This window comes from Eumetopias jubatus, unplaced genomic scaffold (assembly GCF_037043125.1).
Source record: "Eumetopias jubatus isolate StellerSeaLion01/CBP00866 unplaced genomic scaffold, mEumJub1_p1.0 scaffold_11, whole genome shotgun sequence".
NCBI lineage: Eukaryota > Metazoa > Chordata > Mammalia > Carnivora > Otariidae > Eumetopias > Eumetopias jubatus.
The window spans coordinates 89,352,138-89,496,316 of record NW_028274817.1 but is presented as its reverse complement, the minus strand read 5'-3'; the positions used below and the strand labels follow the sequence as shown (position 1 = coordinate 89,496,316).

Sequence of the window (144,179 nt, the reverse complement as noted above, 5' to 3'; positions counted from 1 at the left end):
CAATTTCCAGATGAGTCTTGGCCGCGGTGACAGGACAACCAGAAGATGGCAGCAAAAGCTTATCTAGTGGGAAAGTCCTTCTGTCGGATGCCCAGGAGAATAGGGAGAAGTGGGAAGCTGGTTTTGTCGCTAGGTCCCCACCTCAATTCTGGACTGAGCTTAATGCTCCGTCACTGTGTAGTAACACCATACCTGGGGCCAAGAGAGTCACACCAGGCACAAGGGCATCAAAAACCAACCATTCAAGAAAGGGCACTTGCCAAGTGAGGGGAAGGAAGAATCAGGAAAGATGAAGGAGAACCTGATCAGTTAAACTCATCAAATTTCTAGATCCTAGGCTTGGGGGATCCAAAGCTGGGTAACGGAATCTCTTCCCTTGAGACATTCAGTCTAGTGGGAGGTGTAAACCACATGTACTTACATGAAGAAAAACAAAAGGCCCAAGGTATTTGGAATGTCACCGGGGCTGGGTTATTTTCCAGATCCACTTCCGACCCTTTCCTCACCACTCTTCACACACACACACACACACACACACACACACACACACACACACACCGAGAAGCTGAGGTATATAGCATAGAAGCCAGAGGACACAGGAGTCTGTGAATGCAGCAAGATCAGAAGGGAAAAGAGGGCTGCCATTGGGTTTTTATTCCCATGACTCTCCTGCAAGGTTGCCTTGGACTTGCCCTGTTGCGGAAGGTCACAGTTCCTCTCACAGGACCTGCAACATGGGATTCTCTCTCATTCTAGTTTCGACAATGGCTTCGTCCCCTCAGCTCTTCTGATCTGGTGGAAGGAATGGCAGCTTCTGATTGGCTTCCTGTACTACCTCCTGAAGTCCTCTTCCCTCCACCTGTATTTTAATTAAACCTTTTCTAAATAAACCCTCCTTAAATGATCCTCCTTTGTGTGCCATCCGCTTCCTGTTGAGACCCTGCCCGGTACGGCACCTGGCTAGATCACATTCCTCCTCCAAGACTGAGCTCAGGCAAAGAGGAGAAATAGCAGGAGTGGTTCACATGGGAGTTACTACCAGTTTCCTGCAAAGTTGTTCTCTGAGGTGGCTGGGGAGGTGTGCTGCTCACAACTCCCTTCAGGAGAGCCTGTGGTGGGGAACAGTTGATGGACACTTTCCAGCTGGATCCACCATGGAATTCACAGCAGGTCATGCTTTTCTGGGGCTGTTCCCCACCGAGCACAGCCGCCATAGAAGAGCTGTGCCATTTTTGCCCAATGTGAGGCTCCTAATGGACAACTTCTGCTCTGTGACTCTGCATTAGCCCAACCAAAACTTCCTCAGAGTCTGCCGTAGTCTGAGGCTCTTCTTGTCCAATCCTTCTTTTATGTTCCTTTCCAGGCATCAGACCTGCATTGTGGTCTGAAGTCTCCCCTCCCCCTCTACTCCTGGCTCCTTCGGGCTTCATCCCTCACATGCCTTTCTCCCGATAAATCCCTTCTTGGTCTCGGCCTCTCTGAAAACCTGAATCAACTTATTATCTGAGGACATTCTATCCAAGGAAGTAATAATACCAGAACCAAGACTAGCAAGAGCTCATGAGACATCCTCAAATTTTAAGAAAGATGTAAAACACTGTGGTTTCCCATTAACATGATGGTAAATGAGCAGCTAATTACCAGAGTGTGTTCCTAGCCAATACTGGATAGGAAAAATCAGAACTTGCATATATTATTTTTTTTAAAAAATATCACCTCCGTGGGGTGCCTGGGTGACTCACTCGGTTAAGCGTCTGACTCTTGATCTCAGCTCAGGTCTTGATCTTGGGGTCGTGAGTTCGAGCCAGCACGGAGCCTACTTAAAAGAAATATTCCATCCCCATTACTAGGAAAAGATGGATTTTCCTGGCACGTCATCAATATTGTAACAAATGCTTTGCTGCTACCCAAGCAAGTTATTTGCAAGTTCAATGTATAGCAAATAATTTTCATGACCCTGGTCATCTGGGGATAAAACAAGGTTAAATTTGTTAATACTCAAGGTGACAATCTGTCCCGGCACTCTATTTGCTGTTCAAACCAGCAAGATAAATTCTGTTTCTGAAGTCGTTTGAAACTTTAAAGGAACCGAAGGAAGTTTCTCAGGTCTCCCAGGAGTGGCATTCATCCCACATGAATCAGAACAGGCAGTAAATGAAGTTTCTTATCCATGTGACAATTATGCCTACCTTGAGTTATGAAATTAAGAAGTTTCCATCATACAAGAGGAAGAGGACTCAGTTATTAGAATAAATTTACTTCCAGGCTTGGGGTATAGGCACATAGGCCTGGAAACACCAGAGATCAGGCTACACTTCTAAGGCACACAGTCATGTCTGTGGGACCCCCACACACACCTGCTCTTCTGTCTGTTCCCTATCTGCCCAGTCATTGTACCACAATCTCTATGAATCACTTCTTTGATTTAAAGAAGGACTTGGAGGGTGGCTCAGTCGGTTAAGCGTCTGACTTCAGCTCAGGTCATGATCTCAGGGTCCTGGGATCAAACCCCATGTCGGGCTCTGGGCCCAGTGCAGAGTCTGCTTCTCCCTCTCCCTTTGCTCCTTCCTCTGCTCATGCTCTCTCTCTCAAATAAGTAAATAAAATCTTAAAAAAAAAAAAAATAAGGCCTTGGAAAGACAGCCCTTGACTCTGGAGAAAGTTTTAAAAGCATTTAATCAAGCATATTCTCCTAACAACAAAGATGTTTCATATCCTTTCCCCTTAGGATTAGGAAAATGAAAAAAACAGCAAGGAAACAAAACCGCGGGGAGACAGCAGTGTGAAAGGCCTAGTCCGGGCAGACTGCAGATGCAGGTGAACGGCAGCAAGGACTGCATCAGTCAGTGAGACGAATGAGAGCTGAAAGGCTTTCTCCAGGGCCAAGCCTACCTAAGCAGGAGGTTTTGCTGCCCAAGGCAAACAAACAGATGTCGGGGAGATTTCTATTCTAGAACGCTCTACTTTAGTGAATGAGTCGCAGTCAAACCCCTGTTGTTAGACCTGAAGGTCCTAAATTAGGCAAAAAGTCTTATCACCAACAGACTGAAAACACAGCCATTACTCTAATTGGGCATTCTTAACAATGAAAACCAAGGATGATTTACTGGCAAAACCTTGCCCATTGAAGAAGAGGAACGGACAGTCAGCTGTACTTGCTTTCCTGCTCCCCCATCCCCCACCCCCCTCTTCGTCTATGTCTGGGCTTGTAGGGGAACTGTCCCCAAGAGCATAAGAACCAAGTGAAAGTGAACATTCACATTCTAGAGATTCCACTTCTAAGGATACCGCCAAAAAGAACAGGACAGGTCTACAGATGTTGAGAAAAATTAGGCAAAACTTGGAAATAATGCAGCAGAATGGATGCATGTTGCTTTCGAATGTCACACTGAAGTGTGTTCTAAGAGAGCCTTTCATTGATTATTTCATTATCTAGGAAAAAGAGAGGGAAAACTGAATGGGAAATCATCAGAGAGAGAGACAAACCATAAGGGACTCTTAACTCTAGGAAACAAACTGAGGGCTGCTGGAGGGGAGGTGGGTGGGGAGATGGGGTAACTGGGTGATGGGCATTAAGGAGGGCATGTGATAGGATGAGCACTGGGTGTTATATGCAACTGATGACTTACTGAACACTACATCTGAAACTAATGATGTACTATACGTTGGCTAACCGAATTAAAAAAAAATTAGCTAGGAAAACATACCATTCAATTCCATTTACTAATACTGTGGTTCAAGACCATGTAGTTACACATTAACACACAAACTTTTGTCCTATAGAGATGCAAGTGATTTTCTTTTCCAGTAGAAAAATAACCCCACAGGCATTTTTGTTGCCATTAAACAGTTTGATATCAAATGTAGCCATCTTATTCCAACATTCCTTCAGGACCTACATATATTAAATCTCTTGAATTGTCCTTTGAACCAGCTTTATCACCACCTGCTAGATCCCTCAATAATGAGTTAAATATTCGACATGAACTTGCTACATTATTTGTAAGTGCATTTTTTAACATTTTTAAAATATATATACTTTGACCAAGATTAGGCAATCAGGAGGTTTAAAACAAAAAATTAGATGTCTAATTCTGGACAAGATGGAAGAGGTATGATAACCTTATTCTCCACAATAAATACAGTTAAAATCCTGGAACCACAAATATTGAAAGGAGCTGAATGGGGGGGCGGAGCAAGATGGCGGAGGAGTAGGAGACCTGGATTTCGTCTGGTCTCAGGAATTCAGCTGGATAGGGATCAAACCATTCTGAACACCTACAAACTCAACAGGAGATCGAAGAAGAGAATAGCAACAACTCTCTGAACAGAGAAGCGACCACTTACTGGAAGGCAGGACGTGCGGAGAAGTGAATCCGAGGCGATATTCAGGAGGATAGACGGCGGGGGAGGGGACCTCCATCGGCCACTTCTGGCAAGTGCTAGAGCCGCGGAGCACAAAATCGGAACTTTTAGAAGTCGGCTCCGCGGAGGGACGTCGCTCCAGTAGCTAAGCGGGGGGTGGAATCCTCCCAGGACAGTGTGGTCTCAGGACCCTTGGGGTCACAGAAAGACCGGGGGTGCCTGAGTGCGGCAGAGCACCCAGGTGTCGGAGCGGGGAAGCCGGCTGCAGAGACGGAGCTGAGGCGCGGGCTCTCTGCTCGGGGTTGCCATAAACTGTGATCCGCGGCCCAGTCGGGCCACTGCTCCTCCAGCAGGGACCCAACAAGCGGCAGAGCCGGGGAGACTCCCCTTCCTCCCCCGGGAGGAGCGACGAGGGAGCGCACTGCTGGGTTTGGAGACTCCACACGGGGTCGGGAGCCAGAGATAGAAACGCTCCGTCACAGTCCGAGTGAGCACGGAGTGAGGCCGGAGACCGGGGAGACGGGAGTGACTGCTTTTCTCTGGGGGCGCACTGAGGAGCGGGGCCCTGAGTTCTCGGCTCCTCAGGGTGGAGATTGGGAGGCCACCATTTTCACCCTGGTCCTCCAAAGCTGTACCGAGAGCTTGCAGGAACAAAAGCTCCTGAGAGCAAACCCGAGCAGCTTGCTTAGCCGGGACTGACAAGGGCGGGGCAATTCCGCCTCCAGCAAAGACATTTGGGAACCACAGCAACAGGCCCCTCCCCCAGAAGATCAGCAGAACAGCCAGCCAAGACCAAGTTTACCGATCAAGGAGAATGGGAGAACTCCAGCGCTAGGGGAATACTGCACACAGAATTCATGGTTTTTTTTTTACCATGATTCATTAGTTCATCAAAGTTATTTTTTTAACTGTTTTTTTTTTAATTTTTCTTTTTCCCTTTTTCAACCAACATCTTATCAACCCCTTTGTTAAAAAAAACATTTTTTATTTTTCATTTTTAGGGTCATATTTTCTCACTTCATAGTAGTTACCCTTATTTTTGGCATATATATGTAAGTTGTTCTCTCTTTAAAATTTTGAGATACACTTTCTTCTAACAGATCAAAATATACCCTAAATCACTAGTGTATGGCTTTGTTCTAGTCTCCTGCCTGATCACATTCTCTCCCTTTTTCTTTTTTCTTTTTTTTAAATCTTCTTCTTTCTTTTTTCAAACAACTTATCTTATCAATTCCTTTTATAAAATCCTTTATAATTTTCATCTTTACAGTCATCTTCCATCCCTTCACTGTATCAACCCTTATTTTGTACATATATAACTCTTTCTTCCTTTAAAATTTTAGGAGGCACTTTTTTCTAACAGACCCAAAATACGCCCAAAATCTAGTGTGTGGCACAGATCTATGCACTAGCCTGATTGTATTTGATCATATTCTGCTTTTTTTGTATTGTTCTGTTTTTGTTTTTATCTTTTTTTTTTCTCTTCCTTTTTTCTTTCTTTCCCTTTCTTTTCCCCTGGTTTCAGGTCTTTTCTGATTTATATACAGTATATTTGCCGGGGACATGGTTAACCTGTTAGCATTTTGTTCTCTCATTCATCTATTCTCCTCTGGACAAAATGACAAGACAAAAAAAATCACCTCAGCAAAAAGAACAAGAGGTAGTACCATCAGCCAGGGACCTACTCAATACGGACATTAGTACGATGTCGGACCTAGAGTTCAGAATCATGACTTTAAAGATACTAGCTGAGCTTGAAAAAAGCCTGGAAATTATTACGGAAACACTTTCTGGAGAAATAAAAGAACTAAAATCTAACCAAGTCGAAATCAAAAAGGCTATTAATGAGGTGTTATCAAAAATGGGGGCACTAACTGCTAGGATAAATGAGGCAGAAGAGAGAATCAGCGATATAGAAGACCAAATGATGGAAAATAAAGAGGCTGAGAAAAAGAGAGAGAAACTACAGGATCACGAGGGCAGAATTCGAGAGATAAGTGTTACGATAAGATGAAACAACATTAGAATAATTGGGATCCCAGAAGAAGAAGAAAGAGAGAGGGGGGCAGAGCAAATAACAGCAGAGAACTTCCCTCATGTGAGGAAGGAAACAGGCATCAAAATCCAGGAGGCACACAGAACCCCTCTCAAAATCAATAAAAATAGGTCAACACCCCGACATCTAATAGTAAAACTTACGAGTCTCAGAGACAAAGAGAAAATCCTGAAAGCAGCTTGGGAGAAGAGATACGTAACCTACAATGGTAGAAATATTAGACTGGCAACAGACCTATCCACAGAGACCTGGCAGGCCAGAAAGGACTGGCATGATATCTTCAGAGCACTAAACGAGAAAAATATGCAGCCAAGAATACTATATCCAGCTAGGCTCTCATTGAAAATAGAAGGAGAGATAAAAAGCTTCCAGGACAAACAAAAACTAAAGGAATTTGCAAACACGAAACCAGCCCTCCAAGAAATATTGAAAGGGGTCCTCTAAGCAAAGAGAGAGCCTAAAAACAGCATAGATCAGAAAGGAACACAGACAATACACAGTAACAGTCACCTTACAGACAATACAATGGCACTAAATTCATACCTTTCAATAGTTACCCTGAATGTAAATGGGCTAAATGCCCCAATCAAAAGACACAGGCTATCAGATTGGATGAAAAAACAAGACCCATCAATATGCTGTCTGCAAGAGACTCATTTTAGACCCAAAGACACCCCCAGATTGAAAGTGAGGGGGGGGAAACCATTTACCATGCTAATGGACACCAAAAGAAAGCTGGGGTGGCAATACTTATATCAGACAAATTAGATTTTAAAACAAAGACTGTAATAAGAGATGAGGAAGGACACTATATCCTACTTACAGGGTCTATCCAACAAGAAGATCTAACACTTGTAAATATCTATGCCCCTAACATGGGAGCAGCCAACTATATAAGGCAATTAATAACAAAAGCGAAGAAACACATTGACAACAATACAATAATAGTGGGGGACTTTAACAACCCCCTAAATGAAATGGACAGATCATCTAAGCAAAAGATCAATAAGGAAATAAAGACTTTAAATGACACACTGGACCAAATGGACTTCACAGACATATTCAGAACATTCCATCCCAAAGCAATGGAATACACATTCTTCTCTAGTGCCCATGGAACATTCTCCAGAATTGATCACATCCTAGGTCACAAATCAGATCTCAACTGGTACCAAAAGATTGGGATCATTCCCTGCATATTTTCAGACCACAATGGTTTGAAACTAGAACTCAATCACAAGAGGAAAGTCAGAAAGAACTCAAATACATGGAGGCTAAAGAGCATCCTACTAAAGAATGAATGGGTCAACCAGGAAATTAAAGAAGAATTAAAAAAATTCATGGAAACCAATGAAAATGAAAACACAACTGTTCAAAATCTTTGGGATACAGCAAAGGCAGTCCTGAGAGGAAAGTATATAGCAATACAAGCCTTTCTCAAGAAACGAGAAAGGTCTCAAATACACAACCTAACCCTACACCTAAAGGAGCTGGAGAAAGAACAGCAAATAAAGCCTAAACCCAGCAGGAGAAGAGAAATCATAAAGATCAGAGCAGAAATCAATGAACTAGAAACCAAAAGAACAGTAGAACAGATCAACAAAACTAGGAGCTGGTTCTTTGAAAGAATTAACAAGATTGATAAACCCCTGGCCAGACTGATCAAAAAGAAAAGAGAAATGACCCAAATCAACAAAATCATGAATGAAAGAGGAGAGATCACAACCAACACCAAAGAAATACAAACAATTATAAGAACATATTATGAGCAACTCTATGCCAGCAAATTAGATAACCTGGAAGAAATGGGTGCATTCCTAGAGATGTATCAACTACCAAAATTGAACCAGGAAGAAATAGAAAACCTGAACAGACCTATAACCACTAAGGAAATTGAAGCAGTCATCAAAAATCTCCCAACAAACAAAAGCCCAGGGCCAGATGGCTTCCCAGGGGAATTCTATCACACATTTAAAGAAGAATACCCATTCTCCTGAAACTGTTCCAAAAAATAGAAATGGAAGGAAAACTTCCAATCTCATTTTATAAAGCCACCATTACCTTGATCCCAAAACCAGACAAAGACTCCATCAAAAAGGAGAATTACAGACCAATATCCTTGATGAACATGGATGCAAAAATTCTCACCAAAATACTAGCCAATGGGATCCAACAGTACATTAAAAGGATTATTCACCACGACCAAGTGGGATTTATCCCTGGGCTGCAAGGCTGGTTCAACATCCGCAAATCAATCAATGTGATACAATACATTAACAAAAGAAAGAACAAGAATCATATGATCCTCTCAATAGATGCAGAAAAAGCATTTGACAAAGTACAGCATCCTTTCTTGATCAAAACTCTTCAGAGTATAGGGATAGAGGGTACAGACCTCAATATCATAAAAGCCATCTATGAAAAACCTACAGCGAATATCATTCTCAATGCAGAAAAGCTGAGAGCTTTTCCCCTAAGGTCAGGAACGTGGCAGGGATATCCACTATCACCACTGCTATTTAACATAGTATTAGAAGTCCTAGCCATAGCAATCAGACAACAAAAAGAAATCAAAGGCATCCAAATTGGCAAAGAGGAAGTCAAACTCTCACTCTTTGCAGATGATATGATACTGTATGTGGAAAACCCAAAAGACTCCACCCCAAAACTGCTAGAACTCATACAGGAATTCAGTAAAGAAGCAGGATATAAAATCAGTGCACAGAAATCAGTGGCATTCCTATACACCAACAACAGGACAGAAGAGAGACAAATCAAGGAGTCGATCCCATTTACAACTGCTCCCAAAACCATAAGATACCTAGGAATAAATTTAACCAAAGAGGCAAAGGATCTGTACTCAGAAAACTATAAAATACTCATGAAAGAAATTGAAGAAGACACAAAGAAATGGAAAAACGTTCCATGCTCATGGATTGGAAGAACAAACATTGTGAAGATGTCAATGCTCCCTAGAGCAATCTACACATTCAATGCAATCCCCATCAAAATACCAGCCACTTTTTTCAAAGAAATGGAACAAATAATCCTAAAATTTGTATGGAACCAGAAGAGACCCCGAATAGCCAGAGGAATGTTGAAAAAGAAAAGCAAAGCTGGCGGTATCACAATTCCGGACTTCCAGCTCTATAACAAAGCTGTCATCATCAAAACAGTATGGTACGGGCACAAAAACAGACACATAGATCAATGGAACAGAATAGAGAGCCCAGAAATGGACCCTCAACTCTATGGTCAACTTATCTTTGACAAAGCAGGAAAGAATGTCCAATGGAAAAAAGACAGTCTCTTCAACAAATGGTGTTGGGAAAATTGGACAGCCACATGCAGAAGAATGAAACTGGACCATTTCCTTACACCACACACAAAAATAGACTCCAAATGGTTGAAAGACCTAAACGTGAGATGGGAGTCCATCAAAATCCTAAAGGAGAACACAGGCAGCAACCTCTTCGACCTCAGCCGCAGCAACTTCTTCCTAGAAACATCGCCAAGGCGGTAGCTTTGGGATTTCATCAAGATAAAAAGCTTTTGCACAGCAAAAGAAACAGTCCACAAAACCAAAAGACAACTGACAGAATGGGAGAAAACATTTGCAAATGACACATCAGATAAAGGGCTAGTATCCGAAATCTATAAAGAACTTATCAAACTCAACACCCAAAGAACAAATAATCCAATCAAGAAATGGGCAGAAGACATGAACAGTCATTTTTCCAAAGAAGACATCCAAATGGCCAACAGACACATGAAAAAGTGCTCAACATCGCTCGGCATCAGGGAAATCCAAATCAAAACCTCAATGAGATACCGCCTCACACCAGTCAGAATGGCTAAAATTAACAAGTCAGGAAACGACAGATGTTGGCGGCGATGCGGAGAAAGGGGAACCCTCCTACACTGTTGGTGGGAATGCAAGCTGGTGCAACCACTCTGGAAAACAGTATGGACGTTCCTCAAACAGTTGAAAATAGAGCTACCATACGATCCAGCCATTGCACTACTGGGTATTTACCACAAAGATACAAATGTAGGGATCCGAATGGGTACGTGCACCCCAATGTTTATAGCGGCAATGTCCACGATAGCCAAACTGTGGAAAGAGCCAAGATGTCCATCGACAGATGAATGGATAAAGAAGAGGTGGTATATATACACAATGGAATATTATGCAGCCATCAAAAGGAATGAGATCTTGCCATTTGCAACGACGTGGATGGAACTGGAGGGTGTTATGCTGAGTGAAATAAGTCAATCAGAGAAAGACATGTATCATATGACCTCACGGATATGAGGAATTCTTAATCTCAGGAAACAAACTGAGTGTTGCTGGAGTGGTGGGGGGTGGGAGGGATGGGGTGGCTGGGTGATAGACATTGGGTAAGGTATGTGCTATGGTGAGCGCTGTGAATTGTGCAAGACTGTTGAATCACAGATCGGTACTTCTGAAACAAATAATGCAACATATGTTAAGAAAAAGAAAAAGAGGAAGATAGCAGGAGGGGAAGAATGAAGGGGAGTAAGTCGGACCGGGAGACGAACCATGAGAGACGATGGACTCTGAAAAACAAACTGAGGGTTCTAGAGGGGAGGGGGGTGGGGGGATGGGTCAGCCTGGTGATGGGTATCAAAGAGGGCACATTCTGCCTGGAGCACTGGGTGTTATGCACAAACAATGAATCATGGAACACTACATCAAAAACTAATGATGTAATATATGGTGATTAACATAACAATAAAAAATTTCAAAAAAAGGAAAAAAAAGGTGCTGAATGACAATGAGAAGACAACCATCTAAGGACCTTAGGAGTTGAGGGATGGCAATGACAGGAATTCCGTGGGTTTTGTTTTTGCCTCCAATATTCACTGGATTGGGCTCCAAAGTCCACAATCCAGACACAGAAATGAGCAAGACAAAAATGTCCCGGGAAAAGTTTGCAGTCTCTGGCCAAAAGAACAGTAACAGGTAGTCTCACAAGACAGAAATGTTTTTTATTTCTTTTTAAATTCAATTAGCCAACATATAGTACATGATTAGTTTCAGGTGTAGAGTTCAGTAATTCAGCAGTTGCATGTTAACACCCTAGTGCTCATTCCATCATGTCAGAAATGTTCTTTAAAAGATTTATTTATTTATTTATTTATTTATTTATTTATTTGAGAGAGACCGGGTGGGGGCAGAGGGAGAGGGAGAGAGAGTCTTAAGCAGACTCTGCACTGAGCGTGGAGCCCAACGTGAGGGCTCAATCCCACGACCCCGAGATCACGACCTGAGCTGAAACCAAGAGTCGGACCCTCCAGCCGACTGCGCCATCCAGGCGCCCCACACAACAGAAACATTTTGACAATAGTCACCCAACTGCAATCAAACACTCCTGAGAAAAAAATGAATCTCTCTTGTGCCCATGTGAGCAGAGATGGAGTAGAGCGTGGATGGCCTTCCATCTCCACTTAGGAGTAGTGACATAGTGAGCTGAACTCTAAAGAAAATGGTGAAAGCAGCTAAAGAAATAACACATTACCAACAGTGCAATAATGATTTGAACGGCAGGGGATTTCTCTTTGGCAATCATGGAAGCCAGAAGACATGGGAACATTTTTTTTTAAACTTTTTATTTATTTATTCATGAGAGACAGAGAGAGAGAGAGAGAGAGAGAGGCAGAGGGAGAAGCAGGCTCCCAAGGAGCAGGGAGCCTGATGCAGGACTCAATCCCAGGACCCCGGGATCATGACCTGAGCCGAAGGCAGAGGCTTAACCATCTGAGCCACCCAGGCGCCCGGGAACATTTTTTAAAGTAATAAAAGAAAAAAAAATACTTCTTAACCCAGAATTCTATATACAGTGAGAAGGTTCTTCAAGAATGAAAGTGAAAGAATCTCCTTACATGAAAGAAAACAAAGTATTTGTCATTGGAGATCTACTCTGAAAGAATGGCTAAAGAAAGTTCTTCAAGCAGAAAGGAAATGGTACAACTATGAAACTTAGAAAATCAGGAAGAATGAATGACAGAAAGGGTAAAAATATAGGTAAATATAAAGGACTATCCTCCTTTTGTTAAGTTTGTTAAATTATGTTTGATGGTTGAAGCAAAAGTTGTATTATCTGATGCAGTTTTCAATATATTTAAAACAATGATATTATCAAGGAGGAAGACAAAGAATAAAATGGAGGTAAGTTTTCTCCATTTCACTTGAGGTAGTAAAAGTATCAACATCAGTACACAGTGATCTGAGCCTTGATTCCATCGTAGTCCAACACTCAAACAAGGACCATTCCAAGGGCTAGACATGCAGCATTGAACAAAGTACTCCATCTCTGCCCTTACTCAGTTCACTTTTCAACTGTTGAGTTCACTTTCTGTTTGAATGCCTTTCTCCATCCATGGTATGAGAAAAAACTTATTTTGGCCTTTGCTTCCAGTTCCTTGCAAAGAGCTCCTCAAACCCTTGCAATTTCCTGATAGGGGTGTCTTTTGTTATTCACAATGAACTGTATTTATGCTAATTGGGTTACTATTGGTTGGCTCCTAAATAACTTCAGGATAAGGTGGGGCTGGTTGCCAAGGGAACCAACCCTGTGATTAGAGGTTTGAAACTTATGGCCCCACCCCCTGATCGCCAACAAAGGCAGAGAGGCTGGAGGTTGTGTTCAATCACCTACCGCTAAAGATTTAAGAAGTCATAGCTACATAATGAAACCTCAATGAGAACCCCAAAACAATGGAATTCAGAGAGCTTCTAGGTTGCTGAACAGCCTGAAGTGCTGGCAGGGGTGGCACGCCAGAGAAGATGTGGAAGCTCTCTGCCCCTCCCCTCATACTTTGTCCTACACATCAATTCTAGTTGGCTGTTCCAGAGTTGTATCCTTTATAATAAACTGATAATGGTACAGTAAGTAAAGCATTTCCCTGAGTTCGGTTAACTAGTTCTAGCAAACTATCAAACCTGAGTGAAGGTTGGGGGAAGCTCTGAATTTGTAGCTAGCTAGGCAGAAACGGGGACTGCCTGCGTACTCCATCTATAGCTGCTGTCTGAAGTGGGGGCACTCTTGTGGGACTGAGCCCTTCATCTTTGGAGTCTGACCCTAACTCCAAGAGTTAGTATCAGAATTGATGGGGTGCTTGGGTGGCTCAGTCGGTTAAGCATCCTACTCTTGGTTTTGGCTCAGGTCATGATCTCAGGGTTGTGAGATCGAGCCCTGCATCAGGCCCTGCACTGAGTGGGAAGTTTGCTTGAGGTTCTCTCTTCTTCTCCCTCTGCCCCTCCCTACACACTCACTCTCTCTCTCAAATAAATAAATAAATCTTTTAAATTTTTTAAAGATTTTATTTATTTATTTGAGAGAGAGAGAGACACACAGCAAGAAAGGGAACACAAGCAGGGGAAGTGGGAGAGGGAGAAGCAGGCTTCCCGCAGAGCAGGGAGCCCGATGTAGGACTCAATCCCAGGACCCTGGGATCATGACCTGAGCCGAAGGCAGACACTTAATGACTGAGCCACCCAGGTGCCCCCTTTTAATTTTTTTTAAGAATTTTATTTATTTATTTGACACAGAAAAAGAGAGCATAAGCAGGGGGATGAGCAGAGGGAGATGGAGAAGCAGGCTCCCTGTGGGGAGCAGGGAGCCTGATGTGGCACTCAATCCCAGGACCTGGGATCACGATCTGAGCTGAAAGCAGATGCTTAATGACTGAGCCACCCAGGCACCCTAAATAAATCTTTTTAAAAAAGAGTTATTATCAGAACTTAATGCAATTGTTGGACACCCAATTGGTGTTGGAGAACTGAAGGACTGAGATTGGAAAAGATACCCCATATTTGGTACCTGGGAGAAAAAATTCTCACCATTTTCCAATACACTGTTTATTAGTCTAATTAATTGCAGAAGGAAGAGGGAAAGGTTTAGAAAAGTATTCAACTGGGAGGCCAGGGTGAGACTGAGCTACAGTTGATGCCCATGCCATGAGAGAACCACTGGCTAGGACCCTCTTAACTATGTGAGAGATTTAGCTCGAGTATTCAAAAGCTCTGATCCAGACTTCCACTCTGGCCAAAATGGAGTAACAAGGATTGTATTTATAGTCCAACCTCAAACAAACGAACAAAAAAAACTGGGCTGAGAGTCCAGGGAGACCAAGGAGGCTAGAGTTTATAGACAGAGTACCATAGAGGAGAGTGCTTCAGAGAGAGAAAACTACAGAGATTTGCAGAGGGTCCCCCTTGAATATTCAATACCATCTGAATGGAAACAGTACCTGGTGTTCAGACAGGGCCAAAAACATTGCCTGACTCCACCTACCAGACTGGAAAAATAACAATTTATGGGGCACTGGAGAAGCATACTCAGGAAGATATTAAAATCTTGCCTTAGTAATGGAGAATAATTAGACCAAGACTGTATGGCGCTCCAGAACCTCCTAACAAATCATAAAAGCAAGACCAGAAAAGAGTAAATTGTTATTAAGTACCATAACTAGATCTTAGAATCAGCCTCAAGAAGATTTGTAGCAATACCCAATGCAGTAAAACTCACAATGTCCAGCATCCAATCAATAGTTACCAGGCATGTGCAAGGAAGCAGGAAAATACATCTCATAATGAGGAAAAATAAATCAAAAGAGACCCAGAATGATACAAATACTAGAATTGGTAAAAAGGACACTACAAGTTATTATAACTCAATGCCATGTTTGAAAGATATAGACATATAAGATTAAAAAGGACCTAAATCGAGTTACAGAAATGAAATACAGGGATGCCTGGTGGTTCAGTCAGTTAGGCATCCAACTCTTGACATTGGCTCAGGTCATGATCTCAGGGTCGTGGGACTGAGTCCCGCATCAGGCTCCATGCTGGACATGGAACCTGCTTAAGATTCTCTCTCTCTCTCCCTCTGTCCCTGCCCCCCAACTCATGCACATGCTCTCTCTCTCTAAAAAAATTAAATTAAATTAAAGATTAAAAAAAATGAAATACAATGTCTGAGATGAAACACACACTGAATAAGATTGCCAGCAGACTAGATACTGCCAAAGAAAAAGTAAACTTGAAGATGTAGCAATAAAAATTATCCACAGTCAAACACAGTTTGGCAGTTTTCTAAGAAATTAAACATATACATACCCTGTGATCCACCAACTCTGCTCTTAAATAGAAGAGATGAAAGCAGATATCTATACAAAGACATGTACATGAATACAAAGCTGTTCATAACAGATTTATAATAGTTAAGAACTGGGAACAACCTAAATCTCCATCAGTAGGTAAACAGATCAACAAATTGTGGTAGACTTATAAAGCAAAATAGTACTCAGCAATAAGAAGGAATGAACTATTGATACACAATATATGAATCAACACATTACAACAACATGTACCTCAAAATAATTATTCTGAGGAGAGAAAGCCAGACTCCCTCCCCCAAAAGTGCATAGTCTATGATTCATTAATACAAAATTGTTGAAAAATGTGGTTTTGATTTGAATTTCCCTGATGGCTAATGATGATGAACACTTTTTCATGTGTCTGTTAGCCATTTGTATGTCTTCTTTTGAGAAGTGTCTGTTCATGTCTTCTGCCCATTTTTTTACTTGATAATTTGTTTTTTGGGTGTTGAGTTTGAGAAGTTCTTTATAGATCTTGGATATCAGCCCTTTGTCTGTAGAAGACATACAAATGGCTAACAGACACATGAAAAAGTGTTCATCATCATTAGCCATCAGGGAAATTCAAATCAAAGCCACATTGAGATACCACCTTACACCAGTTAGAATGGCAAAAATTGACAAGGCAAGAAACAACAAATGTTGGAGAGGTTGTGGAGAAAGGGGAACCCTCTTACACTGTTGGTGGGAATGTAAGGTGGTACAGCCACTTTGGAAAACAGTGTGGAGATTCCTCAAAAAATTTAAAATGGAGCTACTGTAGGACCCAGCAATTGCACTCCTGGGTATTTACCCCAAAGACACAGATGTAGTGAAAAGAAGGGCCATATGCACCGCAATGTTCATAGCAGCAATGTCCGCAATAGCCAAACTGTGGAAAGAGCCGAGATGCCCTGCAACAGACGAATGGATAAAGAAGATGTGGTCCATATAGACAATGGACTATGACTCAGCCATCAGAAAGGATGACTACCCAACTTTTACATCAACATGGATGGGACTGGAGGAGATTATGCTAAGTGAAATAAGTCAAGCAGAGAAATCAGTTATCATATGGCTTCACTTATTTGTGGAACATAAGGAACAGCACGGAGGACATTAGGAGAAGGAAGGGAAAAATGGGAGGGGGGAATTGGAGGGAGAGATGAACCATGAGAGACTATGGACTCTGAGAGAAAAACTGAGGGTTCTAGAGGGGAGGGGGATGGGGGATGGGTTAGCCGGGTGATGGGTATTAAGGAGGGCATGTACTGCATGGAGCACTGGGTGTTATACAAAAACAATGAATCATGGGGCGCCTGGGTGGCTCAGATGGTTAAGCGTCTGCCTTCGGCTCAGGTCATGATCCCAGGGTCCTGGGATCGAGTCCCACATCGGGCTCCCTGCTCCTTGGGAGCCTGCTTCTCCCTCTGCTTCTCTCTCTCTCTCCTCCTCTGTCTCTCATGAATAAATAAATAAATAAATCCTCTCTCTCTGGCAAATAAATAAATAAAATCTTTAAAAAAAAGAAACAAACAAACAAAAAAAAAAAACAAAAAACAAAAAAAACCAAAAACAATGAATCATGGAACACACATCAAAGACTAATGATGTACTGTATGGTGACTAACATAATAAAATTAAATTAAATTTAAAAAATTGTTGAAAAAGCAAACTCTAACCCAGTATGACTTCATCTTAACTTGATTACATCTTCAAAGACCCAATTTCCAAAGAAATTCACAGTCACAGATACCCAGGGTTAGGAGTTCAACATACCTTTCTGGGGAATAGAATTCAACCCACAACACCATCTGAATAAGCCGAAAAGCATTTTAAGAACATGTTTAATGTGATCCCATTAATTAAAGGAAGATGAGGCATAGACACTTGATGCCAAATTGTTAGGATTTATTTTCAACAGCAATCACGTCTATGTAATCATGACCTAAACAGAATCAACACATTCCAAAATGCAATTATAAATGCAATCTTGTTATCAGGAGCAGTGTCACTGCAAGCAAAAGAAATACAAACAATTGTCCAATGTCAGTCACTTTATTTATGGTTCCAGTGATGGGTTTACTCCCATCTACTCGCAGTGCCTGAGTGCCAAGAAAACAAAAGACTGTTCATTAGTTCCTTTGATTCAGACGTGGTTGAACTCCAGGCATTTACTGTCTCACTCATTCCTTCACAGGCTCACACTTTCTCATCTGCGAACACCAAGCAGCAGAGGGCACATTAGTCTAAACAAGAAAATGGAAGCCGCTTCAAGTATTTACAGTGGATGGAATTTGACAGTGAACTGTCCACCCAAATGGTAGAGGAAATGAGAAGCAAAGAGAGTGGAGAAGGAACCTGAAGAGGAGCAAACCCGGGAACCAACGACAACCGTTAGCCTAGAAGATCAAGAGAAAGGAAGAGAATTGTCAGAGGTCAAGGTCAGCTGGCAGAAGCTGAAACTACAGCCAGAGGTAGGTTTCAGGAAGAGACAGAACCCCTGCCAAAGGAGCACCTGAAGCAGAGAAGGAGAGGGGAAAATAGCCTTTTTTCTTGCTTCTCCCCACCTGCCCATCTTTGATCTCCCACCAATGTCTCCCATTGGCCAAACCCAGCCAGGAGCCAGTATCCACAGAGGCCAAGAGAGTGCAGTCTGCAGGGCTAGGGCAAGAAATCTATGGGAGGGGCACCTGGCTGGCTCAGTCAGTAGAGCTTGTAACTCTTGATCTCAGGGTCATGAGTTCAAGCCCCACATTGGGCGTGAAGCCTACCTAAAAGAAGCCTATGGGAAATAATGCCAGCTCTTATGCATCTTCCTCCTAGATTGTTTGTTGTGATGTAGAAGGAAAGCAACTCATATTTGATGAACCCTGAAAACAAGTACACCTAGCTAATGAATTCAATAGGTGTGCAGTAACTAGAAATAGCAGTTGAATATGCTATTACATACAAATCCTGTATGAACTGTTACAAGTATTCAGGACTTTGCTTTATTCTGTTTTTAGTGGAACTTGGGGGAAATGGATTAGGATTTGGGGATGGAATGATAACATATTATTCCCATTTGAAGTAATCGATCTTTCATTTCCAAATTTTGCTATAAGCACATTTTCAGGAACAAATTGGACTCAGAAATGGGAGATGCATGGACATGAAGCTTCAGTCTGGTACCAAGATTTTCCGCATGGGGGCTAGAGAGCCCTCTTCCCAACTCTTAATTTGTATTTTAATTCTTCCTAGACTCTATTTGTTTTGTTTTATTTTGTTTTGTTTATTTTTTTAAAGATTTTATTTATTAATTAGAGAGAGAGAGAAAGCAGGAATACAAGCAGGGGGAGTGGGAGAGGGAGAAGCAGGCCTCCCGCTGAGCAGGGAGCCCGATGCGGGGCTCGATCCCAGGACCCTGAGATCATGACCTGAGCCGAAGGCAGACGCTTAACGACTGAGCCACCCAGGCACCCAATTCTTCCTAGACTTTAAACTACCGACTGCCTAGACATTTTTTACTTGGGTATATGGTAAACCTTGCTTTGGAGGACTAGTTATTTGTAAAGCACTATCGTGCATCCGATACATTCAGAATACCAACAAGCTAATTAGGTCATCATCTTCTTATGAGTTAACTATTACTACCTTGGGATCTAGAACTATTGGAATTGAAAAAAAAAAATAAGTTACAATGCTTTTGCCGAGACCTTATGAATTCTTGGCACTCACACCAAAATTCACTTGGCACTGGAAAAGCACTAAAATGCAGTAGTAATTTTTAGTATCCTTAACTCAAAATGATACGCACTCAGAAAAATAACAGTATTCTGGCAGGTTGTTCATCCTACCAGTAATGTCTTTTACAATTTTGTATCAGTAGGAACCAAGCTGATGTAAAGGATAGGATATATGGGGCGCCTGGGTGGCTCAGTCGGTTAAGCACCTGCCTTCGGTTTGGGTCATGATCCCAGGGTCCTGGGATCGAACCCCGCCCTGGGCTCCCTGCTTAGTGGGGAGTCTGCTTCTCCCTCTCCTTCTGCCCCTCCTCTGTTGGTGCTCTCTCTCTCTCTCAAATAAATAAATAAAATCCTTAAAAATTAAAAGAACAAGGATATAAAATGTTTATTCATGGAACAAAGCTAATCGGTTCATCATCCTTCATTAGGAGAATGCTGCCTTAGCTAGTGTCAGACTCACCAATGAATCAGACATGGCTTTCCAATCACAGCACTGACACAGGATCCCGTGATCTCGCAGAAGTGAAACAAGGGCTCAGGGCTCAGTGTTGGTGGTCTACTCTCTACCAGCATGATTAATACCAAAGGCAGCAGAGGAGTTTGGCCTCCGGTCATCTCAAAAGGGGTCACAAAAACAGAAATGGCAAGCCCTAGATCAAAGCACAATCTCAGAACACCTGAAAGTACCACGTGGCTCCTTGCAGGAAGGCTGCTGGTTCACAAAGGGAACACCAACACCAAGAGCTGCAGGAAAGGACGCAGGAATACTCAGTGGAGAGTCTCCCCCAGGCAAAGGTTAATACCATTTTCTAGGGCTCATTCAGGGGACTTTTCCTAGGCGGGCTCAGGTGGCCCATTTAATAGGAACTATGTGACTGTTTAAGCATCGTGCCTATGTGGCCACCATGCTCACATCTTTCAAGCCCGCCCTCAGATTTCTCCAGCTGAGTTAAGTCATTGTCACACCAAGGGGATGGGACAACATAGCCACAGCCTGGATTCCAGAGGGTATCTGGAAAATGTGGTCAGACAAACAGCCTCAGGAAATTGTTTTAAAGATTTTATTTATTTATTTGAGAGAGAGAGAAAGAGAGAGAGCACACCAGTGGTGGGAGGGGCAGAAGGGGAGGGAGAAGCAGGCTCCCCACTGAGCAGGGAGCCCGATACGGGGCTCGATCCCAGAACCCCAGGATCACGACCTGAGCTGAAGGCAAACGCTTAACCGACTGAGCCACCCAGGCGTCCCCTCAGAGGATACTTAAAGCAGTTGAAAAGGAGTATATTCCTTCAGAAAATACACACAGGGGTACCTGGGTGGCTCAGTGGGGGGGTCTACTCCCTCTACCTCTCCCTTTCCCCCCACTTCTACTTTCTCGTTCTCTCTCTCTCTCTCTCAAATAAATAAATAAAATCTTTAAAAAGAAAAAAGATACACAGGAAAGGCCCAACTCTGGTTTTCTGCTAATATACAACTCTGCATTCCCACAGACCTCAAGTAGCTTTCACACACAAGGAGAGAGATGACTAAGATGGTCCCCTGCCTCTCAAGAGTTATTATGTCTAGTGGCTGAGACAGACTAATATACTGAATTTCGATGCTGGCATATAAAGTGTTTACCAAGGCAAAACAAATGTTCGGTGGTGCTACCTGAAGCAGAGGGTACTCAGAATGGCACCTGAGGTCTCTGCCTGCCCTATACAAAGCCAAATGACTGGATAGGCTGCCAGGTATTACTTGGCATATACTTAGATATTAGAAAAGTCTTACTGAGCAATTCATGCTCCAGAAGATAGTAGCTCAGGCTGTCACAGGAACCAGAACTTAAGTCAGCAAAGCAAGAAATTTAAGCAGTCCATTCTCACAGGACATCTTGGAAGCAGGAGGCAGGCTTTCTCAAGGCCCCAGGGGGCTCTATCTGGGGCACAGCTACTTGCTTTCAGCTGTTCCCTGCCTCTTGGGGAAGACAAAGTTCCACCCAAAGATTGGGCAAGTCCAAGGCTGCAGCCAAGTAAGCACAGGATGCCCATCAAATCCCGAGTGCTCTAGTGAAAAAGAATTGTACCAATGTCCCTCTCCTGGCTTTGACCCTAGACTAAATAAGATGATACCACCAGGGTAAGAGGGTGAAGGGTACATGAGACATTGTTCTATTTTTGTAATTTCTCATGAATCTATAATGACCTCAAAACATAACTTTTTATTGTTATTGTTTTAATGCAGTAAGGGGGTCTCAGAGCTCTTTTCCAAGGTCATAGAGCCTTTGAAAACGTGTAATTAGATCCCAGTCCTGACACAATAACTTATCTGATTAATTAGCCTACACTGCCAGAGTAGGGGTCACCCCCACCCACGTGCTGTAGGCCCAAGTATGCAATCTCTCTTTTACTGTAGGTATTCTTAATTTCAGGACCCAAAATATTATAATATCCATGGAATCTTAATTTGGGCAAGCATTCAGCTTTATTTTTATTAACCTCTAACTTAAATTTAGCACTCTTTTCAGCTCATATACTCAAACCACTGCACCATTCATAGAATCCATGAATTTGTCACAATAGAAATGAGCTATTTTCATTCCATATCACCCTGTTGCTGAGCTCAAATCTGTGTTTATCACCACCTCAAAATTACGATGCTAATTAGACTAGCCACCAGATGTCACATGATCCCTATCTTTGTGCCTGCAGATATTAGTACAAAGCAGCTGGGCAGTTGCCCAACGTTGGGTTGAGCAGATTTTCAGCTACTAAAGAATGAAACAGAAAGCTATTTCATGGATGACCAAGACCGCCATGTTGCTTTCCAGTACTCCCTATCTACAATTATTTTTCAATCCATACATGGAAGGTGGGGAGTCGTTCTCATTCGGGTTTTGCAAAACTAACACTCTCAAATGAAAACACAACTCCCCACAAGTCAGCAGGATTTTTCTAACAGACAGTACATTGACTATAAGGGTAGACTAGGCAAGTTCAAACACATCTGACTGTTGAGGTAAATTTAATACATTTTAACAGATTATGCACTGATAGACGTCATGCATGGTGTAAATGTGGTGAATAACACATGTTTTTCTTCTTATACTCTTTTTCTGCACACAACTGTGTATGTGTGTGTGACTTGTGTGTGTGTATGTGTGTATGTGTGTAACATATGGGGCTTGAACTCATGACCCCAACATCAAGAGTTTATCGGCGGAGCTGGCCAAACGCCCCTTTCTGCACACAGTTAAGAAGTAAAGACAGGCACTAGAGTAATACAAGTTATTTTAGGAAGGGTATTCATATATTATTCTGTGGAAATACCCCACATTAAAAAAGAATAATTTCTGCACAAAAACCAATCACATGGAAACAATTTTTCCAGGAAGGCACAGAAGGCCACATTTACCAGAATGCTAGAAGTTCTTAACCAAGATGAAGCTGCAATTCAAAATCCTATTTCTTTGACAAAAGACAGCTGTTAATACTTGGAAACATTGCACAACTCTTTCAAAAGGAGTTTTCTTGGTGGTAAACTTAAACCATGGGTCCATAATCTTTTCTTAAATCTGAAAGTATATCCAAGAATTTGGCCTAGCCAAAGATGACCTATTGATTTCCTTTTAAATAATGGCTTTGAGGGGCGCCTGGGTGCCTCAGTTGGTTAAGCAACTGCCTTCGGCGCAGGTCATGATCCTGGAGTCCCGGGATTGAGTCCCACATCGGGCTCCCTGCTCAGCCAGGGAGTCTGCTTCTCCCTCTGACCTCTTCCCTCTCGTGCTCTCTGTCACTCATTCTCTCTCTCTCAAATAAATAAATAAAATCTTTAAAAAATAATAATAATGGCTTTGAGATTTAATTCAAAAATTAAAATTTAACTTAAGTATACAATTCAGTGGTTTATTAGCAGAGTCACAAGGTTGTGTAACCATCACCAATTCCCGAACATTTCATCATCCCCCAAAAGAAATCCCATACGCATTAGCAATCATTCCCCATTCCTCCCACCCCCGAGCCCCTGGCAACCACTAATCTACTCTGTTTTCCTGGATTTGTCTCTATAAAGGGAAACACAGAAGATGTGGCCTTTTGTGACTGGCTTCTTTCCCTTAGCATAATGTTTTCAAGGTTTATCCTTTTTACTGGTGAATAATATTCCACAGTACAGATATGCTAAGTTTTGGTTATCCATTTTATCACTTGATGGACATTTAGGTTGCTTCCACTTTTTGGCTATTATGAAAAATGCTGCCATGAGCATTTATGTACAGGTTTTTGTGCGGACAGATACTTTAAGTTTTCTTGGATATACACCTAGGAGTGGAATTGCTGGGTCACACGGTAATTCTATACTGAACATTTAAAGGAACTGACTGTTTTCCACAGCAGTGACACCATTTTACATTCCCAGCAACTATGTATGAGGGTCCAATTCTCCAAATCCTTGTTAATACTTGTTGTGGTCTTTTTTTTTTTTTTTTTTTAATTTCAGCCACCCTAGTGGGTGTGAAGTGGTATTCCATTGGGGTTTTGATTTCCACTTCTCAAATGGCTAATGTGCTTATTAGCCATTTGTATATATTCTTGGGAGAAATGTCTATTCAAATCCTTTGCCCATTTCTTAATTGGGTTATTTCTCTATTGTTGAGTTGTAAAAGAGCCTATTGATCTTAGTGTGAATGCTTTAATACAACTGGAATTTAACTCAAAAAACCTTGGAGAATAAGTGTTTTTACCCTGCAATATGAATTAGAGAAGCTCTAATTCCTTTGGAAACAATTTGTGAAATTGAGATTTTTCAACCCTGCAGTCCACTAAAACAAGAAAATTTGAACTGATTGGTTGTCCAAAAGGACACGCATATTGTCTTATCCAAAGACTACCCCAATTTAATGCTGTGATTCAAGCTAAGCAGCCTTCACAGTGGTGTCTTTCAACTTTAATTTGCCTCTGCTTAAAACGTACTGTCCTGGGGCACCTGGCTGGCTCAGTCAGAAGAGCATAAGACTCCGGATCTCAGGGGTCAGGAGTTCAAGCCCCACGTTGGGCATAGAGATTAGTTAGACACATAAAATTTTAAAAATAAATAAATAAACTGTACTGTCTTCTTATTTAATGCATTCAGGTACATATTTTCCTGTCACAAGTTTGTTTTAAAATCGGTACCTTTCAAGTTCTTTTCTTTGAAATCCCATGTGTTTTATTTAGCTCTTTAGACACAGGATTCTGAACAGATCTCAGACTGCCAAACTGGTCCACGGGAAAAAGAAACCAAGCCCTTGCTGCCAACAGAGGAACACAACCTTCCAAAGGGCAGGAGGGGGCACTACGGCATTTTTTTCTTAAAGTTATACCAAAATATAGCTAGTGACAATGAGCTTCTGGTTTTTTCCGACCTTGATCTCATGTTGTATACTAGAATGGCCAATATTGTCAATTTGATTGACAATATGAAAAGTCTTTCACCTTTAAAGGTGAAAAGTCTTTCACCTCTAAAGATGCAACCGAATACCTATTTCTGAGATAGCTTGTTTGTAATGATTCCAGGCAAGTTTGTAAAGCAGATTCTTCTATCAGCCCAAAATGGCAATGTCTGCAGAGCTATATGTGATTTTTCAGAAAAATCTCTCACCTTTTTTAGCACCACCACTGTGGGTAGCAAACATGACGCTAGTCTGTACATCTTCACTGCTGTCTTATGGATGTAAGGAAAAGGAGTTCTTCCAACTAAGTCAGAGAGTAGAAATAGAAGCCAATGTCCCTGGGATTGAAGGCATCTAATTAAATGCTCCTACTCAAGTAAAAAAAAATCAAACAAAACAACAACAACAAAACTTATAGAGCAAAGCACGACAATCCTGGGTTCATTAGCTCTGTGCCTAGGGCAGCTGGGAGTTATGGGTCGATTCCTTAGGGAAGCCCCAGAATCTGAACTCACACACAGTACATATAGATACTTCAATACAGTGAAAAGAAGCCACCACGATTTAATAGACAAGGTCCCTATCCCGTGGTCTCAGAGACAAGAAGAATGAGTCAAGAAAGAATGAAAGTTTACACACTAGGAAAACTAGATAATCTGAAAACAAAGGATGGAGAGGAGAGGGCTTCCTACTGGATGGCATGGTCGGTGGGCAGAAATAGTTATTTTAGTGTGCCTGGGTGGCTCAGTTGGTTAAGTGTCTGCCTTCGGCTCAGGTCGTGATCCCAGAGTCCTGGGATCGAGCCCCGCAATGGTCTCCCTGCTCATCGGGGAGCTTGCTTCTCCCTCTCCCTCTGCCCCTCCCCCCCACTCATGCTCCCTCCCTCTCTCTCTCTCTCTCTCTCTCTCTCTCTCTCTCTCAAATAAATAAATAAAATCTTTTTAAAAAAAGAAATAGTTATTTCTCCCATTTTAGTGCCTGCTGAAGATACCAAGATAAACGATGCCCTTGACCTCAGTGAGTTTGTAGGATGCCATTTTGCATATGTAGGCATATCAGAAACAACACATTCCAAAGAAAACTCCAGGATCCCCATGCAATACCCCCCAAAACACACACAGCCTTACCCATCTCAGCCAATGTCACCAACCACCCAATTGTTGGAAAAAATTTGCATTACCCTGATTCATCACTCATCCCACAATCAATCCATCAGTAGTCATGGAAGTTCACGCTTCAGAGTTTTCAAATTTAGATCCACTTCTCACTACCAACCATCACGTCCGCCTGGGTTACCACCATCTGAAAGACTAGTGCCAAATCGTCCCCACTGGTCCCGTTCCACTCTCACCCCTGCACAAGTCAGGGTGACCTTTCTACCACGTAGGTCAAAAATAGCATGCCCCACTTAAACCCTCCCAATGACTTGACAGTATACTTAAAAAGAAATTCCCACCTCTTTACCACAGCCCACAAGACTCTACATAATCCAGCCCTTTTGCCTTATTTTCTTCCACTTTCCTCCTTATTCAAAATTCTTAGGGCACCTAGGTGGCTCAGTCAATTAAGCACCCAACTCTTGGTTTCAGCTCAGGTCATGATCTTGGGGTCATGAGATCAAGAGTCTGCTTGAGATTCTCTCTCTTCCTCTCCCTGTGCCCCTCCCTCCTGTCCTCTCTCTCTCTCTCTCTCTCTCTCAGGTAAATAAATAAAATCTTTAAAAAAATTCTTCAGGGGCGCCTGGGTGGCTCAGTCGGTTAAGCATCTGTCTTCAGCTCAGGTCATGATCCCGGAGTCCTGGGATTCAGCCCCATGTCGGTCTCCCTGCTCAGTGGGGAGTCTGCTTCTCTCTCTCCCTCTGCCCCTCCCTGCCCCATTCATGCTCCTTCTCTCTCGCTCTGCTCTCTCTCTCTTTGTCAAATAAATAAAATATTTTTAAAAAGATCAAAGCATTACCCATCCTTTAATTGCTCTTGATCTTTCACATCTGAAGGTCATAGGTCTTCATTAAACTATACTTCTGGGATACCCCTAGCCTTGCCAGCCTTCGGGAAGGGCTTTCAGCTATTACTAAAACTGGAGAGAACAACCTGGCTTGAACAACAAATGGATGCCCACCCAAAGCAAGGGAAAAAATGCAAGGCTATGGAGGAAATTAGGGCAATTTACCTGAGCGGTCTCCTTAGGATCTTGTTTCAGGTAGTGTCAATAGCTCCAAGAGGCTTGCGCTCACCTCTTCCTTCTGACACATCTGGAGTAAAGAGATCCTTGGTGATACTTGACAGAATAGGTAACCTTTGAGAAACACTTTGTGACACCTGAATTTGGCTGAGAACAGGGGGTAGGAACGTGAAGATCTGGCACTCGTCCAAGCTCTGAACATCTCTGGCTCTTGTATGAATTTTCTCACAGCTATCCTGGCACTAGCCTATCGGGCATCTTCAAAGAAATGGCCTATTTCAGACTTAACACAGGTACCACATTGACCTTAGCCGCCACCACCTTGCTTAGCAAAATTTTACCACTTGTGGACTAAACCACTTCATTTCCAGTCTAAGCCACATTTTGAGGATAAGCTCAAGGCTCTTCAAAAGTCTGTACCTAAGGGTGTCCAGGTGGCTCAGTCAGTCAAGTGCCCGCCTTCAACTCAGGTCATGATCCCAGGGTCCTGGGATCCAGCCGCGCATGGGGGGGACTCCCTGCTGGGTGGGGAGTTGGCTTCTTCCTCTGCCCCTGCCCCATTCATGCACACATGCACACGCTCTGTCAAATAAAATTAAATTAAAATCTTAAAAAAAAAAGTCTGTACCTATATCTCCTCCCCCATCACCCCCAGGCATCCAAGGTACATTAGTGGGGTTTGAGGAATACCCATGCCATTTTGTTTCCCACAAACATGAATGTTGCGCCCATTCCACTTTAGGGGGTAATTGCTTGGCCCCAAAACAGTTCTACACCAACTACAGCTTCTATCCCTCCGGCATCTACCAATGAATGCTCACCAGAGAGACAGTACGTGGGGGAGAGGACTCCTCCCCAGTATCCTAGGACCTAGAAGTTCCCAGCAGCCCCCAGTCACTTAGTCTCCTCACAAAGACAGGCTCTATTGCTCACGACTTCCTGGCTTTCTGGACTAGTCACCCTTGTGAAAAGAGTCCATTATCCTTCATCAGATTTGGCAACTTGACATTGGAACCGGCCATTGGCCTTTAAGATTTCTTATATCCAAGTCTGACACAGCACGAGGTGCTCGCGGGTCCAGCCCTCCTTCGGCTCGCGTCAGCATCTGGCCCTCTTGTGGAGCCACTCGGGCCTACGAGGCACCCTCAGCTCCACAACCAATCAGGCTTTCCACACCCTCATCGGTATCCTACCCCATAGGCCTCTTCTACCAGTTGGGGTCTCCCAACTGGTTTTCAGCCCCCAGGGGCTAACACTACATGGCTACAGCAGAACTCAGCCCCTGTCCTGAGACGAAAGTGCTGATGGCTTAATATTACCCACAAGTGCCTGAAAGAGTTAGCTCTTTCCCGGAGGCCCAGAGAGACTCAAGGGGAAACTGCAGCCGCACAGCGCCCTCACGTGTTAGGGAGTGGTCGTGCAGCTGGGCAAGCCTTCGCCAAAGAGCAAAGCTGCACTCGGAAAACAAACAGAAGTCCGGCAAAATTCCAGGGTCCAGCGGAGCTTAGGCACACAGAATGAAACAATTCACCCTTTCACGGACTTTTAAACAGAGAAGGAAAGAAACATGTGCCAGGTAACACAGTAAGATAAAAGCAAAGTCAAAGTCCTTGCAGGCCAAGGGCAAGCCCTGAATACCTTAAAGGATAGGACTCAACTCTATGACTTGAGATTTGATTTTTCTCCACAGCTGGTTGCTTGGGTAGTTTATAATAGCATATGGGAGTTTTAAGAGTTAGAAACAGTCACTTGTGGGGGCGCCTGGGTGGCTTAGTCGGTTGAGAGTCTGCCTTCAGCTGTGGTCTGCCTTCAGCTGGGGTCATGATCTCAGGGTCCTGGGATCCAGCCCCGCATTGGACTCCCTGCTCAGCAGGGAGTCGGCTTCTCTCTCTCTCTCTCCCCCTCTGCCCCTCCCCACTGCTCCTTCTCTCTCTCTTTCTCAAATAAATAAATAAAATCTTTAAAAAAAAAAAAGGGAAACAGTCACTTGTGGGTAAAAAGTGAAGTCTGAATCAGAATATTTTAGAGAGACTTACTGAAGAAAAAGAAAAGCAGTTAAGTTTTCTAATTTGTTTCCCAGACTTTCAGACCTAAGGATGAGAAATAAGGCAGAACACAAATAGAAAACCAAAGGGATTACAAGCCATGAACTTTAGCTTTTTAACATTCACGGGCACGGGGCACAAGTGGTTTGTGGCCAAGGAAAGACTGGTCAAAAATCAGGCCAGGCTGTTTTTCAACAGTGCTCTGTGTCACAAATGAAGCTGTCCTTCCAAAGATTAACTCACTTGATGACTGAAGATTCTCATTAGGTTCTAGTAAACACTGAGCAGTTTGGTGAAGAATGCCATTTTCTAAGAGAAACCTGCATCTAGAAGCCAACATCTAAGGTATTTGATTTCTTCCTTATTCTCAACTGGAAGACGAAGCTGGTGGTGAACCCGCGATGGGGCCAGGGGTTGGGAGCACACCTGGGGAAGAACTGCCTTCAAATGAGCAGTCTGAGCTACATTTCGGCCACAGGCAACTTACAAAACAACCCACAATAGCCAACATCTGACACACTCCGCTCTCTCCTTCAAGAAGAGTCTTGCACTGGTGCTTTTTGAGAGAACAATTTCCCCCCCCTCCCCAAGAAAACCAACCAACCCATTGGCCATTATTGTAGGGGCCAAGGTCAGGCTACACCAAAATGTGCCACAATGACATATTATATTTGACATATTGTTTTATTTTTTTTAAGATTTTATTTATTTATTTGATATTGAGAGTGAGTGAGAGAGAGAGCAAGAGCAGGGGCAGAGGCAGAGGGAGAAGCAGGCTCCCCACTGAGCAGGGACCCCGACGGGGGGCTCCATCCCAGGGCCCCAGGATCAAGACCTGAGCAGAAGGTAGGGGCCCCAAAATATTGTTTTAAATAAAAGTTACTTAAGAAGCAGCCAATGCAAAAAGAACACTCTGACCCTGCCCACCTCTGTCTCCAGAAAGCAAGAAATAAAACTCCCATATGAAAGGTGCCCTCCCTATATCAAGAGGTAAAGAGACATCTGTCTCACCAGAGATAGGAAATTTAGAGCTGAGAAGTCTATATAAACAACCCTTGTTACTTTTTACTAATTTACTACTCCAGCCCAAATTCTGTTTTGAATTCCTTACTAACTGAAGCTCCTGCTAACCTTAAAAATAAAACTGTCAGTTACTTTACCAGCAAAAATGGCTTTATTCAGGAATAGCAGAGGATTGCAATCTGAGACAAGCAAGCTACAGTAAAACCATAGGTAAGTCCACGGAGCAAAGGAAAGAAATACTCTTTTATAGAGGAAAGGGGGAGGTTTTGAAGGTTGTTATAAATAAAAAGTTCACTGGAGTAAACTGGGAGTTGAAAGGATAGTCGCTTTTCATTGGCTGAGTCGTGACTCTCACTGCTTGGGCTTTGGCGGGGTAGGGGGACGGGGGAGCCTTTCATCCTCCTCCATATCAGTAAAGTAGAACCCAGGTGCTAGGTTTCGCTCTTCCCATTGGGTCTGCAATTGACAATGAGTCGTAGGGTATGAGAGCGCCCCCTGCTGGCCTCCCGAGTCCATTCTAAGTGAAATTTCCTTTTATTGATTTTGCACACTCCCAAAGTTTTCTTTGTCCTGTCAATTCCTCCCGGATTTATCATCTCTGCCTAAAAGGCACAAAAAATTCCTGGTCTTTGGTCATTTCTTTAGGTCTCAATTTCATTATTGGGCCTCCATGCACACGAAATAAAACGTTGGGTTTTTTTTTTTTTTTCCTCCTGTTAAACTGTCTCCTGTCAATTTAATTCTTAAACCAGCAGAAAGTCCTTGAAGGGTAGAAGGAAAACTTTTCCTTCCCCTACCTTAGTTCAATCAGCTTCAAAGCACCTGGGACAAACCTGTAGTCTGAGGGTCAGGTTTGTTGACCCTTGCAGCAAGTGAGAACAAACAACAGAGGAATTATGGGGCATTTCCCACCAAAGGAAAAGGTAGTTATTATAGAGTTTGGGGGGCAGAAGTGGAGTTTAGGTAAATGATGGGCTGAACAAAGAGAACAAAGTTTCTCAGTGAGTAGAAAAGAAATAGTCACTCAAAGGAATTCTGGCTATATTTTATCAAATGTTTTCTCAGTACATGTTATAATCATATGGGGGTTTTTTTCCCCCTTAGTTTGTAGCTTTAGTGGACTAGGTTAATAGATTTACTGATCTTCAACCACACTGGTCCTTCAGTCCTACTGTGTTTTCTTTTGATACATTGCTGGAGTCTATTTGCAATTAAGGGATACTGTTCTATAGCTTCATTTATCCCTCCTTCCTCTCTTCCTCTCCCCTTCTTTCCTTCCTTCTTTTTGTATTATATTATCATTGTCAGGCTTTTATACTAATGGCAGCATCATGAAATAAACAAGAAATTTCCATCTTTTGCTTTAAAAAAAAAAGGTTCTTATGTCTCGCAGCTGCAACGACCTGGCAAAAAAATATTGTTTCCTGATCATTTGCAGCTGGCTTTATCTGAATCTGTTATCCCAAGTTGCTGGATGACAAGGCAGATTTTTATCTCCTCGATCTAGGCGAATTTTTACTGTATCACATAAAAGCCAGGCCTTTCCACTGCCCATAATTTGCCTGCCAAGTGTTTCATGAAAATTAAGTCTTCCTCTAACTCTGATGAAGGCAAAAAAGTTCTAAGAGGACTAAGAGCAGGAAAAACGGAGGTCATCAGTGCTTTGCAAATGAAGGAACCCAAGATCAAATGCTTTCTCTTGAGTCCTAAGCATATTACAAAGGCAAACTCTTACGTGGGGAAAAAAAAAAAAAAAGTTACACTAGGAGAGAGTTATCAAGGTGACTGAACAAGAGCCTAGTAAAGGCAGGATCAATCAGACTAGAACAGAACTCGATTTTCTAGTTTTTCTACAGCAGCAAAACTTCCACTAGAAGCAGATGAAATAATAGAGTTAACCCCTGCTGGCAATTGGAGAAAATCTTTTATTATTGCCTGTCTGACAATTTGATTAAACAAAGAAAGCCCCAAGTTATTAGATTAGTTTGGGCCAACTGATTTCAGAGCCAAAGACAAATTACATTTGAAAGTCACTGACATTTGAACATTATTGGAAATCTGAGGCCATTTCTACTGTCAGAGATGAGCAAGCACACAAAGACTCGTGACACATGGGGAGGGTGGGGAGCAGTACTGCTGTATCTTCTGTTCATTCTGAGTCAAGACCAGAACTTGCTTGGCTAGGAAAAATAAATAATTCTGGAGTCTCACCCCAACTCGGTCACACACTAACTCTAAGTCCTTGGGCAACTACACCTCCAAAGCTTCAGTTGTTGGAGTTATGAAGTAGGGATCCCACTTCAAGATGCCTCAAGACGAGGGGCTCACTCAGTTGAGCATCTAACTCTTGGTTTCAACTCAGGTCATGATCTCAGGGTCCTGGGATTGAGCCCCACGTCGGGCTCCACACTCAGTGGGGAATCCGCTGGAGATTCTCTCTTCTTTCCATCTCCCTCTACCCCTCCCCCTGCTCATGTTGCTCACGAGCCCACTCTCTGTCTCTAAAATAAATAAATAAATCTTAAAAAAAAAGAGACTTAAAAGATGCCTAAAGACAAAATGAGAACAAAAGTGGAAACACTCTGTGAGCTGTACAGCACCACACAATGTAAAGTTATTATTGGCAATGGGTCAAGACCCTGATCCACTTGAGGCAAGTCTTAATGCCAAGAAGAACGCCAGAGAGCACCAATTTCAAGATAAGTTCTACTGTGACAAGGATAATCCACATATAATATAAATCACTTTTAGAAGTTTTTAGAGTAGGAGCACCTGGGTAGTGCAGTGGTTTGAGCGTCTGACTCTTGGTTTCGGCTCAGGTTGTGATCTCAGGGTCAAGGGATCGAGCCCCTCATCGGGCTCCATGCTCAGTGTGGAGTCTGCTTAAGACTCTCTCTCCCTCTCCCTTTCCCCTTCCCCCCCAAAATAAATAATAATTTTTTTAAAGATTTTATTTATTTATTTATTTGACAGAGACACAGCGAGAGAGGGAACACAAGCAGGGGAAGTGGGAGAGGGAGAAGCAGGCTTCCCGCAGAGCAGGGAGCTGGATGTGGGGCTCGATCCCAGGACCCTGGGATCATGACCTGAGCTGAAGGCAGATGCTTAACACCTGAGCCACCCAGGTGCCCCAATAATAATTTTTAAAAAAGAGAAGTTGTTAGAGTGGTTTCTGAGAAATCCTCTTATTATACTCACAGCTCCTGCACTGAAAATTAATTGTACTCAGAAAAGAAATGACACGTGAAGAAACCAACAAGAAGGAAACCATAAGAGAAGGAGCATCTCGAATCCCTAATCTATGGTTGTCCCATGCAGTGAGCATCTCTACAAAACAAGTTTCCTCAGATCCAATTTTAATGTCTAGTTTCTTATTGGCCCAAGCAGTTAAGTATCAGGCCTGAGCTTTCTAGTTTAAAGCCGAATGGCAGGGGCACCTGGCTGGCTCAGTCGCAAGAGTATGTGACTCCTGATCTCAGGGTCGTGAGTTTGAGCCCCACATTGGGTGGAGAGATTACAAACAATGTGGGTGTAATAAATAAACTTTAAAATAAATAAACTTTAAAAAATAAATGGCAGATATAAGATTTCGATGTAAAAATTTAATTTCATTTGAGAATAAGATAGAGAAAAGAAACAAGATGGAGAAAAAAAAATCAAAAGTCCCTGGATTCAATGTTGTGTCTGTTAAATCATTCTACTAGTACTTAACTCCCAGCAATTCGCTACACTTCCCATACATTGACTACACTTGGAAACGCTCATGTTTCATCTTAATCTAGGATCAAGTAAAATTGACACTCTGCTCTAATTCATGGTTCATTACTTTATTACTCGACTGGACCACTAGTTCCCAAAGACCAGGGGTTGACAGGAGAAGAAAAGAACAAGCAGAAGAAAGGGAAGTAAAGAAAGAGCCAGCGTACCTAAACAAAACACCAACACAATGAAGAAGTACCTACCGTGAGGACATTCAGAAAACTTTAAAGATGCTTGGTTACATTCTTTATATAGACTGGCTTCCAGAGCTGCAGGTACCTAGGACTCGTTTTGATCTCATTAAACAGGTGCTCCCTTTAATTTTTCTTTTAAGTAGGCTCTATGACCAGCACAGAGCCCAAACTGGGGCTCAAACTCATGACTGTGAGATCAAGACCTGAGCCGAATCAAGAGTTACACATTCAACCAACTGAGCCACCCAGGCGCCCCTCCCTTTTGACTTTTGGCTGAGAGGTATTCCTATTAGAAAATCCTAGCCATCAAAAGAAAAAAAAATCCTAGCCATCAATAGCCTACTGTGGGAAAAGCTGATGAAATCCTACTCAAGTCTGTAGTTTAGTTAATAGGATTATACCAACATTGACTTCTTAGTTTTGACAAATGTATGTGGTTATGTAAGATGTTCACATTGGAGGTAGCGAGGTAAAAAGTACACAGGAACTCTCTATTATCTTCCCAACTTTCCTCTGAACTTATTTCAAAATAAAAAAATAAAGGAACCCAACACACCCACTGTTGGCCAGCACTGTGCTCCGCAAGGCAATGGTTGGCCTCCCACAGCTGGGTGTGTCTTCCCTGGTCGGCTGCACTACCTCCATGGTCAATTCTGGACTATAAGGCAGCATCCAACCCAGACTACACTTATGCTCTGGAAAATGGTTTCGTTGATGAGGAGGAATACTTCTAGGCGCACAATGGGAGGGAACAAAGAGCTCTGAGAGACTTGTCTCTGCCTGTCTCACTCCCGCGCCCTCCAGCATCAGCTGGATTCTAGAGTCCATCTAGAGAGGCTCAGGAGGAATGTGACGACTGCTGGAGAAACCTTTGCTACTGGACAGACCGTTAGCCCTTTCTCTCCTCTTGCAAATGCTCCATTCAAGAAAGCTCATCTGCCACTCCACTGCCAATTTGGGACAAATGCCACCAGACTGATTCATAGGCAGAGTTCTCCTTTGACACTCATTGGCAGTCTCTCTTGATGGCTGGAGTTCCTGCTTAAGCAGACCTCATGGTGCTTAGCAATATCTTTAACACCCTTGTATTGAAGCACTCCTACTGAGGATTCATAATGATAATCTAATGACAGGATCCCCGTAAAAGACCTTAGTGGGAATTTTACTAAGTGGAAGTATTTTTGTGCTAGATGGCTTTTAGCTAATTACTTCCTTAAGATGGTAGATTACTTACCCCTCTTTGTTTTAGGGTTCCTGCCTCAAGTTTGGGATGTATTAAAGCTAACATTCTCTGCTACACAGCCTCAATATATTCTGTAGCTTTTCTTAATATTTAAAGTAGTTTTTTTTATTTTTTAAATTTATTTGAGAGAGAGAGGGTGGGGGGAGGGAGAACAGACTCCACACTGAGCATGGAACCCCATGACTGGCTCGATCCCATGGCCCTGAGATCATGACCTGAGCCAAAATCAAGACTCAGACGCTTAACGATCTGAGGTACCAAGGCTCAGGCCCCTAAAGGAGTTTTAAAACCTCTTGGTTATGTCTTATTTATTGGTAAGCTCCATCACTAAGCTGTCCAGGTAACTCAGTGAAAGCTTTTTACTGAAAAGATAAATATCTCAGACTAAATCCATCAACTGTTCCCAATCTCTCAAAAACTTGATTCTTTATCCATCAGATACAGATGGAAAGAAGATCATATAAAGACACAATGAATGGGGGAAAAGAAAAACAGGGTAAGCTAACATTTTATATCATTCACCATAAGATGCAAGGCACGCTGGGATAATCATGAGGGATGAGACAAGCTCCCTGCCCTCGTGGAGTTTACAGACTTGTAAGGGAGAGAGGGCAAAATCAGTTCAACACAGACATCAAAATAATGATAAGTGGTCATAGATGCTGCACATTAGAGGAGTAAGCAGCCAACATAGAGAATAAGGTGGAAAGGAGAAATCTCCCTTGGAATGGGCTGTCAGGAGAGGCTTTTCTGGGAAGATGGCATTTGAGCTGAGACCTACAAGAAAGAAGGAACCAGCTCTGCCAAGAATGGAGGGCAGAGCTCTGCCACAGCTCACGGAAACCCCTGGGGTGGGAACACTGGGCACACAGAGCAAGTGGAAACGAGTAGGGCAGCAATACACCGAGCAGGGGCAAGTGGCCCACGACTGGCGTAGAAGTAGGACTAGGGCCAAGGGATGCAGGGCCTTGAAGGTCATGGGATGCAGGTTGCTTTTTGTCCCAGGTACAAACAGAAGCCAAGGGAGAGCTTTAAGCTAGGGGGTGACATGATCTGTTTTAAAAAGGTTCCTTTTGGGGCACCTGGGTGGCTCAGTCAGTTAAGCGTCTGCCTTCAGCTCAGGTCATGATCCCGGGGTCCTGGGATCGAGCCCCGAGTTGGGAATCTCTGCTCAGCGGGGAGTCTGCTTCTCCCTCTTTTCCTCTGCCCCTGCACCCCCTACCCCCACCCCCACTCATGTGCTCCCTCTCTCTCTCTCTCAAATAAATAAATAAAATCTTTTAAAAAAATAATATTCAGATAACAATGATAAAGAACTCATGAACATTCAAACAAAACAAAATGTGTTTCTAAAAGATAAGTTGGATGACATGGGGAAGGGGCAGGCAAGTAGCAATTTCTAAAGGAAACAATTATCCACTCCCATGATTCTCTGTCTGAACCGATTTGTTTTGTGTTAGTAAGGATGTATCAGGTAGTATAATTAGACAGCACAGACACACACACACACACACACAGTAATTTGGTTACTCGGTGACTATTTCTGGTGCCACCAGATCTTGTGGAACTCCAAAGTGTTACTGATATTATTAAAAAAAAAAAAAAGAATAAATTCAAGACGTACCTGGATCGCTCAGTGGGAAGAGTATGCAACTCTTGATCTCAGGGTCCTAAGTTCAAGCCCCATGTTGGGCATAGAGATTACTATAAACAAACAAACAAACAAACAAACAAACTTTAAAAAAAAAAAGAAGAAATTCAATAAATATACTATTCACTGTGAAACACTATAGTAGGCACCATGAAATGTTATGGAATATGTATAAGTAGGAGGCATGGTGATGATTTACAGTGATGGGTAAAGGTGCAAAGAAGGAAAAGAGTGTCTACGTGTCACGGATTGTTGGCATCCGTTATTTCACTGAGCCCTTAGAAGTCCACTGTGAAACGAAAATCACCATGTTCTTTTTAGTGATGAATACCAAAGCTTAAGGACATTATGTCCTGCGCCTGAGTCATGCTTCTAGAAAAGCAGCAGAACCAGAATGTCAGCCCACATCTGTCTGGTTACAAAGCCTGTCTGTGCTTTCTCCTTTGTTCCACGCAGCCCACAAGGAACCTACAAGCCAGTGAGGGTATTCAAATCTTAGCACAAAAGTAGATATTTATGCCGCCAAGGTTTAGAAGTGCTATAAAATGGCCCGTTCCCCTCATTGGCAGCATGGAGGCCGAATGATGCCTGTTGTTGCTGCAGAAGATGTGAACCAGCGGGAGTTCGTCAGAGCTTGGCAGCCTTCCTCAGAAAGTCTGGGAGGCTGAGGGGCACCTGGGTGGCTCAGTCAGTCATGCGTCTGCCTTCAGCTCACGTCATGATCTCAGGGTCCTGGGATCGAGCCCCACATGGGCTTCCTGCTCAGCGGAGAGTCTGCTTCTCCCTCTCCCACTCCCCCTGCTTGTGCGCTCGCTCACTCTCTCTCTCTGTCAAATAAATAAATAAAATCTTAAAAAAAATTCAAGGCTTACGGTCATCCCTCAAAATTTATTTTCAGCTAATCTTTGATGGAAAGGTAGAACTAGGAAAGAGTCATTGAAAGCCAAAGTCTTTCTTCCTCCCCAACACCTTGGACCTTTTGTCACGTTCACCAAGACAAAAACGGGACTTCGGCATCACCACAAGATGGACAGGCCATGGTAACAAGAAGCACATATACTCAATTGTGTGGGACTACAAATCAGTTTTGCTGCAAGTATTGAATCTTTGAGGTTCCCTGAAGCATGACGTAAACCCAATACTAAATTAAGTAAACATATTTTTTTCCATGGAAAAGGAGGGGTAGGTTTCGGTCTTGCTATGTTAAATACAATTTGAGGAGCAGTGATAAGGTGTTAAATCCATAGGAGGTTTTTTGCCTCTGGTGAGGCAGGGACTCCTTGGGGGGTATCATTTATCATTCGAACACAGAAAGGGCAAAGCAAATCATTCCAGGCTTTTTTAATATCATGAAGGTGGCACAGCCTTATGAAAATGAAACTATTTTAAATGCAGAGTTTCTAGCAATTCCACAAAGTCTGAAAATTTGATTCTTTATTCTCTATGAATTGCTGGCTTCCTTGCTCTCTGTGTCCCACAAGATAAAGCCAGACTTTTGGAAGGACCCGAAGGACCCCTTTCTCATGAATATTTATATGTAAGAACCCCTCATCCACAGCTCTCCATCATAGTGGATCATTGTTTGAGTTACCTAGTGCTGAATAAAAACTAATCCCAAAACTTGATGGCCTCAAACAACAAATATGTAAAGGGTTCTGTGGGTCAAAAATTTGAGAGCGGTCTAATGGGTAGTTCTGATTCAGGGTCTGCCCTGAGGTCATAATCAAGGTGTTGGCCAGGGCTAAAGTCATCCTATACTCAAAGAGAAGGAAAGCCTGTGGCTGGAGGATCCAACTCCAAGCTCACTCATGGGGCCATTGGCCAAAGGCCTCAGTTCCTACCAGATGGGTCATACCATAGGGCTGCTAGTGTCCTCACAGCATGGCAGCTGCTTTCCCCAAGAGGCAATGATCCAAGACAGAGAGAAGCAAAGGGGAAACCAAAATGCCATTAGGACATAGTCTTGGAAGTTGGATAGCATCACTCCTGCCGTGCTATTCATTACAAGTAAGTATCTTAAGTCCAGCCGACACTCAACAAGGAGGAAATTCAACTCCACATCTTGAAAGGAGGAGCCTCAATGATTTGTGGACCTATTTTAAAAACCATTACCACCCGCAGCAAAAACAAGTGTCCTTCCCTGCGAAGCAGAGAAAGTTCCTATTAAATATTAGTGGTGTTCTCTTGTGATTGCCAGTTAAGAGTGGTGAGTTGCTTAGTAAGAAAACAAAATAATGGTGACCTACTCTATCATGTGGGAAATCATTTTGATGCAATCGTGGCCATCATCACGATCAGGCAAGCTATCCCAGAATCCCAGAGGTTACAGAACAGGAAAATTCACAAACCAAATTATGATATAAATAATACGTACATTGTTTATTAAATCAGTTTAAAATACAATGAGGAATGAGAGGGAAGAGACAGGGTAGCTTAATACACTTAGAATAGAATACAAGCAGGGTGGAAGGACCACACATCGAAATCCTTAGAATGTTCCCCTTTTCTCTTCTCTCCCTTTCTCCCTCAATATTTCTCTCTCTCTCTCCCTCTCTCTCTCGCCTCTCTCTCCCACAATCAGCCTTCCCCCACTGATGGTGTAGTTACAAACTATGTATTATGGGCTTTCAGCCCACAAACTGAAGATTCCTGAGACCAATGGTATACACTTGTTCAGCTGAAGCGATGCAGGGACAAACACGCATGGACATAGGCATAGCTTGTCAATAAGCCTACTCAACAGTTGTGAGATTCATTTGTTTTGCTTGGGAGGAACACATGAAGCCATAACTGTACCCTACAGGATGTTTGTTACCACTGAGCAGCCAATTTAGGGGTGACATAACTGTTAACCAGAGGTAGTAGGATCATGATTTGGACTTGATCTTTCCAACACCACCCTCTGTTCAGAAGAACAGTCCCATCTGTTCCTTTATATATTCCATTTATCCTCTCTTTTAATACATCTTTTATTTTTTTAAGATTTTATTTATTTGTCAGAGAGAGAGAGGGAGAGAGAGAGCTGGGGGGGGCAGCAGGAGCCTGATACAGGGCTCGATCCCAGGACCCTGGGAGCATGCCCTGAGCTGAAGGCAGACGCTTAACTGACTGAGCCACCCAGGCGCCCCTTAACACATCTTTTAGACACTAACTTACTACCTAAATTTAAAACCTCTTACATATTCTGTCTGCCTGTTTCACGTGATGACTCATGATCTATACTTAACACATCCTATGAAATTTGCCTATTGTCTTATGAGCTTCTAGCTTGCTATTTACGCTTAACACTTGTTATGGCTTTCATCTATCCCAATTACTTTCTTTTCCATAGCAGAATTGAATCACTGAATTAGAGTAGAAATATGAATGATAGCAGTTGTTTTATTCTCCAATAATACCCCAAGCCCCACATTTTCCACTGTCTCTAAAAGCAGACAGCCCGTTCTTAACTGGGGGAATCCGTTGTCTTCAAATATGGATTTGGATTGTATGACCTCTAAAAGAAATGAATGAGGGGCGCCTGGGTGGCTCAGTCGGTTAAGCGGCTGCCTTCGGCTCAGGTCATGATCCTGGGGTCCTGGGATCGAGTCCCACATCGGGCTCCCTGCTCAGCAAGGAGTCTGCTTCTCCCGCTCCCTCTGCCTGCCACTCTGCCTACTTGTGCTCTCTCTCTGTCAAATAAATCAATAAAATCTTTTTTAAAAAAATTTTTAAAAAATAAAATAAATGAATGAGAGCACTTACAAGAGGTGCTTAGGTCACTGAGCAATGGAGCTGTTATGGCTGACAAGTCTCTTGGACAACAGTACGTCTCTCTACTCATTCACATCTCCTACCCCACCCCCCTACTGCCTGCAAACCAACCAGTGAAAAACATCAAGGTCTACCCAGAATAATGCAGGATACTTAGTGGATGAATTCGGGAACCAGACAGGATCCAGAGAGCCTCTTACAGGGCGAGTTCTCTGGAAATAGATGTTGTGACAGAGTCTGGGGTGCAAGATGCTTATTAGCAATCAACAGGTTTGAAAGGAAGGGGGAGCAGAAGGAGAAGCTGAGCTACAGAGCAGGCCCGATACAGCCTCATTCAATCCAAAGGGAATCTCTGAAGATGGAACTGCCTGCCAAGGGGCACCTGGCTGGCTCCGTCGCTAGAGCGTGCGACTCTCGATCTCGGGGTTGTGAGTTCAAGCCCCATGTTGGGTAGAGAGATCACCTAAAAATAAAATCTTTAAAAAAAAATTGTCCTCATGGCCTTTAGACCACTGCCTCCCTCAGCCATTGGATGTGGGCTGCCCCAGAAGGGCCTGGCCTCCACAAGGCTGCTGTCTGCCAATGAGGCCGGCCCTAGAAGTGCTGAGAGAGCTGGAGGCTGCCTGCTGACTGGTCTCCTCACCCCTGGGCAGCAAATCTTTACTTGAAGAAGGATTCGGCTGGTGCATCTCTGTGTTGAACACAGAGATAGGTCTTTCCCTGTGAAATGGGATGTCGTGTTCTTGACGAGGAGAGAGGATTTAGACACAGATTCCAAGCAGAGGCCAAACCTGAGGGTAGAAAAGCCAAGTGGCAGGGACGGGAAGCTGGCAAAGCGTGGCCTTTTCCAGGGGAAGACCTAGGCCTCTGGGTACATCTCTCAGGAAATGGCAAGTCAAATGAAGCAAGAACTTTAATGTCTATCTCTGCTCTCTGCTCTCTGCTCCTCTTTTCTAAAAACGCTTCATCCCTTTAGGGACAGGGTAGCCAGAGGATATCCCTCAGATACCCGAGAGAGAAAAACAGTGGTCATTTCGGGCCCTGGAAATCTTCCCACAGTTAAGCCAGATGCCATAGGAAGCACTAAGCCTCTTAAAAAAAAGTGTTTTGGAAAGAACATACACAAAAAATAAGACCAAGCCTTCCCCTGGTTGTATTTATTTATTTATTTTAAGATTTTTTTTTAAATTTATTTGACAGGAGAGAGAGAGCACAAGCAGGGGTAGCGGCAGGCAGAGGGAGAGGGAGAAGCAGGCTCCGCACTGAGCAGGGAGACCAATGTGGGACTCAAACCCAGGACACTGGGATCACGACCCCAGCCGAAGGCAGACGCTTAACCGTCTGAGCCACCCAGGTGCCCCCTTCTGGTTGTATTTATAAATAAGCAAATGATACTTCTTAAGAAAGGGAGGGATCCTGGCAAAATCCCGGTTTACTTAACAAACTTCCCACATTGTGGAGTAGAGTAGCTTTTTCTTCAATGTTCTCCTAGGAACCAGAATATAATTCTAACCTACGTTCTAAATTTTCAGTTCACTCAGATTCCTATCCATGGTGGGTGGATTAGTCGGGACACAGTAGCAAATAAACCCTAAACTCTCAGGAGCTGAACACAACAAAAGATTATTTCCCACTCAAATTAGACAATCAGTAACACTCATTGGGAGACTGTGCTACACGATTAAGTCACGCAAGGCATAGGAGCTCCACCATCTTGAAGCTCCACCATTAGGAAAACATGTCTTCCACTCAGTTCCACATGCAACTCATGATCTGGAATCCGGTCACATATATGAAATTTAAACGCAATGGAATTTGGGGGTTGGAACCTTCCTGTGTATCCAGATACGGGAAAATAAAAGGGGATTTGGTGAGCACATAGCGTGGCCTCTGACACAATGAGAACAGAGGGCTGTTGGGTTCTGCAAAAGAACCTGGTGAACCCCCAAACCCACTGGTCAGATGCTCTTACTTTCATCTGGGTTAAATAATCTCAGACTTGGAACTGCATACTGACGACACTGACAACCTTCTGCTCAGGCCATGATCCCGGGGTCCCGGGATCGAGCCTGCATCAGGCTCCTTGCTAGTGGGGAGCCTGCTTCTCCCTCTCCCTGCTGCTCCCCCTGCGTGTGCGCTCTCTCTTCTTCTCTCTCTGACAAATAAACAAATTAAATATATTTTTTAAAATGCTGAGCACAACTAAAAAAAACTCTATTAATATGTTCAGGCTCTAGTAATATTTTAGAAAGAGTCTTGACAATTTCTGGGGTGCTTGGGTGGCTCAATCATTAAGTGCCTGCCTTCAGCTTAGGTCGTGATCTCAGGGTCCTGGGATCCAGCCCCCCCGCATCAGGTTCCCTGCTCGGCAGGAGACCTGCTTCTCCCTCCCCCACTCTTCCTGCTTGTGTTCCCTCTCTCGCTGTGTCTCCCTCTGTCAAATAAATAAATAAAGTCTTTTTTTTTTTTAAAGAGTCTTGACAATTTCAAGAAAACCAGAATCAACAGAGGACTGGTGGTCTGTCAAAACACCAAAGAGCAAGGTAATCATTTCCTCAGAAGATAAGGTAGCTCCTTGAGGTAGTTTCTGTGAATTATCTTTTAAAACTATGAGTAAACAGAATGTTTCCAGGACATTCATGCCATCTGAACACATGGGTAAATATGGCATCTGAATATCTTTCATGCACTCCATCTCTTTCTCAGTTCAATAAAACCATGATGAGAAGTTGAATCACTGTACTGTACACCTGAAATTAATGTAACATTGTGTGTCAGCTATACTCAAATAAAAGATTTTTTAAAGATTTTATTTATTTATTTTGTCTGAGAGCGAGAGCGTGCGTGCTCGAGCATGAGGGGGGAAGGGACAGAGGGAGAGAGAGAATCTCAGGCAGGCTGGTGCTAAGCATGGAGCCCAACTCAGGGCTCGATCCCACAACCCATGAGATCGTGACCCGAGCCGAAACCAAGAATTGGATGCTCAACCAACTGAGCCACCCAGGTGCCCCACAAGTAAAAAAAAATTTTAACCCAAAATATAAATAAATAAAACCATGATAGACAGGTACCAGCAGGTTTCCTCAATGAAACAAGTAGATGATTTACTTTCACCCTGCAAATATTCGAGGGACTCAGCCTGAGCACCTGCAACTTGCTATAGTAAGAGACTTTGCTTAGTGGTAGCCTTAGCAACCAATTATAGTCAGCCAAGATTAGTTTTCTGCCACCAATGCAATCAAAAATTCTTTTTAACATATACAAGTTTCCCCTTTTTGCTTTAAAAAATCCTGACTTTTGGGGTGCCTGGGTGGCTCAGTTGGCTAAGTGACTGCCTCCGGCTCAGGTCACGATCCCAGGGTCCTGGGATTGAGCCCCACGTTGGGCTCTCTGCTCAGCTGCAAGTCTGCTTCTCCCTCTCCCTCTGTGATCTCTCTCGCTTTCACTCTCTCCCAAATAAATAAATAAAATCTTTAAAAAAAAATTTTTTTTTAAAAGAGGACTTTAAAATTTTTTTAAATAAATAAATAATAAAAAATCCTAACTTTTGCTCCCTTAGTGGGACACTATATGGGTTGCTACCCAAATCTGTGTACCTCGATTTGCAATTCTTTGATCCCAAACAAATGTTCTTGCTAAATTATTGCCTCCAGACAACTTTAGATTGACAAGTTCGTGCACTCATGAACCGCACATTGAATAGAAGGATATAGGTAATTAAATAAATGGCTGTAATAAAATTGTGTGCATGCCATTACTGGAGGAGAATTAAAGGAATACATGGTAGGGAGACCTAAACTAGAGAAGGCAATCAGGGAAGGCTTCTTGTAGGAAGTGATTTTTCAGTCAGGTAGAAGATGCTGTAGATCATAGAGATAATAGAGAAGAAGGAGCAGGCCTGACGGGAAAAGTGAACAATTTTATTCTAGACCTGTTGAGTGAATTTCTAGTGCCTACACACGAGCGCTGACATTTTGGTGGCAGTCGGAAGAACCTTGTCTGGAGCTCACATGAAAGATCTGACTTGGGAGTCTTCACCCTGTGTTTGGTAAAGGAAGCCAGAGGAGAAAATGAGTTCACCCACTCAGAGGACACACAGTAAGAAGAGAAGATGCCAAGAGCAACGTCATGAAAGACCAAAAAAAAAAAAAAAAAAATCTAGAAACAGGTAGAAGAAAAGGAGTCAGAGACAGAAAGCTGCCAGAAAAGCAGGTAGAAATCCAAGAGTGTGGTGCTCCTTCTAGAAGCAAAAGGAAAAAAGAGTGCTTCACGGAGGCAGGGAACAATGAGCGCTGTTGAAAGCCAAAGAAAATGACAACTAAGAAATGTGCATTCGATTAGCAATTAGTAGCTGATTGATAAACTTGGCAAAACCAGACTGAACCAAGAGGTAGAGCCAGAATACAGATCGCTAACGAGTGGGAGCTGAACTTGGAAATACATCAAGTACAAGTAACTTGTTCTAGAAGTCTGGCTGTGAAAGGGGGTCGAGAGAGCTAGAGAATGAGAGAACAAGGAAATGAGAAGGAATTGAAGAAGCAAGAGATGAAGCAGAATGGGACAAAAAGAGACTTTTTTATTCAAGCCCAAGTGAGGACAGCTGCCTGGGAAACACACTTTTCACAGGGAAGAAGGTGCTGCAGAGAACGAACAGTTACAGGCTTATACGTTTTTTTACATCTTGTAAAAGCTCGGAAGATTATAGATCGGCATATTGGCAGGAATCAGGAGTTTTAACACCAAGGAACGCAGGGAGCAGGAGCATTGATGGATCTCAGAGACAAGATGGGTTTTCCCTTTAGGCTACTCATTCGCAAAGCAGGTGCACAACCTATGCCTGGTGGGCCATAAATCAGGCTTTTGGTTTAAACAAAGTTTATGCACAGCCATGCTGACTTAGAAGGAAATCTAAAATGGCTTCCCTTCGATCTCAGGCTGTTGGGGAGTTTTTTCTTGCATCACTCTTTAATGGGAGAAACTTGAGCACATTTACATTTTGATGGAAGGACAGCATAAAAAAGAAGGGGTTAAAAATGAGGGGGTGCAGAGACGGAGAGGAAAGGAAGAAAAATAGCCAGAAATGATATGAATTAAAAAAGAAACAAGCCCAAGGTGGAGTGATTTAAAAAAAAAGAAGTCATTTGAAGCAAACCAAATTTTATTTTCAGCCTCAACCTCTCCCAGGAATGTCACCTTGTGACAGTCAGATCTGAAATTCCCCGATCAGCACTAAGGAGGTGTAATCTGCTGGTTAAAAACCCTGTTGTTTCCTTCCCCATTCCACCCCCACCCCAAAAGCAGCCAACCTGGCCTGGCCTGAAACAATCATTTTTTCTTTTCTTTTGCTAGTAACTTCCTTGCTCTGCCCTCCTGCCTATAAACACCTTCCATTTTGTACAGCTCCTCAGAGCATCTCTCTGCTTGCTAGATGAGATGCTGCCCGATTCCTGAATTGATTGATAAAGCCAATTAGATCTCAAACTCACTCGGTTGAGTTTTGTTGTTTCACAATACTCAAGGAGATAGGATCCAGAGCACAGGTTCTCCCAAAACTGGAAGGAATGAGGGGCGCCTGGCTGGCTCCTATGCAACTCCCGATCTTGAGGTTTTGAGTTCTAGCCCCACGTTGGGCAGAGAGACTACTTAAAAATAAAATCTTAAAAAAAAAAAAAAAAAAGAACTGGGAGGAATGAGAAAAAGACTGGAGGAATGCTGATAAAGGTTTGTAGATTTAATTGTAGGGAGTTGACAGGCTTTATTACCTGGCTTTCCAGGCCTCATAAGATTAAAAACAAGAAATCTGAAGGTGTGGACTTAAGAGCAAGTACAGTGACAGTAATAAAAGTAATAGTTAATCTTACGGGACACTGGGCTGGCTCAGTCGGAGGAGTGTGCGATTCTTGATCTTCGGGTGGTGAGTTCAGGCCCACCTTGGGTGCAGAGATTACTTATAAATAAATAAACAAACCTTTTTTACAAACTAACAGTTGAGGGGCACCTGGGTGGCTCAGTTGTTAAGTGTCTGCCCTCGGTTCAGGTCATGATCCCAGGGTCCTGGGACCGAGCCCCACATCGGGTTCCTGGCTCAGCGGGGAGCCTGCTTCTCCCTCTCCCACTCCCCCTGCTTGTGTTCCCTCTCTCGCTGTCTCTCTCTGAGAAATAAATAAATAAAGTCTTAAAAAAATAAAAGTTGAGCTTGATTTTGCAGTTTAAAAAAAAATAACAGTTGATCTTAAAGGATATTCAATTCATTTATTTAACAAACATTCAGCTAGTACTACAGCGAGTTTTACGAGGATACTTCAATGAAAAACATAATGCCTTGATTTTACGAACAGGGGGAAAAAAAGGAGCTTCCCCCCTCGGTAAATGGCAGCTTCACCGTTCCACCGCTGATCTACTTGCTCCGAGGAGAAACCCAGGAGTCAACCTGAACTCCCGCCTTTCCCTCAGCTATCCTCCACCACCTGCCTCCCCTCTCCGTGCACGTGCGCACGTACGCATGTACGCAAGGGCGTACTGCGCCACGTAAAGCTCATGCGCACGTAAGCATACGCACACGTAATATACGCACACGTAATATGCACACGCACACCACATCCAACTCCCTGGGAAGCCCTGTCAATTTCTACTTCCAAAACAGGTCTGGCATGTGACTGCTATTTCCATCTCCATTACCTCAACTTTGGTCCAAGCCTCTAGCACTTTTCACGTGCACCACAGCCGTAGCCTCTGTTAAAGAATAATAATAATAAAAAATCAAGAGTAAATGTTAAAGGATTATTTCGCTTTTTTCAGCTGTTTGTGAATCAGGAGGCATCCAAGCTAGATAGCAGAAAGGAGTTCTAAAGAACTATACAGGCAAGAGATTTTATAAGCAGAAGGGAGCTGGAACAAGAAAGTTATACTAAGGCAAAAGTTGAACTGGTTATTGCAAGACTACTTTACAGGGGATGGTAGGGATTTATCAAGCGGATTACCTAACACGTTGGTCAGGCAATTCCTGACTGACTGGTTTAGGATTACTTCTTGGGAACAGCCAAAACTCTAAGTCTCAGTTTGGTGACCTGGGGCTTAGCAATGAGCGACTCCGTTCCCGTTGTGAAGTCTTTAACACCCCCTAACTTGTCTTCTTTCATATCCATTCCTCTCTTTCCACCCACTGTCCACACGGGGGCTAGAACATAGATCACATCATTATATGTCCCTGTGTACAGTCTTCCAATTGCTTCCAACTGCTCAGAAAATAAAATCCAAAATCCTCACCATGCCCTGAGAGAGTCTTCATGAATGTTCTCCTGTTCACCTTTCCAAATTCATCCTTACTACTTTTCCCTTGTTCAAAACACCTCCTCCACATGGGCCGCATCTCAGTTCCTAGAAAAGCTAAACTCTGTTATCAACTCAGGGCCTTTGAGCTTCCTGTTCTTCTGCATAGGGCATGTTTCCCCTGGCTTTTTGCACGGCTGGCTCTTACTCAACTTCAATCTCATTCTTTAAAAACACATGTCAGGCAATCCCATGAAAAGTGTATCACTTTACTCCCTAGGGGTGGCTGACTCAGTTGGTAGAAAATGAGATTCTTGATATCAGGGTCGGGAATTTGAGCCCCACCTGGGGTGCAGAGATTACTTAAATAAATAAGTTTTTTAAAAATAAAAATGATGGGGTGCTGCCTGGGTGGCTCAGTTGGTCATGTTCTCAGGGTCCTGGGATCAAGCCCCTCACCGGCCTCCCTGCTCATCAGAGAGTCTGCTTGTCCCTCTCCCTCTGCTCCTCCCCTCTGCTCATGCACTCTCTCTCTCTCTCTGAAATAAATAAGAAAAATCTTTAAAAATAAATAAGAATAAATTTTTAAAAAGTGTCTCACTTTACTCCTGATCTCAGCACATTAATGATTCCCATCATAACACTTAGGACAATCTGTAGTACTTTTATGTGTTTACTTTTGTTGTCTGTCTTCCCTATGGGAATTCCATGAGGGCAAGGACTATGTATGTCTTGTCCTCAGTTCTTAGAACAGTGCCTGGCATATAGCAGATATCAAAAAAATGTAGCTTGAATAAATGAACTGATGAAAACAACTAACCAATAAAGCAGAATCATGTACTGAATTACATGAAAGTTGTGAGAGCCTAAGAAAAGATGATAAATTCTCCTTGTTAAATAAACACAATTACAATGAGATAACATCTATGGCAAAACTAATCTGTGCTCCTAGAAGTCAGGAGGATGGTTTCTCTTGGGAGGGGTGCAGGAAGCGACTACAAGGGAGTGTGAGTCAGGCTTCTGGGGTGCTGGTAATATTCTGTTTCTTTATGTGGGTGCTAACTACTTGGCTGTGTTCAGCTTGTGCAATTTTCTGGATGTACAGTGTATTTCAATAGAAAGTTAAAATTGAGAAAAAACACAGTGTATGTGGAGCGCAGATCAAAGTACAATGGCTGCTATTCATAATGGTGGTCTAAGTCATCAAAAAGATTATGTTCATTGTGAACTACTTTCAAAAACTTCAGTGTATTATGTATACTGTAGTTTCTAAAAGATTTATAATGTATAATGTATATAATGTATAATGTAGTTTTTTTTAAAGATTTTATTTATTTATTTGTCAGAGAGAGAGAGCACGTGCAAGCAGGGGGAGAGCGGCAGGCAGAGGGAGAAGAGGCTCCCCACGGAGCAAGGAGCCCGACATGGGGTCAATCCCCGGATGCTGGGTCATGACCTGAGCCGAAGGCAGATGCTTAACCAACTAAGCCACCCAGGCACCCCTATAATGTAGTTTCTAGAAGATTTCCACTCAAAACAGGTAACATTATGCCACCTACTAGATGGATCTGTTACCTGAAAAAACTGAATCAAGCAGAATACCTTGTGCTTCAATGATGCTCAAGAGCTAAGGTAGCAATACAGTAATGCCATTAGAACAACCGCAAGAACCAAGCTAGGATACTGCTCCCATTTTTACAGAAGAGAACACTGAGGTTCAGGGAAGTTACCAGATTTCTTTATAGTTGCACATGGAGAAAGTTCAGTCAAGTTCCTCTAACTCCAGGAGCAGTGCAGTATGCTTCTTACTACTCTTGGTGTGAGTACATGGAAATCTGGAAGAGAAGAGGCCGTAGGGTTGGGCCCTCTCAGGGAGAAAGGTCTGTTAAGATGCTCTGTAAGTGGTCCCCATCTTCAGCACTTGCCTTAACATCTCCCATGACTCCCCCTTACCTCCTTTGAGTGGCACTTGGCATTCTTTTGAACCATGAATACGATTCTTCAACGGGTATTCACTGAGTCTTACCATAGATACAGCTAGGCTCTCAGAAGAACCATCTTTATTTCTAGGGGCCTCTGGTACATCTCTCTGTTCCTTGGTTGTAGATAGTAATAAATATAAACAGAAAGGACCCTGCAAAATGACCACCTTCTGTTGGGGCCTACAGATCTCACCTCAAAGCTGATAAAAACATTTAAGCCAATGCTTGGGTAGCAACTCCTTCAACATCCAAGTTCTAGACTGATTGATTTAGGATATGATCAAGGACTACCAGGTCCAGAATGAGTGAAGATGTGGGATGTCAGAGGAAAAGGAAGATGTGAGGCCCACTTTGGTATATAGTAGTCCTGGGAAAACCAGTTTTCCCAGGATCCTATCAGATCCGGAGGGCCTCATGCAGGCCTCTCCTTGGGGCAATAAGATGAGTATGTGTAATTCACATAAAGCCTACATAGCCACAGAACCCCCACGTGAGCCTCAGAAATGGCGATCCTAAGTCCCAGGAAGAACTTGAACTCCATCCAAAGTTCTAAGGTAAAGCACTTAGATAGGACCCAGAATGCAAAGAAGACCTAAGACCAGATTAGGTTTAACAAAGCCACACTCATCTTCTCAGGCCTGTGGAAGACCAGATATGGCAGAGAAGAAGTTCCTCACCCCCAAAGAATTCTAAGTCTTGCCAGCGTTTTCAACCCCGTTGTGATCCATCATCCCAGAGTCCACCTTGAGGACTGAGACATTCATTATCCCAACTGCCGGGAATGTTGGTGGCTGGTATCTCTCAGTTGAGGCCTTTTCAGGAGTCACCCAAAGCCAAAAAGAATCAACTGCCTCAAGGTCATGCTCCTTTTCTCGAGTAAATCTCATCCACTGACTGATCAAGGTCAGAGTGGAAAGCCTGGTCCCCTTAGCTCAGGGTCAATAGCAACTCCAAAGGGTCATCCCAGCTTCAGAGCTCCCTGGGAGATGAGCTGAGCACTTTGCTCTGTCTCTAGTGCAGTTCACCTCCACCAGGCCCTGCTCCTTCACCTCCCCAGATGTGGATCCTGAGAATGATCCTGAATACACTTCCTATATACTAAGCCTTACACTAAGCTGTGACTCAAGGCCAACTTTGTGGGAATAGGGACTTTGACCTCAAATGATCCCTTATAAAATATAAAAAGTATTCTAAGTTGGGGAAACAGAAAGGCCATGGGTACAAATAGCTAAAATATGAATGCAGCAGAAAGTATCTTCCTTAGAATATTGTTTTAGGAGTGGAAATGTGTGAAATTTTGAAAAGAGGTCGATAGGACACTGCAATTTACAAAATAATTTAGCTTCAACTTAGTTTTAGTTTTAGGGAGGTTTCAGCCTAGGATTATTTTAGAACTAGAGTCCCAGGCAGACGTGCTGAGTTTTCATTTGTGGTTAATTTTTCATGGCTAGACCAAGGGTTGATATTTTTCTTTTTTTTTAAGATTTTATTTAGGGCGCCTGGGTGGCTCAGATGGTTAAGCGTCTGCCTTCGGCTCAGGTCATGATCCCAGGGTCCTGGGATCGAGTCCTGCGTTGGGCTCCCTGCTCCTTGGGAGCCTGCTTCTCCCTCTGCCTCTCTCTCTCTCTCTCTCTCTCTGTCTTTCATGAATAAATAAATAAAATCTTTAAAAAAAATAAAATAAAATAAAAAATAAAAAAATAAAGATTTTATTTATTTGTTAGAGAGAGCGTGGGCAAGAGAGAGAGTGAGCAAGGGTACAAGCAGGGGGAGCTGCAGGCAGAGGGAGAAGCAGGCTCCCTACTGAGCAAAGAGCCTGATGCGGGACTCGATTCCAGGGCACTGGGATCATGACCTGAGCTGAAGGCAGACGCTTAACCGACTGAGCCACCCAGGCATCCCGGGGGTTGATATTTTTAATGTCTAAGAAACTCATATACATCAATAAATAAAAGCATGGATACTTCAAAAGATATAAATGTTTAATGGCATCAGCAGGTAACTCAAAAGCAAGCAAATATTAAGAATAAATCACCTCCAGTAATAAAAAATGCAATTAAAGCAAAACAATGTTTTCTCTATTAAATTAGCATACCCGAAAAAAATTATAAAATGCCTAACCCTGGTGAAGTTTCAGTGCAACACATTCTTACCATCGGTGTGGTACAAATTGGCACAGTTTTTTGGGGAAGTACTGTAACATTTGATATTAAAACTAAGAGATTAATATTCTCTACGTTAAGGCAATTCCATTTCTTGGAATCGCTCCTAAAGAGTTCCAAATACTAGAAAAGCTTTGGTCTACACATTTTTTCATTACAGCATTAATTCAAGGTGCAAAGACATGAAAACAAATAAATGTGAAACGTGTAAAATAAGTCAATATATGCATCTGATGGGCTGTTGTACAATCGCAAAGTGATTACAAAGAATTCATAAAATATGAAAATGCTCCTCTAACTTCATGTTAAGCAAGAAAACAAAAATACTTACAATCTGTATTTCCTCTCTGCTATTGATTACAGAAGATCTCTTCCACCCAATATCACTTTTAAACAACTATATCTTGCATTTGCAATATTTTTTCCTCACACAGGGGCACCTGGCTGGCTCAGCTGGTGGAACGTGTGACTCTTGATCTCAGGGTTGTGGGTATAGAGAGGACTTAAAAACAAAACCAAAAAAAATCTTTTAAAAAATATTTTTTCTGGGACACCTGGGTGGCTCAGTTGGTTAAGAGTCCAACTCTTGATTTTGGTTCAGGTCAAGATCTCAGGGTCATGAGATCGAGCCCTGCATTGGGCTCCATGCTCAGCAGGGAGTCTGCTTGTCCCTCTCCATCTGCTCCTTCCCCCCTTCACCTTCTCTCTCTCTCTCTCTCTCTCTCAAATAAATAAAGTCTTAAAAAATATTTTTTCTCACAATTTAAAATACTGAAAAGATTTTATCTGTATCAGTTTTTTGTAATTTTAAGATGTTCCATATCATCTTGGGCATGATCCATTCACATCAGCATTCTCTACGAACTGGACTGAAGGGTTCATTGAAACTGATGGAATACAACACAGTAGCAGGGTAAGACATTGTCCCACTGTGGAATGGCTTCCAAGACTTTTAGGGCTTTTAAACAGCCCAAAGCCCTGGATCATTGCCCTAGCTCTATTTGCGCCAGCAAATTGCAGTAAAAACACTTTATTTACTGACCTACCAAAGGGATTTTGCCTCAAGGTTACTCAACCCAGAAAGCCATCAACAGTAAAGCCCAAGGACCCAAGGACGTTCTGGAAGGGAGACTGGTGTTACGTCCATTTCATCATTCACCAGTTAGACCCCGTGTTATTTGAGCAGTATACAACCGGATGTGAAGGTGCTAGCTTTATGTTTTGTACAAATGTTCCAAAGTAAAATCCACAGTGTGGTACTAGAGACACAGAAATGATTCTACTATATTTCTCTGCATTTTCTGAACAATAATCCTTGAGCAAAGAAAAGCTCATGAAATGGCTTGGTCTGTGACTTATTTCCTTAGCCCTGCTGCCCCAGATGAGTTTGAAATATAGAAAAGTCTATTTCTTTACTGGAGCAGGACTGGTGATCACTTACAGATCACCAAGAAACATGTTCATCGAACTTTTTGAATGTTTGTTTATTTTTACGTTTCAAACCAAAAAATGTGGTGATAAATTTATCATCTGTCCTCTTGTCATACAAGTTTTCAAAAATTATTCCTAATACCTTAGCTATTTAAATATAAATCAATGGTTTCTTTTTCCTATTTTTTTAAGTAATCTCTGCCCCCCCAACATGGGGCTTGAACCCACATTCCCAAATCAAGAGTTGCATGCTCTATCAAGTGAGCCAGCCAGGTGCCCTGATGGTTTCATTTTCCGTACTCGAACTTTATTTTCCTATTTCTTTTCAGTGGGATAGGATTTTCTTTAAGAGGGTAATAGGAATTTGGATTTTAAGAACAGGTAACATTTGTTAGAACAATACTATTATTTGTCTCAACCACACATGGAAATGGACTCCTATACAAAAAAAAAAAAAGCTTTCTTTTTATTATAGAAATCACATCAAGTCCATTTTTCCAAGGTGACACTCTTAATATTCCAGAATATTGCAAAAATATGGAGGCACTAGAATCCTTGTACATTGCCACTAAGATGTAAAATAGCACAAACACTTGGAAAACAATTTGGCAGTTTCTTAGAGTGAAACATATAACAACTGTATGATCCAAGTGTTTCACTTGCAGGCATTATCCAAGAGAAATGAAAGCACGAGTCGCAGCAGCTGTATTTGTCATAACCAAAACTAGAATCAACCCAGTGTTCAAGAGGTGAATGTATAAACAAAATGTAGTAGATCTACAATTTCCCAGTATCCACGAACACCCAACATCAGCAATAAAACAGAATGAGGGGCGCCTGGGTGGCTCAGTCGGTTATGTGTCTGCCTTCAGCTCAGGTTGTGATCCCAGGGTCCTGGGATTGAGCCCCACATGCGGCTCCTTGCTCAGTGGGGAGTCCGCTTCTCCCTCTCCTCCCTGCTTGTGGGCTCTCTCTCTCTCTCTCTCCCTCTCTCTCTCTCTCTCTCTATTTCAGACAGAGAGCACAAGCAGGGGGAGTGGCAGGCAGAGGCAGAGGGAGAAGCAGGCTCTCCGTAGAGCAGGGGGAGCCCGATGTGGGGCTCGATCCCAGGACCCCGGGATCACGACCTGAGCCGAAGGCTGTCGCTTAACCAACTGAGCCACCCAGGCTCCCTAAAAATTTTTTTTAAAAATATGTTTTAAAAAGCCAGGATACACATGGGGCTCCCTGCTCAGCAGGGAGCTTGTTCCTTCCTCTCCCTCTGCCCTTCCCCCTCGCTTGTGCTCTCCCTCTCTCTCTGTCTCTCTCAAAATAAATAAATAAAATCTTCTAAAAAATAAAACAGAGTAAGCTGAGATACATATGGCAACATGTATGAATTTCAAAATAATATGCTGAGGAAAGAAGCCAGATTAAAAAAAAAAAGAATATCTGTTTGAGTCAGCATATATGACATTCTAGAAAATGCAAACCAATCTAGAGTGACAGAACGCATTATCAGTGGCTGCCTGGGAGTTAGGTGTAGGGCGGAGGAGATGATGAAGCCCCTCAAAGAAACTTTTGGGGCTGTTGGATATGTTCCTTTTCTTAACCATGGTGATGGTTTCAGTGTGCATACATATGCTAAAACATATCAAATTATATTCTTCGTGTGTGTGCAGTTTGTTGTATGTCAATTATACCTCAATAAAGCCCTTAAAATTAATAAATATAAATAAGATAGAATCATATTCAATAGAACATGGTTATAAAAAATAAGAGGTTGGGGCGCCTGGCTGGCTCTGTCAGTAGAGCATGGGACTCTTGATCTTAGGGTTGTAAGTTCGAGCCCCACATTGGGTGTAGAGATTACTTAAAAATAAAAATCCTTAAAAAATAAAAGAGGTGGGTGGAGGATGCATGAAATAGGTGATGGGAATTAAGGAGTACACTTGTGATGAGCACTGGGTGTTGTATGAAAATGCTGAATCACTCTATTGTACACTTGAAACTAATATCACACTGTACATTAACTAACTGGAATTTAAATAAAAACTTAAAAAAAAATAGGGGCACCTGGGTGGCTCAGTCGGTTGAACATCTGCTTATAGCTCAGGTCATGATCCCGGGGTCCTGGGATCGAGCCCCGCATTGTGCTCCTTGCTCCGCGGGGAGCCTGCTTCTCCCTCTCCCACTGCCTCTCCCCTTGCTTGTGCTCTCTCCGTGTCTGTCTCTCTCTCTCTGTCAAATAAATAGAAAATAAAATCTTTAAAAAAAACCTTTAAAAAAATAAGATGTGATGACCAAGTTTCTTAAAAAGGGGATATAAAAAGGAATTTCTACATCCTGATTGTTCAAGAACTGGATGGGGGCTACGTAACAACTTGCAGTAGAGCTGGAAGAATCCTGTGGAAGGGACAGTCACTAAGTGACTTTCTATTCACTGGGTCATCAGCTATGTAATACCCTTGGGAGAGACAAAGTCTATTGAAATGTCAACAACAACACAATATTCAAAGGACACAATAGTCAAAAATTTGGTAAGAGCCAAGTAGAATACTGAGCAAAGGTAATCCTGCTTCAAATATAATCTAAAGTTCATCCATCCAAGAGAGAGGGATATAAAATAATTAAAAGACTCCTAGAATATACAGTGGGCAGTCATGTGACAAATTATAGCCTATTACCTAGGCAAGGAAAGATGGCCAGGGAGTACATGTGAGGACCCATAACATCCTGCAGAATCTCTTCTTTTAATAAAACCGTACCCATGGACAATTTCCCCAAGCATCCTTTAATATTTAAAACTTAAACCCAATCGAAAGATTTTAACATTTCACTTCGGTACAAGCCAAGGAGAGTGAGCGAGAAAGAGAGAGAGAGAGAGAGATAGCAAAGAAATGCCAGGAGCCTGGGGGTGTGCTGTCCCTGATTTAATATGTACCAGCCACGGAAGCAGATATCCTAAACTAGTTAGGAATATTGGATCTGCCTCCTTCCTCAAAGGGAAGGATTAATCCTACTCAATGTATTTTTCCCCTGAGGCTGCTCTAAAACTGCTGTTTCACATCTTCTCTGGATCCTCTTGGCAAATGGCTTGGAAAAGATACGATGAAAATGAGCTTTGGGGGCGCCTGGGTGGCTCAGTCGTTAAGCGTCTGCCTTTGGCTCAGGTCATGATCCCGGGGTCCTGGGATCGAGCCCCGCATCGGGCTCCCTGCTCGGCGGGAAGCCTGCTTCTCCCTCTCCCATTCCCCCTGCTTGTCACAGGTTCCCTCTCTCTCTCTGTCTCTTCCTGTCAAATAAATAAATAAATAAATAAAATCTTTAAAAAAAAAAAGAAAATGAGGGGCGCCTGGGTGGCTCAGTTGGTTAAGCGACTGCCTTCGGCTCAGGTCATGATCCTGGAGTCCTGGGATTGAGTCCCACATCGGGCTCCCTGCTGAGCAGGGAGCCCGCTTCTCCCTCTGACCCTCCCCTCTCTCGTGCTCTCTCTCTCTCTCTCATTCTTTCTCTCAAATAAATAAAATCTTTAAAAAGAAAAAAGAAAATGAGTTTTGGTCTTGTTTTAAATGACCTTCACATACACAGAAAGAATAAGCTCACATCTAAAAGTTCTGACATGGACAGTGGCCAAGTGTGGGAAGTTAACCCAAGCGTGAAACAGGCAAGATGAGAAGGATGAAGAGTACAAGAAGAGATGAGAGAAGACCTTCATTTGGGGGTAAGGGGAGGAAAGGAAACTAGATTGCCTAGAATGGCAGACCCTTAAAACAACTGGGACCCCACATTTACTGAAAGATATAGCTTCATAAGGAGAAGATAATTAATTTAGCCTAGATAAATAGAGACCGTCCAGGCAGAAATTCATATAGAGAACGACGCCCAGTCTGCAGCACAAATAAAGGGGTGACGTTATGAAACAAGTGTGTTGCTCCTGCTGGTGCGTAGAATGTGTGCAGGCGGTAGGCGGGGCAGCTAGTGCACAGGGCAAAGCCAGGAAACTGACACTGGCTATACAATTAAACCAGACTACAGCTCCGTTACTCACATTTTACCAAACAGCTATGCTTTAAAACTGAAGTGTTAGCATTTTTCTTTTTTTAAAGATTGATTTTAGAGAGAGCGGGGTGGGGGGACAGGGTGAGAGAGAGAGAGAGAGAGAGACAGGGAGAGAGAAGCAGAGCTCCTGCTGAATGCAGAGCCCAACTTGGGGCTCAATCCCTACAACCCTGAGATGACAACTTGTGCTGAAATCAGGAATTCGACGCTTGACTGACTGAGCCACCCAGGCACCCCTGAAGTGTTAACATTTCAAGAGTGATACGTATACAAGTCAAGTGTGATTGCTAATAGCTTCTGTAGACCATCATTGAAAAATAATGCAGAGATGCTGGTGAGTATGTACCACCCTATAATGTAAGTACATTTCCTGATATAAGACACAGACAGCACCTGTCGCATAGAAGTTTGCAATCCAGGTGGGAAGCTAGACAATGCAAATAAAGATGAATACACAATCCAAGTTCAAGGTGGGAGCAGTACAGTGGGAAGAACCGGCCACTTGCCTGCAGTGCTAACTCCGTGTAACCCAAAAATAATAGGGCAGGAGAATTTTAACCTAAGTGTTGGAAGGGCTATTTATGCCATTTCTGCTGGGACAGCAGGTATTTATAAGCAAACCATGACTACTAAACTCAGCAGTTTTGTTCTTTGCTCTTCGATTGTGGCCAAGGAAGGTTTCCAAAATGGCATAGGAGAGGGAAAGATTTTTTTCCTCTACCCATCTTGGGTTCTCAACAAGCGAAACACAAGCAGAAGTATATTAACATATGCATCATGCATACACCCGGGAGAACTCAGGGACAAGTAACTCAAAAAAGTTGTTAGAACGTGGGCTTATACAGCATCTTAACAAAAAAGCAATGCATTCGTAGAGATGTGAAAAGATGAGGGAAAAGGGTTTTAGGCTTCCAAGCACAGCAGACTGTGAGAAGGTCAATAGATGGTGAAAATTAATGGAAGGTAAGGTTATCTGTGCAGGTCCATTGTGGTGCTGACTTTCCATCTTCATGGCCATAAATCCTGCCCAGGGGAGGGGATGTGTGGCAGTCCTCATTTCCCAGAAGTTTCTGCTGTTACTCAGATAAGGAAAGCTCCAGAATGGCTTCATTTGGCATCTGTGGATTCTCATTTGCCTCCAGCTCAAAATAATCTTACACCAGTATGGCGTATTTTGATATGGCATATTCTGCTACCCTTCAGTGGGAACAGAAAAAGTAACAGAGAATGGACTCCTCTGTCCCCAGGGGACAGTGTTCCTAAGAACACTTTCCAAGGAAGTTACTCTCTCCAGGGCTCAACAGCAGCCAAATATCTATTCGGATCATTCAAAACTTAATGAGTGTGGAGCACCTGGGTGGCTTGGTCGGTTGAGCATCTTAGACTCTTGGTTTCAGCTCAGGTCATGCTCTGGAGGTCGTGGGATGGAGCTGCCCCTGCCACCACCCCAGTCGGGCTCTGTGTTCAGCGGGGAGTCTGCTTGAGACTCTCTCTCCTTCTCCCTCTGCTCCACCCCTCTCTAAAATAAATAAATCTTTAAAAGGTAGTGACCAAAGTGGTCATTGAGACCTAAAAATCAATAGACTAGAAAACTTTCAATGATTTACAAGTCAGAGCTGGTTGTCTAAGGCAGATCTTTGTGCCATGGACCCTTCTACAGTCTGGATAATAATGTTTCTAAATTAATAAAGGAAAAGATCTAAGATTACAAAGGAAACCAATTAGATGGAAACACAGTTACCAAAGTATTAAAATTTTATACTACAATAATATGTGTGATTCTTCTTTTCTGTGATTATTAGTGTATGAAATAGCAAGATCTAGCCGTGAGCTTTATGACTAATTTTGAATTATTGTGAGGAGTATAAAGAACTTTCGAGATAGCTTCAAGAACTGTATGATGTAACAATGCCTGCCTATGATTCTTATGGGTGACAAAGTCACAGTTACAGCTACTACTACTGTGGTTTGTCACCTATGTGCATAATTGAAAGAAATGCTCATCTTAGCTAGAAGTTAGTAAAAATGCAAATGTAAGTTTTTTCCCTTTTCAAGATCACAGATCCTCCTGAATTGCACGAGTTGACCCCAAGTTAAGAAGTCTAGTCTAAAAACCTGTGGTCTTGGGCGCCTGGGTGGCTCAGTTGGTTGAGCGACTGCCTTCGGCTCAGGTCATGTTCCTGGAGTCCCGGGATCGAGTCCCGCATCGGGCTCCCTGCTCGGTGGGGAGTCTGCTTCTCCCTCTGACCCTCCCCCCTCTCATGCTCTCTCTCTCTCTCTCTCTCATTCTCTCTCTCAAATAAATAAATAAATAAAATCTTTTAAAAAAATAAATAAATAAATAAATAAATAAAAACCTGTGGTCTTACTGTATACACACACATACACACACGGGGTCTGCTAGTGGGTCCTGAGAAAGTCCCCATCATATGGCAAACTCCATGCTCAGAGACAATAGCCAGTCTTTCTAGACCCCTCCCTTCCACAAATCATGGGGAAGTGCTCAAGAGACCACGCAATGCCCAGCAACCCTGCCACTGGCATGGTGTCTATTTATGTCTTTTTATCTGTAACTCTCTCTGCTTGCCCTGTGTCCAATGCTCTCAGCTCATTCACATCTTTTTAAAAAAATTTTGTTTCAGGGACACCTGACTGGCTTAGTTGGCAGAGCATGCGACTCTCTCTCTCTTTCTCTCTTTTTTTTTAAAGTAATCTCTGCCCCCAATTCGGGGCTCAAACTCACAACCCAGAGATCAAGAGTTGGATGCTCTACCGACTGAGCCAGCCAGGCACCCCAAGGATGGGACTCTTGATCTTGGGGTAGTGAGTTTGCCCAACGTGGGGTTGGCCATAAAGATTACTTAAAAAAAGTTTTTTTTTTTTTTGCAATAATCATGATTTCAGATTTTAGTCCCCTCCAGGGAAATCTTTAACTAATCTTAATATATCACAGATATAAACTGGAAGGATTTGGGTGGACACAGGTGCTCTGACTTGTAGCAAGAGCTATTAACTACAAGTTTTTTATTGGGAACTCCATGAAGCAATTGAAAATAATGAGGCTGACTGATGCTCACACCTACCAAATCAAAACTGTTCTAAAGAACTTTCACTCTCACACAAAGGATCGTGGTGACTGATAACAGAGGTCAGGTCACCCCCTCTCTTTTTTAAACATTCTCTTTCCAGCTCAGCAGATTTAGAATGGTATATTTATTGTGCAAATACACTGTGATTACCACCTCATTTTTGAAATATTTATTTTTTATTTTTTTTTTATGAAAATGGAGCCCAATGAAGGGCTTGAATTCACAACCCTGAGATCAGGACCTGAGCTGAGACCAAGAGTCAGATACTTAACCGACTGAGCCACTAGGGACTCATTTAAAAATAGAACATAGAGGGACGCCTGGCTGGCTCAGTCTGTTGAGCATGTGATTCTTGAATTCGGGGTTATGGGTTATAAGTTTGAGCCCCACCTTGGGTGTAGAGATTCTTTAAAAATAAAATCTTTTTAAAAAAATTAAGAATCAAAAATAAAAATAGAACATGGAAAGTAAACAGAGCTCCAAAGTCTTTCTTATCGGTAGATCTTGCTCTCAGCAGTTGACCATTAATCAGGGTCCTGATAAGAGACACAGGACAAGCTCAGTTGGGATTTTTGAATGGACTTTTTCAAAGGAGAGTATTTACAAAGGCATGGGCTGGGTTAAGGGAACCTACGAGGGATGACGAGGCACTCGGGAACTAACAGGGTGGGAAGCCATTGTTTGGCCTGACAGGGCACAGGGAAGAAATAGTGTTAAGGGATCCCGGCTGGAGGTGGGGGGCGGGGTGGGCCCTGGGTGGCTCAGTTGGTTAAGCCTCTGCCTTCGGCTCAGGTGGCGATTCCGGGGTCCTGGGATCAAGCCCTGCATTGGGGGGGGTGTCTCTGCTCAGTGGGGAGTCTGCTTCTCCCTCTCCCTCTGTTCCTCCCCACTGCCCATTCTCTCTCTTTCCCTCTCTCTCTCAAATAAATAAGAGAAACTGGCAGCACAGGAGGAAAGAGGCGATCATGACCATAACTTCATCTAAGTGGGGGATGGGGAGAGATGGTGATGGCGATGCAATGAACACCCTGACCTTTTTCTCCTGCCCTTCAGTCTCTTGCTAACCCCTACCCCTCTGGCCCAACCCAACCAGAAGCTTAAAGGCCAGGGTGTTCAGGCCATGCACTCCATGGGGGTCAGAGCAGAGCAGAGCAAAGTGGAAAATCAGTGTGGAAGAGGGAGAAACACCGAAGAGGCAGCACATGCCCTCTGCCTTTTTCAAGTGTTTATACAAAAACAGTTTGAGGAAATTGAAGGCAGTTATCTGGTTTAGAATTCAAGTCCTCTTAAGATGATGCTTTTAAGGAAGGTCTTGTTTGCCTGGCGTTCCAGTTCCATACTGATCAAATTGTGTAGATAATTGCTTGTTTACCCTGCCATTTTACTTTGCCTCCCTGGTCCCAGTCAGTGGGAATGCCTGGAGCTGCATTTCTTACAGGAGGCAGATTTGAGCTTAATTGTTTATTGGCTCCAACGACAGCCCTGCCTGGGTGGTTGGGTTTTTTTGTTTTGTTCTGTTCTGTTTTGTTTTTTAATCATTCCCCTTCAAATTCTGTCTCGAAATATTGAAAGTTAAAGGGATGATTTAAAGAAGAGCCTGGACTTTAAATTGCCTGCAGCCACATGAGTCAGAGGGTTCTTCCGGTCTTGTTGATTTCGGCGAAAGAAAGAGTAAACACGTTTATAAATGTCAGACGTGGCCCCTGTAGGGGCGATTGATGCCGACAGCCAGAGCCAGCATTAAAAAAATTATCCAAAGGGCTTGATTCAATATCTCTGCTGACCAGAAGTCTGGCAAAGAACTGATGCTGATGTGCTTGGAAAGCCTTACCTTTCCCCATCCCCCGTCACCGCACAGAAGAACCTTTAAAGGAGCCGGCAGCTCTCGCCCTCTGAGTACAGAAACTTCAAGGTCAACCACTGAGCGGCTGGGAAGAAGACGGACTTCCCACCACACTGTTCTACCACCCAGTGCCTCACTCGGAACTGAAGTCACCTGTCATCTGCATGCCTTTATATTTCTTCTTGTACCTGGGAGACCCTTTGGAGACTTTAATTTGGTTCACAGATGGCATATCTCAGGGATACCATCACCGGTATCCGCAGGGTCCTCAGTGTGGTTCCTTCCCACGACGGGGCTGTATTTCAAAATATTATTCTGGTGGTATTCTGTTATTTCCTGCCCCCTCTTTACTCTCACTGGTGCCCTGAGGGCCGATTCCATTCTTCCAGTCTACACTGAAGGTGAACTGAAGGTACATAAAGAACGAACAAAGAAACTTCTAACTCGTGTATCAAACAAAGACCCTTGGAAATGTGGATGCCAACTTTTCCTCTCCCAGAGATTAGCTGAGGCAGAGCCTAGGCAAAGTGGAAAGAGACTCACAGGAGAAACTCAAATGGAAAAGGAAGGACAAAAGAGTGGGAGGAATGGATTTTCTGTCACGATAACCAGGGAGCTGAGGAAAAGGGATCCATTTTCCCTTATCCCTACCTACTCATAATCTGTGGACAACCCAGCTTTCCCACAACATTGGACATCTGTTAAGTCCCCCTCCCCACTCCACCCTTGACCAAAAAGTGGAGATGGGATGCATGAAAGGAGAACCTCAGCCCCTGGGTAAGGTGGAATGGAACAGAACAGAAACAGTTGGCGGTATCTTCCTTGAGCAGGGCAACAGTAAAGCACATATTTTCTGTTCCACATTCACTTAAAGAACTGTATCAGAAGGATTAAGTTTAGCTGCTTATGACTGAAAACCCCAAATAATAATGGTTTAAACAAAAAGAACTATATCTCTCATGTAGAAGAGGTCTAGAAATGTGTATATACCCCTTCCCTCTTATTACTCTGCCAGCCTCCTTCTATCTCACGGTCCCAGATGTCAACGTGATTTCTAGCCTTCATGTCTACATTCCAGGCAGCAGGAAGGAAGAAGAAGAGGGGACGATCCCTCCCTTTAAGGAAACTTCCCGGGAGTTTCACATGACATTGCCAGTTACATCTATGTGCCAAAACTTAGTCACGCTTGGTGTAACAAAGGCTTGGAAATTACAGTCTTTATTCTGAGCAGCAAAAACTTTGGGTTCTAGTTCTTTTTTTTTTTTTTTTCTTCCCGTGCTTAGTTACGGGTTCTATTTCTAAGGAAGAAAGGGAAAAACAGATTTTGGGGGTGGTGTAACTATCTCTTCCACACAGATAATCATAGTGATCTTCTTTCATTGTGTTAGAAACAAGACAACAGACCCAAAATGGAGTGACAGATGCTAAGCCCCACATCACCAAACTTAAAATACAGTTTCAGCTCTCCCAGAAATGGAATCATATGCCAATCAGGAACTGCCTGATCAAAACTAGTGAAGGAAATCTGCCTGATAGATCCCCTGCCATCCCCTAAAGGAAAGTAATCCTGCAATAACCGATCAGCTCTTCTGCCTAGTACAACTTCCTTCTTCCTGCTCCCTTCTGCCTGTAAACGTCTTTCATGTTGCAAAGCACCTCAGAGCTCCTCTCTACTTTCTAGGTGGGCTGCTGCCTGAATCATGAGTCATTTAATAAAGCCAATTAGATTTTCACATTTACTCGGCTGAATTTGGTGTTTTGAACACACATGAAAGTCAGCTGGGGCATTTCCCTGATGCTCAGGTTTAGTCCTTTCAGTGTGAACCTCAATTTTGATGACAGCAAGTTTAGAAGGTGAGAGAATAGTAGTAAGAAGATTGGCTACTTGTTGCCCGTTTCTGATTGGGATCCCAGAGGACATACATCTTAGGATAATAACTCGAATTACAATGATGACATTCTACCAGGACATATCAGATTTTTAGGAGTTACATGATTAATTATATAAATTATAATTATATGAATAATTTCCAGAACATTTATATACCCATACAAACTCAACATAAGGCTTAGCATTACTTCTATTTTGGCAATGCTTCCCATGTAATGTAACATATCAAATAAGCCTAATTAATAAATCCATTGAAATGTTGCCAGAACTGTCTGGAAAAATGCCAAAGTTTCTTCCAGGTTAAAAAGACTTCATTTAGAACTTGCCTTGGGAAGGGGGCACCTGGCCGGCTCAGTTGGTAGATCATGTAACTTGGTCTCAGGGTCATGAGTTCAAGCCCCACCTTGGGCATGGAGCTTGCTTTTAAATAAGGCGAGGAGGGGATTTGCCTTGGGAACATTTGTCAAAAATATCAAAAAAAGCTTTTAAAGCACTTGTGAAAATGGGATCACAGATTATTATAAAACAATAATTACCTGTTGACAAAACTTCACTCTCCTAATATCAAGACTCGGTTTTCCTAATTATTGAAAGAACTGATAAGGAGAGCAAACATGGGAAATTATTGTGATAAAATGAAGAATCTTTGTTTTCTGGGTAAAGGAACTTTCACAATCTCTTATCAAAAGGACACCAAAAGCCAAAAAAAAAATTTCCTTTTAGCAGAGAAAACCAAATTCTAATTTTGCACCAGCTCACTTTTGTAGCCGGCCTCAGGAGTACAAGAGCACCAGGGGTCCCAAACTGACCAGGTTCAGCCACTCGCTGCTGACAAAACCTAAAGGCAGAGAAACGAGTAGAGGTGAAACAAAGGAATTTATTTCAGTGAGGCCACCACCGGGCAGACAGAGGACTAGTGACTCAAATACTGTCTCCAAAGTGCCGAAACTTCGAAGTTCACAGAAGAAAAAGCAGAACAAAGGTCAGGGGTAAGTGCAGGTGGGCAGCAAAGTTCAGCTCATCATTGCCATAGGTGGGGTCTTGCTGGCTCAAGACAGTCCTTATTGCTTATGGGAGGGGGGGTGCTGGGTAGTTTCAGTTCCCATCAGGGGGCACTTTGCCCATAGGGTCTTTTGCCCGAGTTAAGAGAGAAGCTGGAAAGAACTTAGTTAGAAAGTTTAAGGTCAAAATGGAGGTAGTTGAGGTCCTCTTTCACTTTTGATATTAAAATATATTCAAATAAATAAATAAAGATATATTCATTTCAACCTTAGTCCTGAACACACATAAAATTCCTTTCCAAAGACTCATTTTGAACTTTCTTTTTCCTCAAAAAATGCATCTCCATTCCCTATATCTTCTTTTACCGAAAATTCATCTCACTTTCTTTGCATATGAAGATTCTCCCCTTACTATTTCTAGTAGCTTCAATTACATATATGAATGAGAATTCTTAACCCTTAGAAACCTTAATTTCTAGTGAAAACCAAAAAATAAACAATTGTGAACGGTATTAGCAGTCTGTGGCTTGACAGAGTTATAAATACTTTTTATAATTTCTTTTTTTTTTTAGATTTTATTTATCTGACAGAGAGACACAGCAAGAGAGGGAACACAAGCGGGGGGCGGGGCAAGACAGGGAGAAACAGGCTTTCTCCTAGTAAATGTCTCAGCATGGCACAAAGCGTGTTTACTAATACAAAAATCTTTAGCTTCTCTGGAATAAGCTAAAAGTGGATAAACCTATGTTCAGTAATTTAATCTTTCCATATTTTATACCTTATTTGGAAATGATCTAGATATTCCATAAATTTCCATCATTTAATTTGACTTAGCAAAACTCTGAAATTTCAAGCTACCAAAGAGATTTAGGAAGCTATTTTTTAAGGACACATATCACGAAATACAATTATTCTTAAAGATTTTATCTACAAACTGGTATTCCACTTACATCCAAATCATTTGCTTCCAACATGCAACTCTTGATCTTGGGGTTGTGAGTTCGAGCCCCACATTAGGTGCAGAGCTTATTTAAAATCTTTAAAAAATAAATACATAAAAAATAAAATGATCTTATCTATTTGGAATGTTCATAATGGCCATTGTAATTCTGGGTCATTTTTAGTAAAATTTTGCCAGCTTGTTAGATCTCCGAAACTTATGGGACTATACTTTTTTTTTTTAAGTAGGCTCTACCCCCAGCATGGAGCCCAATGCTGGACTTGAACCCACGACCTAGCCCAATCAAGAGCTGGAAACTCAACCAACTGAGCCACCCAGGCATCCCTCCGGGACTATACTTTGTATATATAAAACAAGCAGGTAGGCTGGGAGGTCGCATACTCACTCACCTCTCTGGATATAAAGGATCCCATTTCTTTTTTTTTTTTTTAAGATTTTATTTATTTATTTGAGAGAGAGAGAATGAGAGATAGAGAGCACGAGAGGGAAGAGGGTCAGAGGGAGAAGCAGACTCCCTGCCGAGCAGGGAGCCCGATGTGGGACTCGATCCCGGGACTCCGGGATCATGACCTGAGCTGAAGGCAGTCGCTTAACCAACTGAGCCACCCAGGCGCCCAAGGATCCCATTTCTTTTAGCTAGGCCTTTCGGTTTCCCAGAGCCACACTAATAATCTGAACAGTAGGGAAAGGGCTCAACGAACCTGTAGGCCCCAAGGAATGGGGCCCATAGCTGCCACCAACAGTTCCTAGCCCGGAATCTTGGAATCAGGGAACTGATGAGGGAAAACAACTCTTTAAAGGCCTGAGATAGGGACGCCTGGGTGGCTCAGTTGGGTAAGCATCTGCCTTCAGCTCAGGTCATGATCCCAGGGCCCTGGGATGGAGCCCCGCATCGGGCTCCTTGCTCAGCAGGGAGTCTGCTTCTCCCTCTCCCCCAGCCTGCCACTCCCCCTGCTTGTGCTCTCTCTCTGTCAAATAGATAAAATCTTTTAAAAAAAAAAAATAAAGGCCTGAGATCAAAGGGAAGCCATTTTAGATTTCCTTCTAAGTCAGGATGACTGTACATAAACTTTGTTTAAATCAAAAGCCTGATTTATGGCCCACCAGGCATAGGTTGTGCACCTGCTTTGTGAATGAGTAGCCTAAAGGGAAAACCCATCTTGCCCTTGAGATCCATCAATGCTCCTGCTCCCTGCGTTCCTTGGTGTTAAAACTCCTGATTCCTGCCAATATGCCTATCTATAATCTTCTGAGCTTTTACAAGATGTAAAAAAACGTATAAGCCTGTAACTGTTCGTTCTCCGCAGCACCTTCTTCCCTGTGAAAAGTGTGTTTCCCAGGCAGCTGGACTCGACTAACACGCCAATCAAACTCCCTTCACTTTTAGAAATTCCAAAAGGTTTGTGCATTTTGTGCCGAGGGGACCAACCAAAGGGCCGGGGTTTCTTTCTGGCTTCCGAGATACCCACGTAGCAATAACATTTATCTACACAAAGCAAGACAAACACAAGCACCTTAATGTATCAGCAATAACTAAGAGGGATCACTGCCTCCGGGCCACAAGAAGACGCTCTGTGCACCACCACCAAGGCCGTGGAATATTGGATTGGGGAAAGGATTGGACCAGCAAACCCCAAGGAATGGGGACTGCAGACCAATTCGAAACAAATGGGGCACTGCGGACTGAACCATCAGCCATTCCCACAGTGGAATCCAGAGATGAAGTTAGGGCATGGGGTTTTTCCACCCCAGGGCATTGCAATCTGAAAGGCTAGAGGCTTGACTCGACGACATAGACGCACCGGTCCGCCAACTAGCTTGGGCTCTGGCCGGAACCCGCCTGCCAGGTCAAGCTGACCTGCCCTGTTAAGGAAAGCCAATTATTTTCGGAGCTTGAAAGCAAAAAGAGCTAAGCTCAACCGAGAGGAACTTACCACAGCCCTTGGAAACGGCCAGAAACACGGTGAACTCAAGAGTTCTCTGGGCCCCACGGCTGTTTCTCGTTGTCCCCAAATGCCAGGGGACGTTGGCTTCTGATCCCGTTGTTGACACCAAATTCATTAGAAAACGAAACTCAACCAAGTAAACTGGAAGATGTCATTGGCTTTACTGTTTCACGAAATGGGCAGCACTCCATCTAGCAAGTAGAGGAATTATACGAAATGGAAGCCTCTTATAGGAGGGAGGGAGGGTGGGGCAAAAAAGTTATTAACAAAAAAGAACAAAGGGTTATTTCAGGCCAGGACATCTTTGTGGGGGGCAGGGACCGCAGGGTTTTTACCAACGCAGATTACCTTACTAGGGCCAATCAGTGAATTTCAGACTAACTGGTTACAAGGTCACATTCCTAGGAGAGTTGAAACTGTAATTAATCTGAGGGTCATAAGTTCGAGCCCCACGTCGGGTGTAGCGATGACTTAAAAATAAAATATTAAAAAAAAAATCTCCTTAACATAGTTTACAAGGTCCGATAAGATCGGTCCGCCCCTACACCACATTCATCTCCCCCTATTCCCTGCATTGCTCACTCCACTCCAACATTGCCAGTCTCCTCGCTGTTCCACAAACAAGTCAATCATATTTCTCTTAGTTTTCAGCCTTATTTTTCTGGAGTGCATACTAAAAAATGTACTTTCAGAAAGAGAGGTAAACTTCTTTCTTTGCTTATTTGATGATTTTTTTTTTTGCCTTCATAATGATTAATAACTTCCCTTGGTAAAGAATTTTGGGCTCAAAACAATTTTTCTTCCAAACTGTTTTCTTCCCAACACCTAATACTGAAAATTTTTCAAAACTACAGAAAATGTAAAAGAATATTTTCATCAACAGGGTGCCTGGGTGGCTCACTCAGTTAAGCATCAGACTCAGTTTAGGGTCAGGTCATGATCTCCAGGTCCTAAGATTGAGCCCAGCAACTCAGCATGGAGCCTGCTTCAGAGTCTCAGGCTCCCTCTCGCTCCGCCCTCCTCTCGGCTGGTGCGTGCCTGTGCACGTGCTTGCGTGCTCTCTCTCTAATTAAAAAAAAAAAGAATATTTTCATCAACACTAATACACCCTTCACTAGATTCACCAATTGTGCCTATTGCCACATTTTCACACATCTTCAGTATTTGTTTTTTTTCTAAATTATTTGAAAATAAGTTGAAACACTCATGATATTCACCTCAAAGAATTTCTGCCTGCATCTCCTAAGAGTACGAAAGTTCTCCTACAAAACCGCAGTACCATGATCACATCCAGGATGACGAACACTAATGAATAACATCACCAAATATATAGCCCACATTTGAATCTTCTCAATTGTCACCATGTCTATAGATTTTTTATCTTACAATCCAGAATCCAATCAGGTTTCTCAGGGTTCGGTCTTTATGTCTTTTTATTCTCTTCATCTTCAACAGCACTCTTGCTTTTTGGTTTCTTTTCAACGTTGACTTTTTTTTTTTTTTTAAGGATCCAGGCCAGTTGTTTTGTAAAATACCCTTTGTCTGGATTTGTGTGATTATTTCCTCATGATTGGATTCAGGTTAGACATTTTTGGTAAAAGCATAGCACACGTGAGACTGTGTACTTACTACATCACATCAAAAGACATTTTATATTAGATTCTTTTTTTGAGTGAGCTCTACACCCAATGTGGGGCTCAAACTCACGACCCTGGAATCAAGAGTCACATGCTCTACTGACTGAGCCAGCCAGGCGCCCCTATATTAAATTATTGATAATTGGTGATCTTAAGTTTGATCATTTGGTTACGGTGATAACTACCGGATCTCTCAACCGCAAAAAAGAAAAAAAAATGTTTTTCCTTTATAATTAATAAAATAATCTATGGAGTCCTACTGGGAGACCATGTGAATAAACTGTTTCTTAATAATCTTTCACTCAAGGTGTTCAGCGTCTGCTGAGATCTTTGCTTAAACCAATTATTACAAGAGTTGAAATGGTGTTATTAAAAATAAATCTATGTTTGCAACCTGATAGTTTCTGTAAAGAATAACTCTCCTTTTTAAAACTCCTTTCTCCCAATATTTTATTAATTTATGTTGTCATAACACAACGGACTAATGCATTTTTATTAACCCTTATCAATTATCATCAGAATCCTTTAGATGTTCTAACTGTTCCGGTTTGATGAGGCAACACGACTTATGGCAAACCTAAGTGCCTTCTGATCAGTAAATAGCATGTGGACTGGTAGAAACTATAAGTGAACTATAAATACTTGATGCAAATGCCGTAAGTTGGGGCTTCCCTAGGTGTGGTGACTGTTGCAGTTGGGCATGTCCCATAGGAGGGACCCTGGATATTATGCCTGTGAATAAGTTATTGGCTCCTGTGGGCATGCGGCTGCTACTCCAGGTTAAGTTCCATACCTGTCTGATGTGAAACTTCTGCCCTTGCCCCTGAACAACCACTTGCAGGACTGATACTATTTGCACTGCTCTATGATCTGTCTGCTACTGCAGGGTATCCTGCGGCTGAGCATTCTGCCCTGCTGGCAAGCTGGATCTCTCTGAGCAGACTGATACCAGAGGGGACCCATAGTAGTTTTGTGAGTGTGAAGCTTTCATTGAGCCCATGAAAATCCACAATGGGAACTGCACTCTTTTAAAATAGAATACTCAGAAATCTTACTCCCATCCCTACCCCCACCATTACATTGTCACACTTTTCTCCATTTATGATTTATCCTATGTTTCTCTTTGCAAATAAAGGTACAGATTTTTTTCTTACACAAAGGTACAAACACACAGACACACACACATATATATAAAGGTATATATCCTGAAAATCACTCATATCAGTTCATAAAGAACATCCTCATTCTTTTTTTTTTAAAGATTTTGTTTATTTGAGAGAGAGAGAGAGAGAGAGAGAGAGAGAGCGCACAAGCGGGGGAGGGGGGGAGAGAGAGAAGCAGCCTTCCCACTGAGCAGGGAGCCCGATGAGGGGCTCAATCCCAGGACCCCAGGGCTGTGATCCAAGCCGAAGGCAGATGCTTAACCAACTGAGCCACTCAGGAGCCCTTTCATTCTTTTTTTTTTTTTTTAATGGCTGCATAGTGTTTCACTCTATAGACATATCAAGTTTATGCAAGCAGTTTCCCATCGATGGGCATGTAAACTGTTTTTATTTTTGCTATTAAAAATAAGTTCACAGTAAATAACTCTGGGCATATGTTTGTCCTGTTTGTTGAGGTGTACGGTTAGGGCAAATTTCTAGAAGTAGGAATGCGGGGTCAAAGGGTGAATGCATACGTGATTTTGTTAGATAGCACCAAATTCCTCTCCACAGGGGTTGTAGCATTTTGCGCTTGAGCTAGCAATGAATGAGAGTGCACTATGTGTCTGCAAAGAAGAACATTTTCAAACTCGGTTGATGTTGTCCCCAGAAAATGCATAAAACTAAGTCTCTGTGAAACAAAATTAAGAAGTCATAAGGAGAAGCTACGACAAGATATATATGGCATCAATGAAAAGTGAGCTGGATGAAATAAAAATTTAAAGTTCAAGGAAAACCCTAAACTGAAATGGCATTGTCATTTGCCAATTCTGCCAATTCTGCAGTAGAAACAGTAAAAAAATAGAACTGCAGAGGGGTGCCTGGCTGGCTCAGTCAGCAGAGCGCCCAACTCTTGATCCCAGGATTGCGAGTTTGAACTCCACATGGGGAAGGGAGCCTACTTAGAAAAAATAAAACGAAACAATTAAAAAAGAATTAGAAATGCAGAAAATTAAATCACTAATACAAAGGATAAATGTGATTATCTGTCTCAGAAATCAGAAAAGGACAGAGACATGACAATCATAAAGGACATAGAAAGATGCTCCAAAAACATAATTTTAAGTGCTTCTCAGGAAGAAACCACTTAGAACAAATGCAATAATCCAAATTAGAGTAGAAGAAAATTGTCCTAGCATGGGGATTAATTAAAACCCCAAATTAAAAATCCACAGATTGAAAGGGGTTATGATACCACACGCGTACACTCATACACACACAGATCCACATTATCCTCACAAAATTACTTAATTTCAGGGATAAGTAAAACCATTTCCTATAAATATTCTGGAAATAAAGACATCTTTTTAAAAAGATGTTAGGAGCACCTGGCTGGCTCAGTCAGTAGAGCATAGGACTCTTGATCTAGGGGTTGTGAGTGCAAGCCCCACCTTGGGCATAGCATTTACTTAAAATAATAATAATAAGAAGAAGAAGAAGATGTTAAATGAGACTTTCCTAGATTAATGTTTAGGAATAATCACCACCCCATTAATTGATGAAATGATTCTAAAATTCATTTAAACATATAGGAATATATTAACAGAAAGAATATGTAAGAATATCATAAATAATTTATAAAGAAGGGTATTGGGAAGGGACTAATCCTTCTATCTGGTAAAATCTACTATGAAGCAGCTATAAGTAAATCAATGTGACATTGGTAGCAACGTGGAGAGAATATGCATGTAAATATAACAGAAGAGATGGTCCAAAGCCAGATCTCAGTATTTATATGAGATAAACAAATGCATGGAAAATGGAAGGATTTTTCTTTTCTTCTTCTTTTTTTAAAAGATTTTACTTATTCATTTTGAGAGAGCAAGAGAAGGAGAATGAGACAGTGAAAGAGCACAAGCCAGGGGGAGGAGCAGAGGGAGAGGGAGAAGCAGACTCCCCACCTAGCGGGGAGCTGGACAAGGAACTGATCCCAGGACTCCGGGATCATGACCGAAGGCAGACGCTCCACCGACTGAGCCACCCCAGGTGCCCCTGGAAGGATTTTTCAATAGACAGTTTTGTTATGAGTGGTTAACTGTTTGGGGGTGTGTGGGGTGTCTATTTATTTATTTGGTGCTGAAACCCAAGATGGAGTGTCTATTTAGATCCTCACCCTATAACATAACAAAATATATCCCAGTAGATTAGGATTGAATAAATTCTAAAATAACCAACCATAAAAAAAAGGAAACAGAATTCATCCTTCAGATCTGTAAGTTTAAAAGCAATGGAAGAAATTATTAAAAGATAGATACAAACACACAAATTTTAAATTTCTGCTTATGTACAATGCCATAAACAATACTAAAATATAAATTGGAATAAACTATCTGCAGTGAAAATACCAAGCAAGGGGTTAATATCTTATTGTACAAATCACTTACAGAAATCAACTACATAAAGGCATGAACTGATCATTCACAAAAGAAGAAATTGAAATGGCTAATAAATATCTGAAAAAAAGTGTTCGATCAGTAATCAAAGAAACACTGTTGCAAATAGCAATGCCAAGCTGGTTTTTACCCTTTCAAGTTAAGAAAGTTTAAAAAGTTAGCTTCCTTAATGGCTTAATATGAGAGTGGGGGCAGTAAGAACTTAGCCATTTTTTTTTTCTTTTTTTGAAGGAGCAATGAGAGCTTTGTTCAGATCCTACGGCCCTAGACTGTCATTCTCAGACTTTGTTGATGAAGTATAAATTCGTACGATCTCTTGGGCAAGTAATTTGGTGACTTCAATCAAAAGAGCTTTAGAAAAGCTCCCACTCTCTTACCCCATAATTTTAGGGGTTTTAGGACTCTATCTCAAGGAAATTCTAAAAAAGTATGTACAATATTTTATGCACAAAAATATTCATCTCCAAGTGATGCGTTATATTTAAAAATTAGAAAGTATTACATGCTTCATGTTAGAGGATAACAGTCCAGTAAAGTATGTCCATGACATGAATATAATGCAGTTTTTAGAAATTAAAATGTGAGTATGTATTGAATAATTATCTAAGTTTTTTGTATTTGCTTATTGAACCCTCACTACGAGGATACTGGTTATCTTCCCTTGGCCCTTTCCGGGTGCACCCACTGCTCTTCTCCAGCTTCTTCTAACTGGTATGGGAGGCATCAACAGGATCCCTTGCCTTCTAGCGTCTGGTTGGGGTAGGTCAATGGAGAGGACCGCGGGAGGCAGGCACGGAAATTTGGGTATTATTTGTCCTGGCTTCCTCTCTGTGAGTTTCCTGTGGCTGAAAGCCTCCCTGAACTAGAGGCCACAGCTTGTGTAGGCAGCCCCCACCAAACACCACTGTCCCCAGGTTCTGATAACTGTTCCCTCCCTTTACCCCTTCACAATGATGCCTTCTTGCTCTCACCTGCCTGGGGATATGGCGTGATTCCCTGTGGTTTCTCTTCATCTTGCCTACCTCTTTTAAAATATTTCCCTTTTTAATTTTTTTTTAAAGATTTTATTTATTTATTTGAAAGAGAGAGAGAGCACAAGCAGGGGAAGAGGGAAAAGCAGGCTCCCCGGCCGAGCAGGGAGCCCGATGCGGGGGCTTGATCCCAGGACCCTGGGATCATGACCTGAGCCGAAGGCAGACGCTCAACCGACTGAGCCACCCAGGCGCCCCTAAAATATTTGCTTTTTGATAATCTCTTCAAATGATCTAATTAGAGTTTGCTGTTTCCTCCTGGAACCCTGACAGATACAACGGCTTATGAGATTCTGTATTTGAGGAGATAGGCACAGAGAAGTTAAGTAATTTGCCCAAGGTCACACAAGGGAGGACATAATAATTGTAGGGTATGTTGAAATTGTTCCTTTATTTATCTATTTTAAAAGAACTTTTATTGTTTTTATTACAAAAGATATACAAAATATGCAATACAAACAAATAAAATGAAGAGAATACCCATATTCCCACTCATCTAACCCATTCATTATTTATTTAATAGGACTCCCACATTTTTGTCTCCAGGCAAACTCCTGCTTTTCATCTCAGGCTCTGTGTTTAATTGTCTACTCTCTAACCTTCATCTGGATGTCTCAAAGTCACTTGAAACTGAATACGTCCAAAACTAGGCTCATGATCTTCCAGATTCTAGCCACAACCGAGTCCTGTCAATTTTACATGTAAATGTCTCTGATATGTCCACAGCTCTCCAGCTGCCATCACCCACCTTAGTCCAAGACACTATCACCTCTTTCTTTGAAGAATTCCAAGCTTTGGTCTCCCTGTATCTATCTACCCTTGTCCCCTTCAACCCATTATTTACACAGCAGGCAGATAGACCTTTTCAAAATGCAACCTAGTAGTCGTATCACCCCTTGCTTAAAACCTTGCAATGGCTTCCACTGCTTTAGAACAAAGACCAAGGGTCTTACTTTGGCCCAGCTAACCTCAGCAGTTTTGTCTTCTGTGCTCCTTTCCTCCCCTTGCTTAGCTCCACTGTCTGGCTTTCAGCTTCGCCAAGGAACCATGCTTCTTTCTACCACAGGGCCTTTGCCCACACTGTTCCCTCTTTTGGGGGCATTTTTTTTTAAAGATTTTATGTATTTATTTGAGAGAGAGAGTGCGCGCAAACACGAGGGTGGGGGGGAACAGAGGGAGACAGGGAGAACAGATTCCCTGCTGAGCATGGAGCCCATTGGGGCTTGATCCCAGGACCCCAGACGAAGGCAGACGCTCAACCACCTGAGCCACCCATGCCCCTTCTGGGACATTTTTACACACGTCCCCAAAGTTAACCTCCGGAGTGGTCAAGACACCCTAACACTTTCTTATCACTAGGAACCTTTCCAACATAACATTTATCAGAGCTTACTTGAACACATCATGCATGTGGTTGCCTGTGTCCTTCACTAGCTCCTCCAGCAGACTGTAGGATAAAGGTCTCTGGATGTCTTGTGTTGCCTGCACATCCCCAGTACTTTGCCCTGTACCTAGCACATAATATGAAATCAAATATTTGAATGAAAAGAAAGAAACATAACAGGGATAAGGACGAAGTTGGAAGAATCATATTAGAAAGGTCTGAATTCTTTATATCTATTATTTCCTCTTTCTTCGCTTCAGAGTCTAACAAGATAAAAATGATACCGATTTAGTCATGTCTCAACTACTTTTCTAGAAAGTAAAAGCTGTTAAAACTGGATAAAGAGGGGCACCTGGGTACTTCAGTCAGTTAAGCGTCTGCCTTCAGCTCAGGTCATGATCTCAGGGGCCTGGGATTGAGCCTGGCATCAGGCTCCCGGCTCAGCGGGGGTGTGCTTCTCCCTCTCCCTCTGCACCCCCCCATGCTCGCTCTCTCTCTCAAATACATTAAAAAAAAATCTTTAAAAAAGTGGATAAAGAAAAGACTATATCTATATTCCCTTACAGTTTCTTCAACAAGATTGTTTGATACACAATTGGGGGAGCAAGGAGAAATATTTATAGGTGGGCACGGATTCTAGTTAACTTCCTGCTGTTCTCATCACTTACTCTAGATGTTATAATTGTATCTGTTTTGAGGGTTCTAGTGATGACAAAATCAGCTCTAAGAGGATAAAGTGGAAGTTTAAAGAAGGGATAAAACTAGCAAGAGGCTGGTTGTACAGTAAAATATGTTCACTAAATATCTCTTTTTGGTAGGTTGGGGAAACACGCGTTTTTTTCCTTTATTTCAGCCCTTGATCTTCACTTTTAAAGTGCAGGTCCCACTTAATCTGATAGCTGAGGGGTTTTTGTTTTGTTTTGTTTTTAAAGACTTTATTTACTTATTTGAGAGAGAGAGAGAGCACATAAGGGGGGGTTGGCAGAGGGAGAAGTAGACTCCCCGCTGAGCAGAGAACCTGATGGGGGCTCCGTCCCAAGATCCTGGGATCATGACCTGAACCGAAGGCAGAAGCTTAACTGACTGAGCCACCCAGCCGCCCCTGATAACTGCGTTCTTAATTTTCTCCCCTACTTGCTTTGATTTGGGTCAAGCACCTCAGCTTGGACAACCCCACAAAGAATCAATAATCGCCCAGTCTGCCCCAAGTGACAGTGCCCACTTCACCCCGCCCCCTCCCTAGGGAGGGGCCCGCGGCTGCGCACACCTCACCCAGCCTCTTGTGACGTCACAAAGGAGCCCACCCTAGTGTGCCGCACCCCTGCGACCCTCCCGTCCAGGTCCCCGTCCTTCAAGTACCCGCTTCCCTTAGCCCACCTGGCCCAGTCCTCTTTTAGTTAGGGCGTTGAGAATAAAAGCACTAGGCTGAAACCTCCACGGGGTCGCCGCAGCGCCCTTCGGTGGCGTCGCCCGCCCCTCGGGGCCGGCGAGATAGGCGGAGCCAAGCTGCCAGCCCTAGGCTCCCCCGCCGCCCAGTGGGCTGGGCTCCTGGGGCGGCCTCGTGAGCGCGCGGGTCCGGGACCCCAGGGAGCTGGCGAGGCGCGCGCCCGTGGGGGAGGGGCGGGGAGCAGAACGTCGGCTCCCGCCCAGCGCGTTGCAGAACCATGAGAGCAAACAGCTCGGCCGCCTCCCGAGGTGGTGGCGGTGAGAGGGGCCGCGAGGCGGAGCGCGCGCCCGGAGCCGGGGGCACAGCTGCCCAGATCTCCGACCCGGACTCCAACTTGGGCGCGGCCACATCCTCCGCGTCCGGGTCCAGCATCCGTTCTGAGTGGCGGACTTTCTCCAGTCCGTTTTCCAGCTTCCTGTCGAACGCGTCCAGAGCTGACCCCGGATACGAGAAGAGCTCCGGCGCGCCCGCCCAACTCGGCTCCAGTCCTGGCCCGAGGACCAACACAGACTCTAGGATTGGCCTCTGGGGCTTCGACGCCCACGGCCTGAACCACCAGATCCCCATGTCTGCCACCCGCCTGAGCACCGCCGCTGGGGCCGCCCCAGCCTCCAACCCGGACGCAGGCCATCCCCGGGTACCGGTACCAGGACCTGCCCCGCCCTCAGGCCCCCCTCTAGGGTCGATGCCTGAGTCCACCCCGCCCGCAGTGCTCGGCCATCCCCGAGTATCAGTACCAGGACCTCCTACATCCACCAACTCTACCCGAGAGCCAGTGCAAGGTTCTGGCCCGCCCTTGACGCCCGGCTTCCGCAAGGTATCGATGCCAGCACCTCGTCCACCCAGTAGCACTCCCCAAGTGTCAGCAGACGGGATCGCCCCGCCCTCAGTGATCGGCTCCTCCTGGAGTTCGATGCGAGGACTTCCCACACCCAATAACTACCCCCTAAGGTCATTGCAAGGGTCCTTGCAGTTCTCAGGACCCCGCTCCCCCCGACTATCAGTGGACGGATCTCTTCTGCTCTCGGACTCCTCCCGAGTGTCAGTGCAAGTGTCCGACCCACCCTCAGTGCTCAGCTCCCCCCGGAGTTCGCTGCCTGGACCTGCCCAGCTCTCGGACTCCTCCCGAGTGTCGCTGCAAGGGTCCGCCCCGTCCTCAGAGCTCAGCTCCCTCCCGGCTTCGCAGCAAGGATCGGCCCAGTTCTCGGAGTCCTCCCGAGCGTCGGTGCAAGGGTCCACCCCGCCCTCAGTGCCCGGTTCTCCCCGGGATTCGGTACAAGGACCTCTTACGCCCGGGAACAACCCCGGAGGGTCGGCACAAGGGTCCACCCAGCCCTCAGTGCCCGGCTCCCCCCGGGATTCGGTACAAGAACCTCTTACGCCCAGGAACTCCTCCCGAGGGTCGGCACAAGGGTCCACACAGCCCTCAGTGCCAGGTGCCCCCCGAACATCCGCGGAAGGATCGGCTCCACCCCCGGGCTCCCCTGGAGGAGCAGTACAAGGGGCCGCTCCGCCCTCAGTGCCGGGCTCTGCCCGGGTGTCGGTGGAAGAATCGGCTCCGCCCCCGGGCTCCCCCCGAGAGTCGGTAGAAGGGTCCGCCCCGCCCTTGGCCCGCTCCACTTCTATACCTACGCCCCGGGAGAGTCGCAACCAGAGCATGGCGAGTGGGGAGACGGCGAGTACCACGGGCCGCATGTTCGACGTAGTCGTGATAGGAGGCGGCATCTCAGGTCAGTATGGACCGTAGCGGTAACCTGAGGGCCCCTGGCCGGCCCTGGGTGGGGGGCTTGCGGTAGCGCCGCAGCATTTGGGGATCTCTCTCGCATGCTGGAGTGCAACAGTGCCTGGCCCCGGATCCTGCGAGGCGAGAGTGGGTGTTGGGCCAGTCTTGCGTGTGGTGTGAACTGGAGGAGGCAGAACAATAATTTTACTACTACTATTAAATACTAGCATTTAATTAGCTCTCGCTGTGCAGTTGTATTCGGTACTTTACTTGCATTTCCTCAATCCTCAGCAGTCCTGTGAGATGGGTATTCGCCCCCATCTTACAAAACCAAGTAACTGAGGTCTGAAGACTTTCAGTAACTTTCCAGAGGTCAGACCACTTAGCCAGAAAGTGGCGGAATGATTTTTTTCCATTCAAGACCTTCACTTCTAATACCTGAGGTGGCTGCTTCGCCTCACTGATTTCAGGTCCTTTGCCCTAAACAGAACATCAGTGTTGGGATTTTTGTAGTATTGAAGTAGTAATAGTGTTATTCTGGTTCTGCTCTTCTCCAAGCACTTTTCCTTAGAAAATTTGGTGAGTGAAGAGGAAGGAAGAATCGTTTTAGTAAAAGTTTTTTTGTTTTGTTTTGTTTTTTGTTTTTTAAAAGGAGAGAGAGGGTGGGCTCTTAGTTTTAACCTACTCCGGCTGTTTGTTTGGTTTTTGTTTTGTTTTGTTTTGTTTGTTTTTAGAACTTGTAGGAAGGTGTAGGGCATGTATTGCCCAAAGGGAATCCCTTTGTGAAGCAGAGGCCCACAGTCGGTCAGGGAATGCCCTGTTGTGTCCTTTCATAAGAGCTCCCAGTGACCGAATCCTGTCCTGTGTGGAGCTGGTGAGTCTGGGTTCCCCTGGTCCTGTCTTAGGTTTGCAGCTGACCAAGTGCATGAGGCTTGCCTGTATCTTCCCGGAAACCTCATCATGACTGATATATTCAATTGTCACATAGGCTGTCATAACTGGTAAAATTTGAAATATAGGAATTGTGTTTGAGCCCCAGCTAGAATTCCACATGAATCTGCCCAGGACCTGGGAGGGTGTTAATTTCTGAAATATACCTGCAGGATCCAATGTAGAAAGAGGGAGAAAGAAGGTGGAAGGGAGTAAGTAGGATGGCCCCGTAGTAGCCATTTGTATGTGTAATTTTTTTGGCGGGGGGAGACTCTGAACATGCTGAAAAATTAATTTTGAGAGGAGATAGCTTTTGACTTGGTCTCTTGAGGATCAACAGTCTGAATCGCCAGAGGAGAGGTTGGCCTGAGCTGTTGCTTTGACACTCCAGCCAGTGCTAGCAAAAACATGCCTGTATGTTGGAGCATCGGAGGAAAGCAGACCGTGGTGGAGAGTAAGAAAAAGAAGTATATTTCTCTTATTTCCATTCATTCATTCCTTCATTCATTCAACAAACACTTGCCGAGTGCCTGCAGTGAAGAGAACTGGTCTTTCCAAAAACCTAGTCCTCCCATGCATGCCTCCTAGAAGCAATGTGATTGTTGATCGCTGGGAAATCAATGTTCTGATTGTGTGGTGTATAAATTGATCGGTTCTCTCTCTTCCCCCATTTCCATACCATCCACATTTCACAATTTGGGGTTCTTTCTGGGATTTTATCTTTGTCCTTTTCTTGTTCTGTGCTCCACTATTCCTTAAGGAGCGTTTTGTCTTTTATTTTCCCTCTGCCTGATTACCTACTGTTTCTCCCTTTCCACACCTTCTTCCCAGTAGTTGGTCGTGAGCAGAGGTGGATTTACCCGGTAGCTGGCGACCCTCATGCTTTATGGTCTTACAACTGTAGGTGCCTTCTGCTTCTCATTCTGGATAAATAGCTTCATACTGTGTCTTGTATTGGTAATTTTGCATTCTTCTTTCTTAAAGAGGGCACCCAAATCATGAGCTTCAGGCCCCTCAAAACCTGGATCTATCTGTGATCACTATTAATCATTAATTTGTTTGTTTCATTTGGGGGAAAGGAGAGGGCCTTTCTTGCGCAGTAGTTCACACACCTATCCCAGCAGCTGGCTTCCAGTCCATTAGTGACAGTGGAAAAGGCATGGGGCTTCCTCTAATATCATCTCCGTCACTCAATTGGAGTGATTTTAACACCAAAACTGACCAGAAACATTGCATTCTGGCTGTGATGCTTTCCCAAGATGGTTCACAACTAAAATTCAAAGTAGATGCAAGTCTGGCTCAGGCTAAACCCTGCACACAGACTGGGTATTGCATGAGCAGCTGAGAGGCATTACTGCTCAAGGGGTTCTTGAGATGTCAGAAACACATCATACTTGCATGTACTTAGCAAACTTAATCCCTCTCTCAGTTTTAAATGCTTTGGGATATTTCTTATAACTTTTGTCACAACTTGCACACTTTAATATGCTACCCACACACTTACAATATATAGCTAATACTCAGCATCTGCAGTGTCATTACTTTTATATAACAGTGTAGCTCCCAGAAGAGTACAAATTCCAAATGACATTCCTCAAACTCAATCCATAGCAACAGAATTACCTTTCATTTTAATAACTATCTTGGCTGTACAGAGAATGACAGCATCTTTTTTTTATATCAACTTTAAAGATTATTTATTTATTTATTTATTTATTTGACAGAGAGCCCCATGCCAGCTCCATCCCAGATCCTAAGACCCTGGGATCATGACCCAAGCCGAAGGCAGATGCTTAACTGACTGAGCCAGCCATCCAGGTGCCCCAAGAGTGGCAGCATCTTATTATAGCTCCCTCTTGTCATTAAAAAAACCCATAAAACAGGGGCGCCTGGGTAGCTCAGTGGGTTAAGCGCCCGACTCTTGGTGGCTCAGGTCGTGATCTCATGTGTCCTGAGATCAAGTTCTGTGTGGGGCTCCATGTTCAGTGCGGAGTCTGCTTGAAGTTTCTCTCCGTCTGCCCCTCCTCCAGTCATGTGCACACATGCATGCTCTCTCCAAAATAAATAAACCTTTAAAAAAAACCATAAAACAGAGCATGTCTTTGTTTTAAGATTTTATTGATTTTTTAACAGAGACAGCGAGAGAGGGAACACAAGCAGGGAGAGTGGGAGAGGGAGAAGCAGGCTTCTCGCCGAGCAGGGAGCCCAACGTGGGACTCAATCCCAGGACCCTGGGATCATGACCTGAGCCGAAGGCAGACCCTTAACGACTGAGCCACCCAGGCACCCAAAACAGAGCATGTCTTATAGCCACAAAACCCCTTTTTCTGTCCATAATCCATTACATAATTATATATACTGTGTCAGTAGTGGACGGGGAAAACCCCTGCTCCTTTGTAAGTAATTTAGTGGTATCTTTAACATGCTCTGGCCCTTTCCTGTCATCCATCATCTATCACCAAGTCCTTCTGGAAACTCCTTTCATTCTGTGACACTAGGATCCTAAATTTTTATTCCACACTGATCGCTCCTTTTCTTTTCCTTTCATTGCGCCCATATTCTTGTGAACTTCCAGTTTTGAAATGGCCTCGAGGTTCAGCTGTTGATCACTGTTGTGCTCTTATGCACTTTTCCTTTCTCTTTCTCATTCTAGGACTTCAGATTTCCCTTGTCTATAGAAGGCTCTTAAGTCTCTAGTTTGGATCCATTTCTTTCTCCAAGATCCCGTTTTATAATTTATCTGCTCCTGGGTATTTCAGCCTGTAATGTCGTTTTCTTACTTCATATTCATCATGTCCAAAAGCCTCCTTGCCCTCCAACCCAGCTTGTCTTCCCCACTTCCTTGGCTCAGTTCTTGGCACCACCGTCCTTTACACCCAGTCAACAGATCCTTCTAATTCCTTGTTTGGGCTCCTCTCCATTCTCAGTGACTCCCCCATCCCCATCCCCAGGATAGACCCTGGACCCCTTTGGCTCACCAGGTTATGACCGTCTTTCCAGTGGCCACCCGTTACTTTGGGCTCTCCCTTCATGTCCATCCTGCACTGTTCTCTCAGAGCTGATTTTTTTCTTTTTTCAATTTGAGCATAGTTGACACACAGTGTTACATTCGTTTCAGATATACAATATGGTGATTGGATAAGTCTGTATGTTATTCTAGGCTTACCGGAAGTGTAGCTACCATGTGTCCCCTTACACTGCTAGTACAGTACTATTGATTATACTCCATATGCTGTTCGTTTCATCCCTGTGACTTATTCATTCCATAACCAGACTTGATTTTTTTAAACACTTCTTTCATCACCTTGGTCTTCTGCTCAAGACCTTCCTTCACTGGTCTATTAACAGCCCCTCAAGCTTCCCTCCATACCCTCAGTTATCTAGCCCCACTTTGTTGGGCCAGTGGCATCCCCCACTGTCCCCAACATGGAATCACACTGCTGTCTTGTCATCAGTGCTACACCATGTTGATTTTGTCCCTTCACCCTTTCCTTGTTTTTGTCTTTCTTAACGTGGGAGTGCTGCTCTCCGACCGTTTACGTCTCATCCCTTCTTCAACACCTGATTAATGACCCCTTTTTTAAAAAAGATTTTATTTATTCATTTGAGAGAGTGAGCGCACACACGAGCAGAGGGGTGGGGGGGAGGAAAGCAGAGGGAGAGGGAGAAGCAGACTCCCTGCTGAGCCCAACACGGGGCTCGATCCCAGGACCCCTGGCTCAATCCCAAAACCCCGAGACCATGACCTGAGCCGAAGGCAGACGCCTAAGCATCTGAGCCACCCAGGTGCCCCTAATGACCCTTTCCTTAATCACTCTGTCTGTCCCTGATTTTTCCCTGTTAGTGCTTGTCATCTGTATCTAACAATCCACACTTATCTTCTGATGGCTATTTCTTGGTGTTATTTTAACTATAGCAATTCAGTCATTGACCGTAGATGCTAGTTCTTACTCAGGAGCCGACACAGATATAATGAATGGCAGAAACCCAGTGGCATATGATTTTAAAATCTGCCCTGAACCGAAAATTTCTGAATTGGCTCTCTGTAGGGGGAGAAAAAAAAAAGGAAAAGAAAAGAAAAGAAAAAAGCCCACCTCCAGGGGTCAAGGTATACTTCAAACTCTTTAGGCCAAAGGGGTTTTTGCCAGGCAGTCCAGTCCAATCACCTAAGATTTTAATCCTCTCCACGGCATCTCCTTGGTGATGATGTGGCTGTAGCTTTGAACACACATCTAGGGAAGGGGAATGCTCTGCCCTTCAAGGCAACTCATTAGGAGCAGAGGTGGATCCGCTGCCTGGACTCATTCAAGCCCTTTGGGAGCCTCAACCCTATGCCAGGCAGTGGCTAGATCTCGGGGGGAAAGGTCTGATGATGAGTAAGTAGTTTCCCTGCCCATAAGGTGCCCCATCCTCATGCAAGAAGGAGTTGAGTAAGAGAATAATCGACATTCGTACAGTGGAAGAAATATTATTGTCATGAGTATGAACAAAGTGCTGGGACCTTGAAAGATAAGTTTCTAAGCAAAAACACTTCAGTTATAACGCTGGATAATCCTGGGTAGTAAAAGAGTTTTTCCATGGTTTTGGAAATTTTGAAGTGTCATGTGGAAAGAGATTATTTCCAACCAGTGTCTAAGTAGTGGAACCTCCCCCATATTTTTATTCATGAGCCGAGCTCTACTTAATTGAGCACACTAGCCAGCCAGAGGTCGGGGCTGTATAAAATCAGCGGGGACTGAATCCCTTTCATCCTCTGAGACAGAAAAGCCATTTTGCAAGAAGGTTGACTAATGTTCTGAATTCCGACAATTGAGTCCACAACATACCACAATTTCCCTTTTTGCTGAAATATATCACCCTGAAGAATCATTTCTGCTGAAAGCATTTTTGGCATTTTAACCCATAACTTGGCAGCAGACACTTGTGGTTTTGTAGTGATTAAGAAAAACATTTTAAAAATGCTGCTTATTTTTGGTGCCTTAGTTATTTAGATACTCTGAGGTTCATTGCAGATGGGGCATTAATGTTCTGCCTTTTAGAACACTTCTTTGCCTCTGTTTTGTATTTTTTTCTCAAACTAGGATCCTTTCACTTTAGAAATTTTTTGATGTTGAACAAAGAACACAAGAATATTTGGGTTCTGATTTTTTGAAATCTTCGTGGTTGAATGAGATTTGGGGTTTAGCTGACATTTAATGGACCATTTTCGCATTTAACCAATACTAATTGGTTTTATCCAACACGTAATCCTCAGCTAATGTAAAAAATATATTTAATAATAGATCTAAGTACAGTATAATTATATAAGTATAGTGTAACTGTAGTGTAATTGCATCACAGAGACCCATAACTGAGAAGGAGAAAGGTGGAAGCTTGTCATTGGCGAATATGGGTCATACAATCTTTGTGCAGGTGTGACATATACATATTTTATATATAACCGATCTTGCCAGTATTTGGATTCAGGTGTACCCAGAAAGACTGAGGTTCTGAGGTTCTGTTGTAGTTTTAATTTTTAAAAAAATTTTTAAAAAGATTTTTATTTATTTACACAAGCAGCAGGGAGGGGCAAAGGGAGAAGCAGGCTTCCCGCTGAGCAGGGAGCCCGACATGGGGCTCAATCCCGGGACTCCGGGACCCTGACCCGAGCAGAAGACAGACGCTTACCCGACTGAGCCACCCAGGTGGCCCCCTGTTGTAGTTTTATATCACATACAAGGGTTTGCAAAAACATAGACATCCAGTCAGCCCTTGTTTGACGACCATGCTTCCGTGTACGAGATGGGTATGTTTCATAATGACAGTTCCTTTTTTATGTCAGGTTTGAGCGATCAGAACTGCACAAAATGAGCCAAAAGTAGTTTAGTTACATTTTTCACTATTCTAAGGTTTGAGACAAGTTGGTTGTTAGGACTGTTTTTTTGCCTTTATGGTGAAAAATATTTTATAGTTTTGCCAGGAATTTGTATTTTTCTCCTTATTATGTTGTCGTTTAGCATTATGAATTAGAGCATCTTAAAATCTTTTTTTTCACATTTAAAAACAATTTTTTAAGTCATCTCTATACCCAGTATAACTCGAACTTACGATCCTATGATCAAGAGTTGCACACTGTACCGACTGAGCCAGCCGGGCGCTCCCAGGGCAGTTTAAAATCTTTATGGTTTTGTCATCTGTAAAATTAGAGTTTGGATTAAGTTGGATTATGTTATATGTGATATATCTTCCAGGATCTCTTTTAGTAATTAGTAGTCGTCCTACTGTCTGTCTCTTCAGCTTTCTCTTTTGAATTCCCTCCTCAACACGTTTTTCCTTCCATGTTGTATTCTGGAAACTGTTTGCATGATCTCTTATGTTGACGTCCTACACTAACTTAAATCCGAGTCTGAGGCTCTCTTACACATGCTCATTCACACCTTCTCCATGACTTCTCTGAGCTTTAGTTTGAAAGCCCTTTTGTACTTGTTGCTAAGCCAAAGTAAACAAAACCCCACTTTATAGCAATAATTAATCAATTGATTAGGTAAAAGTGTCAATAAGAACATAAACATCAGGTGATAAGCTTTGAGAGTTGAGTTTATTACATATTAACCATGTTCAAAGGTCTCTCAGAATTGCAACCTGTAAGGGCTCACAGGGACCAACACAGAGGCTCAGAGGGATCAAGTGAATTACCAAATGCCACAAAATTCTTAGCAGCATAACTTGACTTTGGACCCCTAAAATGTTGACCACCAGGGCAGTGTTGCTTCTACACCCTGCCTCGCTGGACTTGCCCTGTAAGCCCATTCCTAGAACTGCAGTAAACTTATTTTTACTTTACTTTGACGCTTGATGCTCTAAAACCTGGTGACTATTGTTTCGCAGTAATTTATATTTTAGAATATGTTACATGGCGTGTTACTGCTTCACGAACACTTATACTTAAAAAGATGGGACACCCTATTAAGGTCAAATGACTTTTATATGAAGAATTTATTTCCTTTTTTGAAAAGTCCATACCTGGTGTGTTTACGATAATTGTGTAGCAATTGTTTGACTAGTTTCCATCAGTGGTTCTTAAGCTTTTGGATGGTATCTCCCTTTGAATATCTGATGAAAGCTACTGAACCTTTCCACCAAAAAAATGCGTATTTTTACTTATAGAATTTTTCTCCCTGCCCCAGGCCAACATCAGATGTTATGGAAACGCCATCAGCATCACTGTCCCTGTAGTATAAATATTTGGGGCTGAGACTGAGACTTCACAGAAGTGGCAAAAAATAATTCAAAGGATTCATTAGGTCATTAGACAGTTACAAGTAATGAATATGTAAATAGATAATGATAAAAACAGTCAAGACATCTAGGCTGAAAAATAAGGCACATGCATCTCCTATATTAAGTCCATGATAAATCAAGCAGTGAACCTGACATGCTTTGGAAAAAAAGAATTTGGGGAAACAACATGGGTGAAGAAAATGGAAGGCTGTGGTGGTTGATGTGATTTTTTAAAATAGTTTTCCAAGATTGGTACTTACAGATTTTAGGAATTGAAATGAAGCCACTGATATTAAATATACATTTGTTATTTAACATGCATTTGTCATAGCTTATGCTCCTTGGTCATTGGAAGCATTTGACAAAATTCAGACCCAAGTAGAAGAGTGAAATTCTCTAGTTGGTCTGAGAGTCCACTTGTCTCTCCAGTGACCATGTGACGCCCAGGAACCTTCCGTGCCGTTCCAACTAGAAACCTGAAATGCTGTTGGTGTTTGAGGTTATTTTGGGGGTTCACTGGTGGCACAGACAAGGGAAGCAGGAAATGATAGACAAGGAGATTATTTCATGGAGGAAGTAATACTTGACAGAAGTGTTGTGAGTTTTGGATAAATTCCGAAATGCAACAAAAATGACTTTTTCTTTAGTTTTTAAAATTAGAAACTTTTTTTTTAAAGATTATTTATTTATTTGACAGGGAGAGAGAGAGAGAGAGAGAGCACAGGCAGGGGGAGCAGCAGGCAGAGGGAGAAGCAGACTCCCCGCTGAGCAGGGAGCCCGATGCGGGGCTCGATCCCAGGGCTCGGGGATCATGACCTGAGCCGAAGGCAGGCGCCTAATAACTGAGCTACCCAGGCACCCCAGAAACATTTTTATTTTTTTATTTTTATTTTTTATTTATTTATTTTTAAAGATTTTATCCATTTATCTGAGAGACAGAATGAGAGACAGAGAGCACGAGAGGGAAGAGGGTCAGAGGGAGAAGCAGACTCCCTGCCGAGCAGGGAGCCGGATGCGGGACTCGATCCCGGGACTCCAGGATCATGACCTGAGCCCAAGGCAGCTGCCTAACCAACTGAGGCACCCAGGCGCCCCATTTTTTTTTTTAATTGAAGTATAGTTGACACATCATGATGACCTTTAAGGTGACCGTTTCCAGATTAAATGGGTTTGCTTTGAGCTGTGCCTTAAATTCCAGACCTTTTTCTTGCACGCCTGCCTGTGTGTGTTCATTGATTCGCTCATTCATCCATTCATTCGATAAATATCTGTTGATCACTGTGTGCTCACTGTGTGCTGTGAGCAAAATTTATGTTTTCCTGCTTTGGGAACATTGCTTCTAAACCTTTAGTATGAGCTGATGTTTGACTATACTTTTTATTGTCCTCAGAGTCTGGAATCCAAGAGTCCAAATGTACAGTTATGTAAGAATTCTGTTGGCCAGAGATCACGTTGCTGAATAATAGAAAGTTAACTTTAAAAACTTAATATGTGATACACACTCTACACATTCCTAGGTGGTGATGAACGTGAAAGTTGAAGAAAAATGTCACTTTTAGGATTTAAGAGGAAGAACTAGGAGAGCTAGCAGAGCATAAGCTGTAGCTGCACTAAAGTTTTGCTTCAAAACTCTTAGCTTGTGCTCTAGGCATTGTTCACCTGGGTCCCTGTCCAGGGGAGTTTATTACTGTCAATATTTGGACATTCTTATAAGAGATGAAACCAGCTTTCCCAGAGTGTGTTTTGAGGAGTAGTTTTTTTAACAATGCAGACGGTGCAGAAATGCTGAGTTGAACAGGTCTCTTCACTGCAGGACTTATTAGGGCCTTTAATATGCCAGTGTGTGCCACACATTTCCCAGAAGGAGAAATGGTGTATGTCGCAACGTCCAGGAACACTGATATTTTTCCCCTGAGCATCTTGAGGACTAGTGTTCCCATAAAACATTTTGGAAACTATCACTTTAAACCACAGTGCATCTTAGTGTGCAGAATCTAGGGACAGCAGTGTGGAGGGCCCTTGGTGTATTTTTTAGAAATTTATTTATTTGAGAGAGAGAACACGAGTGGGGTGGGGGGGAAGGGAGAGGGAGAAGCAGACTCCCCACTGAGCAGGGAGCCCTATGCGGGGCTCAATCCCAGGACCCCAGGATCATGACCTGAGCTGAAGGCAGACACTTAACCGACTGAGCCACCCAGGCGCCCCCCGCCCCGGTGTATTTTTAAAGTTTCAGTGAAAGAATGGGGCGTTCATGAATTAAGGGGTAATTGCATTCCCCAACTCGGGTGAGATCCATTTATCTAAAGTGAAGATGAATGCTGAACAATAATCAAATAAATTAGGACTGTCTAGACAACCAGTCTGTTGAATTTCGGGCAAATTGAAGTTAATTGTTAGCTTTCATCTATTTACCATTTGAGACAGCACTGTCTTTTAGCTTATCAAAGGGATTAGAAGATTTGGCATTTTCAAAAGCAGAGAATTATTTCTCTGAAAGGAAGCACAAAATGCAGATGGATATAGGGATCGGAATGGTTATATGTATCTGGGACAAGTTTGTGTGTGCACCAATACTCTCTGTTCTCTTTTGCTAAAAAGTACAATACTGGGTCAGAGGCCAGAAAATGTACTTGTAGTATAGACTCTGATGGCTTACTTAGGCATAAAGGTTAAAATGATGTGGCACCCTGTCCTTGTCAGTCTTTCTTAGTTGTGCACGATAAATATAATCTAAGCGTTAGAAACTTCCCTGTTGCCCTCATCCAGGTGAGCATGGTTTCGTTTTCTCAGTATGCAACTATTCTATTCATTGCAACAAGCATTTAAGCACCTGCAACACGACAGGATCTATTCTGGGATGCAAAGATGTGTAACACATTTCTGTTCTCAAGAAAGTCCTAACACAGTAGTTACGAGTCAGATCTCTGGGCGAGGGGTCATGGTGCCTTGGACGAGGGCAAAAGGCCACCATGGCTTGGACCAGAGTGGCTGTGGTTGCAGTGGGAAGCAGGTAGATTCCGAACATTGTCTGAGGCACAACCAGGGGGGCCTGCCCCTCGAATGGATGAGATATATGAGAAAAGGAGAAGAGTCAGGAATAGCTTGGAGAGTTCTGACCCGAGCATCTGACTAAATGGTGGTGCCATTTACTAAATTGCAAAGCACCAGGGGAGGAATGAGTTCTGGGGAAATATCAGGTGACCTGCTTTAGACGTATTGAGCTTGAGATGCCGCAGTGACCCTACTTTCTTGGGGGCATCATTCCAGTGCGGGTGCCAGAAACACTCTATGTCTGGTGCCAGGTGGCACTGGGTGCTAAGAAGAAAAATAAAACAGGCTGACAGGGACAGAGTGCGACAGAAGATTAAAACCCTTGCCTGTATTGAAAGTGCCATTACCGGACATTTTTCATGAGGAATATGCTCTGTTTCAAGGTTTGTTCTGGTGAAGGAGTGGAGACATCAGGTCATTTGTTGTGGAAGGAAAACCAGAAATTGAACTGGAAAGGGTAGCGCGAGTCAAATGGACGAATTCTCCCCCCCCCCCCCCCAAATAGAGTGATATGGATGTACTTGAAGAAGGAAGGCGAGGGGAAGGGCCCTCGGCAAGGTAGAGGTGGCAGGGCTAAGTGTGAGGCCGGGTTCCACGGTAACAGATTTGTTTCCCAGGAAGCAAAGGACCATTTCTTCGAAGGCTTCATTGCGGATATTACTAATTCCTTCGCCAGGTGCGCTGTGTGGATGAGATCATTCCCTGCACTGTTTCTTTGGGGAAGTTAGGCACCGCAGGACATTGGAAACAGGGCAGAATCTGTGGGAACACGGTTTCCAGGGGCAGTGGCTTTCAGAAGCTGGAACTTGGTTTGAGGTTGCCATGGCTGCAGCCTGCACACTTCATCTCATCTCACCTCCTGGTCCAATAAACAGCAGTAACAAAAATAAATAAATAAATAAATAAATGAAAGTATTTTGCTTCTATCTGCTCTATAGTATCTCAGATCGAACACGATTTCTTAGTATTGTTATATAAAACAAAACAATTGCCTGAACTCTCAAGACGACATGTGCTTTTAAAAGCAGCCTTGCTTTTTTTTTTTTTAAAGCCTGTCTAATACATCCTTTCACCTATTTTATTTTGGTTTATGCAAAACCCAAATGGTGGAAGAAAAATTGGAAGAGGAACTGTGTTGTTTTAAACTTCTCATTCCTGTTTAGAATACTTAATTGCAAAGTGATTGAAGATTTGCTCGTGCCCTGCTCCTCCGATTTTCCTGTTTTTCAGATTTTATTTATTTATTTATTTATTTGCATTTTGAAAGTGATTGGATCCTTATTTACACAGTAAGTTTTTATCGAACTCTTTGTGAATGTGGCTTCTCTGGGCTCTCTACTCTCATAGAAAACCACAGGACATTTGGGAGTCCTTCATTCTTTTCCTCCTAAGGAGCTTGGTTTGCCATGATTTGGGAGAGGAATGGCTCTTGGTGCAGGTGCAATGAATGGTAGATTTTACCAGTGCCCACTTAGACCTCTTCCTTCCAACGGCCCCATGGGAGAACAGAGACTTTAGACGCAAGGACACTTGAGCGTCTAAGACACCTTTCCAGGGTGGCTCTTCATCCCTCACAAGCCAATGAATCTCATCCACCCACTGATTTAATACACACTCTCCCCTCCCTGACTTTATCCCTCTCCTCACAGATCCGAGGCCCCAGAATTTATACCTCTAACAGTGTGTAGGGGAGCCAGCTTCTACTGGCTGGAAAGGCCTCTTTCCACTTCCACATTCAGTGATACCACGTTGGTAGCTTGAAATAAGTAATTTGAAATCAGACACGATGGGAGTGTCTATACACCACGGAAACCCAAATGGTACAAATCAGGTGCCCTCTTCCTCCCCACAGCCCAGAGATGGTTGTTAACCATTTAGCAGCATACCACGATATCAAACCCTTTCCTTATTTTGGCTGGGAAGGAAGGGATGGTGCATACCAGCAGGGCTGGGGGTGGGGGGGCAGGTCTCTTCTATCAATCAGGATTCCATGTGGCAATGAAATGATGGAAAATGAATGAAAGGGGGAGCTGTAGTGTTCAGTGCTCTTAGCTTTGGCTAATCTATATTTCTTTGGAACAAGATGAACATTAAATCTATATGAGATTTTCTCTTTTCATAACAAATATGAAAATAAAAAAATATTTGATTATAAAATCTTTTTGTGGAAGGAATAAGTCATGGAGACAAAAGGTCCAGCACAGGGAATATAGTCAATGGTATTGTACTATCATTGTATGGTGACACATGGGAGCTGCCCTTTTGGGGAGCCCTAGGCTTCAATTAAAAAAAATAATAAAATAAAATCCATTCTGTAGTAGCTACATTATATTTGGTGACTTGCCTTCAGACTTAAAAGCCTTTTCTTTTCAAACAATTCTATCCCATTTACAAAAAAAAAAAAAAAAGCCAAATAAATATTTTGAAAGATAAAGGCAGAAGCCCTTAAGCTAATCTGTGGAGTTGACAATTGAGATATGATTTTTTTCTGTGAACGATTCTTGAGTTTTGTGGTGATGAGGGGAGGGTAGAATGCATAGTGATACACAGAATAAGAACAAAATAAGAGTTAAGGAGTGTAATCTAAGACTCATATCTTGAAGCAGGCATTGGCTTCATTTGTTTCATTCAAATCAACAGCCGCAGTTGTTATAGTAGAAAAACTTTCTGGACTGTAAGTATTTGCCTGTGCTTTATTTTCGACTTACTGAGTATTCAAAAGTAATTATTATTCAAAAATAAACACTCAGTCGGTTAAGCGTCCGACTCTTGATTTCCGCTCAGGTCATGATCTCAGGGTCTTGGGATCATCGAGCTGGTGGGCTCCCTGCTCAGAGGGGAGTCTACTAGAGATTCTCTCTCCTTCTCCCTCTGCTCCAACACCCTGTGCATGAGCTCTCTCTCTCTCTCTCTCAAATAAATAAATCTTTAAATAACTTTTCAAAAAATGGCACCTTGCTTTTATTTCCATATTCGGTATTTTCTAATTTTCCAATTATCGTGGAAGTTCCTTATCAGAGTCTTGTTCACAGTAAACACACAAACTGAAACATCGGAACCCCATTTATTCAGCGTTGTAGAAGAAATATTTCTTCCAAATAACTTACATCTTCCTTCTTCAAATTCCAAGGCCTTTTTAAAGATTTTCCTTATTTATTTGAGAGAGAGAGTGCGTGCGTGAGGTGCTCAGCATGGAGCCCCACGTGGGTGCGATCTCACAACCCCAAGATCATGACCTGAGCTGAAATCAAGATGCCCAACTGACTGAGCCACCCAGGCGTTCCCAAGACCTTTGTAAAAGCATTTTTTTTTTCTGAAATCCTTTTAAAATGTTTTAAACATTTTCTTTTATTTCTTAAACTAAGAGTTGAAACTTTCCTTGCTGAGATAGGGCCAATGCAGAATGCAGAAACAACCCTTGTGGTCAGCTTTTTATTTTGTTTATATCCTAAAATGACCTTTGTCACTGGTGTGGTCATTGTCCTGACTCAGCTCGACCCGCTCCCCCCACCCCCTCTAGCTTCCCGAGTGGTGCTTATTCATTATTGGCACTGAACACCACTCACCAAACTTGCTTAGAGTTACACATTAGATTTGATTTTGCTCAAGCTCCAAGTGAGGGTGTGAGAAGTAAAATCATTCACTTTCCTGGAGACTTTGTTGTGGTCATATTGGGTGCCTGGCTTTCTCATCTGGGATATGGGGATAATGAAATCGACTCCAAGGGATGGTAACAGGAAAGGCACATGAACGTGATCTGTTATCTGTAGCCCCAAACCAACTGCTAGGCTGCCTCCGGAGCCAGGAGCCCGACACTGCAGGACCCATGGCTGCTGCTAGAGGTCAAAGCCACCTCTGCTTCTCCGTAGGCAGCATGCAGAGGGCGACTTTCTCCTTTAGAAGAGGAGCTACCGATCAATTCCAGTAAACCCTTGGCTGTATTTTTCTAATTGGTTTGTAGATTGATTGCTTAAGGGAAACTGGGAGGAAAGTAACCTTTTTGCATCCGAATTTCTCTGCTTTTAAATACAGAGTGGTACTTTGACATTAGAAGATTTGTGCATAAGTATGCTTTTAATATCAACTTCATCCCTTTTTTAATGACCCTCAGCAGAAGAAGCCTTTCGCTCTGTCCCAGAGAATGCATTGCACCAAGGTTTACAGACATTGGTTTGAATTTATTTAAATGTCATGGGATGGAGGCTTTCTTTATGAGCAGATTCCAAAGGTTCGTTACATACCTAAATCTTTGATGAATGTCAGCAATGTAAGGTTACATTGTACTTGAAGGGGTCAAAACTATGTACAAGTATTAGCGATAGCAGTGCTGGATATTATGGTTTAGCCTCCCCGCATTGTAGATCTTCGAGACCCAGATTCATCCTTGATTCTGTATATGAACAAAATGCTGTGTCGGTCTGGGTCCTCTGAGAGCAGACATCAAGACAGAACTAGCCGTGTAAGAGCTTGACTGTAGGAAAAGCCTGCGATGGATAAAGGGTGAAGAAAACAGGAGCAGGCAAGTCGTTACAAACAAACAAACAAAACCAAGGTAGTCCTGTATGATTTCCTACAATCTGGCTTTTGTTGATTGCATCCCAGTAGTACTATTTAAGCATGTTGCTCTGGCCCCTAAGTAGAAGATCTAGAGGCTTGATCACATTAGAATTTAGTATTTGCTCCTTGTCTCCCTCCCCTTCCTAACGACTTCATAGGTGCTGGTGTGTTCTTCCATCAGGAGGCAGATAACATCTGGTTCTCTCTCTTCTTTGCATGATGTTAGCAGATGTTGATGCTTATTACACTAGATCCATTGATTGATTAGGCATTGCAACACACTGATATTCTAATTTTATTTGTCTTCACTGATTAGGGAGCATGCTTTTATACAGAAAAACCTCCCTTTGTTAGCTCTTTGGTTGCTTTGCGGTTCCCTGCAAGTCGGAGAGGTAGGATGAATGCCAGATGCTTTTCTTTTCCTTTAGGCATTTCCAAACTGGTAAGGTAGTTCCTTAGCATTCTCCAAAGAACCAGTGAGAGTTTTTTATGAGGTTTAGTATTATGATGAATTCATGGATTTAAGCCATTGCAGTGGTTACTTTGATTTGATACTCAAATTGTTCCATCTTTGGCCAGTGGGAGTTTCTATAGGTAGGTTCCTGAGCCTTTTTGTCACAATCCTGGCAGTCTCTGATAGCCTCCTTGCTTTCTGGAACGACTTGATGTTCATACTTTTTGTAATGGTTTGAATTTATTTAAATGTCAAGGGATGTCAAAATATAAGACTCTCTGTTATCCTTTTCATGGCCGCATAGTAATTTATTTTTTATTACCTTTTTAAAAATAGATAATATGTAACATGGTACAGAACCATTTATTTCATTGCCAAGTTTCCTCTTAGTGAACATTTTGACAATTTCCGAACTTTTGCCATTAAAACAGTCCTACAATAAACTTAATCATGCATATGTAAATTTTGTTATACATACCCAATTATTATATACCTAGGTATAAGATAGCACTGGAAGTACAAATAAATGTAGATTTAAAAATAAATGTGTACACACATATATTTCCTTACTCTGTGAGCTGAGAAATCCCAGAAGCAATGACACCCCAGTAGCAAGGAGTGCACGTAGAGCCCAGATTTTGGTTTCTAATACTGTCCTCCAGGGCTGCCTGGATGTGCAGTCGGTTCAGTGTTTGTGCTCAGTTCTTAGGTTGTGATCTCAGGGTCCTGAAATGGAGCCCTGCATCTGGCTCCGCACTCAGTGTGGGTCTGCTTGTCCCTCTCCCCCCAACCCCAAGTCTGTCTCTCAAATAAATAAATAAATCTTTAAAATGTACTGTTCTCCAATAAAAGGAACCAAGGCTCATCAGAGACATGGCTGATTCTGGGGTTGGGCAGTGAAAGACAAACCGAGCCTGGAACATCTTGTAATACCAGAAAGTAAGGAAGTACCCAAATGCTCGCTTGCACGCGCATGCGCGCGCACAGACACACACACACACACACACACACACACACACACACACACACACACACACACACACAAAACGATGGGGACTTGGGGGACATGTCAGAGGGACATAGGAGCCAACTGAAAGAACTCCCAATGACCAAAGCTGGAACAATTTGAGCAACAAAATAACGTAATATCAGATTATAACCCCAAGCATAAAACAACTATCTATGGATCCATACTGATGTAAATACAATGATTGAATAAGTAAATAAACAGAGGAGAAGAGAGAAATCTCCTTGTGGGAGGATTCCTAATAATTTATGTAGATACTTCATCCTTCAGGAAGTCCAACATAACTCCATGCTCAAGTGTGGGCTGTGTGTAGACTTCCTTCCAAAGCATACAGATGGAAAGGGAGAAGAAAGAGTAGTAGCTTTATAGTGAAGAAACCTGGCAAAACCCCTTCAGCCAGATGATCAAGATTAACATCAGTGACAAGTGTTGATCGCATGCATCCTTAATATAATGTTAATCCACAGCATTTCCCCTACTTTTCTGGTATTACTATACTGGGTTTTAAATCTATCTTTTTTTTTTTAAAGATTTTATTTATTTATTTGAGAGAGAAAGAATGAGACAGAGAGAGAGCATGAGGGGGGAGCAGTGTCAGAGGGAAAAGCAGACTCCCCGCTGAGCTGGGATCCCGATGCGGGACTCGATCCCGGGACTCCAGGATCATGACCTGAGCCGAAGGCAGTCGCTTAACCAACTGAGCCACCCAGGTGCCCCTAAATCTATCTTTTATGACAGTTTTTCTTTACATGTAAAAAACCTGTTCTCAGCTTTAAGCCAATGAATAAAGTGTGATGCATGGTTCCTACCTTTGGTAACTTTGAATCTAGTGGTAAAAGCAAGCTCTAGCAAGCATGTAATCCAGATATAAATCATAGGATGTGATTACAAGGGTTTGTTTTGTTTTGTTTTAAGTAGGCTCCACACCTACATGGAGCCCAGCGTGGGGCTTGAACCCACAACCCTGAAGTCAAGACCTGAGCTGAGGTCAAGAGTCAGACGCTCAACTGACTGAGCCACCCAGGTGCCCCTACAAGGGGTTTTTAAGTTGAGAAAAGCATAGGTATACTGAGGGCTGGTGTAGCCAGGGGAAGTTTCCAGGAAAACATACTCTTCTGTTTATGCAATCAGGTTTTCTGGAAGAAGGGCACAATAAGGGTTGATTTAGGGGTTCAACGCATTCTCTTAAATAGGATTTCATTATCACCAAAACTACATATATTTTAAAAATAATTACATTTTTTCAACCAACCTTATGAGAGATGATAAAATTACGATAATGTAATACAGGATAGATTATCAAATTGCTGGCTCAATTGATCACAGTGTGGTCAGACTTTATTAGAAAGATATCAAAATCAGTGGATTACATGTGATGCCCTGCGCTCATTTTATGTGTAGATCTGGCTAAATCTTGGCTATTTCATGTTTGGGTCTTAATATGTTCCTTGATTTTGTTTTTGTTTCTGTTTTTGTTTTTTTTTCCTTGTAGGATTGTCTGCTGCCAAACTCTTAGCGGAACATGACGTTAATGTTTTGGTTTTAGAAGCACGGGACAGAGTTGGAGGAAGAACATACACCGTGAGGGTAAGTGCTTTTAACACTTACATGTGATATCTCACTCACACTGGAAGTCACAGAGCTCGAGGTCATCTCAGGGGTTCATGCAGTGAAGCCATTTATCCTCCAGAGCCCTAAACTGCTCCAACAAATAAGGGTCCACGCTTTCAACAAGCACTTGCGAAGAGTGACCACCTCTGACCTTCAGTAGCTCTTATTCTAGTGATGCAAACAAACATGAACAAATAACTTCAATGCACTGTCGTAATTTCCGTACTGGAGACCTAAATAGAGTATGTAGTGTCTCAAATGGGGTACAGTTTGGCTGGACTTGAAGGAACTATACACCCCCAACACGTGTGCACCTGCACGCACATGCGCGCGCATGCACACAGAGTATAGGGTCCTTGTTGATTTTTCCAAGGATGCACAACTTCAAAGATATGTGGCTACAGTAAAGCAGCAGCAAAGGTAGCATATTTTTGTGCAACGTTGTCCTTGGTCCTTGTTCCCTAAGAGGAATGCTGCTGCCAGAGACACTCTTCGCTCAGGTAAGGCCCGCTAGACACGAGGAGGAAGCTCAGTTCTTTTTATACTTGGGCTAACGTCACCCTTCTAGAAAAATGCACGCTAACTATGGTTTACTGTTATTTAAGGACACGGTTGCAGGTGGTCAAGCCGGTGGGAGCTGGTGAAAGTGCACAGGCGGCCGACATGGGGTGGGGGGCGGGAGGAGAGGGCCAAACATGGAAGTTTGGGGAGCACGCAGCTTTAATGGGGGCAGCGGCAGAGGAGTCAGAGAGAAGCAGCAGGGGCAGAACAGTGCCCTGCAAATCCGTGGATGAAAGAGGAAGGGATGATGCACAGAGCCAGACGCCAAGGGCATGTGACATAGGATGCGGGCTGCAAAGAGGCCCTTGTGTTTGGCAGTTAGGTCATGAATGAGAGCCTTTTCTCGAGCACACAAATAGAGTGTTTTAAAGGCTGGGGACCGACAGGACAAAACCAGACAGTTGCAGTGACTGGCAAGAGAGGAAGCATCTGTCTAATTAGAAGATGTATCAGACTTATAGCAAAATGGCTTAGGCGGTGCTCATTACAAGGGCTTGAGCAATACAAACATTCGGTTATTTTGCTTAAGAAGAAGTCTGCTAGCAGGGAGTCTAGGCTGGTGCGGGCGCTCAGCTTTGTTGTCAAGGCCTTAGGCTCTTCTTGTCTTTCCTGCTCAGCCATTCTTTTCATGTTGGCTTATTGCCTAGTGGTAACCTGATGGCTACTGCAACTCTAGGCATTGAGCCCTCATTTAAGATAGGAAAGAGCATGAAGAGGCAGCCCCAGTTTTCCTTTTAAGTTTGTATTTAAATTCCAGGTAGTTAACATGCAGTGTACTGTTCGTTTCCGGTGTACAATAGAGTGATTCAACACTTCCGTACGATGCCCGGTGCTCATCCTGACAAGTGTGCTCCTTAATCCCCATCCCCTGTTTCACCCACCCCCCCCCACCTCCCCTCTGGGAACCATCTGTTTATTCTCTAGAGTTAAGAGTCTGGCTCTTGGTGAGGCGGCCCCAGTTTCATCTGCAACAAAGCTTTTCCTTTATGAGAAGACCCCTGAAGACACTCGCTAGTCTCCTTGGCCAGAGTTGGCGCACATAGCTATCCTTAGCTGCTAGGGAGCCTGGGAAAGCAAGTATTTAACATTTCCAGGCTGCATCATAGAAGCGGGCGTGAGCAAGGCAATATGAATGGACATGGTAGAGCCAACCAACATCTGAACTAGAATATTGTACCAGCTCTCTCAGTCATACCACGCCATGCTCCCCCTGTCATTCGCTTCCTACCTTTTTAGATGTACAGGGATGTACCATAGGTCCCTTTTCACTCGGCTCAGCTCTGAGAGTGCTCTCCAGCCTTGCTACTCCAAGTGTGGTCCATGGCCCAGCAGCCTCTGAGTCACCAGGGAGCTTGATAGAAATGCAGAATCTCAAGCCCTGTCCAGACCCACTGAATCCAAATCTGCCTTTCTGCAAGCATCCCCCCCAGGGGATGGTACGGAAGTGTTGCCCTATGGTGTGTGTTTGCTTGCTGGCTTGAAATTAATGTAAATCCAGATTGATTCTATGTGGAGAATTTCTGAGTGCTTCCTCAGATTTAGTCCACTAGGAGGCTGTTGGTCTGGAAGCGAGGACCCTGGGATTCTGGCCCCTGTACTGTCTGACACACCGTCTTACCTTGGGTAAGTCCTGTTAGCACTTTACATCTCAATGTGCCCATCTGGGCAGTGAAGATACAATCAAAATGTACTCGAAGCTCCCTTGCAGCTTCAAGTTCTAGTGGAAGACAGTGTGTTGGAGTACAAAAGAAGGATTGCATAACCTGCATGTCTGACCTTATTAGATGTAATTCTCCTGCCATTTTCTGAAAACTATTCCTTCACTTTGGAGATAGTTATTAAGTTATTCCTTAGCCCCATGTCTCTTATCTCTAAAACCTTTTGGTTATTAAATAGGAGCATCAGTCATGTTGCAGATTCTCAGTTAAGAACAGGTTTCTTGATATAAGGGAAATGAGAATTCCAACATGCCTGTCCCCAGCTGCATTATTGCCCCAGGCTGACTTTTCATGCTGCATCATTTATATATGTCAGCCCCATACAGGAACTATTGTGTATTGAGCATGATACTGTAACTCCTTAGGTATATGAGGAAGGAACTTTGAAATGCACTTTGCAATGCTTACAAACTAGGATTTAACATTCATAAGATTTCAAATGAATAGAAGGAGAAAAAAGGGCTTTGCGAAAAAGGGTTCGAAATGCTCTTTCATAAGAAACTGAATTGAATATTGTTAGAATTGCTTCTTTTTTCTTTAAATGAGTATCCTTTTTTATTTTTTAAGATTTTATTTATTTGAGAGAGAGAGAGAGAGAGTATGAGCGGAGGGAAGGGCAGAGGGAGAAGCAGGCTCCCCGCTGAGCAGGGAGCCCAACGCGGGGCTCGATCTCAGGACTCCAGGATCCTGACCTGAGCTGAAGGCAGTCACTCAACCGACTGAGCCACCCAGGCATCCCTGTTAGAATTGCTTCTAAGAGCATAGTCACTTAGGATAACTTGGGGTGGGGATGCCCTAACAGTTAACTCTGGATCTTTAAGTACTGAAATGTTAAGTTTGGTATTGCACTTGGCAGCCATTCAGAGAGATCTCCGATGAGTTCAGAACTTCCCAATTTTTCGGGGCACCTGGCTGGCTCGGTTGGTGGAGCATGCGACTCTTGATCTCGGGGTTGTCAGTTCGAGCCCCACATTGGGTGTAGAGATGGCTTAAAAATAAAATCTTTAGGGATGCCTGGCTGACTCAGTCGATAGAGCATGTGACTCTGGATCTCAGGGTCATGAGTTCAAGCCCCATGTTGGGGCTGGAGCCTACCTAAAATAAATTTAAAAAGAAAAAAAAAGAACTTCCCAATTTTTCCTTAGTGTGGTTCCTTTATCATTCTTCAGGACCAATTTATAATGCCTTCGGGGCTACCACAGGGATGGTGTATTGGTTTCCTAATATAGTTGCGTGTTTGTGGCCTCTTCAGAGGCTGAGAAATAAGATCAAAATCAAGACCTTCAAGATGCAGGCACAATATATCAGAATATGGTATTACATTTCCGATATTGTCATGCTGAACCTGAGGCACCTCCTTTAGAATCTTTCACCTTTGTAAAGAAACATCCTGTAAAAGAAAACAAATGAACACAAAGACAACAAACAAAACCAGAAGCAGACTAAGTACAGAGAACAAACTGGTGGTTTTCAGAGGGGAGGTACCGGGGGGGGGGTGTAGACAAAATAGGTAAAGGGGATTAAGAGGTACAAATTTCCAGTTATAAAAAAGTAAGTCACTTGAAAGGGTTAAAAAGTACAGCCTAGGGAGTATAGTCAATAATATTGTAATGATTCATGTGGTAAAAATAGGAAATACTCTATAAAATGACTCACACTTTTTACTACTTCACAGGATTCTTTGCTTTAAATATAGTGTCAGTATTCTAGAGACATCATGTGTGGAAATTCCCATGAGTCTTCTTGCTGTCTTTGTTAAAGTCTAGACATTTATTGGAGTACTGACTCCAGTTTTGTTTTATATTTTAAAAAAGGGTGCTGGAGAAGGTTTAGAGAACAGTAGCAAGGGTTAGTAAAAGAGAAGGTAGGGATTATATAAGGGACAGGTGAAAGAAGTCAAAGGCACACCTCATTTCTGGTATTAGGGCAGAATGGAAACCCTGATTAATGCTCCCCATGGGAATAAGTAAAATGCTGAATAAAATATACTCTGCTGCCTTGACATGGGAATCAGAAATTTGCAGATCTCCTGGAGGTTGAACAGACATCTCAAATTTCATGCACCCAACCTGAACTTCTGATCTTCTCCATCAAGACCACCATTCCAGCAGCCTTCCCCCATCAAAGATGGCAACTCCAAAAAACTCAAGATTCACACTCAGCACTCTCAGGCTCCACATTCATTCTGTTGGCTCTGCCATCAAAATATCTCCAGAATTCAACACTCTGCACTGCTTCCATGGCTACCACCTGGCAGGAGCCACCATCATCTCTAGGCCACATTGCTCCAATGGCCTTCTAACCGATTTCCCTGCTTTTACCCTTGCCTCCTAGAATCTACTCTTAGTGCAGCAACCAGAGTGAGCCTTTCAAACCTAAGTCAGATCTTGGCACGTCTCCGCTCAAAAGCTTCCAGAGGCTTTCCTTCTCACTCGGAGGCCAATCTGGTGTCCTTACAATGCCCTGTGAAGCTTTTTGTGACCTGCCCCCCTAATAACCTCTCTAACCTCATCTCCAGTTCTCTTTTCCTTTTTTTCTTTTTTTTTTTTTTTTTTTTTGAGGGGAGGGATGGGCAGAGGGAGAGACAGGGAAAACGAATCCCAAGAAGGCTCCACACCAGCACAGAGCCCAACTCGGGGTTTGCTCTCACAACCCTGAGATCATGACCTGAGCAGAAATCAAGAGTCGGACACTTAACCAACTGAGCCACCCAGGGGCCCCTCCAGTTCTATTTTCCTTGCTCACTCTGTTCTAGCCACACTGGCCTCCTATTTCTTGAACACACTAGTCTCCCTCTGCCTTAGAGTCTGCACAGGCTGTACTTTCTGCCAGGAATGCTCTTCTCCTGGCATATGGACAATTCCTTCACTTCCTTCAAGTCTTTATGCAAGTATTACCTCTTCAAGGGGGCCAACATATCCATTGTATTTTGAACTGCAATCTCCTTTTCTCCTCTGCCGTTTCAGTACCCTTGTCCTACTGTAATTTTTTTGTTTTTCATTGTTCTTATCAACTTCTGAGATACTTAGTTATTATGTTTGGGGTTCATTCCCAATGGGTCTCTTCCCATTGAATGTAAGTTCCTTCAGAACATGGATCTTTGTTTTGTTTACTGATGTAACAGAAGTTCCTTGAAGAGTACCTGGCATCTTGTAGGAGAGCACAGTCTATTTGTTGAATAAACAAGTGATTCCCCAAAGCAGAAATAGACTCAAATCCTTTCCATCCAGGCCTGAAATCATTTATACAGGAAAAGTTCCAAAGAAAATAAGTAACTCATAGTTAAAAATGAAAAAGAAAGTACACAAGGAAACAAGACACTGAAAAAGGATAAGCATAAAAATATGATCCAGAAAGATTTTTAACAGTCATGTTATGCAAAGAGTAAAAAAATATGGTTAAACATGATTTTGTTTTATTTTTAAAATTTTAAAGTAATTTATTTTTTAATCTTTGGTTTTTCTGTTCAGCGTGTTTTAAAGAAGTGCTTTTAAAAGTAGGAGCAGGGTAAAGAAACTAAAAAATAATCAAGTAAATTAAAAAATAACTTCTAGAAATGAAAATATACTAATTAAAATGAAAAAAGTCAGCGGGCCAATTTAACAGTATATTAGACACAGCTGAAGACAGCGAATGAACTGCTAGATCTGGAAAAACTGTCTAGCATGCAATTCCGAAGCAGAGACTGGAAAATATGTTTTCAGGGGTGGTGGGCAGCTAAGACATGAAAGACAGAGTGATGATGGTATAAAAAAATAATAGCTGATGATTCCCAGCATTGTTGGAAGACACGAGGAAACCTATCAGGTCCAATGCATGGTAAATGGAAAGAAATTCTCACCCAGGCACAGAGAAGCTGCAGTATACCAAAGAAGAGAGATCTCACAAGCAATTATTTTTTTTTGAAAACAAAAAAGGCAAATCATCCATACTCTTAAAAAATCAACAATTACATTTATGAGTGACCCTTGGACAAGAAAAACAGATGCCAGAAGATATCTTTAATGTTCTGAGACAGAAAGAGGAACTAAACTGAATTCATTACCTGCTTGAACCATCTTTCTGCCAGACTGACAAAAACAGAGACTTTAGGACCCAGACTGGAGGAAATTATAAAGAAAAATGCACTTCAAGCAGAAGGAAAAAGATTACAAATAAAAGGTCTGAGATTCAAGAGGGGACAGTGAGCAAAGATGTTGGTAAATATTTAAATAAAATTCAGCAACATCAAAACAATAAAACAAAGTAATGTCAGATTCATTTCAAGACAAATCTGAACCAAGTACTTTTTATAAATTATAGATTGGAAAAAGGTAATCACAGTTGAAGCATGAAGGTTTTTGTAGTTTTCAGTAGGAAGATAATCTACTGATAAACGTTAGACTATATTAAATATGCATGTTAATATTGCTAGGAAAATGTCTGAAATAGGCCTGACTGTTTAACTTCCAAACAAGTACAAGAAAGAATTTAAAAAGAAAAAAGAAGAAACCCCTCATTCCAAAAGAAGGAAAGAAATCAGGGGGAAAACTATTTGAAAAGACATAATAAAATAAGAAGTAAAACACTTAAAAAGGAATAATAAATATAAATGCTAAATTTGTCAATTAAAGGAAAACAATTTTCAGACTAAAAACTCTAACTGAAAGAAAAAGAGATAGACAAATACTAATCTAAGCTGTTATAACTATATTAATATCAGACAAAGTAAACTTTGAACAAAAAAATGTCATCGAAATGTGTCAGTACATACATTCTGAACTTGTATACAGTGAATGATGTAGCCTCAAAATACAAGGCAAAAATTAACAGGAATCAAAGATAAATGTCCAACGGAGTGGGGGATTTTTACATAATTTTCTTTTTTTTTAAGGGATTTTATTTATTTATTAGAGAGAGAATGAGAGATAGCATGAGAAGGAAGAGGATCAGAGGGAGAAGCAGACTCCCTGCTCAGCAGGGAGCCCGATGCAGGACTTGATCCCGGGACTCCAGGATCATGACCTGAGCCGAAGGCAGTCGCTTAACCAACTGAGCCACCTAGGCGCCCTACATAATTTTCTAAGTTAATAATAGATTAAGCAAACAAAAAAGGCTGAGCACAATTAAGCTCATTCTAATGGACATGTATAAACTATGCATATCATTTTATAGACTACATTTTTTTCAAGCAAATATGAAAGTCTTTGAAAATTGATCATGTGCTAGGTCATAACATGAGCCTCAAGAATTGTCATAAAAACCACATTCTTTGACCACAATGCAGTTATGACAAAAAGATAACTAAAAAAAAAAAAAAAATCCCAGCTGGAGAAGTTAAAATCCAACAAAGTTTTTAGAAACACGAGCCTAAAGAGAAATTGTAATGGAAACATGAAAATACTTAAAACTGCACAATGGAAATATTAAAATAAAGTTGTGTATGTAGTTAAAGCAATTAACTTAGAGGAAGATTTATAGCCTAAATTCTTCCATTAGGAAAGAAAAAAAGGCTCAGTGTGAATGAACTAAGAATGTGAGGAGTTAGAAAATTAAGAATATAATAAATCTAAAGAGTGGGGGAAAGAGCATAAATCCATGATACAGGAAATATATATTCAATAAAGAGGATCAATGAGACAAATGTTGATTCTTTGAAGAGACTAAAAATAGAGAAGTGTCTGGTCAGATTTTTCAAGAAAAAGAAAAAAGGAATATCTCAAATAAACAATAAAAGGGATGAAAATGTAGATATAACTACTGATTCAGTAAAGAATAAATGAAAAAAGGATGTCATGAACTTTAAACCAGTAGTTTTGAAACATACACGAAATGTATAAGGAAAAATATGTTTATCAAAATTAACACTGATTTAAAAAGAAATAGAAAATATGGGTCGTGTTTTAGCCTCAAAGTAAATCGTATCTCATAGTTTTAAGATTTTTCCACAATGAAAACAGCAAGCCTAGATGACTCTGGAGTTATATTCTACCCAATGTTTAAAGAATAAATCATTCTATTTTTATACAAACAGTTCCAAAGAATAGAAGAAAGTATGATCACTGATTTATGAGATTAGCAATACTCTAATGCAACAGACAGACAGGGGTTGTAGAAGAGAGGAGAATCTCAATTTCACTCATGAACTTGGCAACAAAAATTCTAAGTAAATTGTTAGCAAAGCATATCCTGCAATAGAAAGACAATATCAGGTTGTGTTTCGCCAGGAAGGCAAGTTGAATAATACTAGACAATCAATTTTCCAGAAATAACACTTTTGGTGAATTGTCCCAACCCTCCTACTAAATGCAAAGAGATTGGACAAATTGCACTGTACACACACATACACACAAATCTTCAAAGCATCAGAGAACTAAGAATGTAGTGAAGAATCACTGGGCCATCACCAGGAAAGGATTGACCTACTTTTCCCCTGGAAGTTGGGGATGGGGAGAGGGAGTTTACTGACCACCGAAGAAGCAAGTGAGAGCCTGAGTAGGCCTTTCAAAAGTCATCCAGAGCTAGAGCAATTGAGGGTCAAGTCCAGAGCCCACCAAAGTGTGTGCAAATGGAGGGAGGTATTGGTAAAGTCCTCACGTTTTGGGTTGGCCGGTGTCCTTGGACCAAGGGTGAACTGTAAGAAGACCAGAGCACGTGTGCATTTCAGCCCAGCTTCAAATCATCCCAGGCACAGGAAATGCAATAAAGTTATCTGGTATTATAAAAGGGCCCCCAGGTGCTGGCAGAAGCAGACAGAAATCCTCTCTGAGAAAGATATCATCCTCCTAGGATTCAAATTATTTTGTATTTTTTCAAATTCAATGAGTGGTAGTCAGTACAGAATAATCAGACAAGGAGGAAAGGCAACATGGATGAAAATGGGTATAAACAACAAAATAGAAACAGACCCAAAAGAAGTTATTATAAACACATGGAGGAGATGTAAGTCACCAACAATCAATCTGTTGATTAAATTACCAGGAAATGTGTTCATAAAAAAGCTGGAGAAAATGTAGAACTGCACATAAGAGGGGAAAGTAAATTTCAGTTTACAATGGAAGGTTTGTATATTTATAAAATAATTTGTTAGGTATATGAATCTTTTTATAGCTTTGTGTACCTTTTCCTATGATATATTCTTCCCAGCTAGTATTTTATTTTATTTTTTATTTTTTTAAGGATTTTATTTAGTTATTTGACAGAGAGAGAGAGAGAGCACGAGCAGGGGGTAGGGCAGAGGGTAAGGGAGAGGCAGGCTCCCCGCTGAGCAGGACCCCCGGGATCATGATCTGAGCCCAAGGCAGACGCTTAACCGACTCAGCCCCCCAGTGCCCCCCAGACAGTATTTTAAAATAAGATGAAGAGCAGGGCGCCTGGGTGGCTCAGTCGTTAAGCGTCTGCCTTCGGCTCAGGTCGTGATCCCAGGGGTCCTGGGATCGAGCCCCGCAGCGGGTTCCCTGCTCAGCGGGAAACCTGCTTCTCCCTCTCCCACTCCCCCTGCTTGTGTTCCCTCTCTAGCTGTCTCTCTCTGTCAAATAAATAAAATATTTAAAAAAAATAAGATCAAGAGCCCATCAGTGTGGGCTGATTTAAAACTTCATCTGTTAGAAATTGGAGAATTAGGCCTACAGCAACAACCCCAAAGAAAAGCATACATAAAAACCTAATTGCTTTGAAAAGGATCTAGATCGGCAGAATGTACTACAGCACTCTTTATTCGTGACACATGTTATTGTTGAATTGGCCTCACCAGTAACTATACAAGTGGGATTGCTTTGTGATGAGTGTCATACAGGGTTGTGCCCGGTCCTTGGGTGGAGGAGAAAGTTACTGTTTTCAGTTGCACTTTATAAGAGAGAAGTAAGGCACATGTAAGTTGTGAAAAATAAATGTTTTTGTCTTTACATGAGACATAGCTTTTTTTTTTTTTCCCTGAGTTTTAACTGAAGTCTTCTGGCCACTTTTCCTCTTTCTGCAGAATGAACATGTCGATTACGTAGATGTTGGTGGGGCTTATGTGGGGCCAACCCAGAACAGAATCTTACGGTTATCTAAGGAGCTGGGTCTAGAGACTTACAAAGTGAACGTAAATGAGCGTCTTGTTCAATATGTCAAGGTAAGTCTGATGTTTTACTCAAGTGACCAGTGGGAGAGAGCACTGTATTCGGGAAAACATTTGGTTTTGTTTTAGTTGTTTTTTTCTCAAAGCAATTGTACCAATAGGCTCTCAGCTTTACAGTAGTATTCTGTGTTTTCTTTTTAAAACATCCTTGTGGACTCTGGGAATCTCTGCCAGGGGTCAGGCCTCGGCTTGGCCCTCCTCCACATCACCCACCGTAGCCCTTGAAGGCTGCACCCTCACCCCCAGTCCAACTGGAGTAGGGGTAGTAGGCTCTCAGCTTTTTTTTTTTTCCTCTTCACCCTTTATGAAGAATGGGGTGGCGCGGGGGGGGAGCAGGAGTCACCTGTGGCAGATACACACACAGACACACACACACACACACACACACACACAGCCCCAGGCAGCCCCCAGGCACCTATGAGGCAATTCTAAGGCCCCAAGGAACACTAGTCTGAGGCTACTTCTTAAGACTGAACAGATTATTCATTCTCATTCTTACCTGAATCTTCTTTGCACACTTTGAGAATTTCCTCTGTATTGGGCCTTGACTCTTGGGTAGTCTAGACGGGTTGTGCCGTTTTGTACTGTTGAAACGAGATTGTTTAAACTCTGCTGATTTCCACGCAAGGAACAGCAGCTGTTGCCCGTGTTATTCTTTCTTACTGAAGCCAAACATGGAGCAGCTGGAGTCTGGGGATGTGCCTTGAGAGGTCAAGTTCTCCGATCTGCCATTGCAGCCCATTTCCTGGAACTACGCGGGCAGGGCTCATTTACTCATTCTTTTATTTAAACATTTATGTATTTATTTGAGAGAGAGAGAGCACAGGAGGAGAGGGCACAGGGAGAGGGAGAGAGAGATTCTTAAGCAGACTCAGCGCTGAGCGGGGAGCCCGATGCGGGGCTCAATCCCACGACCCTGAGATCACCACCTGAGCCAAAACCAAGAGTCAGACACTTAACCAGCTGCACCACCCAGGCGCCCCTCATTTACTCATTCTCATGCCAGGATTCCCACACCAGTAGCCACATCACTTCTCACCAGCACTCCCCCAGGCAGTCAGGCTCCAGACCCGCGGGGGACTTCTGGAGTTTGGAGTTGAAGGACTTGTGAGGGTATGCACACTGATGCACAATCAGGGAAATTTGGGGAATTTCTGATAGCTGGTTTGGGATGCTTGGGGGAAGAGTCTGGCAAAACTAAGTTCAGAAATCCAGGGAGGAATGAAGAAAGTATAAAAGTAAAAAAATTATACGAAGCGTTGATGAACTTTAACTTCCATGGGCTTCATGATCACAAAGGGGAAAACCCCTTTGCTTCCCCACTTTCTCTTTTCTGCACGGCATGGTGTTTCCCTGGACTAGTCAATAATAACAACATTGAGAATGATAGCAACTAACATTTACTGAGCACTTTTACGTGTATTAGCATATGTAACATATTCACACTCAACTACTAATTAAACAAACGGTCACGTAAATTCGCTCTCCAGTCCAGCTGGGAAGCAAATGAGTCTGATGATTGTCCTGGAATCTGAGCAGACTCATGCTTCTAATCTCTTCCTCTCTAACATTCAAGAGCTGAGAGATTTTTATTTTCCCTGGAGGCTCACAGTAAACAACAAAGTGCTTTTTTTATGCACGAACTCATTACATCCACCTTGTTAGGCAGGTACGATTGTCCCCATTTTACAGAGGAGAAAGCTGAGGTTCAGAGAAGTAAAGCAACTTGACAAGGCTATGAAACTAGTAATGGTCTGCCTACCCCCTGAGCTCCTACTGTTCATGAATTTTAGGACTGACTTACAAATAAGCACATATTGAAGGGGCTAAACTAAACACCATTCTTTTCATTTAAGACATAATCTCATCTAAAGAAAAGATGGATTCTAGAAATACTATTAAACCATCCTCTCACATACTTTAACCTGCCAAAGAACACATGTTCTCCCCCCAAGTTAGACATCAATGTTAAGGTAAAACAATAGTGGGTCAGCTAGAGGTTAATTTATTTTACCTGAATGAATGCCTTTCTGCTAGTGTTTCTAATAAATTGTATCATTTCTGCAATGAGAAATACTCGGTGTGGTGGGTGTTTTTATAATGACCAGGAAGCTGTAAAGTGAGGAGACCAGATTAGGGAAATTTTATATTCCATGTAAGATTATTAATAAACCATATAGCAAAAAATAACTCCACTTACTTAAAAATATCTCAACCCTCACTGTTCCATCCACTTCTCGGGAGGGGGGGGAAGGGGACTTTTTCCCATCACCATAGTGCATTGGGTTAATAAAGCACATTATCTTTGTGGCACTCTCTGCATCGGCTCTCGTGACAACCCCAGCTTCTATAATCTCCCACAGTGCATTCTTTTCAGTAAGTAACACCAAAATGGTGGTGGGTGCATCACCAGAAGATTGCCATTGTCTAGTTAGAACTAAGCCATATTCGTGATGGTCCAGGTTGCTTCAGCTTTTAAATGTTCCGAGAGTGCAGCCTTAAAGAATGCCTCAATTATTTCTTCTGACAGCAGACTGCAGTGCATCAAGTTTCAATGTGTTCTAGGATGATTTTTAGTATTCACCAAAGAATTATTCACGACCTTTGGTTGATTGTGTTGACAGTGCAAATTTTGGCATGACAGCATGGAATTCCAAGCCTGAGCCTCTGAGCTGAGCAATGGGGCTAGACCAGTGGTATTTTGCACCCTCTCCTTTACCAGGGAGACCACGTCTATCTACTTCATTCACAGAAGGTTCACGTCATTATTGCCAAATTCATTCATTAGTTCAATAAATAGTTACTATATAGTCTTCTCTGTACAAGATATTGTTCTAACAGTGGACACATGATCGAAGTTTCTGCTTGCATGGAGCTTACCATTAGCTAACATTTCTGCCTGTATCCTTCATGGATCTTGCAAATAGAGTACCTATTCTAATTCTGGTTTAGTAGATTCTGATTCTTTTTTCTTCAGTTCTTTTTTGTTTTGTTTTGTTTTTTTAGTAATCTCTACATCCGACGTGAGGCTCGAACTCACAACCCTGAGGTCGAGAATCACATGCTGTACCCACTGAGCCGGCCAGGCACCATAGGAGATCCTGGTTCTTATAGAATAGGTTTTTGAACGGGTTTTATGAATGTGGTGAATTGGATACAGGTCTGTTTAGGAGATTATATCCGATTTGTGAAATTAAATGAACCATGTTGTCTTTACCTTAAAAGGTAGATTTGAAGTGGCATCAGCTAGGTGTGTTTAAAACATTCTCTTTATGTCTTCTTTTCCTTTGGATGGTGTAAGGGAAGCAGATGGACTTGAGTGCTTCTTGGGTTGGTTGATCCATTACTTGCATTAGTAAATTAGATGCACCATCATTACGATTGTTTTATGAGTACATTTCATGGAGTTGTGGAGACTTTTTGTTAAATTTTGCAATGCTGAGTCTTGGAGAGGAAAGAAGAAGTGCTTGATTTCCTTTTTCTTTCTTCTTTTTTTCTTTTAAGATTTTATTTATTTATTTGAGAGGGAGAAGCAGGCTCCCCACTGAGCAGAGAACCCGACACAGGGCTTGATCTCAGGATCCCGAGATCATGACCCGAGCCGAAGGCAGACGCTCAACTGACTGAGCCACCTAGGCGCCCCCCTTTTTTCCTTTTAATGGGTTCTTCCAGATCTTAATAATGAAGAAATGCTGTAGAGAGGGAGAACAATGCCTCCAGAGATGGAGCAAGGCATTTTGCAGGCGCTGCTCTGCGGGAGAAATTGACACATTTATGCATTCCCACTTTCTCCCTGCTTTCACACCCTAAATAAAAAGGGAGACTATAAATACATACCACACATTTCTTTTTAGAGAATGGTGTGATGAAAAATTATTTAAAACAACATAGGCTTTCCTGATAGTAACAGCTCACCAAGCAAGTTTTCCTAGTATGGGTTCTGCTCTTCCCACAGCCGTTTACTTGAGGTTTCTATGCCAACGACTGAAATCAAAAGGCTTTTCAGAATGTGTGTGCTCTGGAATACTAAGTAAAAATTTTTTTGTTGTTGCTAAGAGGTGAACTCTGTTTTAGCCAGCAGGCCGTGTTGAAAGCAGGGGATTTATTTTTTTCTTAGTTTGTCTTAATGCTTGCCAGAAATAACTGCGTCTTTGACCCCTTACTTCATAATAGAGTGTTTCCTTGGGATTAGGGACATATATTTTTAAGCTGCTTTCAACACCTTTCCATACCAACTCACAGAAGGTGTATCTTTTGTGTTCAAAGAAAGTTCTGCTTTCACTTTTAAGTCTGCTCAGTAGGAAAGGCAAGAAACCAAAGGTGTTCGGCTCTTGTAGGGCTGTTGCTTGTTGTGTCTTTGTCTCCTTTCTTTTAATCACTTAGCTCCATCCCTCCTCACGCCATGCATAAGTATTGTCTTCCGTCTGTAATGTGTCTGTACTTGCGTCACCTTTTTTGAGTGATCCTATGAGGTAATAAGCATGTCCTCCCAACTTATAGATGAGAAAACTGAGGCTCAGAAAGCTTAGTTGCCAAAGTAAGGCTTTCCAGGTCTTGAGCCCAGGGTTCTGTGGGTTATGTCACATCGTTCCTTATTCCACAGGGAGAACGTCAACTTGAAAATCCTTTAGCAAACCTCTGTGAGGTATGACAAAAATCACCTTACCCCTAAGGGTTCTGGACTCCTAACATGCCACTCAGGCAGTAGGGGCTCCTGTGGACGCGGCCTCCTGTGGACACAGGCACTGGGAGCCATATGTGGTGCCGTTCACCAGGGTGGCTTCTTCTCTCGCACCCTGAGCCCATGAATCTGGAGTCCCTCTGGCCTTCAGTGAGCGCCTGACTCCCAAGGAACCCCCAGGCCACCCCAGTTAGGCACAGCAGGCTGAAGACTACAGATGGGTTTTATTACTGTGTTAAACTACTAAGTCTAGAGGTCTCGGGCATGGTTTGGAATTGTTGGCTATATATTCTTTTTGTTAAGTGATTTATGTGAACTCATTAGTCAAAGTATGATCGAGATAAGAGTATCTTATTTTATATCTTCCCTGGTTTAAAAAGAAAAAAAAAGAATAAAAGGGAAAAAAGTGGGGCACCTGGATGGCTCAGTTGGTTGAGCATCTGACTCTTGACTTCGGCCCAGGGCATGATCTCACAGGTCGTGGGATCGAGCCCTCCATCGGGCTCTGCGCTCTGTGGGGAGTCTGCTTGAAGATCCTCTTTCCTTCTCCCTCTGCCCTTCCCCACCCTCTAAAAATAAATGAAGCTTTAAAAAGAAAAAGAGAGAAAGGATTTAAAATAATTTGTATAAGTCAGGGTAGAGATGAAAAAAACACAATTAGGTAAGAACAGGCACATGGTAAATGGGCAGGTGTTCATGATAAGAAATTCTGTTTGATCATAGAAATGAAGTAATACAAGAGGGATTATTTGCTTTCTCTAAATTACAGTTATACATGGGTTTTTTAAAGCAGAGAGACTAAACATGTTCATATATTCTCACCTTGGTCTATCAAGTATTTAGTAAAATGATACATGGACGTCGCTTGTAAAAAAATAGTTTTTAGTAACTTCCATTCTTTTCCACTCCATTTTAAAAAGACTTCATTTCTTTCTCTTTTTTTTTCATTTATTTCTTGTGTTTACAGGAAAGTGTAATGACAGAAATTACTCTTAAAGCCTTGTACTGTTTAGAAAGCCAGGTCAGCATTAGCCATTTTCTCTCAAAGCCTCCTTTCTTTTTCCTATAAATTTTCAGGGAGAAATCTCCCATTTAGTTTGTAGATCATAAAGCTTCTACTTGGTTGAAGTGACAGCCCAATAAATAGAAAAGTCAGGTTAATTGTTAGATTTTTTTTCCTTCTTTTTTTTTTTTCTTTTTAAAAAAATTGGGGGGTGCGCCTGGGTGGCTCAGTTGGTTAAGCATCTGACTCTTAATTTCGGCTCAGGTCATGATCTCAGGGTAATGGGATCGAGCCCCGCATCAGGCTCCATGCTGAGCATGGAACCTGCTTAAGATTCTCTCTCTCCCTCTGCTCCTCCCGGCCCCACATGTGTGCGTGCACTTGCTCAAAAGAAAAAAAAAACTGGTAAAATACACATAACATAAAAATTTATCTTCTTGGGGCACCTGGGTGGCTCAGTCGTTAAGCGTCTGCCTTCGGCTCAGGTCATGATCCCAGGGTCCCGGGATCGAGCCCCACATCGGGCTCCCTGCTCCGCGGGGAGCCTGCTTCTCCCTCTCCCACTCCCCCTGCTTGTGTTCCTGCTCTCACTATCCCTCTCTCTGTGTCAAATAAATAAATAAAATCTTTAAAAAAAATGTATCTTCTTAACCATTAGGTGTACAATTCAGCGACATTAGGTACATTCGCATGATTGGGCACCCATCATCTGTTCGCAGAACTCTTTTCATCTTCTTGCTATTCATTTTTAATAGAGGCCAGTTCATTACAGCAATCCTTTTCTAAGCATTCATTGAGAAGCCATCTAGCGTCGGCCTCTGTGACTCAGTGAACTGGCTTTCAGTGGCAGTGTAGAAAGGGGATTCGGTCAGACACGAAGGAGTTTTCTTTGGCTGTGGAACTTTGCTGTCACCTCCTCAAGTGGGGCCTTGGCGTTGCAGTTAATGGCAAAAAGAACCTTGTTGGTGGAATGAAGCTTCCTCAAGAAAAACTGCTCTAGTCTCCATGATAGCCCAACTGCTAGAGGTTCTGAGCTTTCAGGTTAAATGTTGCCAGTTTGAGGTCAGTCTCTCCTTTTTTCCTCCCCCTACTTTCTACTTCATCACTATTCCTACTTCCTCCCCACTCCCCCCCTGCAGCCCCCACTTTACCCCAGAGCATGCACCCACTATCTTAGCCCAAAGACTTAATCATTGGTCCTGAAGTTTCAAACTTTTGTAGAATAGCCTTCTAACAGCTGAAACTGAAACACCCTTGAACGTCCTTATAAATCCCATACCTGGTGCATTCTGGGCACTTCCTGAAGAAGGGAAGTTTTGGTGTCCTGTGAGCACATGCTGACCCAACCAGAAAGTCTTTGCTGTCGTTGCCCTGTCCTGCCATTTAACGGAATCGATGCTGCCATATGTAGCCCTCTATTTCAGGCCTGGACTCTAAGCTTTTTCACTTCTGTGTCAAGCTCATTGAACGAATACCTTTGGAAAACCGGGTAGACCGCAGAGTTTTAGTAAGTGGCAGTTTTCCTTACTTTAGAGATGGGAGAAAATTGTAAGAATGCAAGTATTTGGTTCAAGGTCCCACAGAAGTGTGTGTGAGAGAGAAAGACAGACAGATGTGAAAATCTAGTTGATAACTAACCTTAGCAAACACATACCTTGAAACTGAAGAGACAAATAATGATAATAATATGGATACCTTCCATTTGAGCAGTCCAGTACTGTTTTCATAACACTTCATTTTGTTGTTTGCTTTGTGTTCGGGGTCTCATGCAACCAGAAGAAGAAAATTCTAGGTGGAGTGGCAGAAAATGTGAATGGTAATTATAGTTAAATGTAATGACTGCTTTGATCCCAAAAGCTGTGGAAATGAGTCCTTTCCATTTAAAGGACTTTTCTCATGTCAGGTTTTTCAAACAAAGGGATCGATTTCTAAACTACTAGTCCATTTCCTTTTATTCTGACAGTGCTCGTGTAATTTCTCAAACTCAAATGATACACTAGGAACCTCAGGCTGAGATTTAATTTTGTGTGTTTGCCCAAGTACCCAATGGCCTAGTTTCCAGAGCCATATCCAGCAGATAAATGTCTCTGAAAAAAACCTCAGGCTTCCGAGACGATGGGAAGAAATCACCATTGGCTCACACTTGCTGCCCAGCAGGGGTCATAAAAGTTGACTCGGAGGCACAGATGTGGGCACATTCACTAATCTACGTAATTATTGGGGCCAAAGGAGTCCCGAGTATCTGTGACTTTTCCCAGTTGGTAGATTTTTTAAAAAATCCTTCTCTGATGTTCAAATGTGGGGAAGACAGTGCTAAGGCTCTACTGACTCCTGGTCCCCTCCCCCTCCCATGTCTCCACCACCATGATCCCGGGAGCCCCCGCTGGAGTAACTCCATGCAGTAGAACGGCAGGGTTGCCCCTGCCCAGTCACTGGGATACGCAAGCTGAATGCATTCACTTAACAGCCAGTCTGTCAAGAAGCCCTGCTTTGCCCTTGACCCTCTCTACCTGCTCTGATGTACTTTCTCTTTGTACTGCCCAGTTCCCAGGGGCAGAGTCCCAGGCTCGAGACTCAGCACAGAGCACTTGCAATTTCAGCTAGACGCACAAGTGATTTCATTTTGTTTTTCCTTTTGACTCAGTGTTGTGGGATGACATACGTTCTTGTTCAGGAGACGTCCACATGAGACCGTATTCCCATTAGGAGCATTTGGAAAATAAATCCTCTGGTTATCAGGGCTCTGCTTTCTAACCCCTGTTCTCCCGTGTTCCCTCGGGCCCCTGCGACTGCCAGCCAGAAGAGGAAGAGAGCATGCCTAAGGGAATATTTTCTAAGCAACATTAATCCCAACAGTGCTTTGCAAGAGGGAGTTTCTTAGTCAGATACATTGTGGAAATGCTCCGTGTTCTATCCCTATTGTTGAGTGCCAAGATGTCTGTTAGCAAATTAGGGGTCCTATGAGGATGGGCAGAAAAAAAAATTTTTTTAAATTAAAAAGAAAAGCTGTTTAACTATAAGCCAGGATTTCCCAGATTCATGACCACGGAACCCATTTTTATATAGCATCCATAAGGAGCAGAGTGAGAGATGCTCACATAGGAAATGGTTTTAGAGATCTTCATCTTTTTCTCTTCCCTTCAGTACCTACACATAGGGAGTTCTAGTAAATCTGATGGTAGTATTGATTATGGCTATTTTAGAAAAGGTGTGTATGTGGAGTTGATCATTAAAAATCAGCGTTAATTGGCATTCATTAGAAGACCTTGTCTGAGGTGGGAAAAGAGGGAGTCATTTGTGTAGAAAGAGGCTGGACTCTTTCTGGAGCCTGGAGGAGCTAGATGTGATATCTATACATGCAAGAATTGTATTCCCCCTCCTTTCTTAAAGATTTTATTTATCTATTTGAGAGAGAGAAAGAGTGAGACAGAGCACAAGCAGGGGGAGAGGGAGAAGCAGACTCCCTGCTGAGCAGGGAGCCCGACCTGGGGCTTGATCCCAAGACCCTGAGATCATGACCTGAGCCAAAGGCAGACAATCGACTGAGCCACCCAGACGCCCCTGTATTTACCCCTTTTATTCCTCCATTTAACGAGCATTTCTCGGAACCCTGGTATATACAAGGCAGTGTAGGAGATATAAACATGTGTGAGGCATAGCCCTTCTTCGGTGTGTGGAAACTAGTCGGGAAAGTTCTTACATAAATCAGTTTAATAGCGTAGAAAATAGTGAGGTGCCATGGGCAACAAACAAAGTGCTTTAGTGTGCCAGAGGAAGTAGAAGTCATTTCCAGCTTCCGCTGCTAGGTAGGATCTTTGGGACCCTGTTTGTCTCAGAGCTGTATTTACTCATGCCAACAACCTCCAGACATAGAAAGCACATCCTAATAGGCTCCCAATGGAGGATCCAGCTCATGGGCACTGCAGGTCTCATCTTCCTGACATGGAGACTGAGGCACAGGGAGCTGGGGGCGGGGGGCAGGGGAGTCTAAATCAAGAGCATGGAGTCATGAACTCTACTTCTGTCTCTGCCAAGGCACCAGTTGGGATTAAACAAATTATACATGTACACACGTATATATCCACATATATGTTAAAAACCTAATATATACATAATATGGACCTCTGAATATCTTCAAAGACGTAGTGAACCTGCTAAATTCATCAAAAGCTGCCCAAATTTATTACTCTGTGATGCATCTCACTTACGATGATCACAAGATTTTAATTAGGAGCAATGAAAACCAAGAGGAATTAGACATGAAATCCAGGCATCCTAATATCAAAGATGTAAGGAACAAGAATAAAGCAAATAAATGTTTTTTTTAAAAGGTTATTTATTTATCTGAGAGAGAGAGAGCGACAGAGCCTGATGTTGGCCATCATCAGTCATTGGGGAAATGCGAGTCAAAACTACAGTGAGATACCACTTTGCCCCCACCAGGCTGGCTAGAATCAAAAAGTCAGTAGCAAGTGTTGGTGAAGAAATGGAGCATCACTGGTCCGAAAGTAAAATGGTGCAGCTGCTTTGCCAAATAGTTGGGCTGTTCTTCAAAATGGGGTGGGGGAGGATGGAGAGTGACTGTTAAGGACTAAGGGTTCCTTCTTCGGGTGACAAAAATGTTCTAAAATTAGATGTGGTGATGGATGCACAACTCTGTGAATATACCAACACCCATTGAATTACACACTTTAAATGGGTGGATTACTGAGTATGTGAATTTTTTTTAAAGATTTTATTTATTTATTTGAGTTAAAGAGAGAGACGGAGCAAGCACGAGCTGGGGGGGGCAGAGGGGGAGGGAGAAGCAGACTCCCCACTGAGCAGGGAGCCCGACGCGGGACTCGATCCCAGGACCCCGGGATTGTGACCCGAGCCACCCTAGTGCCCCTCGAGTATGTGAATCATGTCTTAATAAAGCTGTTCTGGAAAAGCAGCCACTCATCCTCACGGTGTAACATTTTCATCTTTTTTTCTAACTGCCTGTTTCTCCAGAGTTAATGGCATTTGTGAAAGAGAAAAAAGCGCTGTCAATTATCTTTACTTACCCAAGAGCCTCCAGAAGAGCTCATATTGTTGCTATTTTAATTGCTTTGTTTGTAATTTCTGTATAGAACTAGAGTCCCTTGGGAAAGGCGGCATAACTATTCATTTGAAACCTTTCATTCTTGATGCATCATTTGTACCTGAGCATATTGGTCGTCTTGTTCCCCGAGATGGGACTGCACAGCTCACGTGCCGCTGCACTGGCTCATAGCCATCCAAGTCCTGAGAGAGGGACTGAGAATAAGATGAAGGTCATGAGCAAACACCCAGGAATGTGCTGCCAGCCCTTGAAAGTTGTGTGAGAAGTTGTACATTACCATTTGGAAGTTCTCTTCAATATAGAGGGAGCAGAGGCATGAGAAATGCAAACCATAACACTGGGCAAAGAGAACAAATCCAGATGTTGGCTGAGCTCCCCAGGGAAATGGGCGGGTGGCTGGGAAAAGGCTGAGGATCAGACCCTGGGGAAGCAGTGGATGGACGGAGGGGGGGTTTTGCAAAGAAGTATGGATACTAGTTGGAGACTTGGAATAAGCCACGCAGTACGATGGCATGGATGTTTCCATGTTACGATGGCTTGTTTTCGGTAGAGTAGAATGCTGTAGGTTTGAAGAGAGCTTGGCTAACCTGCATTCGGAAAGAGGAAGAAAATGATTTTTTTTAAACTACGAATACAACACACTCCTGCCGTCCTATTTAATGGGTGTCTTTTTAGATGATTTCTGCAGTTAAAGCATTATTAAGTACTGTAGAAAAGAAACCACCAAAAGATTTCTCTTATAGGCTTGTCAAAACAGTGGGACAAGAAGGATGCCAAGGAATTCATATCAGTTGGGCAGACTTGTTCCTAAACTAGTCTAGAACATATCTGTTTAGTTTCAAGCTGATTAAAAAAACATTTGGCAGCTTTCCTCAGGGGCCTGTGATGCTCTTTAATAACATCCACTTCCTTTTGTTTAACTAAAACTAAAAGTACAGAGAGCCAACCCTCTACAACACGCCAATCAGTAAATGTTACTTGCTTACTCTAAACTTGGTTTATTTTATAGGACCAACAATAAAGAATGATGTGGAAGCCGTAAACTGTCACCTCCTGGCAATAGTCTCTTGTTATTAGGAACATTGGTACATTGAGGATGTGGTTTCTCAAAGGGATTTAAGTATTTGGGGCACAGTTCCAGGGACATTATGTTCTACTGGACTTCAACTCAGAGACATTGTGCTTTAGAGATTAAAGGCCATTTTGGAAGGGTTGGAAGGCTCCAGAGTTTAGGTACAAAATGAACGTGACCTTTACTCAAGGTTTTTTTCCTTTTATTTTCCAAGAGCAGTAGCCATTTGGAGAGACTGAGAAAGTACTGACACCTTTGTGAGAAAACTGTACAATCACATTTATGAGCTTAAGATGGTCCATTTGGCAGGCTGTTCTCACTCCATCAGGAGACAGCTCCAGGCCCTGCCACCGCACTGCTTTAGGGATTCACATGCGCAAAAAGTTGTCTTGAGTTGTCTAGTTTAGAAGCAGGCCATGGAGGAAATAAGCCGTCCAGGGGTTTCTGAGAAAGGAAGAGGTGACATGTAGGTGCCTGTTCCCCCATGTATGCATTTCTTTAGCAGACTTGGGTTTTCTTTTCCTTTCTTTCTTTTTTTTTTTTTTTTGTAGACTTATTTATTCAGGGGTGCCTGGGTGGCTCAGTTGTTACACGTCTGCCTTCGGCTCGGGTCATGATCCCAGGGTCCTGGGATCGAGCCCAGCATCGGGCTCCCTGCTCAGCGGGAAGCCTTCCTCTCCCTCTCCCACTCCCCCTGCTTGTGTTCCCTCTCTCGCTGTGTCTCTCTCTGTCAAATAAATAAATAAGATCTTTTTTTATTTATTCATTTTAGAGAGAGAGAGAGCATGAGCGGGAGGGGCAGAGGGAGAGGGAAGAGAGAATCTCAAGCAGAGCAGAGCGCGACACGGGAATTCGATCCCACAACACTGAGATCACGACCTGAGCCAAAACCATGAGTCAGACGCTTAACCGACTGCACCACCCAGGGGCCCCAGATTTAGGTTCTATGGAGTAAGGGCAGAGAAGCCAGACATGACAAGTGAAACTGATTAATGAAATCCCTTTATCAACTTGGTGCCTCTGTCAACAGGATAAAAATTAATGTTGTAGTCGGCCTTTATGATCTTCTTTTAGAATTCCCATGGCTCCTGTTTCTAAAAAGATTGCCGGGCTGGACTCTTCTCTCTCCTTGGATTCTTTACTTCTCCTGCCACCTCTTTGTTTATTAAGGCTCAGATCATGGGGTCTTTAGGCCATGTGTGAAATGAGACTCTGGTTGGCATAATCCTGAGAAGAACTTTATTAGGAATGTGGGACACATTTTGTTGAATTATATTTATGATACTTTTCTTAATGTCCCCAGATGATTGAGCATATTTGTTTTTATTAAAAAAAATTTCTTTTCAAAGCAAAAATCAGTTTTGTATGAGACTATTCCTTGAGTATAAATACATCTTACAGAGGAAAATGTGGATTTTCCCCGATTTCAATTAAGGGAAGAACTGTAATGAGAACCCGCTGTTCTAAAGGCTGCCCATGAACTGTTAACCCGTCGGCCTCCTCTCTGTAGCTAGCATAGCATTCTGGGTAAAATGTCTGCCCATTTTTCTCCAGATGTGCTTCCTCATTTCCCAGGGTTGACGCTCTTTCCTCAAACAGAGCTTCTTCATCTCCATTTTTACTCCTTAGAAACATAAAAGGTAGTGTGGAAGATTTCTAGTTTTCACCTTTCCAAACTCTCCTTCATCCAGTTGGGAAGGTTAAGATGTCTCTAGAACAAACCTATCTCCACATTCTATCAACCCTATAGGAAGGCCAGAAAGCTTAATGTTTATGAGCAAAGGCTTTGGGAACAGGAAATTTCCGTCCTACTATTTTCCAGCTAATATCCCTGGGCTTTAGTTTCCTCATTTATAAGATGGAAATATTAATAGTGCTTGCCTCCACAGGGTTGGAGCGAGATAATACATATGAAGAGCTTAGCCAGGGCCAGGCATGGAGAAAGATCTCAATAAATGTTAGTAATAATGGTGGTGATAGTGGTGGTGGTGATGATAAAGGTTTGGAGTCTCGGAGAGTCGTATTGCAGCATTACAACATGGCATTTTTCAGATAAGAAATCAGATCACATAATCTGCCAAGGTTATTTGAATTTGCTACTGTGGCAGGCAAAATTACTTGTCACTTAATGGCTGCTGTATATCATTACTCAGTTGAAGAGTGCATGTGTGCACGCATGCGTGCGCAAGTGTGTGCACATTATTGCAAATGCTGTTAGGTCTTGTGTCCCTGTCTTGATTGTCAGGAGTTTGTTTGTTTTTTTAAAGATTTTATTTATTTGACAGAGAGAGAGACAGCCAGAGAGGGAACACAAGCAGGGGGAGAGGGAGAGGGAGAAGCAGGCTTCCCGCTGAGCAGGGACCCTGGGATCATGACCTGAGCCGAAGGCAGACGCCTAACGACTGAGCCACCCAGGCGCCCCAATGGTCAGGAGTTTTGCTTTAGCTCCCCTCCCCGCCTTTTTTAATTCGACATAGTGCTTAATACTGTGCAGTACACACAGTAAGCTTAATGCAAATACTGAGAGTATGTTTTTATTTGATAAAAAAATAATCTCATGCAAAATTGCATTAGTAGACAATATTTTCATCTTATGAGTGTTTTATTTTTAAAGGAACTAAAAACCTTAGAAAATACCTAGACCTGGTCTCTCTTTCCAAGGATTCACTCTCGCCTCACCCCGGTGTTTGCATAGCACAGGACTTGTTACACAATGGGAATGAAGTCAATGGTGGCAAATAATTAGCTGTCTTTGTGTTAGAGGTCTCAGTACCAAGCAATAGAAAGCCAACTCCGGCTAACAAGAGGGCATTTAGTGAAAGGATATCAGAGGGCCCACAGAATCAACGGGAGGCTGGAGGGCCACATTTAGGAATAAGCAGGGATCAGGGGAGCTCTAGCAAGTTAGGGAGCTCTGGCAAGCTCTGGCAAGTTAGGAGCCACGGGAACCACAGCCATGGTCTTTAGAGCAGGAAGCATCTGCCAGCATGCTGCCATGGGGAAGGAGAACCCAGAGTTAGCTTTCTTCTGTTGTTGGGTGACTCATTCCAGGGTCAGAGAGTGTGTGTGATTGGCCAAGCTTAGCTGACAGCCTCACAGCCTGGCTGCACCAGAAGCCAGATGGGGTGGGGAAAGGATCTAGCCCATTGTCTGCTATAATGGGAGATGATACCCAGGACCATCCTCCCTACACATCTAACCACAGAGGAGGAGAGGCAGTTTCCCAAAAAGGAACCGGGATAATATTGGGAAAGGAACATGGATGCTGGGCAACCAAAAAGATGTCAAATGCCTATTATTCTGTTTCTCATATTTTGATTCTTGACTTCAGGCATAGTCGGTAGTCTAGCCAGTCTTTATTTAGCCCGTGTGAACCTTAAAACTCAGTCTGAGATATTCTGCCCTGTTGTTCCAGTCTTCTGTGTGGTCCAAGGACAGTCTTCCATGTCATCATCCTGCTCTCATCTGAATGGGAGCATCCCTCCAAAGAGATTAGCTAGGAGCTCAAGGGTTGAGAATATTGTGGCATCAGCATTAGGTATTAGGATGAGCTACCTTTATTTATTTTCTCTATATAAGTAGGAGTAAGTTCACAGCGATTATTTCCTGTAGATTAAAAACAGGGAGCACAACATCAGGGGAATTTTGCTAATCTAATTGAAATTTGGGGCCGGTATAGGGAAAATGTATTTACTTCCCATCAAAGGTGATGCTTTTGCAACAGGAGAGGATACTGTTAGTTTGAAAATGGCTCTTATGTTGGCTGGGTTTTGTTTTTTAGAATGCCATCCTAATTTAAGGTATTATCCTTTGCTTTTATGTTGTAGGGGAGAACTTATCCATTTCGGGGGGCCTTTCCGCCGGTATGGAATCCCATTGCCTATTTGGATTACAACAATTTGTGGCGGACAATGGATAACATGGGGAAGGAGGTAAAGTATGTGTTCAGCTTACACATGACCTGTTACTAATGTAACAATAGCAGCCGTTTAATATCCTTCCAGTAGTGCAGGGAACGTTGCTCTGGACATTCAAACATACTATTTCCAATGCACCCAACTACTCTGCCAAGTTGGTAGTATTGCCACTTGCAAGGACAATGAGTGCCCGAGGGGTTATGGTAATTTCCCCAACACCACACAGCAAGGGAACCAGGATTCAAACGCACATCTCTCTGATTGTAATGTCTGTGGCCTTTCAACTCTATGGCACTGAGAACTTGTGTGACATATTTTCGCCAGGTGTCCTACTCATAGTTGCCTTATCCATGTGTGATGCCACTTTAGATAGTAAAGGAAAGAGGGATTTATCCCCGCCAAGGTTTTTTACCTAGGCCCAGGCTCCATAAGATCACTCTCTCGCACTTAAATTGGGGACTTAAAATGGGCGTTGGCTTTCAGTAATAAGGATGATCATCATAATTACATATTAATTTATATATACATTTGTATGTAATTCCCCCCTTTTTGCATCATCATCATCATCATTATTATGGCAACAGCTTTAAGGCATAGAATGCAGAGACCTATGCATCCCAACCCCACCACTATCTATATGAGAATTCTATGCCAATCACACATTCCAACACAGACCCAGAGACTGGTTTTCAGAGGTTCTCCTGAAGGCCTGTTGGCAGGGCAGTGGGCAGTAACCATCCCACCTGAATGTGGGCCCTTCTTCCTCCGCAGATTCCAGCGGATGCACCGTGGGAGGCCCCACATGCTGAGGAATGGGACAAGATGACCATGAAAGATCTCATCGATAAAATCTGCTGGACGAAGTAATCTTGACTATTTAAAATTTACTTTTCGTCTTTCCTTTGGATCCTTTCTGTCCTATCTTGAACTGCAGTATTTTTCTTTTTTTTTTAAGATTTTGATTTTTTAAGTAATCTCTACACCCAACATGGGGCTTGAACTCACAACCCCAGGATCAAGAGTTGCACACTCCACCGACTGAGCCAGCCAGGCACCCCTGCAGTGTTTTTCTTAATAAGTTATAGGAAAAAAGTTAAGAGGAAACCTAATGATCTTTCAGTCAGTGGCAACTTTGAAGGAACTTTAAACACTTCAGAGGGGGTTTGAACATAAAATGAATCTAAAACATAAAAAAAAGAGGAGGTGAATGAAGTAGAATGTTTTTAATGAAAGGGCTCTGTGATTTGCAATAAAATAAGTAATTGTGTATTCAAATTATATAGCAGTCAGCTACAGAAGCAATTTGGAAAGATATTAAAGTAATTCCATACAGATGTAGAAAAACATGGAACCGAAGGCAAGCTAGTTTATATTAATGAAAAACATAAATTTTATAATATTTTCAGTGAGAACCTGTGTAATGAGTTGAGCTACAGGTTGTTTAGTCAGCTTTCTGGGGCTGCTATGTGAAGGCACTGTAGCCATCGGTGAGGAATTGTGGTGAATGTGTTAGGCATGGCCCCTAAACTCATGGAGTTAGTATTCTTCTAGCAGGAGAGACTGACATTATGCACATAATTCCATAATGCTACTAGAGTGACTGTAACAGGGATCTTGACCTCTAAGGGTAAGGAAGAGATTCCCGGATGCAGCCATCTTTAAACATAAACCAAGGACTTAGTGCACCAACTAAAAATGAGTCACAGAGGATGGAAGGAGATAGGGAAGGGTGGATGATGTGGAGGACAAGGTATCTTCCAGGAATGCCACAAAGTCGATGAGGGAGAGAGAGAGGAAAGATGGATGGTGTGGAAGGAAATGTCTTCCAGAAATGAACCATAGTATTTGGGGACAGACAGGAAGGGAGAATGATGTGGGAATATGAAATCTACAAGGAATGTGCCACAGTGGTTGGGGGGAGAGCAGATGGATGGATAGTATGGAGATGACATGTTCCAGGAGTGAGCCATAGCAGATGGGGAGAGACAGAAAGGGTGAGCGGTGTGGGAGAATGGTATCTTCAAGGAATGAGCCACAGTGGAAGGGTGGAGAAATGAAAGTTGGATGGTGTATGCAGATGGTATCGTCCATGAATGAGCCACAGTGTATGCCAGTAGATAAAAAGGCTGGATGGTGTGGGGGGAAGGTACCTTCCAAGAATGACCCAGTTGATGGGGGGGAGAGAGTAAGAATGAAATATGTGAGGGAATGGTATCTTCTAGGTATGGAACACGGTGGACTGGGGGAGACAAAGATGGATGTTTGGTGGGATGGTATCTTCCATGAGTGAGCTTAATCCATGGAGGCAGACAAGAGAGGTTGATGGTGTGGGGGAATGATATCTTCCAGGAATGAGCCACTGTGGATGGGGGAGACAGGAAAGCTGGATGGTATGTTCCAGGAATGAGGCACAATGGATGGTGTGTAGGAATGGTATTTTCCAGGAATGAGCCACTTGGATGGGGGAGTGGGAGATAGGAAAGCTGGATCTTGTGGGGTGATGGTATCTTCCAGGAAGGAGCCAAATGGATGGGGACAAACAAAGAGAGTATGGTGTGGGAGGATGGTATCTCCCACGAATGAACCATAGTGGATGGGGAAATAGGAAGGCTGGATGGTGTGAGGCTATGGTAACTTCCAGGAATGAGCCACATGGGTGGGGGGGAGACAGGAAGGATGGATGGTATGGGTAGATTTTATCTTCTAGGAATGAGTGACATGGATGGGGGTGGGGGGGCAGGAAAGGAGGATTGTGTGTGGTGATGGTATCTTCCAGGAAGGAGCTGGTGGAAGGGGGTAGGCTGGAAGAGTTGATGATGTGACCAGATGGAATGAGCCACAGTGGATGGGGGAGGAGGAGAGGATGGTGTGGGAGGATGGTATCTTCCAGGAATAGGCCATGGTGGATGGTGGGTAGGGGAAAGAAGACAGCAGTAGAGATGGATGGATGGTGGGATGGCATCTTCCAGGAAGAGCCATTGTCTGTGGAGGTAGTCAGGAAGAGTGGATGGTGTTGAGGGAGTGGTATCTTCTAGGAATGAGCCATAGTGGATTGGGGGAGATAGGGAAGAGAGGATGGTATGAAAAGATGGTATCATCAAAGAATGAGCTACAGTGACTATGGGGTGGGGGTGGGGGGGAGTCAGGAAGGCTAGATGATGTGGAAGCAAGGTATCTTCCAGGAATGAGCCTCAGTGGATAGGAGAGACAGGAAGGCTATATAGTGTTGGGGGGAATGATATCTTCCAGGAATGAGCCAGTTGACTGGGGAGACTGAAAGGACGGTTGATGTGGTGGATACTATCTTCCAAGAATGCACCAATTGATGGGGGGATATAGGAAGAGTAGAAATAGTTGAGGGGTGAGGGGATGGTATCTTCTAGGAACGAACCACTGTAGGGGGAGAGAGGAAGGGTGGATGGCTGGAGGGGAAATTTATCTTCCAGGAAGGAACAGTAGTGATGGAGGTGGGGGAGGGGTACCGGAAGACTGGATGATGTGGTGACAGTTATCATCTGGGATGATCATAGGTTAAAGGATGGTATCTTCCAGGAATGAGCCACAGTGTATGGGGGCGGGCGGAGACAGGACGGTTGATGGTGGCTGAGGGGATGATATTTTCCAGGAATGAGCCATAGGTTATAGGGGGAGACATGAAGGTTGGATTGGTATCTTCTAAGAATGAGCCATATAGATGGGGGGAGATAGGAAGAGTGGGTAGTGAGGGTGGATGGTGTCTTCCAGGAATGAAGCACATGGATGGGGGGAGTCGGCAAAGATGGATGTGGTGGAGAATGTTACCTTCCAGGAATGAGCCATAATCCATGGAAGTAGACAGGAAGAGTGTGTGTGTGTGTGTGTGTGTGTGTGTGTGTGTGTGTGTGTGTGTGTGTGTTTGGGGGGTGGGCAGTGATATCTTCCAGGAATGAGCCACAGTAAATGGGGAAGATGGGAAAGCTGGATGGTATGGGAGAATGGTGTCCACCAGGAATGAGCCGTGGTGGATGGAGAGGAGAGAGGAAGAGGGTGAGGAGAGGAAATCACCCAGGAATAAGCTACAGTGACTGTGGGGGGAGACAGGGAGGGTGGGTCATGTGGGAGCATAGTATCTTCCAGAAATGAGCCTCAGTGGGTAGGAGACACAGGAAGGAGGGATGGTGTGTGGGGATGATATGTTCCAGAAGTAAACAATAATGGGTGGCAGGGGAGAGGATGAGCAGTTGGTGTGGTGAGATGGTATCTTCTAGGAATGAGCCACTGTGGATGGGGGAGGCAGGAAAGTTGGAAAGTGTGGGAAGATGGTATGTTCCAGGAATGAGCCATAGGAGAATGGGAGGAGACAGGAGGTGTGGTTGGTGTGTTGGGAAGGTTGCTTCCACAAATGAGCTATATGGGTGGGGACAGATGAGGAAGAGTAGACAGTGTGGGAGGATAGTATCTTCCAGGAATGAACCACGGCGCATGGTGGGAGGACAGTAGGGATATGTGGTTTGGTGGGATGGTATCTTCCAGGAATGATCCATAGTAGATGTTGGGGAATAGGAGGGGTGGATGGCCTGTTGCAGGATGGTATCTTCCAGGAAGGAACCACAGTGACTCAGGTATGTGGTTAAGGGGAACTACAGGAAGGACACGTGGTCTAGGGAATGGTATTTTCTGGCAATGAGCTACAGTGACGGTGGATAGGAGACAGGAATAGGGATGATATGGAGGCATGGTATCTTCCAGGAACGAGCCATAGTGACTGTGGGAAGAGATGGGAAGGGTGAATGATATGACAGGTAGCTTCCAGGAATGAGGTGCAGTGGATGAGTGTAGACAGTATAGGGGAGTGACGTTGGGGAATGGTATGGCAGGAATCAGCAAGGTTTAGGGGAGATGCAAAGAGTGAATGTTGTTAGGGGAATGGTATCTTCCAGGAGTGAGCCACTGTGGATGGGGGAGACCGCAGGGGACGGATGGTGTGATGGGTGGTATCTTCCAGGAATGAGCCACCATGAATGTTGGGAGATATGAAGGGGGATGGTGTGGGGGATATTATTTTCCATGTAGAGAAAACAGGAAACAGCTCTTGAAGGCCCCAAGATGGGGAGATTGACATGTTTTTGCAGTGATATGACAGTGTGCCTGGACTCTAAGGATGCCACGGGAAAGCAACGTAATTAGAGGTCGGAGAGCTGGTTGAGAGGCTGATGGTGGAAGATGGAGTGGCTTGATTCCAGATTTTTGCCTTTTGCCATGGATGCCATGAAGGGTTTTATGAAGAGTGGTTTTTTGTTTTGTTTTGTTTTGTTTTGTTTGGCATTGTCAAAAGACTTTATTGGCTGTAATGTGGCAAAGGATCAAAAGGGGCTGTAGTCATAAACCAGGTAGGGATGACCCGGAGGAGCCACCACCGTTGTAACCCAAGTGAGGCATGTGGGTGGACTGGAACGGGGTGGGAGCAGCGGAGGTGGAGAAGAGAGGATGGTTGTTCAAGGAAACGAGAACTGCATCCTTAATGATCCCTCACCAGCACCTTGACCCTTTTAGACGGTACCAGAATTAATATATTTGGAGTGAACCCCTAACTGGCTCAAAACAAAGGAAAAGGTTATTTTTCACCAGAAGTTAAAATATGCATTCCTTCAGAGGTTGAGACTGTGAGGATTGTTGTTTTTTTTTTCCCCCCTAAAAGCAGTGCAGATGCTTTTGAACCGTACTGAGTTGTGTTTTAAAAAGATGCTGTCCTGTGAAGCATGTATGTACTTACACTCGACTGTCGCCTTTGTTATGTGACCAGGACGGCTAGGCAGTTTGCATCACTCTTTGTGAACATCAACGTGACCTCTGAGCCCCACGAGGTGTCTGCGCTGTGGTTTTTGTGGTACGTGAAGCAGTGCGGAGGCACCACTCGGATATTCTCGGTCACCAACGGGGGCCAGGTACGGAGTGTCCGTTCTCAGCCTGTAACCTCCATTTGTGGTTCTGTCCTCACCCAGTGCACCAGCTTAATAGCTGCTTCCATGTCTGGAACCGTGAGTGGATTTGAGACACAAATTTTTGAAATGATTCCAACCAACGTGCCCGAAACCAAAAGTTCTCCTTTCATTTTCTCGTTCCTAGAGATGCGTTCACAGCTAAAGAATGTTTCGTTTTGAACTAATTAGGTTTTGGGAATTTGGGTCCTCCCTTTTTGACGGGGGGCGGGGGGAGAGGTAAGTAAAATTAGTCCAGCTCTGTGGGAGGAGCTGAAGTACTACGGATCAACTAATTTTCAAAAACTTCTAGAACTGGTAAAATGATCATACTTCAAGTCATCTCTGTTCCAGACAGGCTCTGCCCCATAGTGCAAGGTGTAGCGTCTTTCTCCACTAAGTGAATAATTCCTCTCCTCAGGCAATCCCTGGAACACCCTAAGTTGTTCTCGTGGCCCCAAGAGGTATTGGCCATTTGACCCTTAGCTTTAGCAAATGCAGGACAGTTGCATCTTTGAAGTATCTTTATGCTTAGAAATTCCACATTGCTTCTTTTTTTTCTTTTTTTTTTAAAGATTTTATTTATTCATTTGAGACACAGAGATACAGAGAGAGAGAGAGCATGAGCAGGGGGAGAGGGAGAGAGAGAGGCAGACTCCCTGCTGAGCCAGGAGCCTGATGTGGGGCTTGATCCCCAGGAACCTGAGCTGAAGGCAGACGCTTAACCATCTGAGCCACCCAGGCGCCCCCACGTTGCTTCTTTTGACCTGTATTTTACTTTCTGAGCTATCGTGACCGATGTTTCATATTTATAGTCCTCGTTGCCTGCCTTCTCCTATAGGAACGAAAATTTGTGGGTGGATCGGGTCAAGTGAGTGAACGGATAATGGACCGCCTCGGGGACAGAGTGAAGCTGAAGTGCCCCGTCACCTATGTGGACCAGTCAGGTGACAACATCATCATCGAGACGTTGAATCATGAAATTTATGAGGTAATTCAGCCTAGTCCCAAGGAGCATATATTAAATAGGCCTCGTGTCTTCTGCAGCTTCTAACCAAATACAGTCTAAGCAGTGGTATAATTAATGCTGGTATGTCTCCAACTCTGTCTTCCAAATTACCATTTTTAGTTGACCTGCCTTGTTCTGTTGTGCTGCCTCAGAGTGGCCTCATTTTGTATGTGGTTACTGCTCGGTGTCATTCTAAATGATCAGTATGATGTTTCTCCCCCTCTGTAAAGACTGAGACTCACACGTTTGAGGTGGTATTTTGTGTCTGTGTCTTTTAGTGCAGATACGTAATTAGTGCCATCCCGCCAACTTTGACTGCCAAGATCCACTTCCGACCAGAGCTTCCATCAGAAAGAAATCAGTTAATCCAGCGTCTTCCGATGGGGGCTATCATTAAGTGCATGATGTATTACAAGGAGGCCTTTTGGAAGAAGAAGGGTAGGCTGCACTTACTCACATTTAAATTGTTTTAAGTGAAGGGATCACACTCTCTTTAGGGACCTTCTCATAGACCCGGAACAGAAAAAAGATGACAAAGATAAATATTTTTAAATTGGCAGAGAAAGGATCAGAAATCTCAGTCTGTCTATCACTTCACAGCCCCTGGTGCGACACAGAATGACCCCAAGAGCACTTGCTCTCAATGAAAGGGAAGGAAGAGATCCCCCCAAGTGGCGGGGGGCACCATTGCCCTAGTCCTTGGCAAATGTCCTGCCCCTTACTCTAAATGAGAGAGTGACGCAAAGGGGTGCTGTGGGAAGAGCGCCGCATTGAAGTCCCACAGTCCCGGGCTTCACTTGCTTACTAGCTGAGTAGCCTTGGCTGTGACGCTTCACCTCTCAGCATCAGTCTCCTTGTGTCAAATGGTGACAGTGAGACCTGCTGTCAGGATGTGTGCGGCAATTAGCTGAGGCAGGGCCTGGGTGGATTTGGTGGCTGTTGTTGGCAAACGTGCTCCTCCTCAAAAGATTCCTTCCCCCAGCTTCTTCTGTGGGTTCCTAGGGGTGATTCCCTCTGACCTAAGTCTCCCTTTCCCCGTGTACTCCAGGGCTCTGGGGCCTCGGTACGATTTGGGCCGTAGCATTGGTCCTACGTGATCTTTATGTAGAGGTCATTGAGATGGGTTGTTTTCCACGTGTCTGGGTCAGCAGATACCCTTGTGTAGTTAATGTGTGTAGTTAATAAGGAGATATCTTCTAGGGTTGGGGCAAAGACTATTTGAGGTTTCCCTTCCTCTTAGCAAAAGAGTTTTGTGTGTGTGTGTGTGTGTGTGTGTGTGTGTGTGTGTGTGTGTGTGTGTGTGTGTGTATCTCTATATATCTATATATATAATTCCTAAATTTTTGATGAGGTCAGTGTCAATCTCCTATTGATTTTCTCTTTGTTAAGATTACTGTGGCTGTATGATCATTGAAGATGAGGAAGCTCCAATTTCAATAACCCTGGACGACACCAAGCCAGATGGATCGCTGCCCGCTATCATGGGGTAAGTTAGAGCTGAATGCTGTGCATTCTCTAAATTGTGTTGGTGTCTTGGTGTGGATGCTGACAGAGCATATGGAATCGAGGTCAGGCAATCGTAAATAACCCTACAGAAATGTATCATTTTCCGCGTTTTAAAATATTAACGTTTTGTATGTGGCACGGAACTCTGGGAAACTTTACAAAAACTGACACTATTTTGAACTTGTGCGCCTTCCTTTCTTGCCCCCATGATACTATTGAGGACAGAGTGAAGGAAGCAGCTAGACAGGCAGTATGGTAGACAACCCCGCCTGGGGGCAGAATGTCCACACTCATCTAGAATTGAGAATTGGTTGTTTTGTTCTGTAAAACCTTTCAGAGTTAGGCTTTTCTCCATTCCAGACATCACTACACCACCATCGTGAATATGCTAATCGTTACCCAGGGATGTGAGACTCATGACCAGTGAGGAAGTGCAGTGTGAGGTAGAGCCGGGCCTTGAGTGGATGTCTCTCATTGTGATAGGTCCCACTGCAGCTGTCCTTCGCTAGGGATGCTCCAGGGTTTGGTCCTGTGTCCGGAAGAGGAGAGCTCTCCCTTTCTCCTCCCAGCCCCCCGCCCTCCACAGCTCTGCCTTTGGGGGACTAGGGGGTCCAGACAAGGAAGCAGTGCTTTCACAAGGGAATTGCTCAGGAGTGCCTCCGCCTTCCCGAGTGCCCTGCCTTTGACCCTTCCTCAAAGCTCCACAACTAAAAAGCCTGTTTATTCTACCACATGACAACAGAAGAGCGCAGCCTCTGTACTGGCCAAGTGACTGCCAGACACCTGCGGTTTTCCCCTTCCCCCTCGGGAGAGTCGAGCTCACGCACATTGCATCATTGAGGGGAAATTACAAAACCAGAGGCAGACCCGTGACCCGGGACTTAGATTGGACTGCGCACGAGACATTTTGTAACCACGTCTCTGGCTGCAAAATAACAGAAGTAGCACCAGCCTCCCCGGGAAGGGCAGCTGCTCACGGCGGAATGAGCAGAGGAGGGGTGCGTCCTCTTCATCTCTAACCCCACTGGGCAAGAAAGGGTACAGATTGTGTGGGCCGTTCGCCACCACCTTCTGCGTGCCAGAGGAAAACAGAAGGTTGACCTAGAGGTTTCAGGAGACCGTCAGGACCAGTCCGACTGTGGAGGGAAGGACACTGATGGTCTTCTTGCCCTGGGAGTAAGATATTGTGGTATCTGCCTTTCTGGGCTTTCTTCGGCTTTATTAGCCACGACACGTGTGGCGGAAGTTTTCCAGATGGGAATGGGGTTATTCAGGCAGTTCCTTTTTAAAAAGTGATACTCTAATCTGTCTTTATCTGGACAGTTGCCTCCGCCCTGCTCTTTGCTCTGGGCAATGAAAGCCTTTACGACAGGGGTGGTAATTGTCCAGCTCGGGCGTTTGTGATGGCTAGTACCTTTTGGCAACTAGAAAGGACCTTGTACCTGAGAGCCGTGAAATGTCCCTGACCCAAAGCCAGCATGTTTAATTTCCTCAATAAAACCCCAAAGCAAGTTAAAGAAGATTGTCCGTAGTTAAGAGTTAGAGCAAAGGGGTTGTTGTTTCATTCTCGATTTGAGATTTGACAGGAATGGCCACCACGAGCAGCCCTTGAGGAAAGGAGCTGGAAGAAGCACCCAAGATCGAAAAAGGTTTTCAGATCAATCATTTAATGTTTCATCTGGTATTGGTGATTTTCACTGAAGTCCTGTGTAAGCCTCAAATGATTGATTCTTGCATAAACTTAAAATTTAACCAGAATCATTACTGGCAAGACATAATGTAACAGTGTTAAATCAAGCAAAATTATGACTATATCCCATAAAGTTCATTAGTTCAAATATCTTGGGTCATCCACAGATTCCTCCGAAATACTGTTCTCTGCATTAACGCAAAGACGTTTTGTAATCCTTGCTTCCCAGAATGATCTCGACTAACAGACAGCTCTCACGGAATTGCCAATCAAACTGAGGAACAGTTTAATTTGGGGGTGAGGGAGAGGATGAAATATCTGTGTTCGGCTCTTGCATTCTCAGTCTTGACCTACTTGTCTTTTGGGCCTAGAGCAAAAGAAATACAAGGGTAAAACTTTTTTAAATGGAGAAATAATTTCAGCGTCCTTTAGCTCATTTGGATTTGTGAATGCTTTCTAATAATAGTGTGCATAAGGATTTGTTGTCACCGTTCAGTTCTTTAAAACATACGTGCAATTAGTCATATCAGTATTTACAGATTAACTATAACTGAGTTTTACTGAGTTACTGAATTTGGGGGAGGTGCTAGGCCAGGTTCCCGGAAGCTAAGTTGGAGATGGAGATTTGGGTGCAAGGGGTTCACTGGGGTGTGTGCCGGGGTCACTGTGGGAAAGGGAAGGAATCAGGATTGGGCAGAGGAAGACGTTGGGCTCCGACATTGGCCTGGCGGAGGTCTCAGCCATCCCATAAGGAGTTCTGGAACTGGGATGGCCCTTCAGAGGTGTCATGCCCTGAGGTGAGGGAATGGACTTGGTGCCCACCGCACCCCAGAGATGGTCATTCTGGGGAGGGGCGGGACCTTGAGCCAGGCAGCCCTCTGCCACAGAAGGCAGTGGCTGGGGAAGGGTCCAGCCCTGAGCTCTCAGGGTAATGAGTGCTTGGTTCCAAAGAGGAATCTGGGGGGCCCACCATGGCATCCACCGCAACTACTTACTTCGATTTGGTTTTCCAGCTTTTATCAAGTATTTGGCAGAAGGCAACAGTCAATTACTAGGATAGCATTTAGCGCAATATTAATTCAACTAACATTTGATTTCTAACTATATGCCAAGAGCCGTGCTGTACTTTGGGGGTAAAGCATTGAGCAGGAGGTGACCGGTTACTTAGGAGCCCGCAGCCTAGAGGGGTTTTGGACACAGGCAGATGGAAGGCAGCCTGGCATTTTCTCTAATAGAGGGAAATAATGGGAGTGCGTGGGCGAGAGTTCATCAATGCTGAGTAGGCAGAGGCAAGAACATTTTGGAAAAGAGGAGGCAGCTCTTGCACCTAATCATTCAAATGTCACCTTTCTCTGCAGCTTCATACTTGCCCGAAAAGCTGACCGACTTGCCAAGCTCCATAAGGAAATAAGGTAAGAAGTGACATCTGAAACACATATAAAAGCTTAGCTTGATACCGTGCTTGTTGCGCTAACAACAGTATATTGGCATCTTGAAAAACACCGTGATTCACTAATAGTCTTAAAATCCCAATAAATCGACCTTTTTGTCACCGTGGCAACCTTTGTGTTACAAGTCCCCTCGACTCAGTGCTTGCCCATATGCATTAATTAATTTAGGTTTACATATCTGTGTTTATTGTACAGTGGTTGAGAGGTAGGGTTTCCCCTGTAGGGTAGATGGACAAAAATTATAGGAAACGTTAGCAGTGCAAAAAAGCTTTAGAGGCTGAGTCCTGATTGCCTCACCCAGACCATTATCCCTTTTCCAAGGTCCTCTGACTGTACTTTTTCTGAAGAGCAAAGCCATACGTGTGGGTTTCAACCTGTTTCCACTTGTGTACATAGAAGTATCCCCCTTTGATTATCTAGGACGCAGCTCTGACGTTCCCTTCTCCTGATCAGCTTCCTAGTATGAAACAATCATTGTAGGACAGTGGCTTTTTTTTTTTTCTTCCTTTCTCCCTTTCCCTTTCTGCCCTGTTGTATTTGTTTGGTTTTGCCTTGGAATCCTTTCCTTTGTTCAGATAAAAGCTTACCAGGAACTCTTAACCTGGAAACAGTCATTTGGCTGTTGGCGGGGTGGTACCTCTGGGAATTTCTGGGCTTCCCTTCCAGAGGGTAGCCCTAAATCCTTTGTTGGCTTTTGAAGAGGACCAGGACACACACAGATGTACACTTCTCTCTGCATTTAATTAAACAATGAAGCAGCAAATCCATAAGCAGCCCTTGCTTTGAGAGTTACTTTGATGACTTTGTAATTCAGGCTGCAAAAGTTTCCACATTTGCGCACGAATTTGTTCCTTTGAGCTACCATGAGGTCTGATTTCGGGAAGGGAACTCTTTGTCTACTCACTCAGAAGAGGGAGAATTTGGGGTCCAGTGGCAGGGAATGGCTTGTCCGGGTCTCCACAGCTAGCTTGTGACAAAGTCAGGAATAGCATCCAATGCAAACTTTTTTTCATTACGCCATACGAAGCTTGACATTTTCTTTTGGATTTCCTGCTTTCCCCCTTTATTAATAGTAAAATAAATACCAGCCTGGATGTAGACATTTGGTTATGATTCCACATGGTACCTGAACTTCTCAAAAGTTTTTATAAGGCAAAACCCTTAGAACCCTGAATGTGTCTTTGACTGGGGTGAGATTCCCACAACCGACTGCATCAACATCTGCCAGAGAATGTTTGGAAAATATGTTTTTTTTCTGAGGCCGATAGATTATGATGTGGTAGATTAGGGGTGGAGCCTGAGTATCTTGTATTTTTTAACAAGCTTTTCAAATGATTATGACGAGCAGCCAGATTTAGAAACCAGTGAGTAAACACAACTACAAGAGATTTGCACAGTGACCTCTTTTGGCCATGATTTAAAATATGTTCTATTATTTTTAGAGCCCAACTAACCAATCACTGCATTGCTCTAACATTTTTGACTTACATAACTTTTCCAGAAGTTTTTACATTTTAATGGGAGGAAGGGATGGGGAAGATAATTTCCTGTTGGATTTATATGAACTCATCCTTGACTCATAACTACAAAATACAGTAAATAATGACTTCCCTTTCTATAATAAGGGGCTTATTGTCCATGCATGAAAAATTAACTGCAAGGTAGGTTGATTGGATTTTAGATTTTGTTCTGTTTTAATAAAGATTTTATCACATGTCCCAAAAATAAGCTAAGCATCATTAAACCTTTAGAATAATGATCGTCCATACTTTTGTTTCGTGATTGACTCTCAAATGTTGGAATTTCCTCATAACACCCACGCGAAGTAGGTAAGAATCCATCATCTCATCATAGAGTAGGAAAGAGGTTACCATGCTATGCTGAGGGTGGATTTTGATTCAGTACATTTTTATTGAGCTTCAGCCTCCTTGTCTTTCACATTAAGGGGCTTGGATTAGACAGAGAGAGACAGAGGCAGACAGTAGTCTGGAAACTTCTTCTAGTTCTGCATTTCCTTTATGGTTATTGATCTGCAGTAGGAACAGCTCCTTCATGGAAACCAAACTTTTCCTGTTTGTACTGGAACTTACAGAGCCACCGAAATGTTCTAGAACATCACCTCAGCAGTAGCCTTTGTCTATCTCTGAAAACCTTCCATGGGAACATGGTGGCAGTAAGCCACCATGTTTATGATTTCACCTCCTCTTCCTGACTTAACACTGTATCTCCATGAAACAGAAGTTCTGGGAGTTATATCAATGGCCTAAATGTGAGCATTTTGACAAATTTATAAGGCTAGATTTTATCTCACATCGTTCAGAGAAATTGAGGACATGTTTTAAAAATGTTTTCTAATGTAATTGGCAATGTAAAATCATCATTTTTAAAAACCTCTGTTTCTTTCATTACTAGTAAGTATAACCCCTCCTTTCGCCCTCCTCTCATTTTTGGCCATTAGTCTCTTCACCTCTCAGTACTTGTGTTTCAGATTCGAGGTAAACCCTGCACCCATTTTTCAGCAAACTTTTTTTTTCCAGTTGCTCATTAGCACCTAACAAATATTTTGGAGCAGTTTCAATGTTTAAACTATATAAAGACTAAAGAAGGCAAATACCAAAGTATATAACTGGCTCAGTGTGAACCTGTTCAAACAAATCCTGAAATTGAACCATTTATTTTGAAAAGGGGTGATTTTAGTAAATTAGCACTTTTTAATTTCCCCAAGAGTGGTTGTGAGTTTGCAAATACCTGTTTCAGGAAGTGCCTAGATCAATGAAGCTACTGATTTTCTTTAAGACCTACCACGTGTCATGTGATGTGATAGTCATTTACATAATGAATTAGGGTAGCCAACGACTGTCTGAGGTAACATCGTGTAGCACATCCCTTGGAAGTACCATGTCCACAGACCATTCTGTCACGTGCCCGATGACTAGAGTAGAATGACCATAGGCCTCTTGTTGTGCGGCATATTTTATGGTATACTTAAAAGATTAAATAAGCTTCAGATGTTCATAGATCTTTAAGACATAAGTGGAGGATAGTTAAAAGATGCTGTCATATGGACTATGGACTTCTAAAAGGGATTATTCTAGAATGCTACATGTTCCAGAAAAGTGACTTAGCATCATGTCCTAAACTGCCCTTAATCGACTCTTATTTTCCCCATTTGAATCTTGAATAGATAGGATATCGGGCAGTAAAAGAGGCAAAAATATAAAAGGAAAATTCTGTTGCATCTTCAAGTCAAATGACCGTATTGAGGCATAGAGGGTTGATCCGAGGGCACAGATTCATGGAACTATTCATGTTGTGTAGTTACCATTGATTTTAGGTTTTCCTTAATACATCTGGTTCATTGGCGAGAGCCAATGATAATGAATAAACTCACTGTGTTTATGTTCTACTCCTCGGTTATTACTTCCTTAACATTTTTCTTTTTTACTCTTCTTTACAGGAAGAAGAAGATCTGTGAGCTCTATGCCAAAGTGCTAGGATCCCAAGAAGCTTTACAAGTAAGAAACCCTCAGCTTTAATCCCTAGAAGGTTCTGCTCTGTTTGCTCTAAGTGCTAAAGCAAAGCAGAGTCTGGTTTCCTGACCGTCTTAGGAGGAGAGTCTTAGGAAGGGATATGCTTACTGGAGGATTAACTTTAGTCCCAGAAAGGCCAATGAAAGCTGCCGTCAGGGGCATGCAATTTCTGATGCATCAGTTCCTTGGGCTCTTTCCGTGTTCCCTGGATAACTGGCAGCCAATTGCCATCAGGGCCTGGAGTCACAGGTATTATCTCCGGGGTGGGTGAGATCAGTTCCCAGAACAGAGGTCCTGCCCTCCCGTCAAAGCCAATTGACTGCTCTGAAGCGAAATCCCAAATACGTCCTCATCTGTTGGTGAGGGCGCTCTAGTGTATACTTGACAGGGTGGGCAGAATCTAGACTCTCTCTGGTCAGAGCCACACTAATTGATTTTTCCATCCGTAGACTCCATTCACAGCTCATGTAGGGATTTCAGTGCTTTCAGTCCACCACTGAAGGTGATGACGGGAATGAAATTCTATCTGAAGATCCTATTAGCTAGCTGGGGGCTCTTTCACGGGATTATCTCTGAACTGTTCAAACAATGAACTTGTAGACTCTGTTAGAGAAAAACTCAGAGAACGGTCTCTCATGTCTCTTGGAAACCATTGCTCGTCATTATTTTTCCCCGTTTTAGCAGGATTCCCATCATTCACTTTTCCAGCTCAGAGAAATGGCTCCAAAAAAAGCCTTTCTTAGACATTGTGCTTATCTTTTTTTTTAAGATTTTATTTACGTATCTTAGAGACAGAGAGAGAGAGAGCAAATGGGTAGAGGAGCAGAGGGAGAGGGACAAGCGGACTCCAAACTGAATGCAGAGTTCGACACGGGGCTTGATCCCAGGACCCTGAGATCACGACCTGAGCTGAAATCAAGAGACCGATGCCCAACCGACTGAGCCACCCAGGCGCCCCTACATTGTGCTTATCTTATGCCTCCTCCCTTCCACCTTTTTTTTTTTTCAGCCGTGGTAGATAAGGAAGTAAAGTCTGTTATTTAGAGAATCCAGAGATTTGAGCAGACCTTTCCAGAATGTGATTGTTGGTGGGGCTTAGTCTAAAGATTTGAGAATCTGCGTGGCAGTGCCCTCTCTCCCAGATATTGGAATACTCCATGCCTCCCCACATCAAGAGGTCGAAAAAGTCAAAGTATACATGTTTTGTCACTTGGTACCTCCCCGAAGGCCATTTACTTGGTACTGTCATGTTTCCCCTTAAGTGAAATAGAAAAACAGGGCCACCTTTTTCTTTAACGTAAACTTTTGGTTAAAGTAAAATACACAAGAGCCTTCATGGTTGACGGGTCGCATTTCAGCTTTGTCTTCCCTTTGGAATTCTCCCCCCACTGAATGCAGCCGGTGCATTACGAAGAGAAGAACTGGTGCGAGGAGCAGTACTCCGGGGGCTGCTATACCGCCTACTTCCCCCCTGGGATCATGACACAGTATGGAAGGTACTACCCAGACACCACCCGGATTGATCCAAGACAGGAACCGAACTTTTTTTTTTAAGATTTATTTATTTATTTATTTGTCAGAGAGAGAGAGAGAGAGAGCATGCACAAGCAGGGGGAGTGGCAGGCAGAGGGAGAGGGAGAAGCAGGCTCCCCACTGAGCAGGGAGCCTGATGTGGGGACTGGATCCCAGGACCCTGGCATCATGACCCGAGCCGAAGGCAGACGCTTAACCACTGAGCCACCCGGGCGCCCCGACATGCACCAAACTTAAACTCATAAGCAAAGTTCGAGGGGACTTGGAGACATAGGGGTCAGCATTCGGATTTCGAATGCCCCAGGTAGTTAGTGCATGGATTTCTGGCCGTCCGTAGGAAAATAAGGATGCCGGTATATAGAAGCTTAGCTGTCAGCATGCAGAGCAATAGCAGAGCACGGGTGAGGATTTCAGATGTCGGTGCTCTGTGTGAGCACCCTGCAAGCTGCAGTGTCCTCCAGCCAGCCTTCTTGAGCTCCATTAGACATTGCCTTTCACACGACTACTCTAGGCTTCTGGGTACCCGTCTCTGCCTAAGGACGTTAGCTACAGACATCTTGCTGCAGCTGCTCCTCTTCTTCGGGGGAGCCGTCCCTGCCGAGGACAGCTAACCTGTGAGGAGGGGATCTCCACACGGATTCGGGGAGTCCACCTTGGCTTCGAAGCCCCATAGGCCCCAGAAGAGCCATTGTCTCTTGTAACTGCCTCATAGGGCACAGGGGTCTGTCCAGGGATGTGCTCAGCTGCAAGAGCCCAAAGAAAGAGCCTCCTGCTGGGTATTTGCAACTCAGGACAGTCTTCCCAGCCCCGATGCGGTTGCCGTTGTGAGGGCAGGAGAGGCGTTTGGGCATAAGCAGTGTTGCGTGGCAACGTCCCTGGCAGGGTACCTTCCGTTACATTCCCAGAGGAACGGAGCTGGAAAGTTAATTCCAGCTCACGTGTGTCCACAGAGAAAGAGGGGCTTCTTAACCCTTTCCTTACATGAGATTGTTCGTTGTTTTTAATTAATTGAATCAATTAGTCTTTGTTAGTGATAACGGGATTGATGAGCTGGAGTAGTTCCGAAGGCAGAGTAGAAGGCCAGAAGTGGGAAACTGGAATCAAGGACAGATGCAACCAAAGATTCCTCAATTAGAGAAAGGCGAGAAGGCCTTGGGGGGTGCAGGGTGTGCCGCTCGGGAGATTGTGTGAAAATGGCTTGCCGAGGTGATAGGAGTCAAAGCTGACAAGCTAGGAGGGGACACTTCCCCATCCAGCCCAGCCCTTCTGGGGCTTTCTTTGCCAGGACCTCTTTGGAAGAGAAGGCCCATTTCCCTGTCCTCAGCCAGTCTCCACATAAATTCACAAAAGCTAACTGTGCAGACGTGGTTATTTTGAGACAGACAGACCTCTGATCTCTCGGGTCCCTCCTCTGCTACAAATCAGTTCCTGCCCCTGTCTTCCCACTCACCACTGTGGTTCCTCCTGATACCCTGGGAGTGCTTGGCTGGGGTCTGCTGCCCGATCCCCTCTCGTGAAGAATGCACCCCCTTGGAACGATGGTGTGGGGAGGAGAATGGACCACAAACAGGAAACCTACAGCCAAGAAATCTGATTGTGGATTTTCTGTGTATTCTTGTCTTCTGATCCTGGCTGGCTAGGAAAAGGCCAGCGTCACCTTTAGTGACTGATGATCTGACAGCCTGCTTCTCTCTGGCTTGAAAGCTCAGATCCTTGGGCACAGGCGCAGGGAACAGGGAGGGGCCTTCCACCTTTGGTGGAAGCCACACAGGAGTTTTGGAAACAGTCGGAGTTGTGCTGTCTTGTCGGGGCAAATGAGGGCAGCGACGGGCCCCTTTACCCTCCGTGCCTTCCCAGGTAACTCTGTGTGACCTCTCTGTTCTCTCAAAGCGTCATTCGCCAGCCGGTTGACAGGATTTACTTTGCTGGCACGGAGACAGCCACACACTGGAGCGGTTACATGGAAGGGGCAGTAGAGGCCGGAGAACGGGCAGCTAGAGAGGTAAGGGAGTGGGCCGCGTCACTGTCTCTCCCAAGGCCGGTGGTGGTTTTGGCATCGGGCCTTTCCTGCTCTTGACACGGATAAATGTGCACCTCCGCTTCTCTGCCGCTCCTTCCACTCCTGGGGGGCTCCTTGATGGCGAGCGGGGCCTTGCGTCTGTCGGGACCTTAGAAGCTCACTTCACCACGGTCACTTTCTTGCAGATCTTGAATGCTCTGGGGAAGGTGGCCAAGAAAGACATAACAGTTCAAGAACCTGAATCAAAGGTGAGTTCCACAGCTTCCTCTCCATGGACCAGTAATCGAATGTAAAACTCCTGACTCTCATCTTCCACCTTGTAAGGTCATTGTAGATGCCACTCTCAGGCATATGTCCATGCACTGGCTTGGCAGATATGTTCTGCCTGCCCTCAGGGGGGCGAACGAGAGTTGCTCTGCTTAACGCTCTCTGCTCATCCATCCAGGATGTTCCAGCTATGGAGATCACCCACACCTTTTGGGAGAGGAACCTGCCTTCCGTGGCAGGCCTGCTGAAGATCATTGGATTCTCCACATCAGTCACTGCCCTGTGGATTGCAGTGTACAAATTCAGGCTGCTGACACGATCCTGAGGTTTCAGCCTCATGCTTTCTGCCTATTCTTTCCCAGCACCATCAAAAGCAAAATGTTGGCAAAGGCTGTATCATTGGATCATCTTTAAATGCACTGGTTTTCACCCATAAGTTTAGTCTCAGTTGGTGTCAGAGTAAAAACAACCCAAAGAATCACCTCATTAATTTCAATAAGATCAAGCTCCATCGCGTTATTTGCCTTGTGTAGACTAACTTGTGCTGACTGGTAGAATAAAACCTTGTGATCAACTCCTTAATTTCAAGATGTCTAATTGAAGTGCTGGTCAGAAACAATTTCTGTGTCCTGTTTTGCTCCTCTTTAACACGAAATGCCTGATGACTGCAGAAATGAAGTGGTTCCCTTTCTCTTTGTAGAGGTTAGATGGGTGACGGCCCAGCCTGTGACTGTCCTTTTCAGTCCTTAGGAAATAGTGAAGTGTAGGTCCAGAGCCCAGAGGCTGGCAGCTTCCTGGGGGTCAGCAGCTCCCCCTTTGGATGAGGGATAGTAAATGAAAGCAATGGGGGTGTAGACCACTGAGGGACAGCTTATGGGCCGTCCTGGCCACTTCTACTTCCTGTGAAGTTTCTAGAAATCTAGTCTGGTGTTTCAGGTGACTTGTGTATAGCTCCCCACGGGAGCAGAGTAAACTAGTGGCAGGACTGTCCCCCAGGAGGCCTCCTGATGAGCTCCGCACGAGACCCACTGCAATAGGCATTTTCTCTTCCTCCTGGAGGGTGGCTAGACATCACGATAACCTTCTCTGCCGATTTCGAGAAAGTATTTTCCTTTTTTCAGGTAGACCCTGGCTGTCTGAAGGCCTTAGTGGTATACACTTTTTTTCTTTTTTCCTAGGACCACAG

General features: G+C 43.3%; 1 protein-coding gene across 1 annotated transcript; it reads left to right on the top strand.

Annotated features, from left to right (window-relative positions):
• Positions 1-77,495: 77,495 nt before the first annotated feature.
• LOC114216876 (amine oxidase [flavin-containing] A) lies at positions 77,496-143,575 on the top strand. Its single transcript, XM_028113546.2, has 15 exons — positions 77,496-79,008; positions 97,773-97,867; positions 108,128-108,265; positions 123,941-124,045; positions 124,802-124,893; positions 129,813-129,954; positions 130,829-130,978; positions 131,275-131,434; positions 132,386-132,482; positions 135,551-135,604; positions 139,101-139,158; positions 140,572-140,669; positions 142,597-142,708; positions 142,912-142,974; positions 143,172-143,575. The coding sequence occupies exons 1-15, from the start codon at positions 77,496-77,498 to the stop codon at positions 143,316-143,318; spliced, it is 3,024 nt and encodes a 1,007-aa protein (XP_027969347.2). The 3' UTR covers positions 143,319-143,575.
• Positions 143,576-144,179: the final 604 nt, after the last annotated feature.

Coding starts and splice junctions, on each gene's coding strand:
- LOC114216876 (XM_028113546.2), top strand. CDS start 77,496: ATGAGAGCAAACAGCTCGGCCGCCTCCCGAGGTGGTGGCGGTGAGAGG. Junction 79,009..97,772: donor GATAGGAGGCGGCATCTCAG/GTCAGTATGGAC, acceptor TTTTCCTTGTAG/GATTGTCTGCTGCCAAACTC. Junction 140,670..142,596: donor ATCATGACACAGTATGGAAG/GTACTACCCAGA, acceptor GTTCTCTCAAAG/CGTCATTCGCCAGCCGGTTG.